Raw genomic sequence first — 144,179 nt, 5'->3', positions numbered from 1 at the left:
GGAGGATTCCTTTTTGACCTGTTGAGTTGGGGATTATCTATGAGTCTTGGGTTTAAGAAAGAGATCTGAGTGGGAGACATAAATTTGGGATTTATCACCATATAGATGGCATTTAATACTATTAGAATGGATAGGTCACCAATATAGTGTGTGTAACGTTATAGGTGGAGAAAAGAACCAAAGTCCAGCCTGGTACACTGCAAAGTTAAGAGGTTGCTTTGACATCCCAAAGATATGAATCACATTTAGAAAATTAAATGAAGTCCATCCACCGCATGCCCCAGCTCACTCACTTCCTTCTCAGTCAAACTTCTTGAAAAAATAACCTAATTTCACAGTCTCCACAGTCTCCCCACCCAGCATTCAAGCTTCAGCTCCAACCATTTTACCAAAACTTCTTCCTCCAAAGTCATCAAAGACTTCCAGTGAAGGAGCTTTAGTATCATTTGACATTGTTCCCTGAGCACTCCTATGTTCTCAAAACTCTCATTTCCAGAATGTAGGAAATAGCAGATGCCCTCAAGGACTTGTATCTTTGAGAGTTAGGCCTTGTGGATTGCATTACTTGGGACCCCCTTACTGGTTGCCTTCAGATTGGGTTCATCCAATGGGAGATTGGTAGGCAGGAGGAGAGTAGTCAGGGTATTTTTTCTCTGCTTTTATATATTTCCCCATATCTAGCAATGACTACATCCTCCTCCCTCAGGATTCAGAACTCTAGTAGAACTTTTTTCTGTTCAGATTCTAGCCTTTCTGTCCCAGTCTCTATGACAGGCTTATCTTTCTCCTGTATACTCAATTGCTGATGTTCCATTCTCTCTTCTTTCCCTCCATGACCTTGTTTTTCCCCCATGGTCGTAGCTACCACTCATATCTTATGCATTATAGCTGTTTCCCACATTTTAACAGTGGAGTGGTAACCCGTGTGTTCAGGCACTCATCAGACACCTCCACTGGACGTCCCACAGACACCCCCAAGGATGATTTCATGTTCACCAGTAAACCGAGCTTCTGCCTCCACAAAGCTACTCCCTCCTCTTCCCCAGGGCCTGTTTCCTTTGCTCTGTCATCCCCTTGTCCTGGAATTCCCTCCTGCCTAGCCCCCTTCTCGTCTGCTTTCCTCTTCCCTGTCAGCCTTCTCCTAAAAGAGGAAGATAGTCCTTTTTTCTGTCACTATTACTGTGTTTTTGCTGCCTCCAGCCTTGTGCCCTGTCACTGGGTGGAGAGTCTCTGTTATTTATGCCTCAGGCCTAACTCAGTTAAACTGTTCCATAATTTATAAGACAGCTAACCTTAGCACGTCTGAGTTATTGAACAAATACCGGAGAGAATGTAGATTTGGTTGCTGATGAGCAGAGAAACCACAGTCTGTGGTCTGGAAAGGGCCACCATGGGGTAGAGGATCAGACGGCTGCTCCTTCAGCTTCAGACTAGTCACGATCTTTCCTCCTGGCATAGAAGCCATCCCCAGCACCAGCCTGTTTAACTGAGGTCCTCACAATTTGCCCAGCCTCACCTACTCTGTGGTGAAAAACACAGAAACTTTAAAATACTACTGGTCAAGATTTGAAGTCATATCTTTATCTTGGCTGTGTGATCGCAGGCAAATCACTTCACTTCTCTGAATGTGTAGAAGGAGGCTAATAATATCTGCCCAGCCTCCTTCATTGAGGAAATGAAGTGGAGTGGCATGGAGTGCCAAGAATTTTATAAGCATTATCTAATATAATTATTACACCCAATTATTAGCTAGTTGTACCTAGAATACATCTATTGGAGCTTTGGAGGAGAGTGAAGAGAGATAAGGAAATATCCCTTATCCTATAGGATTCTATACAGGTATGTGGAAATGGGGAGCTTTCTCCAGCAGAGCAGCCAACTTCACCCAAGATTCCCAGTTGGAATAACCAGAAGTTCTGGTCACCATATTCATAGTGCATTGAATCTCTTAGCTCTTCAGTATCATTCCCCATCTCTCACTCCATTCCATGGAAATGAAGTTGGTTTCTTCTTAATGGTCTCCCCTTGGAAAATGAATCACACTAATGTCAGAGATTACAAAAACAAGTGGTTAACACCAACCCCTTTCCATTAAAGGTTCAGAAGCTCAAAAAAGAAGAAATACTAGGAAAATAAGAAAGAAAATAAACAATTAAGAATTTTTGTGTCCATCTGCTCAATGTAGTCAAATGCTGCTCCTCTAATATGGGACTCTAACATGACTTCTTGGATGTAGAGTATTTAAATAAGGAAGTGCAATGTCAGTGATGTTCACAGTTTCCATTTGGGTGAATGGTATTGCTACCCCCACATACACCAGTCGGACCACAGGAAGCCTTTGAACCGCTTCTTCTCCATCATCCCCACACTCAAGCAGTCACCAGTTCCTTTCCATTTGTCACCTGAACATTCCCTCTGTCCCACCACCTCCGGCCACATGTTTTCTCTCAGTCTCTGGGACCTTGACAACAGCCCAGTCGCTAGGCCTGAAGCCACCCTCTGTGTAGATTTCAGACCTATCTTTCTAAAACACACATGAGATCAGTTTTCTTCGCTGTTCAGAGCCTCTCTTATCTCATTACCACCTCAGAGAATAGTTGTTAAACGTGAATGTGCCTAAGAGTCACCTGGAGAGCTGGTTAATGATTCAGATTCTCAGGCCTCACCCCGGGGAGTCTGAATCTCTGGGTCTTGGGAGAGGCCTGGGAACCTGCATTTTTGACAAGTACCCTGCCCCCACTGGGCATTCTGATATATATAGTCTAAAGATGCATTTTAAGAAAAACTGCAAAAGAATGAACAGAAGAAGGGAGAGAAGAAAAGGAGGGAGAAGGCCGGGCAGGAGGACTCAGTTCTAATCCATCAGAACGGCACGAAAGAGCCTCACCATCTGGCACCTGCCTGCGCCACTTTCAAGACGCCATATCTAACCATGCTGTGGAATATAGCGTCCCCTCACCATCCCCCACCCTCTGTATCCGGTTTTGTTCTTCTCCACAGCACATATCACCACCTAAGACATTTGTGATTATTAACGTGCTTGCTTTCTGTCTTCCCCCATTCCAGTATAAGCTCTAATGCAAGCAAGAACTTAGATTTTACTTTCATATCCTCCATTACCTAGAACAGTGGCTGACACCTGGTAGAAAACACCTGTAAGTATTTGTGGGGGATACAGCATTAAACAAGATACAAATGTTGTGGGCCCAGCCCTACGCCAACACATCCTTTGAGGAGTAGCACTGCCCTTTCAGGTCACATGACTCTGAGGACCCTCTCAGTGGCAGTTCTGAGCAGGGTGAGCACATGGCCAAGGCCCAGCCATTCGCAGTAGCCCATCTCCATGTCCTGGGTGGAGACAGTTCTGTGGGTGGGCATTTGACTCATGCAGGGTGATCACACCTTTCCAGCAGCTGTGAGGTGTGGACCTGGAGATGCCAGTGACCGTGTTCCCTCTACATGTGCAGTATTAGCAGAGGAGGCCAAGTAAACCTCAGAGATGAGGAGAGAGAAAGAACCTGACTGTGTGGAGGCCCCGTCCTCTCCCTGAGGCCCTGGTGGCTGCAGTCTGTCTGTCCTTCCATTCTGAGTCGCACTCACACCCTTTCCAGCTACCCAAGCCATCTCACTCTTTTCGCTTCAGCTAGTTAGAGTTTTCTGTCATTTGCATATGACAGAATTCTGCCTAATACATGGGGACTAATTACATACATAATTAATTACAATTTGCTATGAAGTCGCAGGCAGGAAAATGTAGGCTGCATTGAGAACAAATAATAGATGGGCCTAATCGAGTCTTGAGGGTCAGACTGCTTCTCTGGGGAAATGGCATTTAGGTGTGATGGAAAGGATGAACGGAGTTAGCCAGATGAAATGGGTGAGAGAGGGTTCCAGGCAGTGGTGCAGCAGGTACGAAGGGCCTCAGGTAGGAAGGAGACAGCTGGGATCATTCAGTGAACTAAAAGAAGGCCAGGGTGTTGGGCACTATTGGTTTCCTTGACTGCACCGCTGCCCTCATGCTCTGGGATCCCGCCTGCTTATGTGTTTGCTGCTAGCAGCTCAATTACTTCTGTGACCTTCAGAGGCTTGCCCGACACTGGAGACACCACACGTGTACAGAGAGCCAGCAGTGCCTGGACATTCACATGCTCCTCGGGTCTCCAGCGCCAGTATCTGGCTAGTGTGAAAAAACACAGGACAAATTCTGGGATGTTAGTTCTACACCAGAGCTTCCTGCTGGATTAAGTTGAATCTGAAACTCCACCTAAATCATCCTCTGACTTGGCTTCTTCCTGTTCTTTCTCCTGCTTCTGTTGCTTTCTCCTGAGAATACTTGGAGCAGAAACCACTTGCATTTGAATCCGTGGCTTCGAGTCCAGTTTGGAAGAACTGGACCTAAAACAGTCACTGTGGGTGAGGCAGCACGATGTAGGGAGGGTGGCATGAGGTGGGACTGCGAGGGGATCGGGGCCAGGGCCTGGGAGCTAACAGGTTCTGTATAGGATTCAGGTCTATATCCCAAGCAGCAGAGTTACCGTTCCCCACCCACCCACCCAACATCGTAGCCTCACCATGCTTTTCAACATTTCTCAAACTGTCCTTTCACTACCCAGTTATCATGTTGGGCCCAGGATATTTCCTTTGTCTAGAAAGCTCTCTCCCACCTCTCTGCTCAGTTAACTGATGTATCCCACATAACTCACTTCAAGTATCACCTCCTCCAGGAAGTCTTTCATGACTTCCACTGGTCACCACCCCCAGGGCTGGGCTGGATACTGCTTCTCTATGCTCCTCAGTATCTTCTTTTTAGTTTCATCACCCACCCCCCTTCAATAAAGAAACATTTATTGGAGGAATATGCTCAAACTTTTTATTATAGATGGGGTACATAATCAAAAAAGTTTAGCGACCTCAATCCTAGATTCTGAGCTTCTTGAGAACAGAGATTGTCTTAGTCCACTCTTTATTCCTTCAAGTGTTATTCAGTGCCTGGTAAAAACCAGAAATTGCCTACTCACTTACTCTGTGTGAGACCACTGCCCCCAGCATTGTATATGCTATTTATCTATGCAATCCTGTGAGGAAAGTAGGTATCATGCCCATTTTACAAGTAAGACAAATGAGGCACCGAAGGACTGAATAATCTGTCCAGGACCACATAGCTAGTAAGTGACAGAGAAATATTCAAACTCAGGCAGTGTTGACTCCAGAATGTGGATTCTTACACAGTATGTTGAGGCCAGTCTGTAGAAAGCATCCAAAAGAGCTGGGGGTGATTATGACGATCACTATCGTTAGAAGATCTGTATTTTCAGCCTCATTAACCCACTTTTCGTCTCCTGCCTGCTTTTTCTCATATTTTGTAACAGCCCTTGGAAGCTTCTGCCAGTCCAGCATGACTTCACAATGGAGCAGTGACTGTGGTGAGATTCCTGCCTATCTCTACGTGGTCACTGGGAGATCCTCGTCTTCCTGACAAGATTTTAGGGAGGACTAGACACCTTGATGAAATTGTGGAACCCCCGCAAGAGACCCAACCAACCATATTTACAAATCCTGCCTGCAGCAGGAGTGGGAGGAGAAGAGAATTTCCTGGGAAGATTTCCAAGATGCTTCCAGTTGAAATCTGAAGGCCATGAGACAGACTTTCATGCCGGGCTTTACCTTCTGCCTGTCTCGGCAGCCTACACACTGCTTGGGGTCTGTGTTCTCATTTATTCGGCACTCGCCAGAACCTACTACGCGCTGGGCACTGGGCTAGACGCTGAGCTTACAGAGATGCCTAGCTCATAGCTTAAAGGAATAGTTCAACAAGCAGGAGGGCCATATTAATAACCTGAAGCAAATGTTATGGCTGAGATTGCAGGAGCACAGGAGGAGGGACCCTTGACCCAGACTGGGTGTATTGAGGAGAACCTCCTGGCCAAGGCAAAAACGGAAGGAGCTTTGAAAGCGAATTTGTGTTTGGATCTTGACATTTTCCTTACAACTGCATGACTTTGGGAGAAGTATTTAACCTCTCTGAGCTCGGATGGTCTTATTTGTATAATGGTAGTGATAGTATGTACAGTACAGACTTAATGAGGTAGTTAATGAAATAAGTGTTTATCAGACACATAGCTAATATTTGTTGAATTCTCACCAAGTGGCAGGCATTGTTCTTTGCATTTTAAGCCATTTAGCCCTAACAACTCTGTGATATAAGAACTATTATTATCATCATTTTATAGATGAGAAAGCTGAGGCACTGTCTGATCTTGGACTAACCAACCAGAGGCAGATCCTGAGACAAGAGCTCAAGTGCAAAATAATTTCTGGAGAGGTGCAAAGAGCTTGGGTAACATCAGGAAAAGGGCAGCCAGCCAATAATTGCATGATTAAGTCAGCTACTGCAGTGGGTAACTAGTGCTTAATCTTTCGGGGAAACTGTGAAAAATAGTGCAAAACACATGCCTTGGAACTATCCCAGTCAAGAGGCAAGGGAGTTGGGGCATTTGTACCCTCATTATCTGTCAGTTGTTGGTTAAAAGCTGCCCCTAGAAGACTGGGCCTGCAATGCACATTGACAAAGTGGGTTCTGGAGGCCCAAACACAGTCCTCCAACAAAGATGCAGGTGCTGGCCATAGAAAGTGGGGCTGGATCAGATGCAAATACTGAAGGGATCTGAAGGGATAGATGCCAAGAACTCACAATGTCTGCTCTAAGTCCCAGAGGTTAAGGAACTTGCCCTCCAGCCACACAGCTATTAAGTGACAGAACTGGGATTTAAACCCAGGCAGCCTGGCTCCAGAGCCCACTCTATAAATCCATACTGTCTGTCTCTCTCAGTGCTGGCTACATACAGTGTAGCTCTTGTGGTTGTCATTGTTACCATGACTATTGTTTTCTTATTCTACCTCTAGAGATTAAACCAAAGGTCAAGTAATCAAGTCATTCTTTCTACCTGGTGTTGTGTTGGGAAGAGTGAATTTGGGAATTGGGCTCTTTAGTTCGAGTCCTAACTCTGCCCTGTCTAGCTAGACAGATCGTTTTTCCTTCTGGCTCTGATTTCCTCAGTTAGAAAAGAGGTGTCAGATTGGATGATCTCTAAGGAAGTTTCTGTGTCTGACATTTCTCTCATATGGTTTTCCTACCAGCGTGCAAAATGTCCTCCTGGTAAGTCCCGGTCAGTGGGTGTCTCCGGCTTGACCGTCTCCACCCCTTTAGACGGCCAGTTTCTGATTAAGCAGGACTGACGGTAATTTATGTACTTACGAAATCCTCCTCATAGGGAACAAGAGGAAATTAAATTGCTCACTGGAGTCGGTAACAGATGGTTGGCTCCATCTTCTTTCTGACTGGGACCCCCCCAGAGAGAGTAATTGAGGGCATCCTGTCACACGAAAGAGACCGAGGGGGCAAGGGAGGCTGAGGGATGGTCGGGAGGCCTCTCTCCAGCACATCACTCATTCTGATGTCTCCCCATTTCTCAGTGAAGGAGAAAATCAAATAACACCCGGAAGGAACTAAGCGGTTTGTAAATAGGGCACACTGGGGTGCCTCCAGCTTTTTCATTCTACTTTATTTATTGTGTGTGTGTGTGTGCATGTACGTGTGTGTGAATGTGCATGCATGTGCACGTATGTGTGCATGAATGCATGTGTGAACCCTCAAACCCAAGTTGGAGGTTTCCCAAGCATCCGACCCAGGAAACAACCTGGCCAGTTTCAAGGGAACCCCTGGATGGACCTGGAGGCTGACTGAGCCCTGCTCATTCATGCACATGCTGGCCCCCCTCCAAAACCTCCAGAATGCTAGTTTTAATCAGGAGCTAATACGAGATGTCTTATTATTGCTCAGCTGAGGGAGAGAGTGGTAAGAGATTGAAATCTACATCAACTCTGCAAACAAACATCCACACGCAAAACTCCACTGTGCCTCCTGAAACCTTCTTATTCTTTCCCTGAGTATCCCTTCAGGCCTCTTAGCCAAATGCCCAGTAGAGTGTTAGGACCTCCCTTTGATGTCAAATTCCAAAAAGACTTTTTTTGAGGAGATGTCAAAAAAGTATAATTTGGAACATCAAAAAACAATAAACTCAGAAAAACCTGGGTTTAAATTCTTGCTCTGCCACTGACAAGCTGTGTGTCCTTGGGCAAGTCGCTTATCCTCTCTGACCTCTCTGTTGAACTTTAAAATGGGAATATGGGCCTGGCATTGTGGCTCCCTCCTGTAATCCCAGCACTTTGGGAGGCCAGGGCAGGAGGATCACTTTAGCCCGGGCTGCAGTAAGCTGTGTTCACGCCATTGCACTCCAGTCTGGGCAAGAGAGTGAGACTCTGTCTCAAAAACAAACAAAATAAAATACGAATGGAATACAGACATCTTATTTTGAGGATTCTAGGAGACAGTATATGTAAGGCAGCCAACCGAGAGCTTGGAAAACTGCAGATGCTTAATAAATGTTTGTTCTAAGAACCACAGAAGCCAATTTTGAAGAAATCTTTGAAGTCACTTCCAGATTTACCAATCACTGGATTACAGACTAACAAGGCAGAATTTAGGTACATCCAGCCCCTGCCTCTTCCTGTTCCTCCTTAGTGACAAATGGTGGATCAGCTCCCCCATCACCTATACCCCTCAACACATACTCACGCATGCTTTTCCCTCATACCATGGGTCCAGCAGATAATTTACACCCCTTCCAGTCCACAACTTAGTTTGAGTTGGACAATGCCAGCCTCTCACAGTACAGGAGGCTTCCAATAATAACATCTCCTAAATAGTTAATGTGACAAGAGTGTTAGAGCTTTAAACATAGGAAAAAATATCACCTATCATTACATTTCTTATTCTACCTCTAGAGATTAAACCAAAGGTCAAGTAATCAAGTCATTCTTTCTACCTGGTGTTGTGTTGGGAAGAGTGAATTTGGGAATTGGGCTCTTTAGTTCGAGTCCTAAATATCAAATCTTTATTCCATTAGCAAACAAACTTTTACATTATCGTCAAGGCTTTTTGTTCACTTAAGATTTGGTAGTCTTTGGACTAGATCCTGGAATAGACAAAGAGCATTAGTGGAAAAACTGGCAAAATCCAAATAAAGTCTGGATTTTAGTTAATAGTAATGTACCAATGTTAATTCCATGGTTTTGACCAAGTGTACCATTGTAAGACATTAACCTTGAGGAAATTCAGGCAAAGGGTAGGTGGGAGCTCCCCGTACTATCTTTGCAACCTTTCTGCAAATCTAGGTATTCTTAAAATTAAAAGGTCACTTTATAAAGAGCAAAGTATAAAATAGTGTAGGTTGTATGTAATACTTGTGTAAATAAATGAGCAATCATGTTTACTCTTCTAAAAAGAAACTAATCAACACGTTGTTTAAACATCGTAATTACAGTTCCCATTTTTGTTGCTCAATAATAGTTCATCCTAAAATATCAAATTTCTATTTTTTCTAACTCTGCCACTACCTACTAACTGTAAACATTTACTTCACCTTTTTTGCCTCTATTTCCACATCTGTAAAATGAAGATTATAATAATGTCCAGATCAGATGCTTTTGTGAAGATTAAATGAGATAATGCAGTCCCTAGTGAAGAGTAACTAGTTGTTATTACTTGTTGTTATTACTCTCATTCTCCTGTCTTGGTTCTTACTTAAACTCCAGTATTAAGCCCGATGTGATGTTGAAGAAATTGCTCAGCATCTCTGGAATTTGGTTCCTCACATGTTAATCAAAATTGTCTTTTGAGCAACATATAAGGAACCTTGGTATTCACTGTCATACTATACTAGAGAACAAGTAAAGCAGGAGAAATAAAAATAGCCAACCTTAGAGCTTACTGTGTGCCAAACTGTTACAAGAGTCTTACAAGCATTACTCATATAATCTTCACATCAACAGTATAGGGTAGGAATTCTCCCTTATAGAGATAAGAATACGAAGGCTCAGAGATGTTAAGCAATTTGCCTAGGGGCACACAGCCTTTCATGTCAGAGCTGGACTTGAACTAGGTGGTCTGACGCCGGATTTGGTGCTCTTAACCCTCCTGAGCAGAGACAGCTATGATCTGTTGGCACCCCAACTCTCACAGCAGCTGAGGAGTGTGTCCCAGCCAGCAAAAATGATATGGGAGAGGCACCATCCACATTTACTGCAAGGAAGATGAAGAACTGCACCCTGGTTCTTGCATGTTTCTGCCCCGAAGTGATGCACAGCTCTTGCACTTACACTTCATTGGTCGAAACAAATCACCGGGTCATGGCTGAGATCAAAGGCTCTGGGCACAGAAAGAAGAAAACTATAAATACTGATGAGTAGCACTAATGTTAGATGAGCATTATTAATGCAAAGGGGTTTTCTTAGAAGGCCAGAAGCACTTTGTTTATATCGAAATGGCAGTTCATTAAATAATGAGTGTTACTGTATTAATAACATGTATCTTATGTATGCATTATATATAAGCATATGATATATACATATTATATAAAATGGCAATAATAATTATTGTTGGTTGTGTTTTTAGCAATTTTAACAAATAACCTTCTACCCCAAATATATATCAGCTCCACTACTTGCTAATTGTATGATTTTCTACCTTGACCAACCATCCCAGGTTCCCTGGGGCTAAGGGATTGCCCACGATGTGGGACTTTTGGTCCTGGGCAAACCATGACAACTGGTCACCCTACCTACCTTGGCAAGCCTCTTAACCTACTAAGCCCCATTTTTTACATTTGTCAGATGGAAGATAACCAAGTCTACTTTTTTGGTGGTTAAATGTATATGTAAACACATGGCACAATTTCTTGTGCATGGTAAATTCATTAAATTCTGACTATATTAGTAGCAGTAGTATAAAGTTCGCAATAATTGGATGAAATAAATATCAATATTCCTACCTTACAGAGGAAGACATTAAAACCCCAGCGGATTATGAGACTCGCCTGAGTACGTAAGCCCACTGCAAGCCTGCTCTTTGGTTCTGCAGAGGCCAGGCACTGCCCTCCGGCCCCACCCCGCCTAGGGCCCTGCCTAGCAGCAGGAAGCTGCTCTTGGGCTGAGGCCTTCTCTGGCCGGGAGGAAGTGCTGTCCAGCGGCATCCCAGTGGCTCCCCTCTGTGATTTACGCTTCCCATGTGAACTTACGCAGGCACTCCTGTTCTTGCATCCATGAAAAATGCTTCTTGCTGGAGGATTTAGAAACCTGGATATGTGGCGAGAGATGTGCTCTGAAAAACTTCTTCTGGAGAAATAGGGGCTTTCCTTCAGGGAGTGACAAACTCGTTTCCCTAAAGGAATACTCATCCCTTGTTCTTAGGAAGAGCGTGGTATCTGATAAAGGCTTTCCATAGGAATCACTCCACTTGTTATTCCCAAAAAACATAAGAGAAAGGAGACTTCATCACCTCCATTCCCCAGAGACAGAAAGTCAAGCTCAAGGAGCTGAAGCAACCCAGAGAACACGTCTCCGGCCTGGCAGAGGTCTCTCTGCCATAATAAGATTTTCAGATGGCACTTCAGAAGTCATGGTCTATTAGGGCAAGCAACCACTCTGATTTGCCCAGGACTGTCTTGATTTTAGAACTTGAAAGTCACCCATACAGGACCATCCCCAGTTATGGACAACCAGTATGGCTTCCCTAGTTACTCTTAACCATCTCTTTTATACCATTATTTAAATTTATATATATATATCTTATGCTCATCATTGTAGACTCACCACAGGAATAAAAAAGAAATTAATTGGGAAATTGATTTTGTCTTGTCCACTAGACTGTAAGCTTCATGCAGGCATTGGCCAAATCTGTGTCCGCTGCTCCCGGCCCATTATGTTATACAAAGGAGTCTCTCAATATATCTTTCTCTGTTAAATGAATGAATGAATAAATTTCTCAGTAAATATTAGATAAGAATAGCTAGTAACCACTCTTGCTCACATCAGCATTTCCTAAAATATCTTCCTTCCACAAGCTGTTAATATTAATTTTTTTAAAATAAGGGTTTCCTTGGTGAAATAAACACCATAACACTGGTTTAGACAAAGCCAATTGATTTATTTATAATGCAGGGGCCTTCATATTTACTGAGCAAAGTACAGTCAAAAGGGCTGGAGGTAGGGTGGTGGACAAGTAAGTGCACGCTATTCTCCAAGAACAGTAATTTAACCATGAACCCTTTTAGCAAAGGGCATTTGAGAGACTTGTGCTCTGCCAAACATCTTCTGAGAAATGCTGGACTAGATAACTAACCATGTGTACTCTCTGCTGCCAACTCCATTTCCTTTGAGCCTGTAATTATTATTGTTGTTATGAATGCCATCCTTGTTGTTCCTTGTCAATGGATAAGAGAGAACTAAGGATAAGCTCTGCCTCTCTCCCTGTAAACTCTAACTCTCCAAACTCCCATACTTTCTCCCTCCAAGGCAAACTAATGTGTCATAAAAATAAATTACCATGGTGTGCTGGCTTGTTTCCGAAATACTCCTGAGGGATGTCAAGCTGTTCCAGTTTATTCTTCCTCAAACCCTCATATCACCTTCTATTCATGATCCTCATGGTCCCTACTGAACAGTGGAAGGAAACTCTTTGGACATCCTATTAGGATGGTGATGGTGGCAAAATTGCTGTTATCTTACTAGCTGAGAGCTGAGTGCTCAGTGATCAGGTGGCCAGATTCCTCCATGGCTCAGCAACCTCCCTGGCCATTATTCACAAGTACTGACTAATCAGTCACCCAGAGCCTGCAGAAGAAGAAAAATCAAAGAAGGGGTTTGCTTAGCTGTCATGAATGCTAAAAGAATAGTAGCAAGGGGTGGCAGGAATTGTACCGGCTCCTGAGGGGATGAAATAATGGTGCATTTCAAAGTACATTTAAAGTTGTTTTGAAATACATCAGCCAATGATTGGGTACAAAGTCATCTGTCAACATGAAAAAAAGGAGAGAGTTGATCAACTTTCAGTCTCAGAAAGGACACAAAGATAAACTTTCCTGCTATGTACCAGTTTTTTTTTTCTACTGATATTCACCTATTAATTTTTATTCTTTAACAAATATTTAAGAATCAATTATATGTTGGGCACTATTCTAGCCACAAGAGACCCAGCGGTCATCAAAAGAAACACTGCCAGCCTTCCCAGAGCTTATAGATTAGTAAGGGAGAGTGTGAATAACCAGATAAACAAATGCTTGTAAGTGCTATGAAAGAAAAGAAGGAACGATACATTGTGCTAATGGCAAATGTGTGACAGAACAATGTGAGCTTGGATGAAGAATCAGGGAAGACTTGCTTGAGGAGGTGACATTTGGACTGAGATCTAAAAGATGAGCAGAAAGTCTCTTATTTGAACATGGCAAGATAGGTATTCTAATACCATATATCAAAATAAAAAAAAAAAAGGTCATATGCAATAAGAAGACTGGAGGAGGCAGAGTTTCAGGGTTAAATGGCTTAACAATGTTATCGAGAACTAGTTTTCTCATTAATCTACCCTGCCATTCCCCTGAGGGTACGGCATGTCCTTTTGGTCTGCCACATGCAGCCTCATGCAATGGCTACCACAGCTCCAGGCATCACATAAGATGACAACATTCTGGGGCAGAAAAGTATGTGTTTCTTTCCCTGAGGCTCCTTTTTCTTTTGCAGAAATACTTTCCCTATGTCTTCCAGCAAACATATCCCTCATGCCTCACTGGCCAGAATTTCAACACATGCACACTCCTAAAGCACTTGTTGGCAAAATAAAGGAATTACCATGATTGGCTTAGATCAAGATTAACCCACTGGGGGCTTCAACCTCCTCCCCAGAAGTGTGTGATTACTTGATATCTATATAAAAATAGAGTTTTGTTAGGTAGAGACATAGATAGGTAGATAACAGAAGGTAGATAACAGAAATTTTGCCCGTGATCAATTTTACAATTAGAAAACTGAGATCAAAGAGTTGCACAACTTGCCTCACACAATTTTGAATTGGAGCACAGATGAATCTGACCCCAGTTTGTGCTTTTCTCTTTATACTGAAGCATGCAATGAGGATCAGATCCACAGGGAACTGATTCTGTGCTCCAAGATGGGGGGCTGGCCCTGGTGTTGAGCTTGCAGGTGAAGGAGCTCCAATTACAGGAGGAAACAAAAGGCTAGGAGCAGCAAGAGCCCAGTACATTTTCAAGGGAGAAATTTGGGGACAGGGGACACAAGCACAAGAAACTATAACTAGGGATCCCATTAATGTCTCAGAAATACGGGGAAAATCCCAGCTACTGGAATCCAGGCTCTGGTAGGCAGACTAAGGGAATGAGTAAAATGCTTGCATTCCTTCCCTGTCTCACCAATGAACTGCACAGCTGCCTCAGCTGTGAGGACAGCAGGGCTAAAGAATGTGAGAGTAGGGCAGATTATGAGAACAGTTCAAAGGTAGTCCATTCACATTTACAGAGTAGAGAAAAAAAAAGAATCAATCAAAAGAAAGTGGAAGAAATAATCATTGAGGTAGAAAAAATGGAAATAGTGTAGAAGGCAGAACAAAATTTTCATAGCAAAGGGATGGTCAAACCAAGGTCTGGCATAGAATATGAGTGGGATACACTTGGATACATCCATGAATGCATGGATGAATAAATGGTTGAATGAATTGGCCAAGCACAGAGGAAGGGCCAGAGAGGCTGTAGTACCTGCATATACAATGGGAATGAATCTTAGCTCCCAGGGGTTGGAATCGATGAGAAAAGAGACAGATGGAATGCTCTTGAGGATAACTGGTCAATCTCAGGACTTGGGTCCTCTTGGACGTGAACATGGGTGAGAGCCAGGTTACCCCCACCCTTTTTCAGATGCAGCTGCAAAGTCAGGCTCTGCTGCCTTTCTGCCCTTCATAGATGATGTGCATGTCCTCTGACAAACTGGCCAGGGTCCTTGAAACAAAGCCGACACTACTGCAAATAACAGAAAACCAAGCAGATGGAACCTCCCAGGATGGGTGAGAACAGGATAGGACAGACCAACCACCAAATGTAAATTTTCTAAACTCAGGGATGACCTTGGAGGAGTCCTCGTGCTCCAGCCTAGGATTGTGTTCAGTCACACCCCTGTCCTGAAATCTCAGGAAGGCCTAGGTCGGAGGTAAGACACCACTTCTTCAAACATGCCCCCTTGATTTCCTAATCCAGTGTCTCAGTGCATGCTGTCCTTTCAAAGTGAAATGCTTGCCTACCCCACATTGATTTGTCCCCAAAGGAGACAACTCCCTGAAGCCAGGATGTTTTCTTACAGATCCCCTCATTTAAGGCAGCTGGGGCTTCCATATATCATAGCAGTCATTCCACTGTCTTTACAGCTGATAATTCGTCTGTTTTCCTTCTAGCCCAAGAATTTTTTTGAGATAGGAACTATATTTCATGTCTGTATCTGCAGTGACTAGCATAACACCTGATTATGTGGTCAAATCAGGGGTATTGATTGACATATATATGATTTTATGAGCAGGTATATAATAATGCATAAAAGAATGAGGGATATGTGAATGAGTGAATGGGAGTGACATAATTGGAGAGTAAAAAATAAATAAGGGGTTTCTTTTTCCAATCAAGATGGTATATTCACCCTTCACTCTGTCTTGCTCCTACTAAAAGCAACTGAAAACCCTGCAAAGAAATCATAGAGCAGCTATCTAAGGACTCTGAAAAGCAAATGATAGCAGGTGAATCTGCAAAGGAAACAACTTCAAGTAACAGCAAACTGTTGGTGAGTTTCCTGTTGATTTTTCCTCTAGGAGTCCCCCATTGCACCCTTGACTCAAAGGTGGCCTGAAATCTAGAACCATGCACTGGGTGAAAATAGAAGCCCTAAGAAAAGTCTTCTAATCCTGGTCCACGGAGTGGCTTCCCACTCCAGGAGGTGGAGCTCAATTTCTTTCCCCCCGCATGTGGGCTGGATTTAATGACTCATTTCCAAAAAACAGAATATGGAAAGTAAAAATAAAACAGTAACTTGACAGAGAGAAATGTGGCAGACAAGTCTGTGACCAAGTGATCAAGGTTAAGGTCAGCGGTTATGTTGGTATCAAGTATCTCCTGAGATGATACAATGAGACAGGCACTTCACCTGTGCAAGCCTATTCTATCATAAGAAAGTGTCAGACAACTCAAATTGAGGGAAATTTTACAAAATACCTGACCAGTACTCACCAAAATTGCCAAGGTCAGGAAAAACAAGAAAAGCCCAAGAAAGTGTTACAAATCAGAGGAGACCAAGGAGACACAATAACTTTTTAATTAATTAATTAATTAATCATTTTAGTGATGTGATTTTGCTCTGTCACTCAGGGTGGAATGCCATGACGCAGTCACGACTCACTGCAGCCTCAGCCTCCTAGACTCAAGCGATCCTCCCGTCTTAGCCTCCCAAGTAGCAGGGATGGCAGGCACGTGCCATACACCAAGCTAATTTTTTTTTATTTTGATTTTTTGTAGAGGCAAGTTCTCACTGTTTGCCCAGGCTGATCTTGACCTCCTGGGCTCAAATGACCCTCCCACCTTAGTCTCCCAAAGTGCTGGGGTTACAGGCATGAGCCACTGAGCCCATACCTGACACATGATAACTAAATGTAATAAATCCTGAATTCGATCCTAGAGGAGATAAAAAGTCTTTAGTAAAGAAATTCATGAATCCAAATTAAAGTCTATAATTTGGTTAATAGTATTGTGCCAGTGTTAATTTCTTAGTGTTGACAACATATCATAATGTAAGATGTTAACATCAGGGGAAAATGGGTGAAGGATACATGAGAACTCCCTGAATACATAAAGTTATTCCAAAATAAAAAGTATATTTTAAAAGGTAAAGGATAAGGAAAGACATACTCTACAAATACTGATCATAAGAAAGCTAGACGGGCTTTAGTAAACATCAGGATAGAAAAAAATAGCAAAGATAAACAGATGGAGAGACAGTTAATGATAAACAGAGCAATAGAAAACAAACAACAAGTTAAGACTGGAAGAAAATATTGCCGGCTCACATATTCAATGTAAGACTTATATTCAGAAAAACATAAAGAAGTCTCAAATCTCAACAGTTAGAAGCAAAGCATCATTTTTTTTTCTTTTTCTTTAGATGGAGTTTCACTCTTGTTGCCCAGACTAGAGTGCAATGGTGCGATCTCCGCTCACTGCAAGCTCCACCCCACCGGGTTCAAGCGATTCTCCTGCCTTAGCCTCCTGAGTGGCTGGGATTACAGGTGCACGCTAACACATCAGGCTAATTTTTGTGCTTTTAGTTGATATGGGGTTTCACCATGTTTGCCAGGCTGGTCTCGAACTCCTGACCTCAGATGATCCACCCACCTCGGCCTTCCAAAGTGCTAGGATTACAGGCATGAGCCACTGCGCCCAGCCTGCATCCATTTTTTTAAAGGGCAAAAAAATGAGACACTTCACCAAAGAAAGTATTCATATGGTAAATATGCACATAAAAAGATGTTAAACATTATCGGCCTCTAAGAAAATGCAAATTAAAAACCACAGTGAGATAGAGACACCACTATAACCCTGTGAAAATGGCTAAGAAAAAAGAAGACAAAGCCAAGTATTCACAATGATGTGGGTCAACTGAAACTTTCACTCACTGCTGATGAAAATGCAAAATCACAGAGCCGCTCTGCAAAGAGGTCTGCAGTTTCACACAAAGCTAAACCTACACTTGCCATATAGCTCAGCAGTCCCATTCCTAGATATTTAATGCGAAAAAAATGAAAAAGTATGTTCACAGAAAATCCTGCACATAAATGGTATAACTTCTCTTTTCATAATTACCAAACACTGGAAACAATGCGGCGTGGATAAACAAACTGCAGTTTATCTATACAATGGGATACTACTTAGCAGTTAAAAACAATGCCAGACAACATGGATGAATCTCAAAGCCATCGTGCTGAGTGAAAAGACCATCTCAAAAGATGACACTATGCATGATTCCATTTATATGACCTTCCGGAAAAGGTAAAACACAGTCAGAGAGAACCAGTGATCACCAGGGGGTAGAGGTGGGGGAGTGTGAAGCACTCAAAGCAAAGGGCACAGGGAGTTTTGGGGGTGACAGGCTCCTCTGTGTCCTGAAGGTGATGGTAGTGTCACTAATCTATACATGTTTACTCAGGGAAAGGAAGTCGACTTGACTGTATGTAAGCTCATATAATAATTACAATTGAGAATAGCATAATAACAATGGTGAATGGTTGTATTCCTACTGGCGAGTCTTTGCTCACACTGTCCCGACCTGAAAGGATCTCCTTCACTCCTGTCAGCCTATCTGTACCTATAGCAATCTCGACTAATTCCTGGAATCCTGCCTCTGGAAATTCCTCTCCTTTTGAATCTCGCTGTCCCAGGTGGCCTGTGACCCGAGGCGTGCTGCAAAGGCTTTGTGAAATAAGCCCCTCTGGAGTCAGCCTCCTTGGTGCGCTGGGGATGCCATCCTCGCCTCTGCAGAAACACTGCTCACTGCCCTCAGGTGCTCTCCAAGGGCTACAGCTACCTCGGGTTCTGTTTCCACCAGGATTCTTGGCTGTATGGAGGAGAACCTCCCCCACCTAGTGCTGGCTCCAGTAGAAGGCATTAATTGATTGTAGGACTTCACAAAGATCTCACAGAACCTGTGACAGAAAACTAAGGAGAGTCAGGACTCAGGAATGGAGACCTGACCTCTAGCTCCCAGGCCTGCCCAGCCTCTCCTTTTCCCCACGGGTCTGCTCCAAGCCCCGGCTCTCCCTTACACCTGCTTTCTCCTGCTTGCACATCAGCTTGTACAAGGCCCCCAAGTCTTCCAGCTCCACATCACTCCCGCGCTACACACTAGCAGCAGTCTCTTTAAGTTTTCAATTCCAAATCTTGGAGAGAAAAATCAATTGGCTCAGCCCAACTTTTTAAATCTGCTACACAATTCTGGGCTTGGATTGGGCATTCACTTCTGGCCCAATTAGCAATTGGATAAAGAACGGGATCAAATGGCCTATGAGTTGCTCCATTGAGGGGCTGTGGCAAGAGCAGGCAATACAATAATTGCCTCTGGAATTAGCTCACAGAAATGGCAGGCTACAAACACACAGCTCTCCCTGGGATGCAAAGTCAAGACCAAACATCCAGCTGCAGGAGCAACTGCAGTTTGGGGGCAGCCAACGAAGCCTCAGCTTCAGACCCATTCAGATGGGCCAGAGCAAGAGGAGGCCCTGGGTGGGTGAGGTCAGGAGGCCTGCTAGAGCCAGAGGCTTGCAGGAGTCGTTGACCCAAACTCAGAGTTCACCTTGAGCAAGAGACGCCACAGCAGCACAGAAAGGCGTTGTTGACAGATGTCGGGGCAGGCCAGGGGCGGGTGCGGGGCGTGTCTGTGAAGGGTACTCAAGGAGGCAAGGAAAGGAACCCACGTCCGAGGGCCACACCTCCTTACTTTCTAAGTAGCATCGGCCTCCTCCTGCTCGCCACCACCTGGGGACCCTCCCTCCTCACCCAGGGCTTGATTGAGAGGCGGCTGCCTTGTCCCCTCTGCTCTAGGCCTTTCTGAGATTTCATCAGTTCCACCTGCTCACAGACAAAACAATTCTCCAGACCCAGTTTGTGACAGTAAAGTGCTCTTCTCCTTTCTCAGGAAAGAAAATATGTGGTCACACTCTCTTCCTACCTTTGAATATTTATTTGTTCTGTAAAACTGAAATCCCTCCCTTCTCCTACCACCCCAAGAGCAGATCTAGCCTGACCTGCCCTCGTGCCGCCTTCAGGTCACTCAGCGGTGACTTGCACCGTCCGAAACTGCATTTGCACATTTTCTCTCCAGCTCACGAGCTCTTTAAAGAGAATGTCTTTTCCATCTGTTTCCCTATCACCTTGCACAGTTCTGAGGAAGTGTCTACATTTGAGTTCTTCCAGAAGCCACTCTGCGCGAGGGCAAGCAATTCAACTGGAAGAGGATCCCAGGAAACATCTGCAGTGGAACAGGAGCATGGGAGGGGGAAAGAAAGGCAGCCAAGGGCTGATGCATTTAAAATCCAGCTATGATTTTTGGGCAACTGGAGCCTAGCCCCACTGGGAAAGCCCTGGGAGTGCAGGATACACACTGCAGAGTCGCCCCTCCACAGGGCAAGGGAGCTGGGGTGGTTACTCACCAATACCTGTCAGCCATGTGGGAGGGGTGCTTCTAGGTGGCCTTAATACCCTAGGATTGCAGGCCCCCCCCAACAGACAGGCACAGTGCACGGCAGCAGTCAGAGATGGTCCTCAGCAGAGACATGCAGGCACTGGCCATTGGAACTTGGCAGAATTGGATATGAAGTGGTCAGGAGGCAGGGAGAGGGGTGAGGTGGTGCAGTTTAGTAAACACCTACTGAATTATGCTCAATGAACTTCAGAGGTCTTTGGGAATTGACTGTTTTTCTTTTCTATCACTACAAAGGGATACACACAAAAAAATGAATGTTATTCTACTTAATTATTTACAAATTTGCAGAAAATCTTAGGCTGGTTACTTTGGTGTACTATTCCCTCCCAACTGCCTTTCCTTTAAAAAACAAATACACAAACGTATCCTCTAATTGGGTATCTGTCACCCATTGGACGGTTGATTCTGACTCTGTGGTTGAGTGAGTGGGTGGGTGTCTCCTTCTCTCCTTCCTCCCCTCTATAAGCATCTCTCGCAGAGCTGTGAGGTCAATCAGAGCAGGAAAAAATGTCCCCAAAGGGATAGCTCTTCATCAGTCAGGGGTACACATGCAGCAGGGACTCCAAGTCAGCCCAGAGCAGGGCCCTGGCTCTACCTCCACTCCGTGTAAGACAGTGGGCAGATTACATCACTTGTCTGTGCCTCACTTGCATCATCTACAAAACAGACATCTATCTCGCTTAGTTTTGTGGAAATGAAATTATATAAGGTATGGAAAGTGTTCAGTACTATGCTCAATACTTGGAATCTCTCAATTTTCTTTTCTTCCCTAAATTCAGGGTAACACTGTAAGGGAGGGTCAAAAGGGGGGAGAGCAACTGATTTCAAAGACTAGGATCGTGGGGATCCCCATACACATAGGAGGGAATTGAAGCACAGAGAGGTCAAGAAAATCATCCCAGATGACACAGCTCAGCTGGGATTAGAACCCAGATTGTCTGGCTACAGAGTCTACACTCATAAACACTATGCTTTACTGATTTGTCTGAGGGCAGGGTGTGAGTTGAATACTAGAAGTGGGAAGGTGATGAAATAGGTTCTTTGTAAGGCAAGAACTCAGAAATGCATTAACTACGGTCCAAAGCAGAGCAGGCAGGGGTGGGAGTGGAATGGAGGCATGGACAGGAGGGATGTGGCAATGGAGGAGTGTGAGGACTGGGGAAGGCTGAGGGAGAAGGGGAGAAGGAAGAAAGGATCAGTGGGGATTTGTATTTGGCAAGCCTGTGGCTGGTTTTTGGCATGTATAACTTAGGGCCAGAGAGCAAGGTTTGCAGAAAGATGATGACACAAATCTTTAAAATATCCATTAAGTCACCAAATACTTAAGAAACTCCAGCTACATATAAGCTCCACCACCTCCAATTAGGCCTTAAGTATGGCTCAGAAATACCTAAGGAGCTCGCTGTTAAAATCCTAGCATTCAGACCTTACTATAGACAATTAAGTTAATATCTCTGGAGGTGAAGCTATGGGCATTGGTATTTTTAAAAAACATTCCAGGTGATTTTAATATGCATTCAGAATTGAGACCCCTGGAATTCATTATCTCATTTAATTCTTACAGCATCCTGGTAAGGTTCTATTATTATTATCTCAGAGAGGCTAAGAAACCGCTCAGAAGGAGCAGAGCCAGGGTTTAAACTTTAGTCTACGTGCCCGCAAAATCCATCCTTTCTGCCACTATGCAAGCTTAGAGCGTAAGGGAGTCTTAAAGGTTGTCCTGTTCCATCTCCTCCCATTTTGCACAGTAGAAAATCGAGGTCCCAGGATTGGAAGTGAATTGTCAGAGGTCACCCATACCAGTCATGTCAGAGTCCAGACTCCAACCTGCCTCTCCTGGCCCTCCGCGCAGAATTCATTCTTCCCAGTCAGGCTGCATTCTCTTTTAGACTAGAATATTGATCCAAGAAGTAGTGAGGAAAACCACCCGAGAGTAAGGCAGTGCTCCCTCCCTCCCAAGGCTGGAAAGACAGGCACCATATTTCAGGGAGGTAGTGAGAAAAGGAGCCCCAGCTGGCCACCTCCTCATGTCTGCACTATAGCTCCAGCTCAGTGACAGCGAAACCCCTTATTAAGCGGCCTGTGCCATCTCATCTCCTGCCCTTGCTGAACTTACACAGCTCATGTTGTAGAGATTAGGGGAAAAAAATTCCTCAACCCCGAGGCAGAGCAATAACAACATGGAAGCCAACGGGGAAGGCAGTTCGTTGTCTTGGCTTGAAAAATAACGAAGGTGACATTTAGGGCTGCTCTGGCCTCCCTGTCATGGAGTCTCATCATTAATTTAACCGTCTCTGTTACAGACAAACTTCCTAGTCAGTCTTGGAGTGGGGGTGGGGGCTTCCTGTCCTCTGTGGCCCATTAAAGATGTAGGGGTCTTCTTTTATTTCCCTCTGTCCCCGCAGTCACCTGAAATCTAGTCTGTCCAATTCCTGGTGCTCACATGACATTTCTTCAGGAGAGCATAATTGGCTGTTGTTGACGGGGAAAGGTGGGGAGAAAAGGCAAGAAGGGTCCGCTACACATCAATGCTCTGCCTGGCTGATAGATGCTATTTTTTGAAAGCCCACGATGGACCACTCACTCATTCATACATTAATTCATTCAATAATTAATTACAAGTAACTCATTTGTGTCAGACACTGTACTAAGTGATGAACATGCTGTTTGATCCAAACAGGCATGACCCCTGTCTTCTTGGAGCATAGAGTCTAGTGCTGCCCAACACCGTGGTCACAAGATTCAGGTGGCTTCTTAAATTCAAATTGATTTAAATTACATATAATTAAAAATTCAGTTTCTCGTTTGTACTAGCCACATTTCAAGTGCTCAATAGCCACATGTGACTAGTGGCTGCCATATTGGATAGACAGGAAACAGTTCCATTGTCACAGAAGGTTCTATCAGACAGCACTGGTCTAGTGGAACAGGCAGACACTTTCTATATATTCTTGCCTCTACCCCTCATAGATCCTTTGGAGGTAGGTGTTGTTTCCCCATTTTAGAGAGGAGGAAACAGTGATCAGTTGGTCAATTTGGAGCCAGAATTTGAATCCAGGTTTGTTCTACTCCAAAATCTGTAAGTAACAGAAAGTTACCAGCATCAAAGCTACAGGTAGCAAAGTGGTTAAAAGAATATATTTCGCAGGCTGGGTACAGTGGCTGGGCTGTAATCCCAGCACTTTGGGAGGCCAAAGTGGGCAGATCACTTGTGCTCAGGAGTTTGAGACCCACCTGGCCAACATGGCAAGACCCCTTCTCTACTAAAAATACAAAAATTAGCTGGGCATGGTGGTGCATGCCTGTTATCCCAGCTACTTGAGAGGCTAAGTCAGGAGAATCACTTGAACCCAGGAGGTGGAGGTTGCAGTGAGCTGAGATTGAGCTGAGATCATGCCACTGTACTCCAGCCTGGGCGACAAAGATTCTGTCTCAAAACAAAACAAAACAAAACAAAAACAAAAAAACACGGTTTGCAGTCTACTTACCAAAGTCTAAATATTAATATGGCTCAGGTTTTGTTAACCTCTCTAAGCCTCAGTTTCCTCATTATATAAGGACAGTCATATAGTCACTTCATATTAAGGTAGAAATGAGTAGTGAGATAATATATGTGTGCATGATGCCTGAAATGGAGAAAGTCCTCAATGCATGGTAGCTGTTGTTTTTGATGAGAAAGCTGAGCTCAAGATAGGAGAATTAACAACAGCAGTTTAGGACCAGAACAAGATTAGTCCAGAAATCATTTCTTTGGAAAACTTGAGAAGACAAAAATTAAAACCACTGAAGAACATAGAGAGTGGGCTCAGGATTTTGAGCATTGCATTATCTACTACAATGTTATAAAATCACCCAAACCTAGGATCTTAAAACAATAAACATTAATTATCTCACTGTTTCTGAGGTTCAGAAATTGGCTCAGGATCTCTTGCAAGGTTGCAAAATAACTGTTGGCTGGGGCTGTATTATCTGAAAGCTTGACTGGGGCAGGAGAATCAACTTGCAAGAGGATTTAGTGATCAGGCTATTGGCAGGAGGCCTTGGTTTCTCTTGGGCTATTGGTGATCATCCTGGATCTTTGCCACATGGGCCTCTACGCAAGGTTCCCCAAGTACTCTTAAGATTGGCAGCTGGCCTTTCCAAGGGCAAGAGGCCCAAAGGAGAAAGAAATAAAAAGAGAGGGAACAAAAATAAGAGTGCAGAGAGAGAAGGAGCATCCAGTCTTTTTATAACGTAATTTCACAAATCACATACTATCATTAATACCATATTCTATTTAGTAGAAACAAATCACAGGGCCGGGTATGGTGACTCACACCTATAATCCCAGCACTTTGGGAAGTCAAGGTGGATGGATCACTTGAGGCCAAGAGTTCAAAACCACCCTGACCAACATGGCAAAACCCCATCTCTACTAAAAACACAAAAATTAGCCAGGCTTGATGGTGCATGCCTGTAATCCCAGCTACTCAGGAGACTGAGGCATGAGGATCACTTGAATGCAGGATCCAGAGGTAGCAATGAGCTGAGATCATGCCACTGCATTCCAGCCTGGGTGGTAGAGTGTGACTCTGTCTCAAAAAAAAAAAAAAAAAGGAAAAGAAGAAAATCACAAAGTCCAGTCCAACCTGGACTAAGAGAGGATTTATACTCCACATCTTGAAAGGAAGAGTATGGAAGAATTTGTGGACATATGTTGAAACTACCACAAACATGAACTGGGCTGAGTGCCCAGAGCTCCCTTTGAGCAGAGAGCATGGATGAGTCCACCAGAGTTGAAGCACAAAGGCTAGGTATGCATATACCATTTTGCTATCCAGGAGCTCTGGGTCAGACCTAGAGGGTATTAAGATGCCTGATCCTGTCAGAGGAGGAAATTGGCTCCAGTGGGACATATCTGTGGTAGAGATGCACATACGTGGGACTGGGCAGGGAAGGAGGGTGCATTATCTGTATTTTAATAGGATATGACACTCAGTACCCATATAACCTTTCTTCTAATTGGGGTGTTGTGTTTGGAGAGGTAGGACCAGAAATACTTCTACTGAGAAACATTTCCAAAATTGCATTGTTTTTTATTTCTGGCCAGAACTGAATTCCTGTCTCCCTTCCTTCACTTGGCATCAGGTTGAATAGTGAGAAGGAGAAGGAAGAAATGAATAGTTACTGAACACTTACTATGCCATTTTATTTATTTCTCATAACTATCTTATCAGTTAGGTGTCACAAGCAGATTATTAGAAAGAGGGTCCCTTCCCACGCATGTGTGTAGCTGTCCGTAGTCCTGAATCTCATTGTTCTCTGAGTGGGCTCCACCCAGACCGTGTGTGTAATGATTCATGGGAGCTACGGGGAAAAAACATACTGGCCTTTCAATTTAGATATTTAAATGTAAAGACTATGAAGGTTTACTAAGATGCAATTTACAGATGAAAACTGATGTTCAGTATTTGTCACCTACTGTTTGTCAGAGATCCTGGAGAAAGTGTAAGTGCCCCATGGTGCAGAAGAGCCACCCATAACACTCTCACTTCATGTCTGGCTTTCAACATTTTATGGTTGATTAGGGGTGACTTGTGCCCAGTCAAGTAGAGTTACAGATTATATTATTTAAAATACTACTGCTGAGAAAAGATTATGAAAACCTTCTGTATCAGCTAGAGGTTCACTGGTTATCCCAGTGGGCTGGGTGCTTAAAAGAGTCTTCCGTGTAAGCAAGCATTTTTCTTCCACTAATAAATTATTTTAAATTACTATTTATTTTTATCTCACACTTTTTAAAACTTCATCTTAAAAATGTCCACTTCTGTATGTTTTAGAAAGAAAATACTAGTACAGAAGTTAACTGTGTACTGTGTTAATATAGAAATATATATACATCGGTACTAGAAGCTCAAAATTTTTATTGCCAGCAGAGGAATATGATCAAAAAAGAGTGAAAACCACTGCCTTAGAGTCTAGTCCTTTCTTTTACAGTGATTGAAACTTGCTCTCATTCTTTTGAAGCAATTAAAAGTAAGGAAAAGGCAGGGGTAGTTAGAAGGGAGAAAGCAAAAATGGAGACACAGAAGAGATGAAGGCTTTGGAGGGCCAGCACTACTCAGGGATGGCCCAGGAGAAAGCAAGAGAAAAATCTGTCTGAAGCTGTTTTCACATAATCACAGTAGCCAAGGACAAAACCACAGTCAACCTCAGCTAGCCTACTAAGCAGCTAAAAAAGGGTCAGAAAGGTACACGTCAAAGGATGCGGAGCCAGCAAGTGTGGATGTGAACAACGGTGGTTCTGTGAGCACCCCAAAGAGTACCGACGAAGGCGCTGAACTCTCTCCATGGCTAAATTATTCCCATCCGCTCCTGATTTTTTTCTGTTTTTATTTTCTATACTGATGAGAAATGCGCAGATTTTCACCCTGTCTCAGGACAAATAGAACTTTGACATGTAGTTCACAATTTATGTAACTGATTTCATATACTTCTGCCAGTTGTATCATGTTTCTGACAATTACAAATGTTTCTCTCCTCACTCCAAGGAATTGTGAGGCATCCACAATCATGCTGCTATCCCTTGTATGCTGCAGTCTGGGTGCTATTACTTCCATCTGACGCTGCAGGCAAACAACTGAGGCTGAGAGGGGTGACGTTACTTACCCAAGGACCCTGGGGGTAATTGGCAGAGACAGGATTGGGATCCACGTCGATCTGAGAAGGTACCTTAACTAAATTCTTTTCTGTATTCTAGGTGTTAGTCTGGATACCCTCAATCCCAAGGCATCTCAACCAGTAGCAATTTTTAGAGGTTCAGGGTATCCCCAAGTTGTTCTCAAAACTTCAAAAGTCTCATTAAAATGGCACGATACAGGGTTTTGTTTTTTTTTTTTTAATGAATAGTGTTTGAATTGGATGAAGTCTTTCAAAGGTGGAGTTAATGATGCAAGAAAATCAGATATGTGGTCAGCAGTGGTCAGAATATGGGGAGCCATTGTTTAGATTTTCACCCAGAAGACAAAGAGCCCGCGTTAAATCCCTTTAACTTTAATAGCATACAGCTTGGCCAGACTGTTTACTAAGTAGGTAACCTCAGGCTGTTCATTTGACCTATGTGCTTCAGTTTCCTCCTCTGTAAAACAGGGATGAAGACAGACATACCCGAGTGTTATTGTAAGGACTGAAAGAACTGAAACATGTACAGAACTTAAAACCGTGCCTGACACATAGTAGGAAGTCAGGGACAACGGTTGTTCTTATCGCTGTAACCTCAGCTTCCTTGTCTGTAAAATGGGGGTGGTTTATATACTATCTACCTCATAGGATGATTTTAAGACTCAAATGAAATGGTGAAAAAGTCCTTCATAAGCAATATCATGCTCTGCAGATGAGAAAGTATGCTGTAATTTTCACTCCTATGTCTCACATATGAAACAAGTCTAAGAACAGTGTATTCCAGCCAAGAAATTAAAAGCTTTGTTCCTTTGGAGTCAGAGTGTGTCCCTGCACAGATCAATGTTGCTGAAGTGAAAAGAGAGAGATTTAATTACCTTGAGCCTTAGTGCCTTCCCCACCGAGAACAGAGAGTTCCTGGTGAGAGGAGTAGCTGAGTGCGGAGCTGACAGGTCGTCGTATGAGTGCCTGGGGACTCCTAGACATAAGCTCTGTCACCTTCCTAGGGCCAGACAACTTGACAAGGGAAGAGCTGGCTCCAAGGAGAAGGTGTGAACCTGTGTCTTTGAAAGGCCATGATCTGTGATGAAATCTGTTCGAGTGTGGCACCCGGGGAGAATGAGGCTAAGGCTGCCTTCCTGGCCTTGCATGGCTGTGTGTAAATCTTCATGTTCAAGGCGTATGGTGTTTGCATACACTGGTATCCACATTCTAAGGGGTATGCGCACCCACATACTGAGTCTCATATGCATAAGGTCATATGCATGCTTGAGAGTCTGTGTGTACATGTATCTATGGCCTGGGCACATCCTGCATGCATAAATGGGTTTGCATGTGAATGCTGCTTCTGTCTCCATGGGCAAAAATGTGCATCTGTGTCTCTGCACTTGTCCTGGTGGACACGTACAGATGTGGATGGCCATGTGGACCCACCTGTGTGAGTCCATGGCGTCACAGATGTATGAATTCTGTACACGTCCTTGCCATGTGTTTCAGTAGAGTTTGAGAATCTGAGACAGGCTGTGGGGTTGTCCACTGGGACTATCTGTGGAGCTGGGTCTCCAAGATTGTGGGTGAATGCCCCAAAGCTAGGAAGAGATAGGAAGGTTTGCATGAGAGAAGCTGAGCTCACAGCTCCAAGCAAATGGATCCTGTATCCAGCCATAGGGGTCAAGGAAGACCAGATACTAAAGGACAGGAGGTGCAGAGCCTGGGCTGTCAAGAGGAGAGTTGAAGAGCAGGGAAGAACACACTGCAGAAATGTGGAAGCAAAGTGCTCTGGCCACCAATCCACAACTGCCAAGCAGGCACAGGCAGAACAGGATTTTCGTCGTTTAATTAGAGATGCTTCCTTAAAGGTATCATACCAGCTGTACCGTGTGTATGCATAGAAGACATCAGTGTGTGTATTGTCGTGTATATACTGAGGTCTGTGTTTGTACAGGTCCTTCCCGGGGCTTGACATATGATGTGATTGCACGTCAAGGATTTCCCCTGTTACTCAGACAGCATTTAGACAGCACTTACTGTGTGCATGATGTGTTTGGGAGAGAATGGAATGAAGTGGGATCATGTCCCAAGTCCCTGAGGTTTTTATATTCAAAATGGGGCTAGAAACAGAGAAATATGCAATGCAGAGAAAAACTATAAGCAGCATAAATAAGATGGGTAGGAATTCTGCCTAGACTTGTGTTTGAGCCTGAACTTGGCCTTGTACTAGCTGTGTGGCCTTGTGAATGTTATTTAACTTCTCTGAGTTCCTTTTCCCTCATCTATCAGACATAGCATCAATATAACACCAAGATATAGCACTAGGTTGCTGTGAGAATTAAAGGAAGTAATATATCAAAGGCACCTAATAAAATATAAAGTACAAAGCAAATACGATGGATGTGGGCTTGCTCAGGCAGGCTCCTTGGAGGAGGAGGTGAGAACTGACCAGGGTGATGGGCAAGGCTTACCTGAGCCCAGGAGAGGATGCGACCATCCTAAACTCCATATCTGGCAACCCTTGCCCTCACACCTCAGCAGTATCCAAACACCATGCTTCCTCTAATCACTGCATATTGGGGCAGGAGAGGACCTTAGAAACTTGAATCTAACCCATCATGTTGCTAAGGCAGAAACAGACTCAGAAGAGCTCATCGAAGCCTTTCCAGAAGTTTGCAGCAGTAGCTGACACAGTGTGAGGCACTGTGCTGTTGCCTCACATTCTCAGCCTGGGTTATTGGCTGAGCTGTTGTTTACCAATACGGTATCTTTATCAAATAAGAAAAGTACCCGCCTCTGGACAGGTGCAGTCCATCAGAAACTCGCATGACAAGCTGTAAGCAATGTTGTGTGAATGCGAACTAGAACACTGTGCCTCCTTCAAGCAAGCACAGCCCCTGAGCCCACCACTGGTCACCCAGTCACAAGGTGGACTGCAGTCCCCCTCTCCTCTCAGGCAAGTGCCCTGCATGACCCTAGAGAGTGGCCCTGGGTTTGAGCCTGACTAAGGCAGGGGTCAGCCAACATGTAGGCACTGATGATGCGGCAGGAAACAGGACATCGTCCTCACCCCCACAGGAACTCTCAGTTTATTGCAAGAAATGAAAACAACAACAACAAAACGTGCAACCAATCACTGTAAAAAGTTCCATGGGAAAGGGAGGCTACAGGCTCAGAGGAGGAACCCAAAGCAAGCCTCAGGATCAGGAGCAGCTTCGTGGAAAGATGGTGAAGGATTCAGGACAGAGCGAGGTGTAGGTATATTTGGCACGCAGCAGCGGTGGGAGTACAGGGCTTTTACATTTTGATGCAGTCTCATCAAACCAATGCATTGCAATGCCCCCTAAATCAAAAATGGATCTATTAAAATAATAATAGGTACCATCTATTGGGCACTTACCATGTGTTTTAATTCATGTACGTCTGTCACAACCTTAGGAGACAGGAACCGTTATTATCCACACTTTCCCACGAGGAAACTGGGGGGTTCAGTGCCTTGCCCGTGGTACCCATGGTCAGTGGCAGAAATGGGGGCTGCTGCGAAGCTGTGCCCCTCACCACTACCCGATGCCACCTTTTCTCAGGACTGTTTCCCTTGGCAGAGCCCAGGAACAGGGGCTGAAGCAGAAGCCAGACGTGGAGGGACACCAAACCTAGGGGAATGTGGTGGCCATGGAGAATATTCCTCTCAGATACCCAGCTTCAGGAAGCATGACTGCCCAGCGGTTCCCACAACTGCTTTCCCAAATCCAGCACAAACACTGTCCTGACTGCCCCTGGCCACCCCCAGCTGATGGAGGAGCAGGGCAGGGATAATAAGGAAGGGCCCTTCCTAGAGACTTGGGACTCCTCTCGTGGGCAACCTTGGCTCCAGGACTCCCAGACAGCCCTGCCAAAGTTTCCGTAGGATTGTCTAAAACACTTGCCCCATCCCCCCCCTCCCCTCCCTTGCTCCTTCGCCGGGAGTCAGGGCTGCATCGTGGACTTGTGGCTTTTCCAGCCTCCCCCGGTCTCCACATTTTTCCCCACACGCATTTCCTCTAACAGATTTCTTGCATGTTTAATGCTGTCTCGGTTTCTGCCTTCTCGGAGGGCCTGGATTAACACAGATGTGGGTGGGTAGGTCTGTGTGGAAGCAATGTGGGGGCCCAGGGGAGGTCCCTGAAGCCAAGGACTCAGAGCCTGGAAGGCAGATGAATGGGATTCTTGGGTAGAATGCACAAGCGGCTGTCACGGGAAGCCCTTGACACTCTGCTCTTTCATCTTCAGGCCTCAGAGAGGCTGCTCTTTCTTGAAAGGGACAATCCTCCTCCCCTGCCAAACACGCTCCTGTCTTCCCTCCACCTGGGTGACCAGTGGTGGGCTCAGGGGCTGTGCTTGCCTGAAGGAGGCACAGTGTTCTAGTTCGCATTCACGCAACATTGCTTACAGCTTGTCATGCGAGTTTCTGATGGACTGCACCTGTCCAGAGGCGGGTACTTTTCTACACGGGTGATGTTTCGCCTCCTTTTACCACCACAGCCCGGTTGACCAGCGCCTGTCCCATAACTGGTCTGTGACTGCAGGGAGTGCCGTGTTTGTGCATCTAAGCCCCCACTAGCTGGGGGGTTCCTTGTGGTGGGTGTCAGTCTGAGCCATTCATCACTGTATCCTAGTGCCTGGCGCAGTAGTGCCTGGAATGCAGGTGTTGTTCAATGAATGAATACATGAATACGTGAGTGAGTGGCCCCACAGCAGATCCGCGGCTTGCCTTGTGTGACGCAGATACAGTGCCTGGACGCAGTGCCTCCCAGGGGACAAGTGGGACCAGAGAGTCTGATATGAACCTGAGCCTGCTAATGAGCAGGTGGGTGGCTCTGGCCATTCTCAAATTCGCTGAGCGTTAGTTTCCTTATCTGTGAAAAGCAGTGATAATGCTGAACTCTCCAAGTTGTGAGGATAATGCCAAACTTTTTGCCTGAAACATATAACAAAGTGGCTGCCACTGTAACAGGAACTCAAACATGTCAGGCCCTCTGGCCTGGCCCCCAGCTGCCCCACTGCAGACCTATTGCCCATATGTAGCAGCGCTCAAATGAAAGCACAACGTCTGCTTTTTTGATTATATTGAAAAAATAATTACTTAGGCTTTGCCGTCTGCACTACCTGCCATCTCTCTCCCCAGTCCCCGTTTTCTCTTCTCCTGATTATTAAAAACATAATAAACACATATTGCTCCCTGGCTACTGTCATAGCCACTGGGGATTAAGAAATAAGGAGATGAGAGTCTTTTTTCTTAGAGCTTGTGGTCCAGTGAGGGTTGGGGAGAGAAAGAGAATAGAAACAAACATAAAAATAAATAATTGCTATTTGGTGCAGTAAAAGCCACAATAGAGTAAGACTCAACTGCTGGCATGTGACAACATATATCTGAAATTTCCCAGAACACAGCCAATTTCAAATTATTTTATTATTTTTCACTCGAGGCAATTTGTTGGGTATGATTTAATATGTTTTAAATTTTTATTATGAAATACTTCAGGCATATAAAAAGCAGAGGTATTATGAACAACTGTGTACCAACCATGCAGTTTAAAATACAAAACCTGTTTGCATTTTTCTTTTTCTCCTCAGTGGTAACCTCTCTCCTGAATTTGGGTTTATCTTTCATTAGTGTGTTTTTGGTTTTTTGTTGGTTGGTTTTTGTTTGTTTGTTTGTTTGTCTGTTTTCAGACGGAGTCTCTCTCTGTGCCCAGGATGGAGTACAGTGGTGTGATCTCAGCTCACTGCAACCTCCACCTCCCGGGTTCAAGTGGTTCTCCTGCCTCAGCCTTCCTAGTAGCTGGTACTGCAGGCGTGCACCACCACATCCAGCTGATTTTTGTATTTTTAGTAGAGACAAGGTTTCACCATGTTGGCCAGGATGGTTTCAATCTCCTGACCTTGTGATCTGCCCTCCTCAGCCTCCCAAAGTTCTGGGATTACAGGCGTGAGCCACCGCACCCGGCCCTTAGTGTGTTTTTATGCTTTTGTCACATATGTACTCATCTACAAATTATATATGACATTGTCTCACAAGTTTTAAAACTTTGTATAAATGTTACATACTGTAGGTATCACTCTGCAACATTTTTGTTTTTGCTCAACATGTTTTTAAGATGTACGCATGTTGATACCTATATCTCTAATTCATTCATTTTTGACTGCCGTATAGTATTCCATTGCAAGATAATATCATAGAATTGATCTGTTTCCCAGGTGACAGACATGTGGGTTGGAGAAACAGAGTCACCGTGTCTTTCCATTAGCATTCTTCAGGAAGTAGACACCAAGATGGGATTAGCTGTGCATGAGATGTATTGGAGAAGCTCTTGTGCATGACAAAGGAGAGGATCAGGAGCAGGCAGGGAGAGCCTTCAGACTATGATGTGGGTCTCACATGCGAGAAAGGAGAGTGGGAAAGAAGGAGAAGGAAGTAGGAAGAGCTGTGACTACAGTGCAGTTGTAAGAAAGTTTTGGCCAGGTCAACAGGGAGTCCTCATGCAATAGTCATCCATGACACCATCTCATGTGCAGCAGGAATGGCCCAGCTCTAGTGCCCCTGCTATATTCAGTTACTATGGGTCTGAAGGTGTGGCAGCTAGAGCATTTGTCAGTCATGCACTCCACAGAGGACTCACTTGAAGAGTGATCTGAGTGGTACCCCTCCATGGCCGCTACACTCTATATTTATCCTCTATCTTATGAAAAGAAAAGTGAGATGTTAGAGAAGGTTATCACAGGACAGTGTCATTAAAGCTGGGTCTTAAGGGACTGTCGCAGGCATCATTGCTGGCCAGCAGTCACAGCAAGTCACTTTCATTTATTTTTTGTATCTATGTTGATCTGTGCTGCCAGGAATCTGCCATCAATGATCCAAGAGGCTCCATGGTAAGGCTTTGGAATCACACAGACCTGAATTTTATTCTCATCTCAGCCATTTGGGCATTGCATAACATTGCATAAGTCTTTTCACTGATGTAGGTCTCACTTTTGTTATCTGAAAAATGAGGATGGCCAGACCTATCTCATGCAGTTGTTATGGGGATTAAAAACATGGTGTAAGCATAGAGTCTGGCACCCACAGTAGGTACTTTAAAAAAAAATGTTAGTTCCTTCCCCATCCCACTATGACATTATTGGGGAAAAGAGATCTATTCTTACATGTAGTAATTTTTCTCAAACTGATAAATGTTAAAAAACTTAGGGTCTTAGTTCTGTAAACTCCAGTTATCTATAGCAATCGGGGTGAATCAGAATGATCTCCACTGAACCTTCTAATTCACACCCATCACTCTTTCTAAAGCAGCAATTTGTGATTAATCTCACTCGAGGGCTAAATCAGTCCCAAGCGCTTCCAAGGCACTTGATAAAGAAGCTCTCTGATTTATAGCAAACACCATTATTGAGCGGTGGCAGGGAGAAGCCATTGGGGATTTGTCTTGCTGGAAACTCTCTCTGTTGGAGCCATTTCTTCTATTTTCCTGGGTGAGAGCTCAATTTATTTCAAAATAGATGGATGGAGTTCCTCGGTGAGGTAGGAGGAAGAGAGGACTTAGACAATTTTTAAAAATAAATTATAATACTTAATATTTTAAATTTGTGAAATTCTTTTGGTTTACACAGACATCAGGACTTGACAGAAGGCTAGGCATGTAGTAGGCCTTCCATAAACGTTTGTAGAAGTGTACGATCATCTCATTTACTCTTCACAGCAGCCCCAGGAAGTACACTGAGGCCATTATTCCCATTTGAGAAAGAGGGAATTTGAGGTTGGCAGGTACGAAATAGCAAAGCTGGGACTTTCTCTTTATTTATTTATTTTTATTTTTAATTTTATGTATTTATTTATTTTTGAGATGGAGTCTCACTCTGTCACCCAGGTTGGAGTGCAGTGGTGCAATCTTGGCTCACTGCAACCTCTGCCTCCCAGGTTCAAGCGATTCTTGTGCCTCAGCCTCCCAAGCAGGTGGGATTACAGGTGTGCAGCACCACACCCCGCTACTTTTTGCAGTTTTAGTAGAGATAGGGTTTTGCCATGTTGCTCAAGCTGGTCTTGAACTCCTGACCTCAAGTGATCCACCTGCCTCGGTCTCCCAAAGTGCTGAAATTATAGGCATGAGCCACCGCACCTGGCCAGAGCTGGGACTTTCATGCAGATCCAGGCCTGATCCTTACCCTTCACCATGCCATCACCCTCAGCGGTCCAGGAGCAGCACTGTCAAACCCATTCCTGGAGCACGGATGTCTGAAGCACTGTCTCATCACCAAACTGGAAGTCTGGTTAGCCAAGACTGCAGTTTCTTTTTTGCCTATTCTTTGTGCCCATGCGGTTCTATTCCAGAGCACATTTATGATACATTTGCGTCTCGCACGCGGTCCGTCTTCTTGACTCCTGTCTACTTAGAGCCTGGCTCTTCTTCCAGTGACCTTCATGAATGGCTGTCTTATCTTTGCTTGAGCTTCTGCTATGACTGAGAACTCCCTACTCGGCTGCCCAATGTCAAGAGCTCTTCTTACTTGATTGAACCAACCTATTGCCCCTGGAATGTAATTCCCCTGGACTGTATAGACTTGGATCCAGGCAGAATCGTAGCAGCAAAAGCTTATTAGGCCTTCCCACTTATGAGCTGTGTGACAGAGGGGAAGGGATTTCATTTTTTTAAGTCCTGGTTTTCTCAATTATAAAACAGAACCAATACTATTTTATCAGTAGGAAAACTTGTAGGTGCAAGTAAGAGAATACCAAATTAATAGTGGCATAAATAATAAAGACATTTAATATTTCACTTCACAAGAAATTTTGAGGCAGGCAGTGCCAGCACCACCCCAGCAACCCAGTGCCACTAGGGTTCTGGGGTTCTAGGTTGGTATCCCGGGGATTTCCTAGGCCATCATATCTTCACACAACACTTGGAAGGCAAGGATAAAAGACATAGGTAAAAACAAACAAGCAAAACAGACTTTTCTGCGACCTCTCTCTTCTCAGGGAGGAAAATATTCGCTATTCTTGGAAAGTACTTGACTTTGCTTTCTTTCTTATTCATCAGATATAGCTACACACCCATTCCTAGACCTGGTCCTGGCTTAGGTGAATAGCATTACATAATTGACTTAGACATTCATGATGTCTCGGGCAGGGCGTACAAAACAAAATGACGGTTTGCAGAAAAAGAAGAGGAAGAGTGGCTGTTGGTTGGTGATACGGTTTGGATCTGTGTCCGCATCCAAATCTCATGTCGAATTGTATGTAATCCCCAATCCCCTTTTTGGAGGTGGGGCCCAGTGGGAGGTGACTGGATCATAGGGCAGGTTCTGATGAGTGGTTTAGCACTATCCCCTCTGTGCTGTTCACGTGATAGTAAGTGAGTGAGTTATCACAAGATCTGGTTGTTTTAAAAGTGTGTAGCACCTCCCCGCCACCCTGCTCCCCCCATCTGAGGTGCCTTGCTCCCCTTTGCACTTGTGCCATGATTTTAAGTTCCCTGAGGCCTTCCCAGAAGCTGATGCCACCATGCTTCCTGTATAGCCTGGAGAACCATGAGCCAATTAAATATAGTTTCTTCAGAAATTAGTCCAGGTATTTATTTTAGCAATTCAAGAACAGACTAATACAGCTCGGCAACAACAGCATTATTGGATAATATATGCAAAGTGTTTAGTAGAGTTCCCAACACCTTCTGCTTCATAAATGTTGACTATTACTATTGCCTAGTATTATCATAAACTTTCATAAAAAGTAACCAGGGTCCCTCTGACAATCTCTTCTCCACCTAGGACTTCTGTTCACCTTCAATTATGCCCTACCTTGATAGTCATGCTCCTTGGAAGAAAAAGACACCCTGGGTAGGGCTATCTTATTGCCTAATCCCATGGAGTGTTACTCACGTGTTACTCCAGGAGAATGTACCCTCTGGAGGTGTGACTGCTAGCCTCAATCCTGAATAGGAGTAAAATAGTTCTTCCTCATCTGTCTTCACTACTTCATCTTATCTGAGATGTGGCCTCCCCTTGTCCTTGGTATATTTTGTCCTGATATAACTTTATAGTTTTTATTTTGTTGTATTTTTGTCATTGGCACTTTTCATAAGTCTTGCTTAGAAACTTAGCCTGAATCAACTTTTCAGCATCATGGGTAAAAGAGGGAGAGGCGGTTCCCTTCAAGTGAGTCAGTGACCAATTGTGGCCCCTGAGCTTGACCATGGGTGCGCTATCTGTCCTTCTTAGGTCAGTGGTGATGTGGGGAGGGGGCCTCCCCAGCTCTGCTGGGACATTTGAAATAGTTCAAAGAAAGAGACCTCACCAGTAGAGGACAGAAAATCCAAGGTGGGTAATGGCTGGTTATTACTTAAAGCTATCTTGAGTAAAAAACAAAAGACTGATGAAAATCCTTTTTTATACTTGTCTCTTGAAGTTCTCTGCCTTACAAAAGAATCTCTTAAATAAATGCAGTCCTGGCAAGAAGTGAATATGCTCTCAGGCTTTGGCCCCAAAATTTTCCTTTGTAAATCACGTGTGGAAGTAGGTGGAGCATATACCACAAAGCAAGAAGCAAAGAGCAGCAGCTAGCAGTGGCCACTCACCATGTGCCAGGCCCCTACAGGCATAAACCCACTGCCTTCTCAGGGTGCTCTATGGGCAGGTGCTATCGAAGATTTGTTAAGAGAGGAAGTAGTCCCAGGAAAACAAAGTAATTTAAATGACATTTCCCCGCACCGCACTGTATTGCCATGCTTTACAAACCATCCAGCCAGCCAGAGCCAACCTCCCAACGCTTAATGCTTCCAAATGGCATTTCATCTGGGACCCAAGAGCTTGCGAGGCCCAGGTAAGTCTTACCTGGGAAGTCTGAGTCAAGTCACTCAGTCCCTCTGGGCTCGATTTCCTCATTCATAAATAACATGGGACAATTTTATCTGCCTCATAGAATTGTTGCGGGAGTCAAGCGAGCTACTGCATGTCAAGTGCTTTCAGAGCTTGGTTTGTAAGAGGTCTCAGTAATGAACGGTGGCCATTATTATTGCTTTTGTTACTGCTCTTATTGTTAGGAACTTGATCTTACCAAGCCCTAATGACCCCATCTCCAGAACAGTCTGACCCAAGGACACTCTGCAGAGAAAGTCTGAACACCGCCAAGCATGCTTCCCAAGACTGGTGTGTCTTCCCAGCCTGCGTTTCCTTCACATTTCAGCTCCGACAGATTTCTGTGTTCTGGATGAAGCTGTTGAGCGCTAACTCTGCAATCTGTTCTGGCTGTTCAATAAACTTCTCTTCCCGGACAAGCTGACACACGCATGTAAATATCACTTTATGCCTGGACTTTGATTTCTGAGTCAAACTTCTACTTCATGGTGGCTTTTAGGGTCATTCCCAATCCAGAGCCTAGGAATCACCAATAAAGTATCAAGCTTTCCTGTGGAGTGTGGATGAAAAAGATGAGGATGAAAGAGCTCCTGCCCTCAACGAGCTTTCAGGGCAATAGCTAGCTTGCAGCACAATGGGGTAGCTGCAGTAATATAGCTCTTTCCATTGCCACAACATACAGGTGACGATAAACTGAGCTTTCGAGAGGCTTAGTGACTTGGTGGATCTCACAGCTGGTAAGGAAGGCAGGATGTGAACTCAGATCTTCTGACCTTGAATCCCCAGTGGTTTCCTAACCTATAGGTTTATGCAAAAGTAATTGCCTTTTAAAAAGTGCCATTTAAAGGTAATGACAAAAAAAAAAAAAAAAAGCAATTACTTTCGCACCAACCTAATAGCTCCCCCTGGGAGAAGGAGTTGGTTCATTGTGATGAGCTCAAGTCAAAGCTGGTGGCCCATGTGACTTTAGGTAGCTATTAGGGTCCAAAAAGTGTCCTAACCTCTGTGTCGCCAAGGGTCAACTGTATGTTCCTGAGGCTGCTGGGCCTGTTTCATGAATACCTTTTAGTTAGTTGATTGGCTCATTGCAAAGGGAGCTGGTGTTGAGAGACGAGATCATGGAAAGTTTCAGGGACTATGGAGCAGGATAAATGCTCTAGGCATGCGAACAAAGCAAAGATCCTAAATAAATGTTTCCCACATTGCCCTGCCAATTGCTCTCATTTCTTGTGTATGAAGGGAGGCGTATTAAAGACAGTGAAAGCCTTTGAGTCTCACAGACCTAGCTAAAGTCCTGGACTACTGTGTGACCTTGGTAAAGTTACACAGTCCTGTGAACCCCCATTCTCTTATCTGTAAATTAGGAGAATAAAACATGCCTCACAGGGTTGCTGTGAAGATTAAAAGGAGGGAAAAGTTGTAGAATCTTGCCTCAGTAGGGCTCAACAAATACTAATTCCCATTTTCCCAGTCCATCATCTGGCGAATGGATTGGTGATTCCAGGAAAAGACTGGCCTTATTTCGCCAGATTTAAACATTAGAATGTAGAAATTGAAGGAAATCAGGAACAATCTCCAGACAGGAGCCGTAATGGATTAATAGAGTTAGGTTAATTATTATTAATAGTAGTAGTATTGAGACTGAGTCTTGCTCTGTCGCTCAGGCTAGAGTATAGTGGCATGATCTCGGCTCACTGTAACCTCTGCCTCTCCTGGGCTCAAGTGATTCTCCTGTCTCAGTCTCCCGAGTAACTGGGATTACAGGCACCTGCCATCATAACCACACCTGGCTAATTTTTGTATTTTTAATAGAGACAGGGTTTCACCATGTTGGCCAGGCTGGTCTCAAACTCCTGACCTCAAGTGATCGGCTTCCCAAAGTGTTGGGATAACAGACGTGAGCCACTGTGCCTGGTTGAGTTAGGTTAATCAAACACACACACACACACACACACACACACACACACACGAACTAAAACAAAACATGCCATGTTACGAGGTGATTAACAGGAATTTCATCCTTCACATGTATACCTATGCTTAAAATGGATATTTTTACCATCTGTCATAGACTATTAAAATGGGTGCTTTTAAATAAGGGAAAAGAGGTACTCGCCCTGCTATTCACAAGTGAAAGGTGGAGGGAAGTGCACATTTTTCATCCTCACTTCCTATATGAGATTTGTTCAAGGAAGTGGCAGTACATGGAGGAAGAGGACGGACTTTGTAGTCAGAAGATGAGAGGGTTTGAACCAGTTCTGCCATAGAGAGGTGAGTAGTGCTGGACACACATTGACTAATATTTTTGAGCTTCAGTTTCCAGGTAAGTGGAGGTAACAGCTCCCTTTCCAAAGAATGCAGTATTGCAGAAAGAACACTGGATTACAAATCAGTGAATTCCTTAGTTCCAATCCCATTTCAGCCATTTACTTGAATGCATACTTGGATCACTTGCCTAATTCCTCCAAGCTTTAGTTTTCTCCCCTATGAGTAAATAATGCCATTTGTCCTTTCAATTTCATAGGCTGGTTTTGAGGATATAATTCAGTACAAAACAAGACAAAACAAACAAAAAAACCTTGTAAATAGTAAAGCAAATATGCTAATGAAAATCTGCTATCATACCAATATAAAATTTAAGCTACTTTTTTGATCAGATTAAATGTCATTTCAGATAAAATTCTCAAGGGATCTATCTTGTTTCTTTGCCTACTGAAAGGATAAACATTAGGTTTTAATTCTAGTTCTGGCACTTACTTCGTAAGCCCTGTGGTTGCATATCTCCCACCATGCAGTAGCCATTCTCTTTGAGTGGTGTTGACTCGTACCCATCCTCAGCTCCAATGGTGGATCCTGATAAGTCCAAGCCAATCAAGATAATGCCATCCCCTGCCAGGCGATTGCTTCAGGGGTGCAGTTAGAGTGTTAAAGGCTTTGCTTCAATAGTTGGGGTGTGAGTCAGTCACACATCCAGCTGGATGTGAAAGCATGCAACCCTGGGAGCTGCTGGCAGCCATCTTGATATCACCAGGGAACAGCTGAGAAAGATTGCAAAGAAAAGAGCCCTTGCTCTGACAATTATCATGAGCCCCTGGATTAAACTGTGCCTGAAGCAGCATACTTCTGGGCTTTTCTGTTAGGTTGAGGCAACAAATTTTCTTGGTTGGGTTTCTGTTGGTTTCTCTGTTCTTGCAAGTAAAAAACCTTAAGAAATACACCATGTAACCTTGAGCAACTTCCCTTACCCTCTAAACTTCAGTTTCATGATAACAGGGCATAGTAGAATAGAATGCCTACAATAAATAGGGTCACTGTGGGGTTCAACAGTGCTTGAAAAATGCTTAGCACCATGCATAGTTGATATGGTTTGACTCTGTGTCCCCACCCAAATGTCATTTCAAATTGTAATCCCCATGTGTCAAGAAAGGTAAATGATTGAATCATGGGGGCGGTTTCCTCCATGCGGTTCTCCTGATAATCAGTGAGTTCTCACCATATCTGATGGTTTTAAGGGGGAGCTTTCCCTGCTCTTGCTCGCTCTTTCTTGCCTGCCACCATGTGAGACATGCCTCTTCCCCTTCCGCCATGATTGTGAGATTCCTGAGGCCTCCCCAGCCATGTGGAACTGTGAGTCAATTAAATCCCTTTTCTTTATAAATTACCCAGTCTCGGGTGTGTCTTTATAGCAGTGTGAAAATGGACTAACAGTACAAAGTATGCATTGAGTATATGGTAACAATTTTTATTACATTTGCAGCTCTAAACTTTGTGTTAAATGCTTTAAGTATATCATTTCACTTGGTCATTGGTCAAGCTAGGAGGACTTTTTTGGTCCCCATTTTACAATTAAGAAATGAAGGTTGGAGAGTTTATGTGACTTGTCCAGGGTTCCACAACTACAGAAGCAGAGATTTTACAGAGTATGATTGTTTCTCCTTTTTTTCAATCCTTTGAACAGATGATTATTGTACAGTGTCAATAAAATGTTAGTTGAATGCCTATAATGTGCAAAGCATTGTAAGTATATAGCAGTAAATATATATGCTGTCCTTCAGTTTTAGAGGATAGTCTCACACTATCTGAATTATAGAGAAGATCACGTTGAGTTTTTGTCTTGGATTTATTAGCATCATGCTCCTAACAACTAAGTTAACCAGCCTATCATCTAAATCCTATAGGCACATGAAAAGTATTGACATGAACAAAGTAGTTCTGCAACTAAGTGTAGAACATAGAGCTTATTTCCATATAAAATTAAATATATATATATACACACACACACACACACACACATACACACACATCTTGTATTTGAACTGCTATTTAATTTCTTCTAAAACATTGAACTGAACTGTAACATTCCTTTTACATTTGATTCCACTGGTTAAAAAAAAGTCTTTTTCATATACTATAAAGATATTATCTCTGCTCTTTCTGACATGGTGTCAACTTATATATGTTTCTAGCAAGTCTGAACAACACTATTAGAAGTGACAATGGGATGGAAGAAGAATAGGTCTTTGCTACATTGGTTTCTTAGGAAATCTGCAGGAAAATCTAATGTTGTGTTTTAGTGTTTACCTTTAGGTGACATTCTCCAAGTGTCTTTATGTGTTATGGAGTGCCTTTTACAATACTCCAATCACAAGGCGTGTAAAAAATGATTATATGGAGAATAGTTAATGTAAACCTCTTTATGACCAATGTTGTCTTATGTGCAGATCAGGAAATTCCTTACAAGTAATGTATAATAAGCCCTGAGAAACATAAACAGCCTCTGAACTTGTCTTCTTAACATCTAGATATTTTGTCTAAGAAGATTTAATAGTGTCAGGACACATCCCAAATGAGATTTCACAGGCTTTCACAGGCAGGGGGAGAGGTTCTACTCTCCTACACTGCCTCATCTTCAGCTTTTCATGTCAATTTTGATAGAAGGGTCTGAGAGGAGAACCTATAAAATCAACCTGCAGAAAACACAAGTGGTCCCTGATTTCATAATTGTGAGATTTTTACTTATATTGAAGCCATATGTGGGGAAGCTAATGAACAACTGAGAATAGTTTGTTCCTTGTCTTGATAGCTTAGTCTTAGATATCTGAGAGTTGTGAAAAAATGGACAGATTTGTAGTCAGATAGATTCAGCTTTGTTCTATCTAGGTGAGAGACATTGGGTATATTATGTAACTTCTCCAAGCCTATTTGTCATTGTAAAGTGAGAATAATAAAAACTAGTAGGGTTATGGAATAAAGATAAATACAGGGCCCCGTTCATAGTAGGTACACAATACAAAGTAGACCCTTTCCTCTTTAATTCTCTAAGAAAATATTTATTTAATATAATGTATTTCAAGAAAAATGTCCTTCTTAGAAATATAACCTAAGCATAACTAGATTTCACTAGTTTGGGAATACAAATATTAAATAACTCGTATTTCCACATTTATATAATGCAGCAATTTCTGGGCGCCACTGGGGGTGTGTCTTGTGCTGCTTCTCTTGTCGTTTTCCTCCAGTCCCCTTGTTGATATCCGCTGCTTGGGAAGGTCAACTTGGGGAAAGCGCCTTGCCTCAGCCTCTTTTGATGGGACAGTGCCTTGCCTTTGCCTCTTTTTCTTCTCTGGGAACCCCAGAGATTCCCAAATGGTAATCTCATGGAGCAATCAAATGACACAACCTTGTTAAGACTTCAGTGTACCAGGAACATGCTGTGTCTCTGTGGAAATGCCCTCTTCCCAGTTCTGTTTCTTGCTTTGTCATCTGAACTGCTAACTGTACTTCTTTTGCCTCCCTATGAAAATGTGGCACATATACACCATGGAATACTATGCAGCCATAAAAAAGGATGAGTTTGTGTCCTTTGTAGGGACATGGATGCAGCTGGAAACCATCATTCTTAGCAAACTATCACAAGAACAGAAAACCAAACACCGCATGTTCTCACTCATAGGTGGGAACTGAACAATGAGATCACTTGGACTCGGGAAGGGGAACATCACACACCAGGGCCTATCATGGGGAGGGGGGAGGGAGGAGGGGGGAGGGATTGCATTGGAAGTTATACCTGATGTAAATGACGAGTTGATGGGTGCTGACGAGTTGATGGGTGCGGCACACCAACATGGCACAAGTATACATATGTAACAAACCTGCATGTTATGCACATGTACCCTAGAACTTAAAGTATAATAAAAAAAAAAAAAAAAGAAAAAGAAAATGGCTTCTGCCAGTAGCATTTTCTCCAGTCATCCACAGGTGAAGACAAGGACATTCTCTATCCTGAGGCCCCCTTTTCCACATAATCCCTCCCCAGTGCAAACTATTTCCTGCAAAAAGATAGCTTCAGACTGTTTCCTACTTCATCAAAACCACCCAGACTTAAAAATCCAGTTTAGGCTCAGTTGAAACCTTCTCTACAATAAAAACTACTGTATGTGCTCATTTCTCATCCACTAGGGGTCTGCCTTCTAAATCAAAAGCAAGTAGAAGACAGAGTAAAATGTGTAATATAAATTTATTCTGTGACATTTTCCTCATTCAAGATATTTTAACATAGATTAAAATATATCAATATTTCATGAAAAATAAATTCTAGAAGAATTTAGATAATATCTGTAATATACATGATTTGACCCTGAATATCCTTTTTTTTTCTTCACTTCAAACATCATTTTTTAAAAAGTAACATAAAATGATAAGGATTGCAACATTCTTCATATATCTTGTGTCTCATAAATTTTAATTCAATTGCCAGTTCTTTTCTCAACTACGTATGTTAATGGTATTTGCTCCTGTTTTTGAACGGGACGAGTATCCATTTTCTGTTTCTTTGTGATATTTAGGTCTTCTTTCTCTGATTCTTCAAGAAAATGCTCCATGCTGAGTTTGAATAGTAATCGAGGGTCTGGTTTAGACAGTGGTGGGCAATTACACATCTCTCTAATTTTGAGAGCCTATAAAGACATAATAAGATAAAAAAAAACTATATATACATCAATATATTCAGATTGTTTCAGTAATCCGTAATATGTTCCATGTAAAACAAATAAAGAATGCATTGTGTATTTTTTTAATAAAAGGTATCTTGATTATGACACATAAAAGGGAACCACTGATAAATCCACAGTGAACAGTTGTTTTCATGATTTGGTCAAATAGTATTATTTTAAAAACAACAACAACAATAGTATTAATAATCTGTAACCACTGCCCAAATGCTGTTTTGAGGGTAAACAAATCTTAGAGATAGCTCTGTGGTTTCAGTTAAACTCTAGCTGACCTGAGAACAATCATTCAGATTTTAAAAGACTCTATGAGAGGTTTTCTTCAAGAAAAAGAAAACTGCAGAATATAGATGACTGAATATACTGAAAAAAGATATATATAACTGATATAGTCTTGGGTAAAATTGATGATAAAAACCTAGTGATACAGTTTGGATACATCTCCACCCAAATCTCATCTTGAATTGCAGTTCCCATAATTCCCACGTCATGGGAGATAACTGAATCATGGGGGCAGGTCTTTCCCATGCTGTTTTCATGATAGTGATTAAGTCTCACAAGATCTGATGGTTTTATAAAGGGCAGTTCTCCTGCACATGCCTTCTTGCCTGCTGCCATGTAAGACATGACTCTTCTCCTCATTTGCCTTCCACCGTGATTGTGAGCACCCCCGCCAACCCCCGGCCATGTGGAACTGTGAATCAATTAAACCTCTTTCCTTTAAAAATTCCCCAGTCTCAGGTATGTTTTAGTAGCAGCATGAGAATAAAACATTGCAAAGGAAGGAAAAGTAATCACGGTGTACTATGGGGCTCAGCTAGGACTAGTGCTTACAGTTGAAAATACCAAATCTTGATGAAACCAAAAAGTACGATTTCATCATACTGAGAAGGGGAGAGCTGCATGGGTGTGTGCATGCACAGGGTGTGACACTGGAAAGAGAGGGCTTACGTCTCATCCTGTACAGTGGAAAATAAGTAAGGCCCAAAATTGAAGTTAGAACGTAGCAACATAAGCATGTTATTTAGACACAATGGGAAATACTAAACAAATCATCCAATAGAACTGGAAATAGTTATCCCTGAAACAGATGGCAGGGTCGGAGGACTGGCTGCGGATTTAAGTAACTAGCCTTAGAACTATTTAACTCTTCAAAGTGGGTATATGGATAATTTTAAGATATAAGAACTAAAATAATTTTAAGGAAAAATGGTCTCAGTATTTAAGGAGTTTTAAAAGAAAGACATTTAGGAGAAAAAGCTAATTTAGTTTTTTACTACTTCTGGCTTTCTGATACTGATGTGTCTTAAGGGAAGTTAATAAGGCAGTAAAGGAGACAATGTTTGGGGGACAGGTAAAATCTTAGAAAGACTATCCAGGCAAGGCCTCACTGATAAGATGATGATTTGGGGGGTCAAGAGGGGGGACAGACCTGAAGGACATGAGGAAAGAGACCATGTGGCAACCTAGGGAAAAACCATTCCAAGAGGGAGCTGCAAGTACAATGGAGATGGGAGTGTGCCTGGGGTGTTTTGGAACAGTGAAGAAGCAGGTAAGCTAAGTGGAGCAGGGTGGAGGGCAGGAGCAGATTATGTAGGACCTCACGCTAAGGTCATGCTAAGGAATTTAAGTTTTACTCTAAACAGCCTGCCTCTAATATTTGTGGGGTCCATGGCAAGAATGAAAATGGAGGCCCAGATACCATGTCTCTAAACACCTAAAAGCAGTAAGTCAAGCTAATACATTACTACATAAAATCTGTTCTATTCTTCTACTTTGAGAAATACACATTCAAAATTACCTGAAGTCCAGGTACAAAATTAGAATTCTTGAATTTCAGAACACGTAAGACTGCAGGGAGCTTACTGTGTAGCTGTTGACACTAGCCTGCCCCTCTCCCAGTCCTAGCTTATCTGGCACTGTAAAGGGCCTTGTGTGCATGTGTCCAAGGAAGAGGTCCACATGGGCCCTGAAAGCAAGCTCAAACATGTTTGGGCAAGGAATTCCAATATCCCAGATACCCTGAGTTGGGTGTGGTAGGGGCACAGGTTCTTGTATGCAAACATTTCATTGAGTACCACAGGAGAGGGGGACTTGTAGTCAGAGACGAGCCAGATAGACGTCCTCTAAGTGAATGGGGTCAGGGCAGAAGCTTGGGTCTAGGAGCACTTCTAGCTCCCATGAGGCTATGAGTTACCATTAAGGTAAGCTAGAGAGTTTGAAAAAGCATTACTTAATATGAAATTCTTCAGTGGCAGTGGCCTTGTCTTATTTTTCTTTGTATTTCACAGCAGGTTTAAGATGTTCCTTATATCTACTGAGTGTTAAGGAAATGTTTAAGTAAACTGAATTGACATAAAAAGAAAATGTTTCCCAACTATAGCACATACAGCACTTAAGTAAACAGAAAATCAGACCCTCAGCTAAATGGTGACCTACTGCCCAAACTGGGATACCTTTGAGAATGAAAGGAGATGCTAGTGAGATTTGCACTGAGACATCAGGCATGAGCCAAGACTGTCTCCGCAAAACTGGGACGTACGGTCACTCTTGCATTAGCTCCTTTACAACCATGTTAATTTTCTTTCCCAAGTGAGAAGTTTACCTGTCATGGCTGCTATATCAGTGTAGTGCCTACGTCTAAGCACTGCACTGGGATCAGTAAAGGGGGAGAGTACAGACTCCAGCAGGTAACAGCTGGCACAGCTGAGTGTGGCAATGAGAGATGCAAAGCAACAAAGAGAGGAATAGGATGCCATCCCCTATGATCTCTGTGTATTCAGTAAAAACTCTTCTATTTTTCTTAAATTCTCTTATTCAGTCTTCTTAATACAACAAATATTTAGAACACCACAGTGAGTAAAGTGCTAGGTACACATTGGTCAGAATAGTCATGGTCCCTGCCCTGATATAATTTACTTTGTATTTCTCCATTACTGGGCATTAGAATTGTCCCCATAGTTGTGTCTATTTGGCTTTTATAAATTACTCTGCTATAAAAATCTTTGTTTAAAAAAATCTTATTTTCTCACCTCCATTTGGAGTTATGTGAAGTCTAACACCCAAAACAGAATGATCTGATCAAAGAGTAAGTGCAGGTAGATTATAATTTATGTTATATAGGACCAAACTGTTCTACCAGAAAGGCTTTATCAACCTTTAATGTCACCAGCAATACAGGCATACTTGAGTTGTTCACAGTTATTCACATAAGATTTCATGACTTTTATGTAGATAATGACAGAATTTCAAACCTCAGAATCTTTAGAAAATATCAGTTCAATTTTACAGATGAGGAAACTGAGTCTCAGAGAAGTTAAATGCCAGGCAAGGAACAAAAAGCTGGCTTGATCAATGTTTTTAAGAGCTTTATTTGCTAAAACTTTGAAATAACCAAGATGTCCTTCGACAGGTGAATAGATAAACCGTGGGATATCCAGACAAAAGAATATTATTCAGATCTAAGAAGAAATGAGCTATCAAGCCATGAAAAGATATGAGGAACCTTAAATGCATATTGCTGAGAGAAAAAAAGCTAATCTGAAAAGGCTACATAATTCCAACTATATGATATTCTGGAAAAGGCACAACTATGGAGACAGTAAAAAGATTAGTGGTTGCCAGGGGCTAGGGGGAGGGAGGAATGAGTAGGCACAGAGTGTATTTTTATGAGAGTGAAACTACTCTGCATGATGCTATAATGGTGGATACATGTCATTATACATTTATCAAAATGCACTGAATGTACAGCACCAAGAGTGAATCCTAATGGACTTTGGGTGATAATGATGGGTCAACATAGGTTTATCAATTGTAACTAATATTATCATTCTGGCATGGGATTTTGATGGTATGGGAGGCTGTGAGTATGCGGGGGCAGATACATAAGGGAAATCTCTATACCTTCTACTCAACCTAAAAGTTGAGGCTTTAGAGTCTAAAAATAAAAGAGTTTATTATTAAAAAAAAAAAAAAAAAAAAGTTGGCCTGGAAGTAAAAAAGCTGGGTTTAGAACCTGATTTGTTTTTATTGCTTTTGCCCTACATGCTTTTTGTGCTCATGCTTTTTTGCACCACATGATGTTTCTTGAGTGAATTTTTTACTGAATAAACATACTTTGGAGATGTCTGAGCTAGGTTTCTTTAATTGCTAGAAATACTATATATTCTTCATACAGGTTTTCTATCACCACTCCTTCATGTGTGAACTGCTTCTCCTCTCCAACTATCTATCAAGCAGAATCGTGTTATGACCATACATATTTCTATCAAATCTTCATCTATTTTGCATAGTAAGATTTTATCGGATGTCTTGGTAACTTATTTTTTCTTTTTTCCTTTCCTTTCCACATTCATTTTATACATTTCAGGGTGCCAATGTCTTTTTATTTTTATAAATTCTATCTTATTAAATATACCTTCATCTCTTCAAAAGTGAGCAAAATTTTCCTACCATATAGCTAGACTATGTCTTTCCACTTCCTTTACTTTGTTTTCTGTGTTTAACTCCATGCACTGCACCTAATAGGCACTTAACAAATGCATGCTAAATTTTAAACAAACGTTTATAGAACACCAGCTATGAATAAATCATTATGATAAATGTCATAGAGAAAATACTCTTAGGAGTTTATGGTTTAAGAAAAAGCAGGAATGTATTCTAATAGCAAGAAAGTATGGTTCTGAGAATCCTGAGGAAGATTTGAAGTTAAATATAGAATTAGCCAGCCTAAAGACCACAAGTGAAAGAAACTAACATCTACTGTTCACTTTCTATGTACCTTTCACTGTGTGAGGTATTTTACACATCTAAATTGACATTGGAATTTGAACCGCTTTTGAAATCTTGGGCCTGGCATAAAACACTTATCATTAAAGTGTCTATGCCAAAGAAAGGAGGACAAGGGAGAGAAGGCAGCAGGACCTTACCTACAGAAATGCACAAGTATGTACATCCAACATCCAGGAGATATCGCTTTCCTGATTTCACATATGAAGAAAACTAAAGGTTGGATTAGGTTAACTTTCTTCAAGTTAGATGGCTGAGTCAGAATTAAAACCCAAGACCCCTAAGACCACTGTTATCTTTATGTTACTATTTCCTGTGACCATCTTTCTCCCGTTACCAACTATTAATTTCCTACATGCTAAATTTCTATAAGGGAGTGGAAGTACTGTTCAATTCTACTGCCAATTTTTCTATTTTTCACCCACTATTATATTGCTTATCTTGCCTATTATCACACATCATGCAATAATTTAACAAATATTCACGGCTGGGTGCGGCGGCTCACGCCTGTAATCCCAGCACTTTGGGAGGCCAAGGCGGGTGGATCACGAGGTCAGGAGATCGAGACCATCCTGGCTAACACAGTGAAACCCCGTCTCTACTAAAAATACAAAAAATTAGCTGAGTGCGGTGGTGGGCGCCTGTAGTCCCAGCTACTTGGGAGGCTGAGGGGGGAGAATGGCATGAACCCGGGAGGCGGAGCTTGCAGTGAGTGGAGATCGCGCCACTGCACTCCAGCCTGTGCGACAGAGCAAGACTCCGTCTCAAAAAAAAAAAAAAAAAAAAAAAAATCACTAAGCATCTCAACTTGTCATAGGTACTATGGATACAGCAGTGTACAAAGGCCTTACACTCTAGGGTAAAAGACAATAAACAAATAAGGTAATTTTAGTTAAGTACATGAAGAAACTAAAGAGTGAGGTGTGTTGGACGGACAATGAGTACATGGAAGGGAGGCAATTTGAGATTGTGAGATCAGAGAAAGCCTCCCCAGGACAGTGACATTTGCCTAAAGAACTGAGGGAAGAATGTTTCAGACAGAGAAATCAGCAAGTAGAGGAGCTGTAAGGAGGACACTAGCTTGACGGGGAACATACATTGGTCTTGTATGTTTCCCAGACCAAGGAAAGCCTAAGGAAAGGGGCATGTGGTGAAGTTGGTGAGGTAGGCAGTGGCCAAATTACATGACTGGAAGACCTAGGAAGAGTCTGGATTTTTATTCTAAGTTATGGAATAAGATGAGAGGTCACTAGAGGGTTTTAACCAAGGAAAGGACATTACAGTGATCACTCTGGCTACATACTGAAAATAGGTTGTCAGGAGTTGAGGTGAAACGTGACATCATGAGGTGAAAAGTGGCAACAGGAAATGACTGGGTAACGTGGGAGGAGATGATGGTGGCTTTTACTGGGAAAGGAGCAGTGGTGAAGTTGAGAAGGGCATGGATTCTTAATGTACTTGTTGAGGCAGTCAAGAAGATTTTTTCATGAATAGGATACGGAAGTGAAGGAAAGAGGAATTGAAGATGAGTCTTAAATTTCCTCTTCTGTTTTAATAGCTTTTCTTTTATGATGCTGCTCATGCATCTGAGTATAATTAACTTGCTCACAGTAAATAATTACTATAATGTAATATCATATTGTCAATTAATGACCCCAGCCCATAAATTCTTTTAAAGTTATTGTTTTTATCAAATTGTCAAAACAAAATCATTTATGCTCGTAAAATTAATCAGAAACTTAGTAACATACCTTTCTATACTTTGAAGGTAAAACTAATTAGTAACTAGGCAATTGTTCTCTGAATTTTTGAAAAAATTCTCCAAATTAAATCCCATCAGGGCTAGGCGTCCTTTTCTTTGCTAATTTATTATGACTCTATGGGCTCTAATATAGTTTTAAAATTTGATTTATTTATACCTTACTTCTTTCTAAAATTAATTTGAGAAGCTTCATTCTAGCTATAATTTCTACTCCTAGCTGCAACCACTCTGGCAATTCCCCTCCCCCCTCAACACACATACACTTCAATTACTTCTGATTTTGACCCGAGCTAATAATTAACATCATCTAACTAAAAATAACATTCTCTCAAATATTTTGGTTTTCTTGCATGTTACCATACCTCTTCTCCTGATCCTATTTACATTTTACTCTTTGTCTAACTAATCTAATGATTATGACTTTGACTAAATTTCCCAAAGAACTGTCATTTTGCTTATTTCTGCTTAATTTTATTAATTATATTTACCCTATTTGAGACACTTATAGTTCTATATTTCTTTTCTCTTTTTCTAATATAGACATTTAAACTGATAAAATTTTCTTTAAATACAGATTTATTAAACACTCATGAAAATATAACTACATCATTATAAAGTTCATTGGTTTTAAGGCATCCTCTTATTGTCTATAGATTTCTCTCTTGCTTTACATGTGCAGAATTTTAATTTTCATGCGGTTATCCATCTTTTAATTTTTGTTATATTAATTTTACTATACTATGTTCTGATGATTGGAACCATAATTTTTTATTTATTTATTTACTTATTTATTATTTCAATAGGTTTTCGGGGAACAGGTGGTGTTTGGTTACATGAGTAAGTTCTTAAATAGTGACTTTTGAGATTCTGGTGCACCCATCACTCAAGCAGTGTACACTGTACCCAATGTGTAGTCTTTTTCTTTTGAGACGGAGTTTCGCTCTTGTAGCCCACGCTAGAGTGCAATGGCACGACATCAGCTCACTGCAACCTCTGCCTCCCGGGTTCAAGCAATTCTCCCGCGTCAGCCTCCCGAGTAGCTGAGATTACAGTCATGCGCCACCACGCCTGGCTAATTTTTGTACTTTTAGTAGAGACAGGGTTTCTCCATGTTGGTCAGGCTGGTCTTGAACTCCAGACCTCAGGTGATCTCCTGCCTCGGCCTCCCAAAGTGCTGGGATTACAGGCATGAGCCACCTGCCCAGCCCCAGTGTGTAGTCTTTTATCCCTCAGCTCCTTCTCACTGTTTCCCCTGAGTCCCCAAAGTTCACTGTATAATTCTTACGCCTTTGCATCCTCATAGCTTAGCTCCCACTTATGAGTGAGAACATAACATTTTTATATCATGTACAGATATTTCTGTCCAAGTTTTATAATCAATATTTTCACGAAAGATGTGTATTTGAAAATACATTCTTTTTTTTAGGATTTAAAATTCTTATGCCACTTAAAATTTATTTTTCATACTATTCAGCTGAATCATTTGGTAGTTCCTTACTTGATCCGTGGTTTTCTAAGAATGGCAGGGTGCAAGCTAGTTACAATTATAAACAAACAAAAAACAAAACTGTATATTTTATCTAACTCCTGATGGTTAGTAGATTCTGGAAACAGCACTGTTGCAACCAAGCACTTCACTGACATATTGTATGTGTTTCATTTACTAAGGATCTTCCATCATAAAAAAAAAAGTTAGTTTTTCTAGATATCATACCAAAGTGTATTAGTTCCACTGTTTTTTGTTTGTTTTGCTTCTTTTCTCCTAAACTCTTACACTTCCTCCAAGAGCAAGAAGTATAAGAACTTAGAGGGAAAGAAACATCTTCCTTATACTTACGAAAAGCAAGGTCCAAAGTCATTCTTACTCTTGTATGTCTTTAAGTTTTGTCTTTTTACCTAGTAGCTTGTAAGAGCCTGTCTTTGCAATGAAGATTAAACACTTCATAAGTTTAAATATCTAAGCATTGTCATTTCAGGGCTTCTCATGGATGATACTCTGGGAATCTCCTAAAAATCCATCTTAAGAAATGTTACCTAAATAAAAAAATGTGATATAGAAACTACAATCAAAGAAATGAAGACATGTACAAATGAACGAATGTATCTTTCCCGTTGTTATATGCAGCTTGGATTTCCTGGTGCCTTTTCAATATTCTTTCATTTTCTTAGACATTTTTTTTTTTTTTTTGCTTTGGGCTTTTTAATTTGGTTGTGCTATGTTCCTCTATCTTCCGCATCAATGAGTCTGTGCTCTGGGGTATCAATTCTGCTCTTTACAGCCTCCACCGAAAGTTTTACAGCTTCTCTGCTGAATTCACAAGTTTAACAATTTTCTGAAATGGATTTATCTTACATTTGTAAAGATGTTCTTTCAGCTTCTGTCACTTTCAGTGCAGCTAAATCAACCTTATCATGCCAGCTTCAAGTGGCATTGCTTCTATGTTCTTGCCACCTTGCCCATCCTCTCCCATAAAGTAACATTTTTAAGTTTGACCTGAGATTTGGTTTTGTTTTTCATATTTCTGCTCTTTAAAACTTATCTCACTGGGGAACAATGAATATTTCAGAGGCTTTGTTTTGTGTTGCTATTGCTGAATTTAGTTTACATGAGGGTCCTTGTGGAGTTATTAAAGACACTTAGATATTCAATACTCTTTTAACTAAGATTACCCTCATTTTTCCTTTCAACTCTGTTTTTCCAACTCTTGTACACTTACCGTTCTGATTTTTTAAAAGTCTCTCTTACCTACCTCTTAAATCTATTCTTAAATAAGAGAAAAGTGTCTGCAACATCTTTTATTCGTAATTTGTCTGGTCTGAGTTCTAAATAGATTCTACATAGATTTCTCCTGAAGGCACACTTCTCAGGTTGTTTGAAAACTGATTATTTGCAGAGGGGTGCTAAATTATCACCCCACAATCACTTGCTGGCCACAAGGAAGAAAACCACCTTTACAAACAAAGAACCAGGCCATCACCATCCAACTCCCTGATGGCCTTCAGCATCACCAAATGTGGGGCAGCCAGGTATTAAGAGACTTCCAATGCAAAGCACTTTGAAGCATAGTTGCATCACCTATAAAATACCGTTCCCAAAATTTAACTTCTATTTACAGGTATACATAGAAACAAGTTAGAAATACCATGAAGAAGCAATCAAGTAAACCCGGAATCTACAATGTGGGATTATATGTACTCAACAATTCAATGACAAGTTTTAAAACAAACAAAACAAAAGGGAGGGGGGCACTGTTCTAAAGTCAAAAGGACTTTAGGGACGTAAGGACCAAATGCAGTGTGTGGATCATGAAGTATCCTCATTTAAACAGGCCAATTGTAAAACCGTTGAGATAGAGAAATCTGATGTAGACAGAATATTTAATTAAAAAAAAATCACTATGAGTTTCCTCAGGCATGATAATGTTATGATTGTGGAAGAAAATGATACTACTTTCTGAAATGCATACTAAAGTTGATGGAGCACAGGACATATCATTCCAAAATATGACTCCAGGAGACCAGACTATGCCACCCCAAATATACCTCTTGAGCGTAAGAGTTATTTTCTACTAATTATTTTGGGAACTAGCAGACATAGGGGAAGTTCTGAAAACAGGAAGAAGTTACCCTTTTCTCAGAAAAATATGTATTTATACAGGAAATCTCTAAGTGTGTCTCCCTCTCTGTACCAGGAAGAGAAGGATAACTCTAAATCACTGGAAACTCTTATGAACAAAGAAGGTACAATCTACCTAACAAACCTTACCCTTGCTCACTGTGCTTTTCCTGACCACCTCCTCTACAACCTGGCTTTCCCTACACCCTTCTGTCTTTGTTTCAGTTGAAGATGGTATTTAGGCCTGAACTCAAAGCCACCTCTTGGAGAATTATTCATTCCGTGGGTATCTCCCAGGTATACAGGAAGTATACCTGTTAATAAACTTCCATTTACCTCTTGTTAATCTGTCTTTTAATACAGGGGTTCATCTCAACTAAGAACTATGAAGCATAGACAGAAAATAATTTTTCCTCCCCTATAAAGCCCTGATATCTGGGCTTTATCTCAAAATACTTCTGGGAAAAACAGAGAGATGGGACAGATGAAGCAAGTGTACAAAAGGATTATACTGTTCAATATCAGTGAGTGAAAAATAGGGGCTCATTAAGCTATTCAAATTATTCTCTATCTTGACATGTGTTTTAAACATTGATAGTAATAGTAAAACTAAAAGTTAAAGAAAAAAAACAAAAACCTTTTTCATTGTCTTCCATTCTCCTCCACCATTTTTGCATTCCTATAACTTCACTCTTGATTTTATAACTATGTTTTAGTTCTAAATGGCTCATGAGAGGTTTAAATCTTAAATATTTCTCCTGGAAAATAAAACTAGTCACTTTATTACCACCTCTATTTCCAACTCTCTCCCTTAATTTCTAAAAGCAAGCATATACTTTTCAGAAGGCCTAAGGAGTTAGGTATCAATGACTCTAATCCAAAGACTCACTATGCAATAGATTTAACAGAAATTAGTCAGAATACTGGGTAACTACTTTAAAAGACAGAAAAGAAATACAACAAGGATAATGCCTACATGGCTACTTATTAACAGAACAAAAACTCTACAAAGGAAATCTCTAAGTCATTTCTGCATTCCTTATTGTCTATATATCTATGTTTCTTGAATTCTCTTTTGAACTAGTTATAACATATTACAGTTTCTCTCATTAATGAGTTAAATAAAATCTCAGAAATGTGTTCATTTTATATTTGAATGATTCATGATTTCACCTTTTAAAAAAATTATTGTTTAATTCATTTAATTTCCTTTCACAAACACTGCAATGGAAATTGGAGTCTGACTAGTTTTTGAAGTGTTCTAAAGTAAATAGGTATAAATAACTGAAGTAAATACTTTAAAGTAAATAAACATAAAAAATTAAAAATTAAGGCCACCTTGACATAGGGCAATTATCCTCTGGAATGATAAAATAATTAGGAAAGGTTTTCAAACAAACCTATAAAAGCATTTGATAATCAACTATTCCTAAATATGAACATGATAAAATCCTATCATTTGCAACAGTATAGATAAATCTGGAGGACATTATGCTAAGTGAAATGAGCCAGGTACAGAAAGAAAAATACTATATGGTCTCACTTACATGTAGAATCTAAAAAAGTCCAACTCAGAGAAATTGTGAGTAGAATAATGATTACCACAGGCTGGGGATTGGAGAGTAGGAATGGGGAGGTGTTGGTCAAAAAGTATGAAGCTTTGCCAGCCTGGGCAACACAGCAAGGCCACATCTCTACAAAAGAAAAAAAAAAAAAGGCCAGGCATTGTGGCACATTACTATAGTCCTAGCTACTCTGGAGAGTTGAAGTGGGAGAACTGCTTTAGCCCAGGAGTTCAAAGCTGCAGTGAGCTACGATCGCACCACTGCACTCTAGCCTAGGGAACAAAGCCAGACTCCAGATAGCTAGCTAGCTAGCTAGCCAGATAGGTAGGCAGGTAGGTAGGTAGGTAGGTAGGTAGGTAGATAGATAGATAGATAGATAGATAGATAGATAGATAGATAGATAGATACATACATACATACATACATACATACATACATGCATGCATGCATACTAAAAAGCACAGTTTCAGTTAGGAAAAGTAGCTTCTGGAGATCTGCTATACAGCACTGTTACTACAGTTAACAAAACTGTACTGTATATTTGAAAATTGCTAAGAGAATAGATTTTAAAAATTCTTGCCACACAAAATAAATATGTGAGGTGATGAATATGTTAGTTGGTTTAATTTAACCATTATACAATGTATACAGATATTGAAACATCACGCTGGACTCCATAAATATATACAATTTAAAAAATTAAAGTAAATAAAAAATAAACACTCGTATTAAAAAAAAAAAAAAAAACACTGGCTATACTTATTCCCAGTAACAACTAAGTATTTACGAAACAACTACTAATACACATCAGTATTCTGACAGGTATTACATATCAAGTAAAACATCAAATACTTACTCACAAAAAAAAAGTAAGTTTAAAAAAAAAGAAAAAAATGGAAAAAAATTAATACCAGAGAGTCTTCATGACTGGATTAAAAGCTTCCTTTGAAAACAGAAAGCAAGACATTTCAAGGGGGAAAAAAATCATCTTACTTTTTAGCATGTTTTTCTAAAAATATCAATCCTTTCCCCTTTCCCCTCAAAAGCAATTTTTTCTAATAGCCCATTCATTTCAGCCTCAAGTAGATACACATCGCATGCACCATAATGTTTTTTTTAAGGGTTTAGACAATGTTACTGTCAGGCTTCCTGGCTTTATATGATTCACAGGCCAATTCAATTACAGTAGCTGCTATGATATTTGCCTTTTCCTCAACACTCTTTATGTCAGACAAAATGAAATTCTGTAAGGTGAACAGTGTATGTTTGTGTACACTGGCCAACAACGACATTTCACTTCAATGTTAAACACTCTCATATTTTCTGCTCAAGAGATGTATAATATTAATGATTTATTCATTTACTTTGTCCAATTATAAATGCATAAGAATGATTTACATGAGTTCAAACCCCTGGCTTCCTGAAAGTGTAAAGGATTCAGAATAAAATGAGATTAATATGAATGCAGCCATCAAGTGATTCTGATATCTAAAAATTGAATGAAGTGAATTTGATAAAGATTTTTTACAGTTTCTGAATAAAGCCAGAATTGAAAGCTCTAAAAACGTTCAAATATATATCCTATTCAAATTATGATTATAAACATAACCATAAACAATGAGTAAGTTCAAATTAAATATTTTTCCTATACGTTCTATCATTCTCCATACCCTTCACCCAACAAAGAGGGAATGGCAGAGAGAAACGGGGTTCATAAGTGAAGTGGAGAATAAGAAATTCAGTCTAAATATTCTCAGTTTTAAAATAAATCTTTGAAGCAGATTTCTCTTATTCACATCTATTCATATTTTATAACAATCTTTATAGAAAAAAGTTAAATAAGGTGTCTCAAGGGCAAATTATAATATACATAAAGTCTGAACAGTCTAACTATAGTTTTAAAACTGTCATACTATTAAACATCAACAAATTGATACATCTCTCTTCATTTTTTCACCCAAGTTGTTATGATAACCAAAATATGTGTAATATGTGTTTAACTGATTATTTCAAGTAAATAAAATTATAACATCAGCTTATTAACTACAAGTAATAATTGCTACAAACCTGTATTTATCCTTTTTAAATGCTAATGGATCACAAGATCATATTTAACTAGGCAATTTATACATGTTTAATCTTGAAATTCACATTTTAAAAAGCAAAGATTTGCTTTTTTTTCCAATGTGATGTGTTATCTTGACTTAAAAACAAAGCAAGAAAGGAACTAATCTATTTTCTGAACAATATACTATGGTAAAATGATCCAAAATTATATTACGGTACTGCTTTGCAGGAGTTGTAGATCACATTGTTTTCAAACATAAGTGACCTTGTCACTCCTCCAGTCCTCTGCTCAAATCCCTCCACTAGTGTCCCATCTCTGTGAACAAAAGCCAAAGGCCCACGCCCTCCTCCTTCCCTTGCTCACGCCATTCCACCCACACTGGTTTTCTTGTTGTTGCTCCTGCCCCACAGCCTTGTACTCTTCCCCAAGACAGCCACAAGCCTGGCTCCTTCACTTATTTCAAGTCTGTGTTCAAGTATCAGCTTCTCAATGAAACCTTCTTTGATTGCTGAATGACCCCATTTTACACTGCTATTCCTGCACCCCTCCCATCTCTGCTCAAACATAACTGTCTGCTAAGGACTCATGTGTTCCTCTAAAATTCATATTTTGAAGTCCCAACCTCCAGTGTAACTATATTTGGAAATAAGGCCTAAAAGGAGGTAACTAAGGTTTAATGAGGTCTGAAGGGTGGGGCCCTGATCCAATAGGATTAGTAGTTTTATAAGAAGAAACAATACATTTATAGTAAGAAACAATACATTTTTTGTGACGATATGCAAGGAATCCAATAAGAAATAAAAATATGCAATCTTAAATAAGCTAATGTTTAAAAATCACAATGGTGAAAATTTGTGTTCTAATCACAGAACCACAGAATCCTGCTTTCTTGGTTCTCCTTCTATGAATCTGAACCAACACAGGCTCTGTCTTCCTCCCATCCATTAAATGTGGAAAATATGTAATACTGTTACTTTGATCTTTTTCTCTAATCCCTTCCTACATGAACTCATCCATTCTCATTGCTTCAACTATCGCTTCTGTTTAGATGACTCTGAAACTCTGAAATCTCTGGCCTGGACTTGTCTGTGCTCTCTAGTGCTGTATTCTCAACTGCCTTTGAGGGGATCGTCACTTCACCATACTGCTAGAGATGTCAAAGGACAGGAGCCTTAGGTAGAACATAACATACGCACTAGAGCATGCTACATAAAATATAATTTTAAAATGTAGTAGTAGTATATAGACTCACATAATTCTATATACTGCCTGAGAAACTGCCTTCTTTCATTACAGAAATTAGACTACGATAATAGGGAATTCCAATCTTTTGAGTTATGACTGTGTATTCTAATTAACAATATACCCTTGTACTATCAGTTTCACTTCAACCACTGAGTTATTCCCAATATTGCAATAGAGTTTTATTACTTTCAAATTGAATTTAATCACTTGGGGTGGGGAATATAAGAAATTATATGAGGTTTTCAAATTAAGTTTCTGAACTAGGATAGTTTATTTTTAGAAGCAAAACGTGTCATGTCTTTGTCTTCATCATTGGCTCACAAATAACATTTGTTTCTCTAGCCATTTTTCTTCCTACTCATTAATCAATTCATTATTATTTTAAAGACTTCTCTAAAGCACAGTTTTTACCTCTCTGAAGATGCTCAGTAATTTGATGATGAAATGACAACTCAAAATTTAGGAAAGTCTTCACATGAAAAGTTGGCTAACAATTTATTATCTAATTAAACAAACCACATATTTTTAGAATTTCATTGAGCAAAAATACAAAGAAAAAATCCAAGAGAAAATCATACTGTTATTATTGCTTTAGAGACAGGCCCAGGCCTCCCAGGTGCAATAAAGTCCCGGGGGCCTTGGATAGCATGAAGGACCTTATAGTCAGTGATCCTCAGTACAAGTCAGTTACTGATGAAATACATAATGTCCCATGCCTATAGTCCCTTTTTAAGAGGAATAATTACTACATATTATATCAGGTAAATTTCACTGCTACTTCTTTCTCAAATATTTTTTATTCAAATTAAGAATATAAATGACATCTAGTTAAGATAGGTGCTGATACAGACTGAATGTTTGTGTCCCGCCAAAATTTGTATGTTGAAATTCCAACTCCCAGTGTAACGGTATCAGGAGGTAAGAGTCTTTGGCATACCTTGTCATAAGGGTGGAGCCCTCATGAATGGGTTAGCGCCCTTATAAAAGAAGCTATTGAGAACTCCCTTGCCCCTTCTACCATGTGAGGTTACAAGGAGAAGATGGCTGTTTATGAGCTGGGAAGTGGGCCCTCACCAGACACCAAACCTGTTGGAAATTGGATCTAAGACTTCACAGCCTTCCAAACTGTGAGAAGTAAGTTTCTGTTGTTTATAAGCCACCCAGTCTATGATATTTTGTTATAGCAACCTGAACAAACTAAAATAGGTGTTAAGAAGTCAAGCTTGGCTGTCCTCAATGCTCACAAAAGGCACAAAGTATGCCTAAACTACCAACAAATCCTGTCATTACTCCTTTCAAAATATATCTAGAATCTGACTGATTCTCTCCCCCATTTTCTGCTACCAGATACCTTGGTCCAAGCCACCATCATCTCCTACCAGGATTACAAGTCTCCTAAATAATCTCCCTGCCTACTAGTCTACTCTCCACATAATAATGCCAGTGATCACAATAAAACATGAGTCAAATCAAGTCATTCCTCTGCTCAATATCCTCAACTAGCTTCCCCTATCACTTAAAGTGAAAGTCAAGTCCTTAAAACAACTTAGAAGATCCTTCATGGTCTGGCCCCCCTTCACCTCATCTTGAACTGTTCTTCCCCTCCCTTACTCCATTCAGCCCCAATGTCTTCCTTGCTATTCCCTGAACACATCAAACATACGTTCACTTTAGGTTCTCTGCATCAGCCGCTTCTTCAGCCTGAAAGGCTCTCTCTCCCTCCAGACAGCTAGAGGACTTGCTCCCGTGCTTCCTTCCAGATTCTGATTAGTGAGGCCTTCCTTGACAACAGAACATAGACTAATACCCCTTCTCTGCCGCCCCTCCCCTCTCTAATACCTTTAACCTGCTTTATTTTTTCCCAAAGTGCTTATTATTGCTAGGCATACTACATGTTTGTTTCTTATCTGCATTACCTAACTAGAATGTTAACTCCAAGAGAACAGACTGTTTTGTTCCTTGCTCATTCCCCAGCAATAGAATATAGAATAGATTATCAGTAAGTATCAATAAATATTGATCAAATGAATGAATGAATAAATCTTGCACTAGTTTATCCCAAACCAGATGCAGATTCATCTTCCTTCAAACTGTATACCACTATATTTTTATTTTTCTTATGACAAATCATATCCTTGTATTAATAATCATTCTTTATGTATGTTAGCGTCCTGTAAATATCAAGAACCATGTCTTATTCCTCTTTGTATCCCCCACATCTAGCATCATTTCTTTCTTTTAAGAGGTACTCAGTATTTGTTGGGCTGAATTTGAAAGATACTTTTTTTTTTTTTTTTTTTTTTTTTTGAGACAGAGTCTCACTCTATCGCCCAGACTGGAGCACAGCAGAGCAATCTCGGCTCACTGCAACCTCCGCCTCCGGGGTTCAAGCGATTCTCCTGCCTCAGTCTCCCAAGTAGCTGGGATTACAAGCACATGCCACCACACCGGGCTAATTTTTGCATTTTTAGTAGAGATGGGGTTTCACCCTGTTGGCCAGGCTGGTCTCGAACTCCTGACCTCAGGTGATCCACCCACCTCAGCCTCCCAAAGTGCTGGGATTACAGGCATGAGAAAGATACTTCTATAATACACCTGGATCTGTTGTGCTATGCTTTAGCGCGTGGCCCAGTACCAATTCTTAAATTGCTAAAAAATGTTCTGCTTTCATAACAAGCCACCAAATTTAACACAAGTGAGATAGAAGAGAGCGTGTAACCTGCCTCAGAGATGCCTAACATCCATTTTGTCCTGCTATGGAAACCATAAGAACATTTTGAATGATGTCAACAAATCAAAAGATTTTCAGAGGATACTGAAAACTGCTTGGCAGAAAGCCACCTCAGCTTGACCCACTTATGAATTCTACAAAAAGAAAAGCCAGAGAGCAAATGCTTCACTCTTATCTTCATAAAGAAATAAATAACCAGAAACAAACTAACATGAAGATTTTTTTTTCCTAAAAAAACAAATTCCAGCATCGCTACTACAATTAATATCCATTTGACCCAAAACTTTTGTACAGCTCACTAACTGGGTATTTTTAACAAAAAGCTTAAATCACCAAGGAAAGATTAAATTATCATCAACATGTTTAAAAAACTTAATATGCCTTGAGTTTTAAACTTTCATCAACTCAGTTAAAATTCAAGTCTCACACTAAAGGAGTTAAACCTTCATTATTAAGAAAAGTCAACCGTACACAGCAATTTATTCTCCAAGACTTGTGGACAAGCAGAATTTTGCTTTTCAGTCAAATTCTTTGACAACTGATAATCCATAATTATAGTAATCAAAATAGTTAATAGGCTAGAACTCTCTTACCAGGCAGAAGTGACAGCATTAAAAATAAATGATACAGTAAAAACAATGTCCCACCTTCTACAGTGTCAGCTCACCTGAGGTATAAGTCTGTCCAGATGTTCAACTCGATTGCCATGAGAAGGGTGTGTAGATAACCATTCTGGCATCTTGGGTAGGCCATGCAGGCTATCGACAAACTCCATTTGCTGCCAAAACACTGAACTGGCTCTTATGTCTGCACAAGCCTAAAACCAAAATTAGTAAAACCACACAATGAGTTCAGTTTTGAGGATTGTTTTTTAAATACAACTTTATGTCACTACATGCTTTAAAGTCATTTTCTATCATCATTTTAATAAAAGTAGAACATGCCCATTGCTTAGAAAAAGACCCACCTCAAACAACATGGTATCACAGTACTGAAGTAACAGAATGCCTGCCCCTCCCATATACAACATTCACAATAACCCTGCTAACCAAAGATAGCTCACTATTTTCAGTATGATGAATATTAAGAACATGTATTAAGGGTAAAATCTTTTACACAAATTAAAAATTTTGTTTTCATAAAAATAAAGTTTTAAAATATCTGTTATTAAATTGCATTAAAGGAACTTTACTTCTATGCCACTAGACCAATCAGAAAAAAACTTCAAATAAACATAAAGAGAAGACATTTTTATTGTGCACATCAATTTACCCACTTTTCTCAATGTATACGGAGGATATATTTAATTCATATTATACCTTATAAAACACAGTACCTTATAAAAGTATAATATAAAAGTACATTAGTGCTTTTTAAAAGAATATATGTAGATATTGTGTATGTGTATGCACAATTCCATCATACACTCATATACATACTCATACATATATACTTGTATATGCACAGAACATATCTAAAAAGCTATTTAAGAAATTGTTAACAGTAGCTACCCTAAGAATGTATCTGAGGTATCTGATAGTGGAGAGGGAGCAGGACTTTTATTTCCGAACTATATTAAAATACATTATTTTATAATTAAAATTATTTTTAAATCCTCCATACGGTGGATTATTAATAAATATTTTATTAATTTGTTCAATCACATTTCTTAACTTCTTCTTTCTATAATAAGTAACTGGAAAAAAAGTGATTATATTTCCCAATCATTTTACTTTTCATTAAAACTAAGAAAAAAGATATATACTATACTGACTAAAATGTACTTTCAAAAAGGTTTATAATAGTGTAATTGTGAAACCCCAAAAGGCAAATATATTAATAGAACACGGCATGCTAGTCAATATCCATGCTACATCGTTTCTTAACAAATGCCATTAAAACATTTCCAAATGTTAGCAAAATAAAAAATTTTAAATTCAAGTAAATCTTAATATTTAAAGAAATATAATTCCTTAAGACCTCCGAGTATTTTAAGTTGAAAAGAATTCAAGGTACTTTACACACTATTGCACAGATATGGATATACATGTTTATATGTATATAAACAGGAATATACAAGATAAATGTATATAACAAACATAAACATGATTCATGTTTGTACACATATACTTATCTATATATGCAAGATGTGTGTGTGCTTATGTGTAAAGTACATATGTAACATATATATCTATGCAGAAATAATTATTTGATGCTGAATTAGAAACACCCACAGGAATATGTCCCTCAATAATAGGTAATCACATTCACAATAAAAATAAAAGCTGAGATTAACAAGTATTCTTCTAAAATAATTCATAAAAATATAAAATGACTCGAAAGAATTCTAACAAACAAGAAACCCCTCTGAAAACTGGAAGATAAACATTTGAATGGACTACAAATTCGTGAATTATCTAACATGAAGTTTGTGTGGTATACAAACCAAAAGCATACTTATCTAATATTTTTAGCCTAAAACTGTTAATCAAAAGACAAAATATTTCCCTATTCAATCTTTAAGTAACACAGCTGAAGGGAATCTTTAAAGCAATATTTGATATGCAGAAACAGAAAAAGAAATTAATTATCCCCACAGACTAGAAAGTATTCCAAACTAAAAGTATTCAAAAGGGACTTGAGATATCTACTTTAATGTTAAGATAAGAGTGTTGAGTTTGTCTGTACTTCTCAAACCCAGTTTCAAAGACCCACTAAAGTCAGATAATTTTGTTTCCAAAATGAGTATTTTATTCATATTTTTCCAATTTAGGAAAAATAAGTAACAGGGTGACATCAGCAAGACGGAAGAATAGGATGCCCTGAACCCTCCTTCCCCACATGAACACACTGATTCAACAATAACATACAAATTCCCTTTGTGAGAAATCCTGAAACTAAAGGTGCAATGCCTCTGCACCTGCACAAATACGAAATGAACCACATCAAACCTGGTAGAAAATTGGAGACACCTTATTGCCATAATCTGCAAGAGCAATTACGTACCCCCAATACAGCGCACCATATGATCATAAGAACACCCGCAGCTCCCCACCACTCCTTGGGGAAGGAAAAAGTTGGCTTGTGTATCTAACATTCCAACTTTTTTAAGAGCTGCCCTAGGAACTGGCTCCTGTCTTGCCAGCCTTGTAGCACTGATGGAATCTAGAACACACTAGATGTCTAGGGGCCAGTGATAACGCAACAGAAGTTTGAACAAGCATACAGGCAGTTGCCATGACCACTCCCTGAAGCTCAGCATTAAATGAGTTGAAGAAAAACTCCAGAGCCCAGTTTCTCCTGGGGCAGGGCTTGGGGGAAGAGGTAGATCATGTGTCCAACATTCTAACATTTCTGAGGGCTGTCCAAGGGACTGGCTTCTGTCTCATCTGTCTTGTAGCACTGCTAGAACCCAGCATACGGACCAGATGAACCAGAGAGGACCCTAGACGCCTAGGCACCCCTAAGAATAAAGACAGCAGTTTGGACTAGCATGAAGGTTTGAGAGGTTCTCGGAATCTCTGCTGTGCTGACTGATGAAGATCTTCTCCTGTACAACGACAGTCGGTAAAGGCTAAGAGGTTGCTGTTTTTTCCTAATGTGTAGATATCAACAGTAAGAGTGAACAATATAAACAGAGAAATACGCACCAAAGGATCAAGATAAATCTTCAGAAACTGACCCTAATGAAAGGGAAATATATTATTTATCTAACAAGAGAATTCAAAATAACCATCATAAAGACACTCAATGAGGTCAGAACAATGCATGAACAAAGTGAGAATTTCAACAAAGACTCAGAAAATGTAAAAAAGTACTAAACAGAAATTCTGAGGCATACTCCCAAACTACACACTCCTGTACAGCCTATGGGTCAAGGAAAAAAACAAAAAGAAAATGATTTTGAGACAAATGAAAATGAAATCACAATATAACAAACCTGATGGGATACAGCAAAAGCAGTTCTAAGAGTATAGTTTATAGTGATAAACACCTACATTTAAAAAAAGAAGAAAGAAAGCAAATAAACTAACTTTATACCTGTAGATCTAAAAAAAAAAAAAAAAAAAAGAACTAAGCCCAAATTTTGCAGAAGGAAGGAAATAATAAAGATTAGAGCATAAATAAAGGAAACAGAGAATTAAAAAATAGAAAAAAAACTAAAACTAAGAGCTTTTGGGGGAAAGATTTACAAAATTGACAAGTCTAGAGTAATTAAGAAAAAAAAGCCTTAAATGAACAAAATCAGAAATGAAAGAGGACACATTACAACATACCATTATAACTTATACCATACAAAGGATCATAAGAGACTACTCTGAACAATTATATGCCCACAAATTGGATAAGCTAGAAGAAATGGATAAACTCCAAGAAATATATAACCCACTAAGATTGAATAATAAAGAAATAGGAAATATGAACAAATCTATAACTAATGAGATTGAATCAATAATAAAAAAACTTCCCAACAAAGAAAACCCCAGAACCAGAACCAGATGACCTCACTGGTGAATGCTACCAAAAACATTTAAAGAATTAATGTCAATAACTCTCAAAGTCTTCCAAAAAATTGAGGAGGGAACACTTCCAAATTCATTTTATGAGGCCAGCATTACTCTGATACCTATGCCAAAGACACTACAAAAAAAAAAAAAAAAAAAAAAAAAATTACAGGCCAATATCCCTGATGAACATAAATGCAAAAATTCTGAACAAAATACTAGCAAACCAAATTCAAAAGCATATTAAAAGGATCACACCTCATGACCAAGGAGGATTTATTCCCTGGTAATCAAGAATGGTTCAACACACAAAAATCAATTAATGTGATATACCACATTAACAGAATAAAAAAACACATGATCATCTCAACGGATGCAGAAAAAGCACTTGACGAAATTAGACATCCTTTCATGATAAAAACTCTCAAACACTAGAGATAGAAAAAAATTATCTCAACATAATTATAGCTATATATGAAAAGTCCACAGCTAGCATCACACTTCAGAGTGAAAAACAAAAATTTTTTCCTCTAAGTCCAGGAACAAGGCAAGAATGCCCAATCTTGCCATTTCTGTTCCATATAGCACTGGAAGTCCTAGCCAGGGCAATTAGGCAAGAGAAAGAAATAAAAGGCATTTAAATCAGAAAGAAATAAGTAAAATGATTTCTGGATAATATGATCTTAAAAGTAGAAAACTAAAGACGCCACACACATACACACAAAAACTCGTTAGAACTAATAAATATATTCAGTAAAATTAGGATACAAAAATCAGCATACAAAAATCAGTTATGTTCTACACACTAACAACAAACTATCCAAACAGGAAATTAAGAAACAATTCCACTTACAGGAACATTAAAAAGAATAAAATACTTATTAAACCAAACTAAGGAGGTGAAAGCCTTGTACACTAAAAAGTATTTTTAAAAAACCAATGAAAGAAATTAAAGACAACTCAAATAAATGGAAAGACATCCCATGTTCATGGATTGTAAGACTTAATATTGTTAAAATATCCATACCATCCAAAGTGGTCTACAGATTCAATGAGATCTCTATGAAAATTCCATTGGCACTTTCTTATAGAAACAGAAAAAAATATCCTAAAATTCATATGGAGCCACAACTAACCCCAAATCGCCAAAGCAATCTTGAAAAAGAGTAAGACTAGAGGCATCATGCTTCCTGATTTCAAAATATATTACAAAGCTACAGTAATTAAAACAGTATAGTATTAGCATAAAGATAATCATTCAATGAATGGAACAGAATAGAGAACCCAAAATTAAGCCCACACAAATACAGATCTTTGATGAGGGTACCAAAAATATACAATGGGAGGCCAGGCATGGTGGCTCATATCTGTGATCCCAGCAGTTTGGGAGGCTGAGGCACATGGATTGCTTGAGACCAGGAGTCCAAGACCAACCTGGGCAACATGGTGAAACCATTTCTACAAAAAATTAGGCAGGTGTGATGGTACACGCCTGTGGACCAAGAGGCTTAGGTGGGAGGATCATCTGAGCCTGGGGAGTCGAGGCTAGAGTAAGCTGTGATCACGTCACTGCACTCTAGCCTGGGTGACAGAGCAAGACCCTGTCTCAAACACACACACACACACACACACACACACACACACACACACACACCCCACAATGAGGAAAGAGCAATCTCTTCAACAAATGGTGCTAGAAAAACTGAATATTCACATGCAAAAGAATGAAACTGGACCCTTATCTTACACTACACACAAAATCCAACTAAAACTGGATTAAAGATTTAAACGTAAGACCTAAAACTATATAACTCCTAGAAGAAAATATAAGGGAAAAGTTTCATGACTTTGGTCTTGGCAATGATTTTGTGAATATGATACCAAAAGCACAGGAAACGAAAGGCAAAAATAGACAAGTGGAACTACCAAAAAGCTCTGCACAGCAAAGGAAACAGAGTGAAAGGCAATCTATGGAATGGGAAAAACCATTTGTATACCAAATATCTGATAAACAGTTAATTTCTAAAATATACAAAGAATTTCTACAATTCAATAGCGAAAAAACAAAAAACCCAATTCAAAAAATGGGCAAAGGACCTCAATAGACATTTCTTCAAAAAAGACATTCAAAAGTAGGTAACAGGTATTAGAAAAAATGTTCAATATCACTAATCATCAGGGAAATGCAAACCAAAATCACCATGAAATATCACCTTACACCTGTTAGGATATCTATTATTAAAAAAACAAGAGAGATAAGTGTTGGCAAGGATGTGAAGAAACTGGAACTCTTGTACATTGTCAGTGAGAATATAAAATGGTGTGGCCTTTATGAAAAACAGTATGAAGATTACTCAAAAAATGTTTAAAAAGAACTAACATTATGATTTAACAATCCCACTTCTGGATATTTATCCAAGAGTTGAAATCAGGATCTCAAAGGGATTTGCACTCCACATTCATTGCAGCATTATTCACAATAGCCAAGAAGCGGGAACAACCTGAATGTTCCTCAACGAATGAACAGATTAAGAAAATGTGGTATAAACATACATTGAAATATTATGTGGCCTTAAAAAAGGAAATCCTGTCATATGCAACAATATGGATAAACCTTGAGGACATTAAGCTAAGTGAAATAAGCCAGTCACAAATGGACAAATACTACATGATTCCACTTAGATGTGGTATGTATCTAAAGTGGCAAGCTTGTAGAAATAGAGAAAAGAATAGTGTTTCTCAGAGACTGGAAGTAGGAGGAAATGAGGAGTTGCTATTCAATGGATATAAAGTCTCAGTTACGCAAAATGAGTAAGATCTAGAGATCTAATATATAACATGTGCCTATAGTTAAGTGTGTATTGTACAATTAAAAAGTTAAGAGAGTAGATCTCATGTTAAATGTACTTACTAAAAAAGAGAAAAAATGTAACAAGGATAGACCAAAATAAAGACATTTTAAAAATAAATACTCAGTTTATCACAAGTCTAACTCATCTGCTTCAAGAAAATTATTGAAGAAAACTAACAACTTATTAAGCAACTGATATGGTTTGGCTGTGTCCCCATCCAAATCTCATCAACAACTGTAATCCAAATTTTAATTCCCATGTGTCGAGGGAGGGACCTGGTAGGAGGTGACTGGATCATGAGAGCAGTTCCCCCATGCTGTTCTCATGATACTGAGTGAGTTCTCATGGGATCTGATGATTTTATAAGGCAGTTTTCCCTGCTCTTACATACTCTCTCTCTCTCCTGCCACCATGTAAGACGTACCTGCTTCCCCTTCCACCATGATGGTAAGTTTCCTGAGGCCTCCCCAGCAGCCATGCAGAACTGTGAGTCAATTAAACCTCTTTCCTTTATAAATTACCCAGTCTTGGGTATTTCTTTACAGCACTGTGAAAATGGACTGATACAGCAACTAATTCAGTCTAACTCACTGCTTCAATAAAATTATTGAACTGAACTAAATAACTTATTAAGCAACTGGAGGTACACAAAGAAAGAATTAGACTCTAGGTAACCTTTCCTTCTTAAAACACAACTAATAATGGCTACCACTGGCCAGAGAAACATAAGAAAATATGTCTCAGTGAAATACTTTGGTCCTAGAACATTTTTTGAGACAGTAAACTATGATAATGGAAAGACTACAGGTTTTAGAACCAGAAATATCTGGGTTCAAAATACTAATTATTTTATTTATTAACAGTCATTTATAGGACACCACATACTAGGCACTGTTTTAAGTGTATTACAAATATTAACACATTATATTAACTCATTTAATCCTCATAATAACCTCATGAGGTAAATATTGGTAGGACCCTCACTTTACACATTAGATGAAGAAACCAAGATCCACAGTGACTACATAACTTGACAAAGCTCAAACAGCTAGTTAAGTGACAGAGCCATAATTTGAAACCAAGTAGTCTGGAGACAGAGTTTTTGCCCCTAGGTCAATAATTTAGTCTCTAGGAGTCTCAGATTCATCTGTAAAACTAAATTAAAGCAGTGAATTATCAAGTTAAAATGTGATAATTCTTGCAAAGCAGCCAGTCTAGGACTCAGAACATAGTGGACACTATTTCTATCCTTCCTTTCCCCTGGTGAGCAACCAGAGGCCTATGGTAATTGCGAGATGCTATGTTTGGTCCTAAGTGATGATGTCATGAATTTACAAGAAGGTTCTAGTACAATCCAGAGAATATAAATGTATATGAATATGCATTAATGCACATATTGAGAAAGAATTTGCTACTATTAAATTATAAACTCAGTGGGACATATTCATAAAGAATACAGTAGTATAAAAATTGTTCTTATAATTTCACCATTTCCCAATGCCAAAACAATACTAGAGAAATATGTATAAATAGATCTAGACCAAGTAAAAGCCTAACTGTACCGTTACCTGTAGCCAACATTTTCACTAGAAATGCAAAGATGAAAAGTATCTCTGAATTTTGCTGTCTGTATTCACTAGACGCTCCAACAAAGCTCCTCTTAGCCATCACCCCCTTCCAAAAGTAAATCCTAACACTGAATGAATCTGAATCTTCTTTTAGGAAACCATTAACACCCTATACTTGTCCCAGTCATTGTAGCATCCTCTCCTGTATTCCACATAGACATGTGATAGGTAAAATAATCATCTGAGACAATACTACAAAGGATTGTGGCCGGGGGAGTTGGGCTCCTACAGCTAGCAAAATACACTGAGGCTGTTATAAGATTTAAAGGGACCAAAACAGATATAAAAATGATCATTATTTTAGAGGCAATACTGCAGAAAACCAAAACTGTTTCCAGCAGGCAAATATAAGATGGAAAGCTCCCTCTCAGAAACTAATCTATCTCCACTTTGGGAGGCAGAAACCTTACTGTCTGTGAGAGCTTTGGCAAGTTACTTAACTCCTCCATCCCTCAGGTTTACCCATACCTCACAGGGTTGTTACGAAGATCAAAAGAATGAACACATGTAATACACTCAGGACAGTGCCCAGCACATTAAGAATGTTACTGAAGCCGGGTGTGGTGCCTCACGCCTGTAATCCCAGCACTTTGGGAGGCCGAGGCGGCCGGATCACGAGGTCAGAAAATCGAGACCATCCTGGCTAACACGGTGAAACCCTGTCTCTACTAAAAATACAAAAAATTAGCCGTGCGTGGTGGCAAGTGCCTGTAGTCCCAGCTACTCAGGAGGCTGAGGCAGGAGAATGGCATAAACCCGGGAGGCGGAGCTTGCAGTGAGCCCAGATCGAGCCACTGCACTCCAGCCTGGGCTACACAGCAAGACTCTGTCTCAAAAAAATAAATAAAATAAAATAAAATAAAATGTTATTGATTATTATACACTACCATCATTATTGTCATCATCTACCAGAAACTAGTTCATTTCAGTCTCACATACTTCCATAGGTTCATCATTTTCCAATATTGCTGATGGCAGCACTTCTTAAAGCTCATTTTATTTTGTAACCCACTTATTCTCTAAACAACATTTTTCTAGTCAATAATTTAAAATTGCTCTTTTCCAACTAAATGCAACATAATCTTGAGGTAATTTCAGCTAAGCCATTTGCAGTATTTGCCAATCCCTCACACTAAGAGAAAATTTATCAAAAATACTTCACGTGCTCCAACATAGAAATGAAAGACATATGTTGGTCATTTAATCTTGATTTTTTGCCCAATTTTCTGCATCTTTTGATTGCCAGCATGTCAGTTCACCAATCAATAAATTAAATTTTGATAAATTTTCATGTTACTTTTTTCCCTCTATCTTAGGTAAAGTTTTATCATAAGACTTAACGGCTCAAATCATAGCAATGAAAAATCAGATGAATACACACAGCCTATCTCATTTATCTGGGTGATAAAATTAAGTTCAAAATAATGTATGCATTATGAAAGTTACTTTACAACATACCTATTAAATAAGATGGTCTCCTTACTTACTGATTCTTTTCTTTCTTAAAAGAATCATTAAGCAAAGAACCTAAAACAGTAACCCAAATAAAACACAAAGATAGTCTGCTGTGATGAAAGCTCAGAATACTAACCTGAAAAACAAGAACTAAGGGTCTTCCTACTAACTAGGTATAGGTTATTAGATAAATCACTTCACATCTTTGGATTCTGGTTTTCTTATCTGTAAAATGAGAAGGTAGATTAAATTAGCTCCAATTTTCCTTCCTGCTCTAAAAGTCTACGATTCTACAAGGTACTATTTTAAATAAAGTTTAGAATTTGAAATTTTCTCATTTCTGTGATGAAAAGTAGATTTTGCTTATTACCTAATGCCCTCACTAGATGGTGCTATTGGCACAGTTATCTCAGGTTACTTGAGGAAACTAGCAGGCCGTGTTTCCCAAATGGGCCACTTAACAGGCTTTGGGGATTACTCCCAGTGACTGCTTTCCAAGCCACCATAGGATATTTATTATCCCCACTCCCCTCCCATTAAACATCAATAATTCCCCCCACTTCCCCAATAACTGTGACAATCAGAAATAATCATACACAATGTCATCCAAGAAAGCTACCCCACCCCAGTTCAGAACCACCAAAAGAAACTCAGTTTTCCAAACTTAAGAAACTGTTATGAAAAAATTAAAACTGACAGTTTTGTTGCTTGTGAAATTTTTAAAAAGTCATTTCCATAATGACTGTAAAGTGTCAAAAGTTCTTTACAGTGACAAATGAATATTCATATCCCAAAAAATCAAATACTTAACAGGACATCTTTTGTCAGCTGATGACTGAACAGCTTGCTATTCTATGCTTAATTCACATGTTGGTCCTACCAGTCATTACTAATTCTATATTAATCATTCTGATAATTTATATAATGATAAATTAAATGCCTTCCAAATGAAAAATTAAAAGAACGCCTATAAAAATGTAAATATGCACAATAAAATCACTCATAGCCAAGAGCAGAGGAGCAGCAGAGAACCCCAGGGAAAGTAGGCTGCCTACTTTGAAAGAGGCTTCATGAGTAACATCATTTTTGTGAATTTTGCATATTGAAATCTCATAAATCCAATGGGACTGCACATGACCAATAGAACCATCTCTCAGAAATAGTTCCCACTAACCAAGCTCACAAGATTGACATAAAATCAGAATGCAAACTTCTTAATTTACAGAGATAACTACAGCTGCCCAAACCAGCAAGAGCACAAGCATCTATGTCCTTGGGTCAGCATTTTCTCTCCCTTTTAGGCATGTTACACAGGAAGCCAGGCTATAATCAAAAGGTTGCCTAGGAAGGAGAGAATGAGGAAAAGGAGGATTATGTTGACGTGATTTGAATGCTACAATGGCAAGAAGTCAAGGGAGCCTGATGCATCAGGGTCCAAAAAAAAGATACAAGCCACAAAGAAGAATCAAGTTCAGGAGGCGGTTCCAAGATGGCCAAATAGGAACAGCTCCAGTCTACAGCTCCCAGGGCAAGCTACGCAGAAGATGGGTGATTTCTGCATTTCCAACTGAGGTACCAGGTTCATCTCACTGGGGCTTGTTGGACAGTGGGTGCAGGACAGTGGGTGCAGCACACTGAGCATAAGCCGAAGCAGGCGAGGCATCGCCTCACCCAGGAAGCGCAAGGGGTCAGTCAGGGAATTCCCTTTCCTAGCCAAGCGAAACTGTGACAGACTGCACCTGGAAACTCGGATCATTCCCACCCTAATACTGCGTTTTTGCAAGGGTCTTAGCAAAGGGCATACCAGGAGATTATATCCTGCGTCTGGCTCAGAGGGTCCCACACCCACAGAGCCTGGCTCATTGCTAGCACAGCAGTCTGACATCAAACTGCAAGGCAGCAGCCAGGCTGGGGGAGGGGCGCCTGCCATTGCTGAGGCTTGAGTAGGTAAACAAAGCAGCTGGGAAGCTCCAACTGGGTGGAGCCCACCACAGCTCAAGGAGGCCTGCCTGCCTCTGTAGACTCCACCTCTGGGGGCAGGGCATAGCCAAACAAAAGACAGCAGAAACCTCTGCAGACTTAAATGTCTCTGTCTGACAGCTTTTAAGAGAGTAGTGGTTCTCCCAGAACGGAGTTTGAGATCTGAGAACGGACAGACTGCCTCCTGAAGAGGGTCCCTGACCCCCAAGTAGCCTAACTGGGAGGTACCCACCAGTAGGGGCAGACTGACACCTCACACGGGCAGGTACCCCTCTGAGACGAAACTTTCAGAGGAATAATCAGGCAGCGACATTTGCTGTTCAGCAATATTTGCTGTTCTGCAGCCTCTGCTGCTGATACCCAGGCAAACAGGGTCTGGAGTGGACCTCCAACAAACTCCAACAGACCTGCAGCTGAGGGTCCTGACTGTTAGAAGGAAATCTAACAAAGAGAAAGGACATCCACACCAAAACCCCATCTGTATGTCACCATCATCAAAGACCAAAGGTAGATAAAACCGCAAAGATGGGGAAAAAACAGAGCAGAAAAGCTGAAAATTCTAAAAATCAGAGCGCCTCTCCCCCTCCAAAGGAACGCAGCTCCTTGCCAGCAACGGAACAAAGCTGAACGGAGAATGACTTTGACAAGTTGAGAGAAGAAGGCTTCAGACGATCAAACTTCTTCAAACTCAAGGATGAAGTTCAAAACCATCGCAAAGAAGCTAAAAACCTTGAATAAAGATTAGATGAATGGCTAACTAGAAGAACCAATGTAGAGAAGTCCTTAAATGACCTGATGGAGCTGAAAACCATGGCACGAGAACTACGTGACAAATGCACAAGCTTCAGTAGCCAATTCGATCAATGGGAAGAAAGGGTATCAGTGATTGAAGATGAAATGAATGAAATGAAGCGAGAAGAGAAGTTTAGAGAAAAAAGAGTAAAAAGAAACGAACAAAGCCTCCAAGAAATATGGGACTATGTGAAAACACCAAATCTACATCTGATTGGTGTACCTGAAAGTGACAGGGAGAATGGAACCAAGTTGAAAAACACTCTGCAGGATATTATCCTGGAGAACTTCCCCAACCTAGCAAGGCAGGCCAACATTCAAATTCAGGAAACACAGAGAACACCACGAAGATACTCCTCGAGAAGAGCAATTCCAAGACACATAATTGTCAGATTCACCAAAGTTGAAATGAAGGAAAAAATGTTAAGGGCAGCCAGAGAGAAAGGTTGGATTACCCACAAAGGGAAGTCCATCAGACTAACAGCAGATCTCTCGGCAGAAACTCTACCAGCCAGAAGAGAGTGGGGGCCAATATTCAACATTCTTAAAGAAAAGAATTTCAACACAGAATTTCATGTCCAGCCAAACTAAGCTTCATAAGTGAAGGAGAAATAAAATCCTTTACAGACAAGCAAATGCTGAGAGATTTTTGTCACCATAAAGCCTGCCCTATAAGAGCTCCTGAAGGAAGCACTAAACATGGAAAGGAACGACTGGTACCAGTCACTGCAAAAACATGCCAAACTGTAAAGACCATTGATGCTAGGAAGAAACTGCATCAACTAACAAGCAAAATAACCAGCTAACATCATAATGACAGGATCAAATTCACACGTAACAATATTAACCTTAAATATAAATGGGCTAAATGCTCCAATTAAAAGACACAGACTGGGAAATTGGATAAAGAGTCAAGACCCATCAGTGTGCTGTATTCAGGAGACCCATCTCACATGCAGAGACACACATAGGCTCAAAATAAAGGGATGGAGGAAGATCTACCAAGCAAATGGAAAACAAAAAATGGCAGGGGTTGCAATCCTAGTCTCTGATAAAATAGACTTTAAACCAACAAAGATCAAAAGAGACAAAGAAGGCCATTACATAATGGTAAACGGATCATTTCAACAAGAAGAGCTAACTATCCTAAATATATATGCACCCAATACAGGAACACCCAGATTCCTGAAGCAAATCCTTAGAGACCTACAAAGAGACTTAGACTCCCACACAATAATAATGGGAGACTTTAACACCCCACTGTCAACATTAGAGAGATCAATAAGACAGAAAGTTAATAAGGATATCCAGGAATTGAACTCAGCTCTGCACCAAGCAGACCTAACAGACATCTACGGAACTCTCCACCCCAAATCAACAGAATATACATTATTCTCAGCACCACATCACACTTATTCCAAAATTGACCACATAGTTAGAAGTAAAGCACTCCTCAGAAAATGGAAAAGAACAGAAATTATAACAAACTGTCTCTCAGACCACAGTGCAATCAAAGTAGAACTCAGGATTAAGAAACTCAATCAAAACTGCTCAACTACTTGGAAACTGAACAACCTGCTCCTGAATGACTAATGGGTACATAACGAAATGAAGGCAGAAATAAAGATGTTCTTTGAAACCAATGAGAACAAAGACACAACATACCAGAATCTCTGGGACACATTTAAGGCAGCATGTAGAGGGAAATTTATAGCATTAAATACCCACAAGAGAAAGGAGGAAAGATCTAAAATTGACACCTTAACATCACAATTGAAAGCACTGGAGAAGCAAGAGCAAACACATTCAAAAGCTAACAGAAGGCAAGAAATAACTAAGAACAGAGCAGAACTGAAGGAGATAGAGACACAAAAAACCCTTCAAAAAAAATCAATGAATCCAGGAGCTGGTTTTTTGAAAAGATCAACAAAACTGATAGACCACTAGCAAGACTAATAAAGAAGAAAAGAGAGAAGAATCAAATAGATGTAGCAAAAAAATGATAAAGGGGATATCACCACTGATCCCACAGAAATACAAACTGCCATCAGAGAATACTATAAACACCTCTATGCAAATAAACTAGAAAATCTAGAAAAAATGGATAAATTCCTGGACACATACACCCTCCCAAGACTAAACCAGGAAGAAGTTGAATCTCTGAATAGACCAATGACAGGCTCTGAAATTGAGGCAACAATTCATAGCTCACCAACCAAAAAAAGTCCAGGACCAGATGGATTCACAGCCAAATTCAACCAGAGGTACAAGGAGGAGCTGGTACCATTCCTTCTGAAACTATTCCAATCAATAGAAAAAGAGGGAATCCTCCCTAACTCATTTTACGAGGCCAACATCATCCTGATACCAAAGCCTGGCAGAGACACAACAAAAAAAGAGAATTTTAGACCAATATCCCTGATGAACATTGATGCAAAAATCCTCAATAAAATACTGGCAAACCAAATCCGGCAGCACATCAAAAAGCTTATCCACCATGATCAAGTGGGCTTCATCCCTGGGATGCAAGGCTGGTTCAACATATGCAAATCAATAAACATAATCCAGCATATAAACAGAACCAAAGACAAAAACCACATGATTATCTCAAGAGACACAGAAAAGGCCTTTGACAAAATTCAACAGCCCTTCATGCTAAAAACTCACAATAAATTAGGTATTGATGGGACATATCTCAAAATCATAAGAGCTATTTATGACAAACTCACAGATAAAATCATACTGAATGGGCAAAAACTGGAAGCATTCTCTTTGAAAACTGGCACAAGACAGGGATGCCCTCTCTCACCACTCCTATTCAACATAGTGTTGCAAGTTCTGGCCAGGGCAATCAGGCAGAAGAAAGAAATAAAGGGTATTCAATTAGGAAAAGAGGATGTCAAATTGTCCCTGTTTGCAGATGACATGACTGTATATCTAGAAAACCCCATTGTCTCAAACCAAAATCTCCTTAAGCTGATAAGCAACTTCAGCAAAGTCTCAGGATATAAAATCAATGTGCAAAAATCACAAGCATTCTTATACACCAATAACAGACAAACAGAGGGCCAAATCATGAGTGAACTCCCATTCACAATTGCTTCAAAGAGAATAAAATACCTGGGAATTCAACTTACAAGGGATGTGAAGGACCTCTTCAAGGAGAATTACAAACCACTGCTCAATGAAATAAAAGAGGACACAAACAAATGGAAGAACATACCATGCTCATGGATAGGAAGAATCAATGTCGTGAAAAGGGCCATACTGCCCAAGGTACTTTATAGATTCAGTGCCATCGCCATCAAGCTACCAATGACTCTTCACTGAATTGGAAAAAACTACTTTAAAGTTCATATGGAACCAAAAGACAGCCCGCATTGCCAAGACAGTCCTAAGCCAAAAGAACAAAGCTGGAGGCATCATGCTACCTGACTTAAAACTATATTACAAGGGTACAGTAACCAAAACAGCATGGTACTGGTACCAAAACAGAGATATAGACCAATGGAACAGAACAGAGCTCTCAGAAATAATACCACACATCTACAACCATCTGATCTTTGACAAACCTGACAAAAACAAGAAATGGGGAAAGGATTCCCTATTTAATAAATGGTGCTGGGAACACTGGCTAGCCATAAGTAGAAAGCTGAAACTGGATCCCTTCCTTACACCTTATACAAAAATTAATTCAAGAGGGATTAAATACTTAAATGTTAGACCTAAAGCCATAAAAATCCTAGAAGAAAACCCAGGCAATACCATTCAGGACATAGGCATGGGTAAGGACTTCATGTCTAAAACACCAAAAGCAATGGCAACAAAAGCCAAAATTGACAAATGGGATCTAATTAAACTCAAGAGCTTCTGCACAGCAAAATAAACTATCATCAGAGTGAACAGGCAACCTACAGAATGGGAGAAAATGTTTTGCAATCTACTCATCTGACAAAGGGCTAATATCCAGAATCTACAAAGAACTTAAACAAATTTACATGAAAAAAACAAACAACCCCATCAAAAAGTGGGCAAAGGATATGAACAGACACTTCTCAAAAGAAGACATTTATGCAGCCAAGAGACACATGAAAAAATGCTCATCATCACTGGCCATCAGAGAAATGCAAATCAAAACCACAATGAGATACCATCTCACACCAGTTAGAATGGCGATCATTAAAAAGTCAGGAAACAACAGGTGCTGCAGAGGATGTGGAGAAATAGGAACACTTTTACACTGTTGGTGGGACTGTAAACTAGTTCAATCATTGTGGAAGACAGTGTGGCAATTCCTCAAGGATCTAGAACTAGAAATACCATTTGACCCAGCCATCCCATTACTGGGTATATACCCAAAGGATTATAAATCATGCTGCTATAAACAGGATTATAAACACAAGCACACTTATGTTTACAGTGGCACTATTCACAACAGTAAATACTTGGAACCAACCCAAATGTCCATCAATGGTAGACTAGATTAAGAAAATGTGGCACATACACACCATGGAATACTACGCAGCCATAAAAAAGGATGAGTTAACGTACTTTGTAGGGACATGGATAAAGCTGGAAACCATCATTGTCAGCAAACTATCGCAAGGACAAAAAACCAAACACCGCATGTTCTCACTTACAGATGGGAATTAAATAGTGAGAACACTTGGACACAGGAAGGGGAACATCACAAAACGGGGCCTGTCGTGGGGCTGGGGAAGGGGGGAGGGATAGCATTAGGAGATATACCTAATGTAAATGATGAGTTTTGGGTGCAGCACACCAACATGGCACATGTATACATATGTAACAAACCTGCACGTTGTGCACATGTACCCTAGAACTTAAAGTATAACAGTATTAAAAAAAAAAAAAAGAATCAAGTCCAGGATACCCAAAATAACCCTTTGATGGAAGTACTATTATTATTCTCACTATTCAGACTATAAAACAGATTTGAATAGGTTAAGTGATTTGCTACAGTCATGTGGAGGAGACAAGAGCTCAAACACACATCTGGACTACTGAACCCAAAGTCCTGACCCCTATGCTACACAAGGTGTAAAATCCTTAAAATTACTAATAAAGAAGTTTCTGCCTACCCTTCAGTTTTATCTGTTGCCATTGGTGCTCCTGAACTCTGCTGACATGTTAACGATAATAAATTTTCAATTCCTGGAATAAGCCATTGTTTCTCTTGCCTTTGAAGACACCATGCCAAACATTACACCTATCAATATCATCAGGATAATTACTATTTATCTTTTGGATCTCCATTTTAACTATTTCTTTCTCAGTCTAATCCCAAGACTAAGTTTTCCTGATCCCTCAAGTTACATCTCTGCTATATTCTCCCACAGAATGAATGTTTCCTGTATCTCCAATTCATAATACTTCAAACTTTGTTAAAATTATTAAATTACTGTCTCTTGAATTCTAATGTCCATGAAGATATTATATGTCCCCATAATCTGGAAATTAATTACATTCAATTAATAAATGAAAATCATCATAATGGATCAGAGAAGAGCTAGCACCTAGGTCTGTAAGATCAAACTGTCTTTTGATTGTATTAACGTTAAATGTCAATCCGAAGTGGGGGACTGGTCAGGTGAGAAAGGGAAGTCTGGAGGAAAATTCTGGTCAATGTCTTCTTAAAGTCTTATCTGAAGAAAGTGAGTATCAGGACAGGCACAGTGGCTCATGCCTGTAATCCCAGCACTTCGGGAGGCCAAGGAGGGTGAATAATCTGAGGTCAGGAGTTCGAGACCAGCCTGACCAACATGGAGAAACCCCATCTCAACTAAAAGTACAAAATTTGCCAGGCATATGCCTGTAATCCCAGCTACTCAGGAGGCTGACACAGCCACAGAATGAAAGAAAATATTTGCAACACCCCTGTCTGGCAAAGAACTTGCACCTAGCACGTATATGAAAAACTCTTACAACTCAAGAATAAGAACACAAACTTCTTTGCCCAATTTGAAAATGGGAAATATATCTGAGAAGATAATTCACAAAGGAATATAAATGAAGCGCCAACAGACACATAAAAATGTTCCACATTACATAAATAATTATAAATAAGAAATGCAAATATATATATTTATTGGGAAAAGGGAGACCAGAAGAAAAAACACGTGTAGGGAGAAAGTAAGAATTTAATATTGAACATACTGGGTTTGAGACAATGTATTTGTGAAATAAAGAGGAGATAGCAGACAGTCATTTTAAGATAAATGATTTATCCACATCCTCTCTAGCACCTGTTGTTTCCTGACCTTTTTTTTTTTTTGAGACAGAGTCTCACTCAGTCGTCCAGGCTGGAGTGCAGTGGCACAATCTCGGCTCACTGCAAGCTCTGCCTCCCGGGTTCACGTCATTCTCCTGCCTCAGCCTCCGGAGTAGCTGGGACTACAGGCGCCTGCGACTACACCCGGCTAATTTTTTTTTTTGTATTTTTAGTAGAGACGGGGTTTCACCGTGTTGGCCAGGATGGTCTCGATCTCCTGACCTCGTGATCCGCCCGTCTTGGCCTCCCAAAGTGCTGGAATTACAGGCGTGAGCCACTGCGCCCAGCCTGTTTCCTAACTTTTTAATTATCGCCATTCTAACTGGTGTGAGATGGTATCTCATTGTGGTTTTGATTTGCATTTCTCTGATGGCCAGTGGTGATGAGCATTTTTTCATGTGTCTGTTGGCTGTATGAATGTCTTCTTTTGAGAAGAGTCTCTTCGTATCCTTTGCCCACTTTTTGATGGGGTTGTTTCATTTTTTTCTTGTAAATTTGTTTAAGTTCTTTGTAGATTCTGGATATTAGCCCTTTATCGGATGGGTAGATTATAAAAATTTTCTCCCATTCTGTAGGTTGCCTCTTTTATTTCACTGAGCAGTGGTTTGTAGTTCTCCTTGAAGAGGTACTTCGCATCCCTTGTAAGCTGGATTCCTAGGTATTTTATTCTCTTTGTAGCAATTGTGAATGGGAGTTCACTCATGATTTGGCCCTATTTGTCTGTTATTGGTGTATAGGAACGCTTTTACACTTTTGGTGGGACTGTAAACTAGTTCAACCATGTGGAAGACAGTGTGGAAATTCCTCAAGGATCTAGAACTAGAAATACCATTTGACCCAGCCATCCCATTACTGGGTATATACCCAAAGGATTATATATCTTGCTGCTATAAACAGGATTATAAACACATGCACACTTATGTTTATAGTGGCACTATTCACAATAGCAAAGACTTGGAACCAACCCAAATGTCCATCAATGATAGACTGGATTAAGAAAATGTGGCACATATACACATGGATTACTATGTAGCCATAAAAAAGGATGAGTTAATGTCCTTTGTAGGGACATGGATGAAGCTGGAAACTATCATTCTCAGCAAACTATCACAAGGACAGAAAACCAAACACCACATGTTCTCACTCATAGGTGGGAAATGAACAATGAGAACACATGGACACAGGAAGGGGAACGTCACACACTGGGGCCTGCTGTGGGGTGCCGGGGGGGAGGGATAGCATTAGGAGATATACCTAATATAAATGATGAGTTAATGGGTGCAGTGCACCAACATGGCACATGTACACATATGTAACAAACATGCACATTGTGTACATGTACCCTAGAACTTAAAGTATAATAATTTTAAAAATAAGAAAATTTTTTTAAAAAGACGAATGATTAAAAGACAGAAGCTCTAAGAATTTTAATTGTATTAAGTGTATGAGATAGGTTCAAGTACTGTTCCTATCCTACAGATGACAAAAGTTGAGGCACAAAAACAATAAATAACTTGATCATAATCACACAGCTAGTACTCTCTCTGGCAAAGCAGATTCTCAAACTTAGGCAGTATAGTTCCAGAGTTAATGCATTATATCTACACTTATCGCTCGCTTCTTCGGCAACTGGTTGATTACCCCACACTACAGAGATCCCAGATTTAGTATTTGACATCCAAGAAAGAAAGGTTGAGGTATAAGGGTCATAACAGAGAATTTTTAAAAGTCTCCACAATTAATGGGAAAACCCTACTCCCTTTTCCACTGCCAATCCTCAAACAATGACAAGCTAGTTTTTTTGCTTGTTTTTTATTTTTTATTTTTGTGGGCACTTGCTAGGTTATATATTTATGGGTTACATGAGATATTCTGATACAGGCATGAAATGTATAGTAATCACATCAGGGTAAATGGGGTATATCCAACAGCCAGTTTTTACAGGATTCATCTGCAGACACTTGAATGACCACAGAGAAAAGGCCGATATATATTCTATGGGAAGGTTCCCCAAAGAAAGAGCTAGATCGCTATCCTATCATCTTACAGTAGAGCTCATCATCCCAGCCTATGCAAACTCAGCTCAGGCTCTGAATGAGTGAAGAGATCTGCTATGCTCTAAGTGACCACTTAGCACAGAGAATCCCTCTGATGGAAAAAAAACATATCATTCAAAGCCAAGAGAACTGTTTATATGAAATATCCAGCATTCAATCAAAAATAAGCAACCATGCCAAGAAACAAGACCAAAGGCAAAAACAGACAACAGAAATGGACCCAAAGATAATACAGATATTAGAGTTAACATGAATTTTTTAAAAAAAATGATTAACATATTCAAGAAAATATAAACAAAGAAACATATGACAAAATGGATAATTTCACCAGAGAATTGAAATGTATAAAAGAGAATTAAAGGGATATTCTAGAATGAAAAGACAAAGTAACTGAAATTTAAAACTCAATACGAGTTTAATGTAGAACAAATACAGCTAAAAACAAGATTAATGAACTTCAAGATAGGTAGTAGAAAACATACATTCTGATACATGGACAGACAGAGGTTAAGTGATTAGCCTATTGCATGTTCTCACTCATAAGTGGGAGCTAAACATTGACTACACATGGACACAAGATGGGAACAACAGATACTGGGGACTACTAGAGGGAGGAGGGTAGGAAGGGAGCAAGGGTTGAAAAACCACCTTTTGGGTACTATGCTCACTACCTCAGGGACAGGATCATTTGTACACCAAACCTTAGCAACGTGCAATTTACCCATGTAACACACCTGCACATGTACCCTGGAACTTAAAAGTTGAAAAAAATAAAAAAAGAGCAAGTCACAGAATGAAAGAAAATATTTGCAAGACACATATCTGACAAAGAACTTGGACCTGGCATGTATATGAAAAACTCCTACAACTCAAGAGTAAGAACATAAACTTCTTTGTCCAATTTGAAAATGGGAAAAAAATATCTGAGAAGATAATTCACAAAGGAATATAAATGAAGCGCCAATAGGCATATAAAAATGTTCCACATTATATAAATAATTATAAATAAGAAACGCAAATTAAACAAATAGACTAACTTTTCCCCAAAAAGGGCAAAGATAAAACCAACAGCAATGTTCTGTTTACAAGAGCTACACACGTAAGAACACAGGAAGTTTGAAAATAAGAGACTATTAAAGATTTACCATGCAAGCACTAACTGAAAGCAAGCTGAAATAACAATACTAAAAGGAAAAAGTGAACATCAGGCAAGAAGTATTACTAAAGACAGAGTGATTTTATTGTGAGAAAAGGATCAGTCCACTAGGAAAATCTAACAATCTAACAAGTATGTATACCAAAGATATTTTAAGATGTACAAGGCAAAAATTAATAGCACTGAAAGGAAGAAAAGAAAAATCTACAATCATAATGAAATATTACCAAACGTCTCCTGATAACTACAAAAAAAAAAGGAAAACAAAATCAGCAAGAATATAGAAGATCTGAAACAACAAAATGAACAAACTTGGCAAAACTGACATTCACAGAACACTGCACCCACAACGGCAGGATCCACTTTTAAGTGCACATCATTTTAACAAAATTGATCACACCCTGAGCCACAAGGCAAGACCCAACAATTTTCAAAGGATTCCAATCATTCAGTGTATTATTCAATCAGAGTGTAACTAAGCTAGAAGTTGAACACAAAAGGTAACGTTAAAAATCATCAAATGTTCAAAAACTAAGCAATATACTTCTAATTAACCCATGAGTCAAAGAAGAAACCACAGTGAAAACAAGAATACATTTTAAACTGAAGAAAAAATAACATATCAACCCTTGCAACATAACAAGTAAAGATGCTCTCAGAGGAAAATGTATGGCCTTAAATGTACGTAATAGGGGAAAAAAAGAGTTTAAAATAAATGATGGTAGTATTCATCTTAAGTTAGGGAAAGAATCGCATATGAAACCCAAAAAATGAATGCAGAATAAAATAATGAACACACAAGAAAAAACATGGTAACTAACATAACAGAAAACAAATATAATAGAGAAAATAAGCAAACCCAAAAGATGGTTTTGAAAAGATTGATGAAAGTGAGAAAATCTGGCAAAAAAAGACAAGACACAGATTACCAATATTAACAAAGGGGACATTTAAAAGATGTCTGTAAAATACAAGTATCCTTCAGACATTAAAATATAATAAGAGTATATTAAAACAACTTTATGCCAATCATTTTGAAAATTTAAACAAAAATTCCTAGAAAAACTACAAAAACTGAAACAACAGAAAAATCTGAATAGTTCTATATCTATTAAAGAGACCGAATCCATAATTAAAGACAAACTCATAAATAAATATTTAGGCCTATATGGCTTTACCCAGGAATTCTCCAAACATTTAAAAACTAAATATAGCTAATCTTACAAAAACTCTTCTGGAGAAGAGAAAATGAAGAACACTTCCCTGACCAATTTTATGAGGCCAGCATAACTTTGATTCTAAAACCTGATAGGACATTACAAGAAAAGAAAATTCTAGGCGACTATCTCCTTTGAACATAGAGATAAACATTCTAAACTAAGCATTAAACTAATTCTAGCAATATATTATGGGATAATTGACAAAATGGATTTCCCCAAAATAGCAGCTTAACTTTTTAAAAAATTAATGTAATTTTCCACATTAACAGATTAAAGGAGAAAAATCATATAATCATCTCAATACAGGCAGAAAATGCAAGGGGAGGAAGAGTATCAGGAAGAATAGCTAACGGATCCTGGGCTTAACACCTATGTGATGAGTTGATCTGTGCAGCAAACCACTGTGATACATGTTTATCAATGCTACAAACCTGCACATCTGCACAGGTACCCCGGAACTTAAAAGTTGAAGAAAAAATGCGGAAAACGCATTTGATAAAATTTAATATACATACATAATTTTTTTAAATCTTAGGATATTAGAAATGGAAGAGAAACTCTTTCATTTGATAAAAAGCTTACTACAAATATCATAATGGTGAAATACTGAATGCTTTCTTGCCCCTAAGATCAGGAAGATACAAAGTTGCCCATCACCAACTTTGTACTAAAGTTTTTGGCTATTGCAATAAAGCAAAAATTAAAAAGTACATTTGACCCTTGAACACCACGGAGGTTAAGGGCACTGACCCCTCTGTGCAGTCAAAAATCCACATATAACATTTGACTCCCCCAAAACCTAACTACTAATAGCCTACTGTTGACCTTGCCAGTAACACAGTAAATTAACATGTTTTGTATGTTGTATTATACACTGTATTCTTACAATAAAGCTACAGAAAGGAAAATGTTATTAAGAAAACCATAAAGAAGAGAAAATATGTTTACTATTCATTAAGTGGAAGTGGATCATCATAAATGTCTCCATCCTTGTCTTCACACTGAATAGACTGAGAAGGAAGAGGAGAGTTGGTCTTGCAGTTCCAGGGGTGGCAGCGGCAGAACGGGAGACAGGAGAGGCAGGCAGAATCCGTGTAACTTAATGGAAATACTTTGTAATTTCCGTCATAAAATAAGTCAAAAGTAGTCTTGAATAATCAGAATCCTTCTGCTAGATTGTCTAATGTCAATTTGTTTTCTGGCACTACTATGTCTTTTCTACCTGGCACCATTTTGGAAGCACTCATTTCCATCAAGTCATCCTCTGTTAATTCCTCTGACAAGGTGTTTCTTTTAGCTCTTGAATTTCTCTAAGATCCATATCTTGAAACCCTTCACTCCCCACCTTTTTTGCCATATCCACTATCTTTTCATCATTTTCTTGACTGACTCTGTGTGGTCACGCACAACATCTGGACAGTCTGCTTCATCAACAATTTACTATTTCAGGCTTGATGGCTTTTTCTATAACAATGATGGAATCTTCAGTGGTGTAATCCTTACAGACTTTCATGATGTTCTGTGGGGGTTCTCTTCCATAGCAGTAACAACCTTTCCCTAAAGTACCCTGCTGTAATGAGGCTTAAAGGTCCTTATGGCCCTCTGATCTGAGACTCAACTAGAAATGCTGTGTTTGGGGGCAAGTAGACCACTTGGATGCCTTCAGTGTTGAACTCATGGGGTTCTAGGTGGCCAGAGGAATTGAGAATGTAAAAAGAACTGGCAGTCCTTACTGGCAAGATACTTCTTAACTTTAGGAACAAAGCATGGATGGAACCAATCCAGAAAAAGCGTTCTCATTGTGTAGCAGGCCTTTTTGCTATACAACCAAAAGACTGGCAGTTGGTATTTTTTCCTTAGAGGCTCAGGGGTTACCAGCTTTATAGATAAGGAAAGTACTTAGAAATCCAACTCCATTTCCGCAGAATAGTAGAGTTAGCATATTCCTTCTGCCTTAAATCTTGATGCTCACTTCTCTTCCTTACTAATAAATGTCCTTTACGGCATTATCTTTTTTCCAAAATAGCACAGTTTTACCTGCATTAAAAACCGGTCCCGGCAGTTGTTCTTTCTCCTCAATGATTTTCTTAAAGCATCTGGGAACGCATCTGCTGCCTCTTGGTCAGCAGAAGCTGCTCCTCCTGTTATCTTGACATTTTTAAGCCAAATCTCTAAAACTATCAAACCATCCTTTGCTGGCATTAAATTCTCCAGCTTTAGATCTTTCATCTTCCTTTTAAGTTGTAATATAATGACTTTGTGCTTTTTCTTGAATCATATTACAGTCTATAGATATGCCTTTCTTATGGCAATCCTGCACTCACATAAAGGGTGCATCTTCTATACAAGATGAAAGTCTTTTGCAAAAAGTGCAAGGTTTTCATGCTTGCTGGTATAGTTGCACCTATGGCTTCACAAATTTTCTTTTCCTTTTTTCAATGGTCCTTATTCTGGATTCATTTATTTTGAAATGGCAGGCAACCACAGCTACAGACCTCAATCTACAGTATATATCAAGCAACTCAACTTTTTATTGTAATATCATGAGTTTACTTCTTGGGAACATTTCCAGTATCACTAGCAGCAACTCATACGGGTTTCATGGTATTATTCAAGGTGTTTATAGTATTGTACGAAACACAATGAAAAATATGCAAGAACTGCAAGAGACCATTTATTAAGATACTCAATTTACTGGAAAGAAAGCTGCTCACATGGAGATGATTAGTGTCTAATGGTGTTTTAAGCAGATATTCACAACATTTGAGATCACTGCAATAGCAACAGGAAGTAAATACAAAACTATAAGAGTAGTACAATAGGTATCACAGTTAATTCTATGCAGTTATGATTTAATACTGCATCTTTACATTTGTTTACATTTCTCTCAACTGCAAATGGCACCATGTATGGTCTGTGTAGGCACACGTTTTGATAAATTTTCATAAAAGATTTGTATTTTATGGTAGCAAATTATAACACAGACTAATATCTACATGTATTTTATGCATTTGTGACATATCTTTTTCTTAATTTTTTTCAGTATTTCTAGGCTACGTGGTTCATCTGAGTTTTTCCAAACTGTTGCACATTTCCAAAAAACTTTCCAATACATCTATTGAAAAAAATCCTGCGTATAAGTGGATCTACACAGCTCAAAAACATGCTGTTCAAGAGTCAACTGTATACAGATTGGAAGGGAAGAAATAAAGGTTGTTGGGTACAAGGCCAATTATAAAAATCAATTGGATTTTTATATACAAGCAATTTACTTTAAAAATGACACTATTTATCATGACATCAAACACTTAGCAATAAATCTAACAAAAGATGTGTAATTCCTACATTCAAAAAAATTTCAAAACACCAAGAAAAATTAAACATCAAAACAAATGGGAAAATATATTCATAGACGTGAAGAATCAATACTATAGACACTAGTCAAGTGTCCCCAAATTAATGTAGAAATGCAATGTAATTCCAGTCAAAACCCCATGTGTTTTTCTACGTATGTATAGTTTAATAAGCTGTTTCTAAAATGTATATAGAAATGCAAAGGTCCAAGGATAGTCAAATCAATTCTGCAGAAAAACAGTGGAGGACAGAAGCTTCAGGTATCAACACTTACTACAAAGTTACAGTGATAATATGATATTGGCGGAAACATAAACAGGCCAATGGAACAGAATAGTGTGTCTAGAAAGAGACCTCATATATACACCCACCTTTATGACAAAGAGACACAGAAGTCTGGTGAAAAAAAGATGACTTTTTTCAATAAACAGTGCCGAGTCTATTAGTTATCCATATGGGAAAAAAAAAAAAAAGATGTTGCCCTCCTCCGCATAATATATATTTTAAAAATAGTAAAGTTCCTTAGAAATAAAGCAGGAATAACTTACTGAGATAAACAAAGATTTCCTAACCAGAACACAGAACACACTTAACATATAGGGAAAATTTGACAGACTGTAGTACATTAAAATTAGGAAATTCTTGATACAGCCAATCTGTAGCCCCCTTATTTGGGAACTTATTAGTGTATGCAGTCTGATAATTCACTTAACCATATTTATTTAACATTCAAAGAACTGATTTTGCTTTTGTGAAGGAGTAATACCTTGATTTACAAAATTAAATCCATAAAACTTATGAGGTTCAAATAAAATGATTATAGTTTTAACAACTACCAGAAACATAACAAAGGATCAAATACAATTTGAATTTAATATGTGAAGTGGCATTGTTTTCACTCATTTTTTAAAATGCAGTTTTACTTCTAATCTTAAATGCTACTAATAACACTCAGTTATCACAGGTGATTGAAAATAGCTGCCAGGTCCCCTGTTAAGTAGACAGGAACAAAGTCAACTTAAATAAAAGTAAAGGCCCAGAGCTGCTCTCTATGGCTAGCAAAAAATAAAAAATAAAAAGCCATCTGCTACAACAAAAATAATCTAAATGTCTGTTTGTCTACTGTTTATTTAAATGGTGGAAAATCAGTTTGCTTAGCCAAGATCATAGCTACAACAGGATTAACCTGTCTTCAAGTGGGGGAAACAACTACCTATCATCCTGTTTACTCAAAAAGCCTCCTTACATCAGAGAGGAAAGGGGTAAAATATTGGAGTACTGGAGTAAAATAAAGATAGCATTAGCTTTCCAGAGGCAACAAATGTTAAAAGGCCAGAGGGGATGACACATTACATACTCAAATGTTTTAAAATTTCAATTTATATGTCTATAATAAAAAAATTTACACATGCAAAAAATTATTTCTAATCAAGAACTGACTTTCTTTTAATAGAACCTGATAATTACTATAATCTTATGGATTCTGTCTAAGGCAAAATACAGCTTTAAATATAGAAGGGAATTGAGTATCTTCAGTTATACATTCTTTCAAGGTCCATAATCTTCAAATTTCTAGATTAACAGAAATTGCGTAAAGCGCTAATACAGTCCAACTGTCATTCTCTGCTTATGCCAAGCCTCATTAAAATAACACACATTTATCTTTCACTTTGGAAAGGGCATTATGTATTCTCAACTACTAAACACTTTACCTTTGCAGCAAGCAGTAGTCCAATTTTGTCAGCTTCAGCCTCCAATTTTCTGCTGTATGGTCTATTAAACATATACTAAGAAGAAACAGGACAGAAAAGCTCCATTAAGACAATTTTTTCATGACAAAAGGAGTAACAAAGAGAAGTTTTTTTTTTTTTATTTTAAAGTTTCATGGAGTATCTAGGATAAAATTCCTATACTGTCTACTAACATTAAAATAACTCCATAATATAAAATATAAACACAGCCTTTATTTCCCTGATTAGAAATTAATACTTTAAAAACATGGTAAGAATAGAAGTCATGCCTATAAATTTCTTGACAGTCTGTAGTATGAGGAATTTACTTCTATTTTTCCAATTATAGTCTCCACCTACTGAGTACAGGATTCACTAAGAAAGCTTATTGATGAAGGCTTTTAATATGGCCAAGGAACATTATGACCTTGAGTTTTAAAAGAAAATCAAGAAAACGTAGGTATATAATATCCAATGACACTACTAGACAATTTATTTCAGTAAGAAAATTAACCATATAGCAGAATGTTCTTTCTTTGATAAATTATCTTAATTTCCTTTTTCTTTTCTAAGTATTGATTCGTTGGGAAAATGAAATTTTCTTCTGACTTCAATAAAAAACACACGTAGATATAGTAACTTTAATTTTCCTAATTACTTGTATTTATGTGAACGCTTTCCAGTTAAATTCTAATTTTCAGTAAGTACTAAAACTTTGTAGGAGATGAATCAATAGGCAGGACTTTTGAGAAAAGAGCTATTAATTGGGGAAGCAATCTTTCAAAGGTAGCCACATGTCTGTGATGGCCTGAAATAATACAATAAATCTGATATACAGTGTGTGACCATTAGAAATGACTTCCTTCCTTTTCAATCAGTTTTAGGTCGATGATGTATATCATATAGTGCCTTCACTCTCCATGAGCAGGCTGCATGTGCCTCCATCAAGTCTACTGATAGCATAAGGATTTAAGACGTTGGCTTTAAAAAGACAGAAACTTAAGTTCAAGTCCAAATGCTGTTAACTTATTGTTAACCCGGAGCTAATTGTTTAACCCCACTAAACCCAGGAGTATCATATGTAAAATGAAATGAGTAACAGTGCCAAGCTCACAGAGCTGCAGAGGGGATTAAATGAACAAAAATAATAGCTCATATTTATTGAGTCCTTATTTGTGCCAGGTATTGTGCTAAGTGTTTTAAATTAATGATTCTAAACCTAGTGTGATTTTGTCCTCCAGGGACATTTACAAATGTTTGGAAATATTTATGACTGTCATAACTGAGAGAAGGGAGAGCTACTGACATCTAGGGGATGGGGGTGAGAAATGCTACTAAACATCCTACAGTGCCCAGGACAACTCCCCCACAACAATTATCCAGTCCAAAGCATCAGCAGTGCTGCGATTGAGAAATCTTGCTTTAAATGTATCATCTGTCCTCACAACAAATGAACCTCAGCAATTCCCACATCCTTAGGACTTCACTATCAACATTCCTCTCTGTTCTCCAATCACAGTGAGCAACTTTCTAGAGAAAAACATCTCCTTGTCACCAGAATTATTGAGGGGCCTTGATTTAGGGAAAAAGAATTCAAACAGAATCATTCCTACTTTATTTTCACGGAAGAATTACAGTGAAGTGGCAGAATTTATCAAATATTTAAAGAAAGAAATAGCTACATGTTATCTTTCTTATGACCCACTCTGCTGATTCCATTACAAAAAAAGCAATCTACAGATAGACAGAGAAAATAACTAAATTAATTCTTTTAATTTCCTGGCAGGTCAGTGACAGAAACAAAATTCAAAATATGAGATCCTATAACCTAAGGAATAACTATTCTTTTGTTCTCTCTTTAAGAACCTTTACTTCAATATAAACGAACCAAATAATATGGTAATACTGAATAACAGACTTAGTTATCCAATCTCAAAAACAATTTGTCTCATAGAATTTTGCACATTAGATTTAAACAGCACCCAGATGGCACTCTGATGGGTGCTCCACAAATCATTAACTAAACAAATAACAGATTGTTTCTAAATAACCAAACCTCCTGGGACAAGAGGAAATATTCAAAGAAAGATGTCAAATAAAATAATCATAGTTAACAAAGTAGTTATAAAGATTGCAAGACCTACTTTCAGTAGTACAGTGTTTTGAACAAAACGAGGCACTCAATACATTTTTGAGATGATTATTATACATAAGCACTAAAATCAAAAGTTAACAAACACCTAGTAAGACTTTCCTTTCAATAATTTCAAAGCAATGATAGTTCAACAGAGAGAGAAGGAAGGAAGGGCGGTAAAGCAGCTTTAGCCAATTCTGTGCCCATTAAAGTTCACAGGTTTTAATACTGCCCCATTAAAATGCAAATACAGTTGGCTCTCTATATCTGTGGATTATGCATCTGATGGATTCAACCAATTTGGATAGAAAATATTTATGAAAAACAATTAAAAAAAAACTACAACAAAATTAAAAATATATAGTAAAATAACAATTTACATAGCATTTACATTGAATTACACATAATCTAGAGATGATTTAAAGTATATGAGACGATGTGCATAGTGACATGCAAATACCATGCCATTTTTTATCAAGGACTGGAGCATACTCAGATTTTGGTATCCATGAGAAGTCCTGTATACCAAGGGACGGCTGAAATTGGGGAATGGGGGAGGCATTCAGTTACTATGAAAGGAAGGGTCAGTGGCTGGGTTTTCTCTTTGTAAAACCAATAAATATATTTTTGAAAATCATATTAGCCAAAAGTTGCCAAGCCCTTCTAACCTAATCCATACCCATCATTTGAGAGATGTAGTATTCCTTAACTTAAATATTCATATATAAGAATATCCCCTAAAAATGAGAAAACATAAGACACTAAAAATTTGTACCCATATTTCATAGTGAAATGTAAAAACATCTCTGGATTTGCTGCTTTACAGTAGTATTAAAATATCCTCACCACAGGCTATGATCAATTCAAGTTATTGTCTCAGACTTACCTCCTGCAATTTAGACTGTATCCACTGGCCCAAAAGTGCCAAACTATCTCGAGGACAAATGGCCCAAATCATTGTGAGGAAAATCATACCTAGGAAATCCAAAAAATGAACCATGCCAGCCTTTTCTGCCTGAGAATAATCAAAATAATAAAAATTACATTTCATACATCGAGACAGTATATGCTTACATTTTCTAGTTCATCAGGTGTTACAATTACCCGACCTTCTCCACCTAAGACTGAGAGTTCTCTTTTTCTTCTTTTGCTTTTTCTTTCCTGGTCTGCTTTTACCTGCCTTTGTTTATCTACTTATATACCTATTCATTCGTTTAACTAGTATCTACTGAGCCACTTATTATTACAGGATATTAATCTACAGTTTCTTGCATTAACACGCATAATAATCTTGTGAAATAGGTACAATTATCCCTACATTTATAGATAATGAAACTGAGATAGAGGTTAAAAGAGTTGCCCAAATTTGCACAGCTATTACTAAAAGGACCAGAAATCAAACCCAGTCAGTTCTAGTTTTTTAATACAGTTGCATCATTTTAAAATATCAAATAAATGTTTCATTTTACTAATATTTTTGAATGAGGACTAAACACTAACATATGAAGCACTTAAAACAAGAAAAAACTCAGAAAAAGACTGGAAGTTTATTTTAAATAAATGTATTCTGGTCTTCAAGACCTAATATATGAAACATTACTCCTTTATACAAGTTTGTAAATTTGTAAGTCTAGTATTTATCATGAGAGAATCGGGTTCTATGAATTTTTGTATTTATTTATATCAGTTACCAAAAAAGATTTTTCATAAAATAGTTGTTTTGAGTAGTAATATCTAAATATAAGTTTAATGAACTAGATTGTTCATGGTTTGCCAGTAAAATTGATTAGTAAATGTTAATGTTGTAATGCTGAAACTGAAAAAATAGCAGTCATTACTTGAATGTATGAAAAATGACTGAAAACTAAAAACAATGACTTAGAATACTGTCCCTTAACAAATATTGTACCCTCACAAAACATACTTTACCTCCTTATATTTGCCTCATTACTTTGCCTCAAAACACAACTGTGTATTTTGAAAAACAATTACGGATTTTTTTTTTTTTTTTTGAGACAGAGTCTTGCCCTGTTGCCCAAGCTGGAGTGCAGTGGTGAGTCTCAGCTCATTGCAACCTCCGCCTCTGGGTTCAAATGATTCTCCTGCCTCAGTCTCCCGAGTAGCTGGGATTACAGGGGCCCACCACCACGCTCAGCTATTTTTTGTATTTTCAGTAGAGACGGAGTTTCACCATGTTGACCAGGCTGGTCTTGAACTCCTGACCTCGTGATCAGCCCACCTCGGCCTCCCAAAGTGCTGGGATTACAGGCATGAGCCACCACATCCAGCCCAATTATGGAATTATTTTAACATGAAAACATGAAACTCAAAATAAGGAAGTCGTTATAGAAGAGAAAGCCCTTGTTATCAAAGAATATAATTTCTATTACACAGTCTTAGAAAACTGGAAATACACACACAAATGCCTGTATTTGTAGAATAAAGAAAACATAAAAACCTAGATAAAATCAAAATTGAGACTCCCCAAAGAGAAAATATTGTGCTGACAATATTTAAGATATCTGCAAAAACATACTAATAACTATGCTCTATTTTTAAGGCTGCTGTTTGCTTTTTACATCTCACCTACTACTGTTCTTGCACTGATAGAGATGACAATACACTGAATATGAGGCACTGAACTAGATGCCTGAAAAACAAATGTACTGAATAGTAACACCTTTCAAATGCTAAAATGGCCAAAATTGATTTTATGATTTTATTATTTCAAGTTATGAAGCCATTACTTGAAAGATATTAGAGTGCATATAGTAACACTGCTTAGATGTACTCTTGTGTATATTTAAGAAAAAAAGATTTTTTCTTTGAGACAGTGTCTCACTCTGCCACCCACGCTGGAGTGCAGTAGTGCGATCATGACTCACTGTAGCCTTGATCTCCCAGGCTCAAGCAATCCTCCTGCCTCAGGCTCCAGAGCAGCTGGAACTACAGGTGTGAGCCACCATGCTCAGCTAATTTTTTAAATTTTTCTGTACAGACAGAGTCTATGTTGCCCAGGCCAGTCTCAAACTCGTGGGCTCAAGCAATCCTCCTGCCTCAGCCTCCCAAAGTGCTGGGATTACAGGTGTAAGCCACTGCACCCGTCAAGAAAAATGTTTTTAAAATCTTCCTGTAACTCAGAAGAAATCAAGGAGATAATTACTTTTGGTGCTTCAGAAAAACACTTTGGCCCATCTTATTTTATTAATACTCTAAGGAATAGGTAGAATTTGAGATGACTCTTAGAAGGATTAGAATCATTATCATTTCTATTTGAAGTTAATGTTACTTGTATTTCTGATTTAGCATTTCAGTCACTTCACTATGTACCTTTGTGTTTACAATTAAAAAAATACTTATCTCTAATGTAGACAAAAGAGCCATTCATATTTTTAAATGAATAACAATTTTTAAAAATCTGTGAAATAGATGTGTTATTTTCCTGGACTCATATCAAGATGAACAGACAGGTATTCACAGGAGCATACATCAACTTTAATTCTATGACCTATAAGAAAAGTGCTGCTAAAAACCAGGTAACTATGGTGAAAGGAAGAAACACTGGATTAACATACAGAAGACCCAGGTTAAAGTCCCAATTCGGTTACTTTGTCAGGTTAGTCATGTTACTGTTTTTCTAAACATTAGTTTTCTCTTATATAAAATAGTAATAATGAATACATACCTCATTTGGTATTAAAATTATGAATGAGAAGCTACATAAACTAAAAAGCTCAGTAAACTGTAAAATGGCAAGGTATCGTTATTACTCTGCATTAATTATACATGACACATCATTCTAGAAATTGTCAAAGATGCTCCAAGCTATCTTCTGAGAATGAATAAAAAAGAAAGATGATTTACCCACTTAAATAGTAATATCACTTTCCTACAATTAATTTTCTGACTAGATTACAAGTATATTAATAATTACAGAAAGTTTAAAATTTCATTTGAAATAATTAGGGGTTAAGAATAATTACTTTTTAGCAAAAGAGGTGATAAAAATAGTATTTAAGCAAAATCTTATTCAGTATCAAATACTAAAGACCATAAAAATTCTCAGAATTAGCCAATCACATTTTTTCAGGTAGCAGATTAAGGCAATTACTCAAAACTAAAAGTCCATCATTTTAAAAAAAAGCTAAAGAAAATCAGTTCTTTATAAGATTTAACTTGTTAACTTCAAAGCAGTTTTTCCAAACCTGAACATTCATTTTAGGTACTTACAGCATGTCCAAGTACTGCATGTGCTATTTCATGGCCCAGAAGGAAAGAAAGTTGATCAATATCGGTTACACTTTTTAACAATCCACTGAAAACAAACATTTGTCCATTCTGCACCACAAAGAAAATAATATAAGCAATTAGAACATCATAAAAAACAAGGACAATAAATTTAACAACTATAATGCATTTGAGAACATTTACTTACTGGAAGCACAAAGGCATTATTAATTGGGGAATCAACCACATGAATAATCCAATTGATCTGAGAAATCCCTGGAATATCTTTATTGCATTCAATTAGATGACAAAGCACTTCTTTAACAGCCAGGTATCGGGCATCTTTCTCAGTTAGCATATCATTTTTAAATTCTTCCATGTACTGAAAGATTAAAAATTACTTCTTATTTTAAAAGAGCACTACGAAATGCTTACTCTGCTTCATGGAAAGTTATATGACTATTTATTGTTGAACATTTTAACTATATAAAAATCTGCATATATTAAGCACTCAAATTTCTCAAATCTGAATTATTCATGCAAAGACAATGTGGTTTCTCGCAAAGGAATAAATTCTAATACTAAGATTTTTTTTATGGATTGAATAGACTGACATCAAAATTTCACTCTTTTCGATTAAACTACAAACGAATACTTAAGTATTATTTCTACTTTCCTAAGCATTTTAGAAAACACTGCCTAGGCCAGGCAAGATGGCTCACACCTGTAATCCCAGAACTAGGGGAGGCCAAGGCAGTAGGATCACCTGAGCTCAGAAGTTCAAGACCAGCCTGGGCAACATGGTGAAGCCCCATCTCTACCAAAACACAAAAAATTAGCCAGGGGTGGTGGCATGCACCTGTGTTCCCAGCTACATGGGAGGCTGAAGTGGGAGGATCGCTTGAGCCTGGGAGGCGGATGTTGCAGTGAGCTGAGATCTCACCACTACACTCCAACTCCAACCTGGGTAAAAGAGTGAGACTCCATCTCAAAAAGAAAAGAAAGGAAAAGAAGGAAAGAAAGCCTAGAGAACTTAAGATTTCATCTAAGTAAAATACAAAAGAAAATTACATTCATAAAGCATTGAACAGAAAAACACCCTAAAGTTAAACTACCAAAATAGATATTTCATTAATTTTAAGGTGTTTTATTTACAGATTGAAAGGAAATTACTGAAATCTCAGAACCAATGAGCATATCACTGTCTCTATATGATGCTGATTAAGACTAGCCATCATAGAAGATACTTTTTCTGAAGTTATATTCATGAGAGCTCTTTCAAGTGTACTGAGAAAATTAAAAATGTTCTGAAATATTACTTTAACTTTCATAAAGTAGCTGGGTGTGGTGGCCCATGCCACCTCAGCACTTTGGGAGGCTGAGGTGGGCAGATCACAAGGTCAGGATATCGAGACCATCCTGGCCAACATGGTGAAACTCCATCTCTACTAAAAATACAAAAAATAGCCGGGCGTGGTGGCAGGCCCTGTAGTCCCAGCTATTCGGGAGGCTGAGGCAGGAGAATCACTTGAACCCGTGAGGTGGAGGCTGCAGTGAGCCGAGATAGCCCCACGTACTCCATGCACTCCAGCCTGGGTGACAGAGGCGAGACTCTCAAAACACCACCACCAAAAAAAGAATCAACAAGTTAGTAACTTTTCTCCTTGAGATGCATTAAAAAGACATTATTTTATAGAATATGAACTTACAAGTAGTTTTTATTTTAAATACTTCTAAAAAGCATAATTCACCAATGTGAACTGCCTAAAACAGACAAAAACCCCCAGGATTTATTAACTCTTCTGAAGTAGATAAAAGAAGAATAAACGTAATTATAGCACTTTATAATATCCCTATAAGAACATGTGTTTAAATTTTCCTATCACACAGATATTACATCTGTAGCTAAAATAAGAAAAAAAGAAAAATGCATCTATGTCTATATGTATATACATGTACACAGATATACATAAATTTTAAACAATTTCTTAGCAATGTGAATGGTAAAACATGCACTAATACTAGGCCTGTCTCAATCTTTCCAGAACACTTTCCTTAAACCTGCCTCTGACTAAAGCCTAAGAAACACCTCAAATCTCTGTATACACTCTACTAAAAGAGACTGGTCTTGCCTGGACTAAGAAAAATTTTTATAACTAAGAAAACATTATTTCTTTTTTTCATAGTAACTTTCCATTGACAAACTCAGAAGTTCATTTGGAATAAAAAGATTTAACCATGCCAGGTACAGTGGCTCACACCTGTAAACTCAGCATTGTGGGAGGCCGAGACAGGTGGATCACCTGAGGTCAGGAGTTCGAGACCACCCTGGCCAACACAGTGAAACCCCGTCTCTACTAAAAATACAAAAAAATTAGCCAGGCATGGTGGTGCACGTCTATAGTCCCAGCTACTCCGGAGGTTGAGGCCGGAGAATAACTTGAACCTGGAAAGCGGAGGTTGCAGTGAGCCGAGATTGCACCACTGCAGTCCAATCGGGGCGACAGAGTGTCTCTGTCTCAAAAAAAAAAAAAAAAAAAAAAAGATTTAGCCATGCCAAAGCTGTCGAGTGAGGCCACTGGACATGAATTCAACAAATATTAATTGAGCCACAGGGCACATAACATGTATATGTGCTATGAACTGGAGAGAAAATGATGACCTCTGTCGCGAAGAAACTCACTAGGGTATAAAATGTTTAACTACCTAAGTTATTACACTTTCCAAAGAGGTAAGACTTCTAAATTACAACTTCAGTTTGGATTCAAAAAACATAGTAAATTGCTAAAACTGATGTTCGGAGAAAAATGATCTTATATTACTTGATTTTCAAAGTATAAAAATTCTGACAATAAATCTATTTATCCAATAGATATATACTAAGCACTACTCTTACACACTGTGTTAGTATTTAAAATAAAACCATAAACAAAAACAGGCAAGATCCCTGCCCCCATAAAGCTTAGTCTAACAAGGGACACGGACTATCGAATAAATAATTATGCAAATAATTATGTTACTCTCACGAGTGCTTTGAAGGAAAAGTACAGTATGCAGAGAAAAAAAGCCTAGGAGACCTAACCCCAGTAAAGCCAAGCAATGGGCACAACTACAAATGAGCTGGTTCATAATTCAGGTGGTATGAAGGATACCTCCTCGGGCCTCATCCAGTCACCCGCGTAACCCAGTCTGGTTATCATGGAAGGCTTTCCGGAGAAAAGTGGCATTTAAGGAGAAATGTGCTGAGCAGGAGTTGGCTGGGTGAACGCTAGGAAAAGCAATGTAGGCAGTAGGAATACTAAGTGTGAAAGGTCTGAGGCCTTCTGGAAAAAAAAATGCTAATTTCATATCAAAGACTAAAATTTAAAAACAACGTATCTTTCATATTTAAGATACTTTCCTACTTTGAGTGTTATACTAAGCAGTCTAATTAAAAACAATTCTTACTACTTACTGCTTCATATTCCAGTTCTGATAAAAGTCTGAACTGCTCTTTCCCCAATAATAGTAGCTTGCTCCTTCCTGTGACTGGACTTACTTCCAGGTGAGTAAAATAAAACACCACAAAGAGCAATCCAAAACTACTCAAACCAAGGAATAGCTTCCATTTATTCTTCCTTATACTTTGTTTAAATAGTTCCTTCTTGTTAGGAGGAAGTGCCTGCCACCATTTCCTTATGCCCCTAAAGCAAAAAGAAAAATTCAAAGTTCTGATCATCATTACAGCACATATCACTAAAGCTCAAATGCATACACTAGAATTTTATGTCCTCAAACACCTGAATTTATATATTTTGCTGAATACATCGCATTTCCAGTTAACAAAATTCTTAGCTAAATGATGAAGAAATCATCAACGATATAAAGTTACAGCTAAAAAATTCTAATGCTCATCGAAATTTTCTTCTTCAGCTATTTTAAGGATAAACACTAAATGAGATGCTAGTTTACTATAACTACCACTGGTTAACATTTATTACTATCTAGTATATGCAAAATTCTCTCTCTCTCTCTCTCTCTCTATATATATATATATATACATATGCCATCTCATTTAATCTTCATAATAATCCTGTCACAGAAGAGAAAATTGTTAGGTAACTTGTCCATGGCCACCCAGGTAATAAGAGTAAAACCAAGCAATGAAGTCAATGACATTCCAGAGTCTGACCACTTAGCCACTTAATAGGGATAACTGTGTAATTAATTATGTAAGAGGTTACAGTACAATAAATCTATACCTGGAACTACTATTCTTCCCACTGCTCCTCAGACCTCCAACACAATTTGCCAGTGATTCAACAAGGTACAAGGAAAACTGCCTCAGCATTCATTTTGGAAATAAATAGTGCTCAGTAGCAGAAACTCCACTATCCTCTTCAGAAAATGAAAAAGGAGAGGTAATAATATCATAGGTACTCATAAGAAAGTGGGAGATTTTGTAGATAACATCTGAGAAGGTCCAATTTCTACCAGGCAACAATACTGTCTGCTGCTTAGCAGTGTTCAGAAACTTTTCTGACAACAAGCAATATTTTCAATACTGGGACAAACATTTTCCTTGTGAGTTGATCTGTAAAACCACAACAAAAATTTACCATATATACATGATTCTCTTGACAAAAATTTATTTTACAAAATAACTTCTTAAAGTTCTCTTTGTGAAGTGACACACCCCAATGCCTTTACACAAAGTCTCAATTTAAAGGGACATAAACCAAACTATGGAGTACACTTATTTCCTATTTAAAACTTTACATGACATTATCATTTATTTAAAATGTATGAAAGACATATTCTAAATGAAAAATTTTAGGTGATCAACAATAGTAACGAAAACAAGAAAGTTAAAAACAAACAATTTAAAAGGATGAGAACGCATCAGAAATCAGAAAGAGCATCCCAAGAACCTGGGATGAGCGTATTACTTCAACCAAGAGTCAGTACAGCTGTATCTCCTCTGGGTGCCAACACCAAATCATGAAGAACACAATAAATTACAAATGGAAGTTCTTGGTTTTTTATCAAAAGCAAACTGGTTTGGTTCATGTGGAAGTAAGAAGGCTAGAAGGGACTTCACAGTCATCAAACACAAGAAAGCTTTATGAAGAAACAGCGATTCGCTTTCTTCAATCTTCATAAAACAAATAAGAGAAAAAGGGTTAAAGTACTATCAAGCTGTGAAAGTTTATTATAAAGGATCTCCAAGGAAAAAAAACAAAGATCTGTTGGGAACAGAATAGAAAAAAAAGCAGCATTAATGATTTAAGAGTTAACTAGGAGTGGGCCCACCCTTATATAAGTAAAGTTCCTCAGTTTTATGATTTGCTGCCTTTAAATTCCACAAATTAAAAAGAAATGTTTGTAAGTACTCTTCTTATATGTGAGCGATAACCAACACTTCTGATCCACATATCCTAAGGTCTTGTAATCATAAATATAAGACTTTTTTAAAAATGCCTATACAATACATAAGAATAACTTTTTAAAGAGACCATATTTCTATACCATAAATTAATATGCAGGAAATTGTTTCAGGATTATTAAATCATACATAACAAAACTGGGCAGGAGCTACTGTTTAGAAACTTCACCTTGAGCTAAATGAGGGGACGCGGGATCTAACAAGGTTTCTTTAAAAGTACAGTTTTATAAATAAAAAAATTTAATTTCTAAAAGTTAACACAAAATACTAATGCAAAAAGTTAATACAAAAGTTTAGTTTTCTAAAAAAGCATTTTACCTGCCTACAATGATTGCAAATAACTTCTGCACTGGTTTAAGAATCATCAACAAGAGAGGAACCGGAGCAGCTTGAAACCGTGGAGAAGTGTGGAAATTCCTAATAGCTCTTACAGGAGAAGGGCTTAGAGGATGCAATACTGACAGACTAGGAACTGCTGTAACTTCTTTTATTAGTAGCTGTCTTGAAAAAGAGTCATTCCATACAGTACGTTTGCTGGTAATCATCCAAATTTCCTTATTTTTGGTACTTGAGAGGCATCCTGTTCTTTTGTTGTTAAAAGTCCTATAAAAATGGAAGTTTCCAGGCAGAAAAGTCCACCTATCACACTGATTTACTCCCAGTCCCTGATACTTATTTACTATATGGTTAACTTGTACTTGATGACAGCCCTGTGAGGTTGATGCTAACGTGTTACATATTCTCCAGTTAGACAGTGAATTAAATCGGAAGAAAACATGGTTTCTAGCAGCAGACTGCAATCCACAGATGAAGCTCATCTTTTTCACTTGATTACCTGAAACACAAAAAATAAACTATAAATATTTGTGGAAAATATTTACTTACCAAACTGGGAATATAACACTTATTAAATAGGTGTGTCAGCTGTTCTTCTAACACATCTCAGGCTAAATTACCTTGGGTTTCAACTCATCACCCCTACAGCAATGCCTTTCAGCAAGATAAACCAGAGTATACATAACATGACATTTACTATGCAATGTGTACTTTAGAAGCTTGCATTTTTTTCATTTCATTTTTAATTTGTAGTTAGGGGAGAGCCATTTTTATTTTAATGGCAAATTATTTGGGCAATAAAGTGGATTAGATAAAAACAATAGTAAAACTTTTATCAGTTTGCAGTAACTGGAAGGAAGCATGTAATACGGAAGAGTAAAATCTAACTTATATAAAATGCACTGGACATTAGGCACTGAAGAACAATGATCCCTGAGAAATGGGAAACAGAGCCCTGCAATTGTCCTAGCTTATTGCCTGGAGAGTGCTTCCAGGCCACAATGCAGACAGGGTAAACCTAGGTGGAGCCCAGTGATTCCCCTAAATCAAAGAGATAAGGCTGTGAGGTCAAGCAAACCAAGGTTGCTAGAGCTCACAGGACAGGGGACAAGAGAAGAAAAGAGCTGCGCAGAGAACTCTAGAGTTCTGCAGAGAATCCCCCTCCCATATTCAGCTAAGTCCTGCCTGGGCATATGTGTAAGAAAATCCCCTGGAGCTGGGAAAGGACCACCTGAAAAGACTGGAGAGAAGAATATACACGGCTCACACATGGCATGGTATAGTGTCTGTCCCCTCCGCCAACCAAAGTGGAAAACCTTATCATTCATCAAGCACTCAGAAGGGTTTCGCCTCAACATTAGAGAAAGATTAGTCCTAGGCCAAAAGCTGCTGTGGCCCCACCTAACAAATATTAAAAGCAACACCCAAAAAGATTAAATGCTTCCAAGCAACAACTGCATCCCAGAAAAAACAAAAAACAAAACAAAACAAAAAATCTCAAGAACAGGTATTAGGACACAAAACTATTTAGCACTTAACAAGGTGCAATTTACAATTAAAAATCACCAAGCATGCAAGAAGCAAGATATGTGATCTGTAATTAGAAGAAATATCAATCAGTGGAAACTAACTCCTGAATAAACAAATAACAGCATTAGTAAACAAGGATATTAGTTATTGTAACTATAATGCACAAGTTTAAGAAGCTAAAGGAAAATATGAGCATGTTACATAGAGATATATATTTCTTTAAAAGACTTACACTAAACTTTTAGACAGGAAAACTATAAGACATAAGATGAAAAACATAGTAGATGAGACAATAGCAGATTAACATTATAGAAATAAAGATTTGTGACTTTGAAGATGTATCAACAGAAACCATCTAAAATGAAACGCAGAGAGAAAATACAATAATAAAAAAAGGCACAGGGCATCAATGAGGTATGTAATAACTTCAAGCGACCTAATATTCATCTAACTGAAGTCCCCAGAAAGTGGCGGGGGAGGTGCAGACAGAAAAAAGAATACTTGAAATAATGGCCAAAAGTTTTCCAAACTTGATGAAAACTATAAAACCACAAATTCAAAATGTTTAACAAACTCTACACAAAAGAAACACAAAGGAAAAAAACTGCAAGGCACATAACTTCCTAAAATCAATGAAAGATAAAATCTTAAACTGGACATCTTAGATGAACTGTATAAATTCATTAAAAAACACAAAAAAGGCTGGGCATGGTGGCTCACGACGTGTAATCCCGGCACTTAGGGAGGCCGAGGCAGGCGGATCACTTGAGGTCAGGAGTCCGAGACCTGCGTGGCCAACAATGTGAAACCCCTATCTAATAAAAATACAAAAATTAGCCAGGTGTGGTGGCACTTGCCTATAATCCCAGCTACTTGGGAGGCTGAAGCAGGAGAACTGCTTGAACCTGGGAGGTGGAGGTTGCAGAGAGCCGAGATGTCGCCACTGTACTCCAGCCTGGGCAACAGAGTGAGACTGTCAAAAAAAAAAAAAAGAAAAACACACAAAAAAGTATATACTCTGATTCCATCTCTATAACATAAACTGCAAAAAATGCAAACTAATCCATAGTGACAGAAAGATCAGTGACTGCTTGAGGAGTGGTAGGAAAATGGGCCAGGGGAAGGGATTACAAAGAGTAGCGCTTGCCTATAAACCCAGCTATAATTGGGAGGCTGAGGAAGGAGAATCACTTGAAACTGGGAAGTGGAGACTGCAGTGAGCCAAAATTGTGCCACTACACTCCAGCCTGGGCAACAGAATGAGAACCTGTCTTTAAAAAAAAAAAAAAAAATCAACAACCAAAAACAAACAAAAAACCCAGATTGAGGGAATCTAAAAATGAACTGAATTTCAAGTTGTTTTAGGTAATTATTATTTTCTTAGGTGATAATATTGTGGTTATGTGACTATTTTATTCCTGGGATACTTGCTGAAGGATCTGTTCATGATAAATAAAACTCACTTTCAAATTGTACAGCAAATGTACACACACAAAGGACATAAAGTCAATAAATAAAATATCAGCAATCATTGTATCTCAGTGATAGTTACATACGTGTTCCTTAAATTTTTCCTCAATTTTTCTGCATGTTTCAACACCTTCATATAAAAGTTGGGGGGAAAAACATGTAAAACTCAACCTAAGCTAATACGATATTATCTAGAAAGACGCTTCAGGACTACCAGTTTTAATAAATAGTATTATCTATATATCAAACTATTTGAAAATTACTCAAATTTATTTTTTATGTAATTCATACACCCTGCCCTTGCACTGTTAATGTATAATGTTAATAAAGGGCATGCTAAGTAAAACATTAACTTTGAGTTAAGTTAACCCTTTTTGAAATACTACCAATTTTAAATTAGTAAAGTCTAGGCTGATATATAATAGTTTGACATTATTAACAAGATACTTTGTTTTTACTTTTTTGAACCAAGCTGAAAAGTGGTAAAAGAATTTAAGCCTAGAAATCATTTCAAAATTCATATTGGAGTAGCTAGTAAGGTTTTCAGTGGCTAGGGGGCATGTGAGTTATGCAGCACAGAATATAGTCCTGCTTTCATGGAGGTTATAATCTAGTTAAGGAGACAAAATTGAACCTAAGTAAGACTATTAGGGGATAATAAAATTCAGTTATTAAAAATACATACTGTATGCATTTTTAAAAAGACATCCATGAGTAGCTGAAGAGCTCAGGAAGGCAGCAATTATTTTTCATGCCATTTAGACAGATCAGAAAGAGAAAAAACAATGGAAAGAACTGTTTTCAATGGGAAAGTGTATTAAGGTTTAAATGTGAAGTCTTCTAGAAGTCAAACTGCAAAAACAACACAAGCCCACTTTCTTTCCTTGACCTCAAATCTGATGATTTACTGTAGTAGATAAGCTTCAGACACTTGCCCAAGCACAACTTCTTTTCCAAATGTGCTTTTATGGCCTCAGTTTAGGGGATGAGCCTAGTTGGCCACATTCATCCCTAGCAACCCCTACCATTAGCTACAGAACTAGGAGTAGACATTTGACACTAAAAAGATTTTACATAAAACAGTATCCCGCACAGGAATATAAGGGCATGTGTAAGTTGGGTCTACAGCAGGTGCTATGGCCAAACAAAGCAATATGTAAGCAAGAACTACAAACAAAAAGCTTTTAAAAAAAAAAAAAATGGATCCACAGAAGAGACAACGGAATACAAGTGCAGGCAGAAGATAAGTGAGAGACCACGAAGCCAGAGTGAACACGAGAGAAAAAGACCTCCCTGTTTCCCATGAAACCTTGTACTTCCTACACTTAATTGAGCTTCATGAGCTTTTACTTTATCCCCAAAATAATTCCCTTTCTTCAATGAGTTTCTGTATTCTACAAATAAATGATCTCTAAGACGTTTACATGGTATAAAACAGTTGCACATTTGTTTTTGTAAATCTACAGCATTTTAATATTATACATGTTGTTTACTGGAACTAGCTGAGGGTTCCTCCTACACTTTGCAAAGCCAAATTTACCAATTTTCAACATTTAATCAGTTCCAGAAATACTGGATTATCTCTACAGCAACTTTAGCATCCAAAATATCTCAGCCCACATTAAATCAGTCATGTCAATTCCACCTCCTTCTTATCTCATTCTAGCCTTTCCTGGGCTCTGTGGTCTTATGGTGTTGATCACTACACACCTAATCTCCCTGCCTGATTTCACCACCAACCCCTCCCACTCCAGTTTGACCCCAAACTGCAGCTAAAGCACTATTTCTAAAATGCAAACCCCAGCAACAGAATCCTACCCCCACAATTTACATACAGTCCTACCCTGGTAAATACCATGTAATCATTTAAAAGATAACATGGTGATCTGTAAATCTTCATAAGATTTAAAAGATAGCAATCTCTGGCAAAGGGATACACAAGTTTAAAAATAATAATAAATGCTACCTAAAAACTTCTGTATAGCAGAGGTGGCAAACTCAAACGTCTAAAGAAGCACCATACAACAGACCTTTCTGCAATGATAAAAATGTTCATGTCTGCACTGTCCAATAAGGTAGCCCCTACAGGTGGCTACTGGGCATTTGAAATGTGACTGGTGCACCTGAGGAATGAAATTTTTAACTAAGTTAAATGGCCATATGTGGCTAGTGTCTACTGTATCGCACAGCACAAGTTTGTAGGGTAGAGGCAAGTGAATATCAGTAAAGCGATATTGATGTGAATGCAGATTCGTGCCCATCTAAAGGAAGTGCAAACAGTATGATGGAATTTGAACTTGCTGTGGCCAAATGATTCAAAACTTTCAAGTAAAGCCAGAATTTCAGATTTTATGTGAAATTTATCAATTTTTAAATGTTGGCAATGAACTTAAAAAATTTTAATGACCTTAACCAAACATTCAGATTTTGTATTTTTGACCTCTGAACTGTATTACTATTCATTCTTTCTGAAAACGTTTAATGAGTGCCCACTAAGTGCTAGGCACCATTATGAATGCTAGAGATACTGCAGAGAACAAAATAGATTTAAAAATCCCTCCCTAGTTTGCAAAAATAGTAATGAGAATATATGCTAGTATATACAAAAATAAATCTGAAAAAAAGATACACCAAACTATTCACAATTATTTTGAATGGCAGGATGGTGGTTAAGAGGCATTATTAGTATTTTCACCTTATATATTTCTGTGCAGTTCAAATTTCTACAGAATGTATTATTACTTTTTTAAGGCTCCACTCAGGCAACTATTTCTGTAATTTCCATTGTTTTTCTTTTCTTTCCTTTTTGCGACAGGGTCTCACTTTGTCATCGCCCAGGCTGGAGTGCAGTGGTGCCACCTTGGCTCACTGCAACCTCGCCTCTTGGGTTCAGGCAATTCTCGCGCCTCAGTCTCCTCAGGAGCTAGGATTACAAGCATGCGCCACCACACCTGGCTAATTTTTGTATTTCTAGTAGAGACGGGGTTTTGCCAAGTTGCCCAGGCTGGTCTGGAACTCCTGGACTCAAGTGATCTGCTCACCTCAGTCTCTCAAGGTGTTGGGATTATAGGCCTGAGCCACCGCACCCTGCCAACCCAGTTAATTTTCCAAATTTTTTCGGTAGACACGGTGTGTCACTATGTTGCCCAGGCTGATTTTTAACTCCTGGGCTCAACTGATCGTACTGCATTGCGAAGTGCTGGGATTACAGTCATGAGCCACCAAGCCTGGACTTGCATTGGTTTTCCATGGCTTTTATAAACTCCTTCATATGGTGAACCAGGCCCTCCTACTACTTCTCCAGGCACCTTCCCCAACCCTCCTTCACCCATTCCTAAATTCCAACCTCCCTGATTTACTTACAGCCCCCAGAAAAGGAAAGCTCTCATCTCCATGTCTATGCACATCTACTCACACTGCTTAGCTCTGCTCATGACAAGCAAACTCCTTCTCATTTCTCATGACTTGTGTAAAAATTTTAAAAAAGAATCCTACTGACACAGAAGGTATAAGCAAAAGCCCCAACACTACATGTATATAATTAAAACCATTATCATTTCTATCACTGACAAGCAAGTGTCATTTTGAATAGAAACAGTGCCTGATATTTTGTAATCCGCGGGTTATCCTGAAGAAAGGGTAAAGAATGAGGGAAGAAATCTATTCATGTATTTTCAACGAGCCAATCACTTGACTACGGAGCACATAAGAAAAAAAATCAGGGCTGACACATTCTCTTCAAAGAGCTGTGGCGGGTCAACAAACATAGCTGGCAGACTTCTAGGATTACAAAATTAATGATGTGAGAAAATTAAACAATTTGGATTGTTAGCCTCTAAGAACATTTCAGATCCTTAATTCTTTAAGTACCATCTCAGAATGAGCAAGTGCAGCACTCACTGGCACTCATTGCTGAAGCCTGGAAGACAGTTTTAACAACTCCTGCTGAAAATGACTATGTCTTCTCTAGTTTCTATGGAAACAGCTGTCAGATTGGCAAAAATAGGACACGTACTTTAAAATAATCATTCAAGCAAAGTACACACATGATGGAAGGCTTTAAAAAAGAATTGGACGGCAGCAGACTTGGTTCTTAAGCTTCCAAATGTCAGACTACACCCCTTCACCCCGACTGAGAACGACGGAGATGAACCTAAATCCTTTTAGCGAGGGTTGCATGGCCTTGATCAACGCCTGAATGCCAAATAAGGGATTTTCATCTCCCTGGACTACAATTTCTTGTTGATGATTGCACGGCAATCAAACAATAAAACTGTTGCTCCACACACAGACGACATTTACACAGTATACAGTGAGTTCTGTAGAGGAGTTTACCAGGAAGTTGTTAAAACTCCCCGGAACTGCTTAGACGGGGAATGTTCTGGTTTGCCCTGCCGAGTTAGGCTGGAAAACGTGTTCAGTTTCTCCTGGAGAGTGAAGGGGTGAAAGAGACAGATGCCCGACGCGGCGGGAGGTGCCGGGTGAGGCGCCCGAGGCCACGCGGGTGAGAAACGCAGCTCTGAAAGCGGGGCCGCCAATGAGGGCAGGCTGAGGGGGAGGGCAGGCGGCCCCCGAAAGTACTGCCGCGGGGCAGACACACGCGGTCGCCGGCGTGCCCCGGGCCAGGCGAAGGGAAAACCAGGCTCTCCCAGGACAGACGCCCTCCGTCTGCCGCCCCCGCGCCCCGTGCCCCTCCCCTCCACGCAGCCTTGTCGCCCACCCACGCCTCCTCCTGTATCCCCTTCCCCACGGATCCCCACTCCTTGCCCTGGCGCCCCCGCAGGCGCTCTGCGCTCCGCCCCCTCCCCACTCCCGCATTCTGCCTCCTGCCCTGGGCACGAGCCTACTCGGAAAAGCTGGGGAAAGGCGTCACCGTGAGGACTGACTCAAGCAGAAGCGAAAGCTGTGACACCTCCGACCCGACCTATGCGCAGGCGCGCACCCGCACTTCCTGCCCGCCACACCGGCCTGGGCCCCCTTCGCTCCGCCCACACCGGGCAGTCAATACAGCCGCCCTGAGTCTTTCTCCCAGTGGCCCCGGGCCCCGCGCGGACTGCGGCGCTCTGGCGCCCCCGTGTGGCTTAAGGAGGGACATGGCTCTGGGCTGGGCTGCTTGCCTGGGGACAACTTTCTCCTGTCCTTGGTGAGTTGGGTCCTCTAAAGAATGATCCACCGAAGAATGTGTCCGTTGTAGTCTCTACGGCAGTACCGGCCAGAAGGGAAGAGACTCGAAGGCTGCCAAAAGACGAAGGCTTCCTGGTTCTGAAGCTGCATTCATAGAAATAGTCTTTGGAGTGTGGGAACAGTGCTTTCATATGATTTTTGGAGGGACGCATTTTAAGAATGATGAAATATAATCTTAAATGTCTGGAAGTTAAAGTAGCTGGCTCCAGAATTATGTGTATAGTATGTTTCATTCATTTCACCAAGACATATTTATTGAGCATCAACTACATTTTAAGTGCCAGGGATGTAGCAGTGAACAAGACAGACCTGTCCTTCGTGAAGTTTATATCACAGTGAGGAAAGAGGCTATTTAAAAAAAAAAGTGTACAAATAAACAAGCAAAATATTGGATTGTGATGGATGAGTAGTGAGATCCCATATTAGTTTATTATGTTTATACTCTGTGCACAATGAAAACATCTCAAAGGACATAAACACTATGAACAATTCTAGGTATCTCTTTTGGAAATTTTGTAAGTTACTGTTTCTTTTATCTTATGTGTACTTTATTATTTGCCTTTTACTTTGAAAAGGATATCCTGGGAAACCCCTGACCGCTGGATCCCTAAAAACCGAAGTAGGAGGTTCTTCAGTCTTCGTACGGTTTATCTCCCAACCTCTGAAGTGCATGTGTCTTACCAAAGTTTCCAACGTGCTAGCCACCTCTTGCTCATCCTGCCTGATTAGCATAATGTCATTGGTGAAATAGATGGATGTGATGTGCTCTGGAATTTCCAGGTGATCCAGCTCGTTTTGGACTGTGCAGAGCCATTATGTCATTCTCCTGGATCCACCTGATTTCCAAAGGGGCCAGACTGGCAATTTAAATAGAGATATGACAGGGATGACCAACCACCCTTGTATACTTCAGGTCTTTAATTATGGCATTAATCTCCACCATCATCTCACTATCCCCTCCGATGAAATATCGGTTTTGATTTGTTATCTTGACTTGGAAAGAAGGACAGCTTCAGAGGCTTCCCATTGGCTTTCCGCACCATGATAACTCAAGACCAAGGACCTTGAACTTCTTATCAATGTGGAGATTGCTCCAGCTGCCTAATATGTACTCCCAATTATGCACTCAGGAACTAAGGAAATGACTGCTGGATGGGTCCATGTATTTCTGGACCCACTGTAAGCTGGACATTATCCAGGACTCTGCTTATTACCTGATCCCCATAAGCCCCCACACTTAGAGAGGAGCCATGTGTGTTACACACTTTGGGTGTCTGGGTAACACCTGTGAAATGTCTGGGTATTCCTCTTTCCTCAACATATATTCAGTCAAGAAAATGGCCACGGGACATAGACCAAAGAGTAATCATTAATTACAGTAAATATTTGTTTCAGTATTGCAGGATTCTTCTTTCTAGGGACCCAACAACCTCTTAAGTCAACAGATTCCGTGGTCTCAGTGTGAAGGTAGGCTCAGGTCTGAGACTTGAGCAATAAGCAGTGCTTTTTATTAAACAACTGCTCCCTGCGTAGGGTAAATAGCTTCTTGTCTTCCTCCAGTTGTAGATGTTAAGCAACACTATTGTTGGCTGCCCATCTATTTTTCCCCTAGGGAGACCTTATGCTATTAAAGCCCTCCACTACCTCCTGTGGATCAAGCCCTCTTGGTTGCGCCTCTGCCCTTGCCAGGTGTTGCAGTAATCTCATCCTCTGGGGTCCTCATGGCTAAAGCCACCACCTGGCTTCTACTACTTCAGGATCCTGTTATCCCAGTGGATATTATCAAGCCCAGCCTTGTGATCGCCTCTCCTACCGTCATCCCTTCCCTTCAGAGGAGAGCCTCTCTGAACTTCTTAGTGATTCTAGTGCCCCTCACGCCAGTGCATTCCCCATGGCCATAGTAGATGATGCGTCCTCTGGGCCTCCCATGAAGCATTCCCCTCTGTCTGCCTTTGGGCTCTACACAAAAAAAAAATTCATTCAGGCAAGTCCACTTCCCTCAGCTCCTCTGTCCTTCCTCTACCATTTCCAAGGGCAATTCGGGCATTCCTGCTTTACTCTGCATGGACCATGGCTTTCTCTCAGCTTCTAATAGTCACCTAGCAGTGAGTTTACCCCATCTTCTACAGTCCCAAGTGCCGAGAAAGTGCCCCCAAGACAATTAATTTGTATTTAGCCAGGCTTGTTGTGAAACAGGAATTAAAAGAAATTAAAGAATGTGTAAGCAGAAACTCAGTTCTATGTAAGAAAACCCAGTTCACCCTGAGAAAGAGAAAGAGCTGGAGTCCTGTAAAAATTAACTGCCTGTTTTTCCGTGGCTAGTGAGCCTTATCTCTCCCTTTCCCAGGCATTGTGAAGACCCTGTTTCTCTAGCTGTGCAGCTGCAAGGTCACTAGACAGATAAACTCAAGCCATAAAACATGTTTTTACTTGAAAAGTTAGAAATGATGTAATGCATGTCTCAATTAATTAAATAACTGTCTTTGTTTCTCGCTTCTGTAACATGTTTCTCCCCACACAGATCTCCCCCAGCCCCATGAAATGTTTAAAAGGTAACTTGACTCTTTGTTCAGGGCTCAGTCCTTTGGATGTTAATCCAACTGGGCCAGTGCACCTAAATAATAAATCCTCCTCAACCCCTCGGTCTCTCTGATTCCTTATCAATCCCACCACAGTTCCTGCCCACTTTGATCAAGCACTTTCAGAAATCCAATTCCAGGGGTCCTCTCCTGGCTCCTGCTGGTACATGCTAAGTAGTTCTTTTTTTTTTTTCTTTTTTTTTTTTTGAGACGGAGTCTCGCTCTGTCGCCCAGCCCAGGCTGGAGTGCAGTGGCGCGATCTTGGCTCACTGCAAGCTCCGCCTCCCGGGTTCACGCCATTCTCCTGCCTCAGCCTCCCGAGTAGCTGGGACTACAGGCGCCCACAACCGCGCCCGGCTAATTTTTTGTATTTTTAGTAGAGACGGGGTTTCACCGTGGTCTCGATCTCCTGACCTTGTGATCCGCCCGCCTCGGCCTCCCAAAGTGCTGGGATTACAGGCGTGAGCCACCGCGCCCAGCCCATGCTAAGTAGTTCTTTTGGCTCCTACATTATGCGATCTTCCTCCTCCCACCTTACCAGGCCCAACACATCCCCAGCTGGGTGATGCTGGAATTTAACCTGAGTTATCACCCTGGCAGATATCTAAGAGGAGATGGGGCAGCTCCTGAGTGGGCACCTGTTTATTCCTTGTGCTAGAGGCTTCAACACTGGCTTCCCACATGAGGGAAGTGTTAGCTTTGACTAGGGAAGGGTCAGCCACCTCTGCAAGCTGTCAGGGTCGCAGAGTCAGTATCCTTAGGGATTCTATCAGGATGTCCCATTTTGTGCTTCAAGGTTCCAGATTTTCCCAACCAGGGCCCAGACCTGCCTTGGCTAAGCATTTAAACATCTCTGGGGCTCTGCAACTCTTATCATGAAAATCTCTTTTGTTTCTCTGCTGTCCACACTCCTCCACTGCAGGAGATAAGAGCCTGTCTGTTACCTACCAAGGAGACGTCTGACTCCCACTCAGCCTTAACTGTTTACTAATGACCCTCTCTTTCTCATTTTCTCATGCAGGCCATCAACACAACGTAGCAATAACAAGCTCACTGCACTGTTCTTTCAGACATTGCTCCCTCCATCTTTCAAGTGCCTTAACTATCCCACATAAATGGCATTGCCCTCCACTGGGTCAGTTTCCCAAGTCACCATCACTGAAATCCACATGTGGGCCACTATCTTGTGCCAGACACTATCCACGACCCCACAGTCCACGCAAGATGGAGTTCTTGTAGCCAGTTGGGCAGTTAGTGAGCCACTCTCAAAGCCAATCTTACCATCTTCTCAGATCACCCCACTTCCAGTCCACGTGTATCAACGGGCCCTCTAAAGCAGATGCCAAGGTGGAATCAGATGTGCAAGACTTATTTACTGGGTGGAAAATCCTGGGAAGGATAATGGAGCAGGAGCAGGAATAGACATGAAGGGCCCTCAGATCATGACACTGGTTAAAGGAGAAAGGGAAAGAAGAAAGATTGGATAAGAAGCACCTCAGGTTGTAGCACAGTTCCAAGAAGGTTTTGAAAATGAGGAGTCCTTGGGCCAAAATTGCCTGCTAGAGGAGTTCCATGTTTCACAGAGATGGGCATCCACTAGTGTTCACACCGTGCGTGATCATTGGCTAAGAGCAATATAGGGGGAGCTTGCGCTTGTTACAAATGGAGTTGGGGAGCCAGAAGGTCAGGGGCAGGGCCTGGCAGTCAACCATGCTCCCCAGAGCAGATCTGAGCAGCACATTTTCACAATCACAGCTGCTGGAGGATTTAGAGTTTGAATAAGTCTTCTGATCTGACTGTATGTCTTCTTTGTGCTGCCCTTTAAGCAATTTTTTAATCAACGTGCTACGGACTGAATGTTTGTATCCCTCTGAAATTCTTATGTTGACCTCTAAATTCCCAGTGTTACAGTATTTGGAAATGGAGGCCTTTAGGAGGTAATTAGGTCATGGGGGTGGAGCTCTCGTGAGTGAGATTAGAGTCTATAAGGAGATAAAGAGATCGGAGAGCTCCCTCTCTGCCACGTGAGGATATAACAAGACAGCTGTCCGTACACCGGGAAGAGGGTCCTCACCAAATCCAACCACGCTGGCATCTTCATTTCAGACTTCCAGCCTCCCAAACTGTAAGAAAAAATAGTTTGTTGCTGAAGCCAGTCAGTCTATAGTACTTTGTTGTAGCAACCTGAACTGACTGTGACACATGATCAGATTCCATTCTCAGAACCAACCTTCCAACCAAGCAATATTGATTTGCTATGCTTTAAAGTTTTGCTTTTGTCAAATTTCCCAAGCTATTTATCCCATCTGAATTGAGATGAATAATTGAGATGGATAATTGACATGAATAATTTCCTTTGGATATGCCCTTGGGAAAAGGGCTTCATTTTAAGCACAGCTTAATGAGGTGTGAGAAGCTTTTGAAGGTGTTCTTTACTGAGCATTCATGGTAAGAGGGTTGCTTGAAGGGTTACACTGAAGACTGTGTCCTGTGACAGCATCACTGAAGTTCGACTTTGGATAGAACACTGAAAGCAGGTGCTGTGCTGCACCAGCAGATCGCCATTCACTGAGGTTCTCATTCTGGCAGCTGCCTGCCTCGCTAGAGATTTCCCTTGGCTGGAGACACCTGCTTCATCCAAGGATCGGCCCTCTGCCCAGCGACAGCACTTACCCCACAAACTGTGGGAGGACACAGTCCTGACTCCTATGCTTCGATTGAGGATAACACTGCAAGGCCATCCAAGCTGCAGAGACCTCCATGGGACTGGAAGCTCCACTTCTCCCTCTACCCAGTCCTCTTTCCCTTACTCCCTTTAAGTGTTGTTCGTTGGCCGGGCACAGTGGCTCACACCTGTAATCCCAGCAACTTGGGACGCCGAGGCAGGCAGATCTCTTGAGGTCAGGAGTTCGAGATCAGCCTGGCCAACATGGTGAAGCCCCCTTCTCTACTAAAAATACACACACATACACACACACGCACACACACACACACACACACACGCACAATTAGATGGACATGGTGGCTCGTGCCTATAGTCCCAGCTACTCAGGAAGCTGAAGCAGAAGAATTGCTTGAAGCTGAGAGGCTAAGGTTGCAGTGAGCCGAGATCACACCACTGCACTCCAGCCGAGATCACACCACTGCACTCCAGCCTGGGTGACAGAGCAAGACTCTGTCTCTAAATAAATAAATAAATAAATAAATAAATAAGTATTGTTCCTGAGATCTCTCCCCTATAAGCCTGCACACAAAGATTTATCTCAGAATCTGTTTCCAGGGAACCCAGCCTAAAACAATTCAGTCTTCTCCAGTGGAAAACTATATTAAATGCCGTGGCACAGAAAGACATTCATTCACACCTCCTATAGAAAGTGCTGGATGCTGAATACTGGGTTAAAGAAGAGAATGACTCTGAAGAATTATGAGGCATAGCTTGTCTTATAACAGGTTTAGACAGAAGTTCAACAAACAACAATCAGGCCTCTGATGATCTAGATTCAGGATGAGAACCTGGTGAAATAGCCACAGGATTTGATGAGGGTCACGTACTTGGAAGGCTGCAATTTATGGGTGGCACCTTGACTGAAGTGGCCTTTCATTTTTCTTGAATATGTGCCAGGCATGACTGTCCAAAAGGGTTGAAATGACCGATTGTGAATTTGAAATCACTCCAACACAGAGAATTTCAGCATCTTCATTGAAACGTTCTACTCCAACGAAAATCAGCTCAGCGCTTTCTTCAACCGCACTTCTTTTTCTTTCTTGTCATCCCAGCCCTTCTTCCCACGTAACATGAATAAATCTGCCATTTTAAAGTTAATTTTTGCTTGAAGAGAATGGTCACACCAAGTTCCAGTGTGTTATTTTTACAAATTATCATCTAAATTATTAATGCTCTAGTATCCTGACTGGTCTCCCTGTCTCCAGCCTCGTCCCTCTTGTCTATGCTGCAGGCACCAGGACCCAGCTCCTGAAATTGGGTGTGGGACAATTCAGTATGGCTCAGTAAGCTCCACGCAGGGCCATGGGGGAAGGTCTCACCGTGGACATGCCCTTGCTCACTCCCCAGAGATCAATTATTCAAAGATGTGAGGTGAGCACTTTCCTTAGTGTCAGTGCAAACTATTATTTCTTTATTGCACAAGTGAAATTCTAATACCATAGAAAAGCAAAACAAAAAAGAGAAAAATCATCCTTTATCTCACTATCCCAAAATAACCACTGTTGACATTTGGATATGTAACCCACTTGAAAAGCAAGATTTAAATTACTTTAAATATTTAAAACATTGATGAGATCAAAGCTTCCTTGTTGTTTTGATGTGCATTCCTTTGATTCATAATAATGTAAATGCTTTTTCATGCTTATATGCTGTTTGGATTTCTTCTTTAGCAAATGCCTGTTCATGCCCTTAACCCATTTTTCTGTAATATATTCATTTGTATTTTATAAACTTAAATTTTTTTTATACATTTAAGAATTGTCTGTCGTTTATGTAGCAAACATTTTCCCCATTTGAAGTTTGTCTTTCAACTTTGTTGATTCAGGGGAAAAATATACGTAATTGCTAAAATTTTGATACAGTCAAAGATATCCATCTTTTCATTATGGCTTCTGCCTTCAAGATCATATCTACTGTCTGTCTCAAAATTAAGATTAAATATTTATCATTATTTTCTTCTAGTACTTTAATGACTTTGTTCTTTCTTAAATCTTTTAAAATATTTAATCTACCAGGAATTTATTTCAGCATAAAATAGGAGGAAAAAAAATAACCTAAAATATTTTTGGAATAATTAGGCCAGTGGAGCTTTTACAAAGGATGCATGCATGTGCTCCTCCATGGATAGGACCACCAAAGTAACTGCTGTCCCAACCATTAATTTAATGTGTCCTGACTGACTTAAAGCATCACTGTTACAATATGCTAAATTCCTGTAAATATCTACATATGTTTCTGCAGTTTCCCTTTTTTTCCCTTGGTCTGACTGTTCTGGAGCTAGTGCATGATTCTTTCTATTTATTGTAACTTTGTAGTATACATTTTATTTTCGAATATTGTCTGGCTCTTACACATTTGACCTTCAAAATGAATTTTTGAACAATTTTTTTCGGCTCCCTTCCTAAAAAAGAAAAGGAATTGGGATTATTAATTCTGTTATTGTTGTTGTTTTTAATCTTGGATTAATTTGTGTGAGATGTATATCTTTGCAATGTTAACTATCAATCAAGGAAATATGTGCATCTCCATTTATCCAGGTCTTCTTTTATGTCTCTCCATAAAGTCTTACAGTTTTCTTATATGGGTCAAAGCAGTACATTTTTAAATGGAACTATAAACTTTACTTCTTAGGATTACGGAATCTCAGAGCTGGAAAGGACTTAAAAATCACCCTACCGGCTGGGCGCGGTGGCTCACGCCTGTAATCCCAGCACTTTGGGAGGCTGAGGCGGGTGGATCACGAGGTCAGGAGATTGAGACCATCCTGGCTAGCACGGTGAAACCCTGTCTCTACTAAAAACACAAAAAATTTAGCCAGGCATGGTGGCGGGTGCCTGTAGTCCCAGCTACTTGGGAGGCTAAAGCAGGAGAATGGCGTGAACCCGGGAGGCGGAGCTTGCAGTGAGCGGAGATCGCGCCACTGCACTCCAGTCTGGGCGACAGAGCGAGACTCCGTCTCAAACAAACAAACAAACAAACAAACAAAAATCACCTCACCCCATCTGCTGCTGAGTCCTCATCTCAGCCAAAGATATGCAGCACATTTTTAGTGCCTTTTTTTTTTTAACATAATGATATCACACTATGAATATTTTCTGTAACTTCCAGGTTATCACTTGCACAACATGCCTTGGAGAAATGTCTTTATCAATACTTGCAGATCAATTTAATCCATTTTAAGCACCACAAGATGTCCTCTGGAAAAGATTTTGCATCATTTATTACTGTTGATGGACATTTAAACCATTTCTATTGTTCTGCTCTCACAAACAACTCAGCTCACAACCTTGAGCTCTAACTAAAGTAAGTCTCCAAATTCCTACAGCACACACCACTGGGGCCACAGTTCCCCTCCTCATATATCACTATCAGGTGATGCAATGCCTGTTCAAAGAAAGGCATTCCTTTACCTTTCCATGGAGTCTCAATTCTGTTCAACAAACATCTATTGAGCATGAATTATTTAGTAAGTACTGGGCTTTTTGTTTTAAATCACTAAGATTTATTTTTTAGGGAAATTTTAGGATCACAGCAAAATTGAGCAGAAAGAGGGTGTTCATCTACTCCCTGTCCCTACGTGGGCACAGCCTCCCCCACCACCAAAAGAGGTACATTTGTTAAAATTAACACGCCATTATCACCCTAAGTCCATAGTTTATATTATAGGCATTTTGAACTCACGAATTTTGATACACTAAACAAATCTGTAAGTTCAATAATACTATGGAGGCTATACTATATGCCAGATACTCTACAGAACCTGGTGCTCCAGGGAAAATAGGCAATCCCCTACTCCTCCTCTCAACCTAAACAATTCCCAAAATAAAACATGGGTCATCACATCATGGTATCTATTTATAAGCACAGGTAACTCTTCATCTATCAGATCACTAGACCAGGTAGCAGATTTCCAAATAATTTGGATAACCTCTGGAATTTGCCCATGCTTAAATTTCCGTGTTCTTGTACATGCTACTCTTTCTGTGTGTCTCCCAAGGAGACCTCCCTATTAGACAGCATCCCCCACATAAAGAGAAGCATGTATAAGACATGGATACAAATGTGACAAGCACAAAGATTCCAATACAAGTAACTTATTTGGGAGGTGATCCTAGGAAGCACCCATTGGTAAGTAGAGAAGTGAGACATGGAAGGAAAGGAAGCTAATAAAGAATACATTAACAAACTAGTTACAAAAGGGGCCAATGAAGTGTCATCCCTCTGAGGAATGCTAGAAGAACGTGTAAAACAGGCCACAGAGTTTTACCAAGTGAGGATGAGGAAGCTGGGCTATTTACCCACCATTCCTATCAGTAACATTTGTTGAGGGCCATCCTAGTAATAATTAATTCTGTGACACCTCTGGCCTCCTGCATGTGCACACAGAGTGGGCTCCTACAGGCCAGAGAAAGACTCAAGCAAGGAGCTTCAGGTTCTGGCAGTGGCAAATTGAACCAGTATGTGCAGAAATATAGGCCAGGCACCAACATAAAGGGAAATGTGAGTGGACACCAGTGGCATCTGCTACAAATGCCTTTTTCTATCAACACCTGGCTAATTAAACACAGGGCAAAATCGTCCACTCTGGCAAGTCTTGCATGTATCTGCACCAGGCCTGGGGAGCTATCCTACTTCTGTATACCTGGGGCACTTTGTGCTTATGTCACTCCTACTAAAAGGTTGTAAGTGGTTGCACTGAGTCCAGGTTGGCCTGACTCCACATCCCAAGCTGAAACCACTAAACCAATATAAGTGAGCCCCCTTAGCCCATAGATGCATTACTCTAATCTCTGCCTCCATCTTCACATTGCCCTATTCTCTGTGTTTCTTACTGTCTCTCTTCCTCTTATAAAGACGGTAGTCATTGGATTTTGGCCCACAAGATCATTAACTTAATTAACATCTGCAAAGACTCTATTTCCAAATAAGATCACCATTTTATTATTATTATTATTATTATTATTATTATTATTATTGAGATGACGTCTCTCTTTGTCTCTCAGGCTGGAATGCAGTGGCACAATCTCGGCCCACTGCAGCCTCGGCCTCCCGGGGTCAAGCGATTCTTCTGCCTCTGCCTCCCAACAAGTAAGATCACCATTCTGATTTTCCAGATGCACATAAATTTTGGGACTCTCTTCAAACCACTACATGGACAAAACAGACCGATTAGACTAATATCATATTTGATCATTGAAGGAGATAAAAATTCTGCTGTGTGACTCTTAAATTAGGCGAATACAAGACTAGTACTACTGATGTGCATTTTGGCCATGATGAGGAAAAAGCTGGCCTAGAAAATAAAATGAAGCCAAGAGCAGATGAAGATATTAAGAAACAGACAATCAGAATAAGCTTATATCTATTAAGGAAACTGATCCAATAATTAATAATCTTCCATAATGGAAAACCCCAGGCCCAGGTGAATTTAATGGTGAATTCTACCAAACATTTAAGAAAGAAATTATACTAATTCTCTACAATCTACTTTAGAATATAGAAACAAAGGAATACTTCCAAACTCATTCTATAAAGCCAGCATTACCTTAATACCAAAACCAGACAAAGACATAAGAAAATAAAAGATATGAATGCAAAATTCCTCAATAAAATGCCACCATATTTAATACAACAATGTATAAAAGGAACCTTATAGCACAAATAGGAATTATTCTAGATATTAATGGGTCAACACTTAAAAATCAATTAGTGTAATTTATCACATCAGCAGGCTAAAGAAGGAAAGTCACATGATCATATTAATACATGCAGAAAAAGCATTTGACAAAATCCTATATCTATTCATAAAAACAAAAACCTCTCAGTAAACTAGGAGCAGAGGGAAACTTCCTAAACTTGATAAAGAATCTCTACAAAAAGCCTACAGCTAACATCATACTTAATGGTGAAAAACTAGATGCTTTCCCACTAAAATCAGGAACAAGACAAGGATGTCCCCTCTCACCACTGCTTTTCAACATTGTACTCGAAGTCAAAACTAATGCAATACAATGAGAACAAGAAATGTAAGATATATAGATTGGGAAGGAAGAAATAAAACTGTCTTTGTTGTGGATGACATGTTCATCTAAAGACAGAATCCAAAAGAATTAACCAATAAAAGGAAAACAAAAAAACAACCCTCCCAAAACTAATAAGAAATTAAAGCAAGGTTGCAGGATACAAGATTAATATGCAAGTCAACTACTTTCATACATGCCAGCAATAAACAAGTGAAATTTGAAATTAAAAACACAATGCCATTTACATTAGCACCACTCAAAATGAAATACTTACGTATAAATTTTTCTTTTTAAGTATAAGATTTATATGAGAAAAAGTACACAATTTTAATGAAAGAAATCAAGGAGAACTAAGTAAGAGATATTCCGTATTCATGGATGGGAAGACTTAATATTGTCAGTCAGTTCTTCCCAACTTGACCTACAGATTCAATGTAATTTCAATGAAACTCTCATCAAGTTATTTTATAGATATTGCCAAACTGATTCTAAAGGCAAAATGCCAGAGTGGCCAAGACAATATTAAAAGTGAACAAAATTAGAGAACTGACTGACACTACCAGACTTCCAGACTTACTATGAATCTATAGTAATCCAGACAGTCGTGTATTGGCAAAAGAATAGACAAATAGACCAAAGGAAAAGAAAAGGGAGTCCAGAATTAGACCCACATAAATATAGTCAACTGATCTTTGACAAAGAAGCAAAGGTAATACAAGGGAGAAAAGATAGTCTTTTCAAAAAATGCTGCTGGAACAACTAGATATCCACATACTGAAACAACTAGATATCCACATTTAAAAAAAAAAAAAAGGGATAGCATTAGGAGATATACCTAATGTAAATGACGAGTTAATGGGTGCAGCACACCAACATGGCACATGTATACATACGTAACAAACCTGTACATTGTGCACATGTACCCTAGAACTTAAAGTAAAATTTTTAAAAAAAATGAATCTAGACACAGACCTTACACTCTTCACAAAAAATAACTAAAAATGGATTACAGATGTGAATGTAAAATGCAAAACCATAAAACTCCATTTTGCATTGTAAAATGCAAAAGTATAAAAATAGATTTTCTCACTGTGTTGCTCCAGCCTGGGAGAAAGTCTAGATGATCTTGCATTTGGCAATGATTTTTTTTTTTTTTTTAGACAGAGTCTCACTCTGTCACCCAGGCTGGAGTGCAGTGGCACGATCTCAGCTCACTGCAAACTCTGCCTCTCGGGTTCACACCATTCTCCCGCCTCAGCCTCCAGAGTAACTGGGACTACAGGCACCTGCCACCACGCCCGGCTAATTTTTTGTATTTTTAGTAGAGACAGTGTTTCACCGTGTTAGCTAGGATGGTCTCGATCTGCTGACCTCATGATCCACCTGCCTCAGCCTCCCTAAGTGCTGGGATTATAAGCATGAGCCACTGCGCCTGGTCGGCAATGACTTTTTAAGTGCAACACCAAAGGTATGATCCATGTAAAAAACAATTAATAAAATGGACTTTATTGAAATTAAAATTTTCTGCCCGGAAAAAGATACTGTCAGGAGAGTTAAAAGAAAAGTGACAGACCGGGGAAAGTATTTGCAAAAGACATACCTATTTTTAAAATGTCATTCAAAATATACAAAGAATTCTTAAAACTCAACAATATAAACACACAAAAAAATATGATTAAAAATGGGTCAAAGACCTTAAAAAATATCTCACCAAAGAAGAAATACAGATGATAAATAAGCCTATAAAAAGATGCCCTACATCATATATCACCAGGAAAATGCAAATTAAAACAACAACGAGATACCACTACACACCTATTAGAATGGCCAAAATGCAGCACACTGATAACATCAAATGCTGGTGAGGCTGTGAAGCAACTGGAATTCTCATTCACTGCTGGTAAGAATGTAAAAATAGTACAGCCACTTTGAAAGAACAGCTTCTTACCAAACTAAACATACTACTTTTATCAATGATCCAGCAATTGCACTCCCTGATAGTTACCCAAAGAAGTTGAAAACTTATGCCCACACAAAAACCTACACACGGGTGTTTATAGCAGTTTTATTCATAATGCCAAAATTTGGAAGCAATAAAGATGTCCTTCAGTAGGTAAGTGGATAAAAAAAGCTGCACTACATCAAGACAATGGAATATTATGCAGCAATAAAAAGAAATAAGCTATTAAGCCATGAAAGGACATGAAAGGCTGGCTGTGGTGGCACATGCCTGTAGTCCCAGCTGCTTCAGAGGCTGAGGTGGGAGGATGACTTGAGCCCATGAGTTCAAGTCCAGCCTGGGCAACATAATGAGACCTCATCACTAAATAAAATAATAAAGAAATAAAGTTTTGAAAGAAAAAGGCATGGGAGAAACATAAATGCATATTACTAAAATCAAGGAGCCAATCTGAAAAGGTGACGTACTGTATAATTCCAACTATATAACATTCCAGAAAAGGCAAAATTATAGAGACAATAAAAAGATCAATTGTTGCCACAAGTTAGGGGAAAGTGAGGAATGAATAGGCAGAGCCCAGAGGAATTATTTTAGGGCTGGGAAACCACTCTGTATGATACTGCACTGGTAGATAATGTCATACATTTGTCCAAACCCATTAAATGTACACCACCAAGATTGAGCCCTAATGTAAACTATGTACTCTAGATGATAATAATGTGTCATTTTAGGTTTATCAATTGTAAAAAGTCTACCACTCTGGTGAAGGCTGTTGATAACGGGGGAGGCTATGTGTGGAGGAGCAGGGGATATATGGGAAATCTCTGCACCTTTTGCGAAACTTTGTTATGAACCTATAACTGCTCTAAAATATAGTTTATTGTGATGGTTAATTTTATGGTTAATATGATGGTTGATTTGACTGGGCTAAGGGATGTCCAGATAGTTGGTAAAACATTGTTTCTGGGTGTGCCTCTGGGGTGTGTCTGGAAGAGATTAGCATTTGAATTGGTAGACAGTAAAGAAATAATCCTCACCAGTGTGGGTGAGCCTTATTCAGTCTGTCGAGGGACCCAATAAACAAGAAAGTGGAAGTAGGATGAATTCACTCTTCCTATTTCAGCTGTGACATCCATCTTCTCCTGCCCTCACTCATTGGCACTCCTGCTTCTTGGGCCTTCAGACTTGGACTAGGATTTACACCCCTGGTTCTTCTGGTTCTCAGGCTTTCAGGCTTGATCTAAAACTCACCGTTGGCTTTCCTGGGCCTCCAACTTGCAGATGGCAGGTGGTGGGACTTCTTAGCCTTCATAATCACGTGAGCAAATCCCTCAGAATAAATTTCTCTCTCTCTCTCTCTCTCTCTCTCTCTCACTCACTCACTCACTATCCTATTGCTTCTGTTTCTCTGAAGAAGCCTAACTAATACATCTGTTTAAAAAATATAAAGATATTAAGAAGGAAAGAGAGTCCTGACAATGTTAATTGAACCCTTGGATCCAGCCATGACTAAAGCTAACACCGCCCCTTCACTTTTCAGTTACACAGATCACCATATTTTCTTTTTGCATAAACTTATTTGAGTTGAATTGCTAACATTCATAGCTGAATAGTCCTTGCTAATATAGTCAGTTATTGCACATCTAGTTTCCTCTGCAATACATTTTCCTTTCCTCTTCTTATACATGACAAGCTCCTGTTTGTCCTCAGGTCTCAGCTTAAGCAGAACTTTCTCTAGCAGATCTTCCCTAAACTGATTCCTATTTCCACTCCAGCTTACATCAGTTCTCCTTGGTGGATGTTCTCATAAGGCCCTGTATTTCCTCATAACACTTATCCCAGACTATTGTAATTACTTGTCTCATTTATTCTCCCCGTTCTACCACCACTACCACGCTGAACTATTAAGATCTTCGAGAGCAGAAACAAAATATTCTGTTCATTGCTATATTCCCATTTCTATTGTGATGGAATGAAGTGGGTAGCCAGTGTCTGTTCATTCACAGATTTAAATCTCATTTGATTTTCAAAATTATAGTAAAATAAATTATGAGCGAGTGTAAGTGTTTTTGTATGGTTACTAGACAATTGTAATATGTTCTGATTAATTTTTAGCATAAAAGCTAGTAATTGCTTTTACTTAGGGAGTTCTAAATGAAACTGTAATAATTTTTTTTTAAACTCCCCAGGCTGATCAAAAGGAAAAATTTGAAGAAGATAATTATGCACATGGAGGATGAAGATTATTACTTCAATAGTATTTAGCAGTCTGATTTAAGAAAGAGAGAATCCAGTCTGCCAGTTCTTTGAACATTTTCTGAAGATCTGGATTGAAATCTAAAGAGATTCCCAATCCGTGCATAAAAATCACAAGCATTTCCATACACCAATAATAGACAAATCATGAGTGAACTACCATTCACAATTGTTACAAAGAAAATAAAATACCTAGGAATACAACTTACAAGGAATGTGAAGTACCTCTTCAATGAGAACTACAAACCACTGCTCAAGGAAATAAGAGAGGACACAAACAAATGGACAAACATTCCATGCTCATGGATAGGAAGAATCAATATTGTGAAAAATAGCCATACTGCTCAAAGTAATTTATAGATTCAATGCCATCCCCATCAAGCTACCATTGACTTTCTTCACAAAATTAGAAAAACATACTTTAAATTTCATATGGAACCAAAAAAGAGCCCACATAGCCCGCTAAGCAAAAAGAACAAAGCTGGAGGCATCACGCTCCCTGACTTTAAACTATACTAGAAGGCTACAGTAACCAAAACAGCATGGTACTGGTACCAAAACAGATATATAGACCAATGGAACAGAGCAGAAGCCTCAGAAATAATGCTACACATCTACAACCATCTGATCTTTGACAAACCTGACAAAAACAAGCAATGGGGAAAGGATTCCCTATTTAATAAATGGTGTTGGGCAAACTGGCTAGCCATATGTGGAAAACTGAAACTAGACCCCTTTCTTACACCTTATACACAAATTAACTCATTTTGGATTAAAGACTTAAATGTAAGACCTAAAACCATAAAAACCCTAGAAGAAAATCTATGCAATACCCAATAGGCATGGGCAAAGACTTCATGACTAAAACACCAAAAGCAATGGCAACAAAAGCCAAAATTGATAAATGGGGTCTAATTAAACTAAAGAGCTTCTGCACAGCAAAGTAAACTATCATCAGAGTGAACAGGCAACTGACAGATGGGAGAAAAATTTTGCAATCTATCCATCTGACAAAGGGCTAATATACAGAATCTACAAGGAACTTAAATTTAAAAGATAAAAAACAATTCCATCAAAAAATGGGCAAAGGATATGAACAGACACTTCTCAAAAGAAGACAATTATGTGGCCAAAAGACATATAGAAAAAGCTCATCATCACTGGTCATTAGAGAAATGCAAATCCAAACCACAATGAGATACCATCTCATGCCAGTTAGAATGGCAATCATTAAAAAGTAGGAAAGAACAGATGCTGGAGAGGATATGGAGAAATAGGAACGCTTTCACATTGTTGGTGGGAGTGTAAATTAGTTCAACCATTGTGAAACACAATGTGGCAATTCCTCAAGGATCTAGAACCAGAAATACCATTTGACCCAGCAATCCCATTATTGGGTATATACAAAAAGGATTATAAATCATTCCACTATAAAGACATATGCACATGTATGTTTATTGCAGCACTATTCACAATAGCAAAGACTTGAAACCAACCCAAATGCCCATCAGTGATAGACTAGATAAAGAGAATGCAGCACATATATACCATGAAATACTATGCAGCCATAAAAAAGGATGAGTTTATGTCCTTTGCAGGGACATGGATGAAGCTGGAGACCATCATTCTCAGCAAACTAACACAGGAACAGAAAACCAAACACCGCATGTTCTCACTCATAAGTTAGAGTTGAACAATGAGAACACATGGACACAGGGAGGGGAACATCACACATTGGGGCCTGTCAGGGGTTGGGAGACTAGGGGAGGGATAGCATTAGGAGAAATACCTAATGTAGATGACGGGTCGATGGATGCAGCAAACCACCATGGCACGTGTATACCTATGTAACAAACCTGCACGTTCTGCACATGTATCCCAGAACTTAAAGTATATCGAATAAAATAAAAACCACACTCACATAAAAATATTCCTTTTGTTTAATTTCGGTATAAACAATACCCATATAGTACACTTGCTTAGCCAGCTTAAACTGAAAATTTAGGGGAAAAACCAAGGAGGTGTTTATATCACAGTTCCATATACATCACTCATTCATGTATTCATTCAGCAGTCATAATCTTTAAAATAAATGGAATATTAGAATTCCTTTTTCTTAGTCAAGTCACAAACTAGGGGTCTGATTGATACGGGAGTTAAGAAGAAATCACTTAGTCAGATAGTAAGGGCATGGGAGTCCACGGCGCGGCTTTTCTTTTTAATGAAAAGCAGTCCCAAATCGTTTTCTAACAAAGAGCAAGCCGGGAACTTGCATGGATGAATGCTGGCAGGAACTAAGAACTAGACATTTTCAAGATGGCAGCTCCATCTTCCCTTGTCTGCCAGCCACATGTACTATAAAGGAGGAGAAAAGATGGTTCAGGTTAAGTGGAAATCTCCTTTGCATAAGAAGATTAGGGTGAGGTGACCAGCCTTCCCGTGCACTATGTAAACGTCATACCTGATGGAACCAATCTATGAGCCCTATGTAAATCAGACACCGCCTCCTCAAACTGGACTATAAAACTTGGGGGATTCACCACCAACTGGTCCTTTCCTCTGGGAGACCCCTTCCTCCATACAGGAGGCTGTTTCTCTTTCTCTTCTTTTCTACCTATTAAACCTTTACTCCTAAATGCCTCATGTGTGTCCATGTCCTAAATTTTTCTGGCATGCAACAATGAACCCCAGGGGAATATACCCCAGGTAATGTAGCCACTTCATGATCTCAGTTGAATAGTATCCTCCCCTAATTCATGTCCACCTGGAACTTGTATATGTGATCTTATTGGAAATAGGGTCTTTGCAGCTATAATCAAGTTAAGATCAGTTCATGCTGGATTAGGATGGGCCCTCATTCGGCAAGTGGTGTCCTTATGAGAAGCTGAAAATTTGGACACAGAGATACACACAGAGGGAAGACAGCAATGTGAAGAAAGCAGAGATTGGAGTTATGCTGCCACAGGCTGGGGACTGCCCACAACCGCAGAAGCTGGAGGATGCGAGGAAGGATTCTTCCCTAGAGCCTTAATTTCAAACTTCTAGCCTCCAGGACTGGAAGAAATTAATTTCTGTTATTTTAAGCCTCCGAGTTTGTAGTAGTTTGCTATGGAAGCCCCAGGGTACTAATTCATGGTCCAATCTTCTGCCAAGTGACCCTTCCTTTCCCCCCACCACCCAGCCTCCATCCAATTCCAAAACATTTTCTCCCATGTCTTTTTTGTTGTTTCCTTTTAAAGGAGTTGGGTTTTGCCACGTTGCCTAGGCTGGAATGTAGTGTCTGTTCAAACGCTCGATCCCTCTACTGATCAGCACAAGAGTTTTGATTTGCACCGTTTCTGACCTGGGCCAGTTCACCCCTCCTTAGGCAACCTAGTGGTTCCCCGATCCCAGGAGGTCCCCAGATTGATGTCAAACTTGGTACGGTCGTCCAATCAACATAGCACACAGCAACCCAGAACTCCTGGGTTCAAGCGACCCTCCTGCCTCAGCCTCCCCAGTAACTGGGACTCCAGGCTCCAGCCACCAAGCCCAAGTCTTTATGGAAAGCAGTTCAGGATCTTTCGCCCCTCACCCAAGCAAAGGCCTTCCCTTTGCATATAGGAAGGCTCAGACTCTGCCTCACCAAATGGGAGGCGCCTAGATGAAGCAGGTTTTCCTTTCCTCCACCCTAGCAGGCTCTTCAAAGGGTGAAGAGTTCAGTAAAATGGGAATATAGTAGAACAATTGATTTCTCCACTGATTAAAATTATAGCACTCCCTTGAAGTTTAAAAAAAGAAAGACAAAAAATAAAAGAGAAAATGAAAGCAGTTACAATCAATTTGGATTTAAAACAACAAATTTTGCATTTAAAATAAGTTTGTTCCCATTTTTAAAAAATGGAGTCATTTCATAATTTTGTTACTTTCCCCCCTCACTTAACTCAACAGTATATTGTGAGCATTTTCCCATATTAGAAAGTCCTCAAGGATGATACCATAATGTACACAGATCCACAATCCCTTGTCCACCGTTCGGGACAAAGGAAGCTCCTTTTCACTCTTTGAAGTTTCCCTGGAAAATCAGCTTACAAAGGCTGATTAGTTGGACAAAAGGCATACAAATTTATTTAACATATATACAATGGGAACCTTCAGAATGAGGACCCAAATCCCTAGTGGGGGTGCAGAAGTTTGTATACCATCTTTAGGTTACAGAAAGAATTTGGGGCTTGGATCCTGGCAAAACAGTTATGGGAGGAGAAGTCAATGGGCTTGAAGAACATATAATGGTCTGTTGGGCCCACAGAGTGAACGATGACTTGTGACAAAAGTCTGTCCAGATTTGGTGTCAGACTTAGGTCTTCCTTCCTGTAATACGGGTTCAGTTAATGAAAACTTAAGGAAGGGATTGGAGGTAATTGTCTTCTTTTTTTGTAGGTCTGGACTTTAGGCAGATAAGGAAGCTTTGGAGAGCAACTTTGTCGCGTGCTTTGAGAGAGATGGAGGTGGGGGCAGATCTGGAGAGAGAAGTCCGAGAGACCTTGAGGCTGCTTTTTCAGTTATCATGTACGAAGCACTACATTTTGGGATATCGATTTCTGAGCCCCGACACCACAAATCCCAAAAACTGAAAACCCAAGAGTTGTTTTAAAAGTTTGGCAGCAAAACTGACCTGAAGTGACCTAAGCCTACTTATGGTCTATTTATACCACTTAGTGTGACTGTTAATGTTTCACGACAGAAATCTAAAGGTATTGATTAGAGATGCTGCCACAGACCCTGCTGAAGGGATTAAAAAACATGCCCCAAATTATCCTTCTAAAATCCGAACACTTTTGAATTCTGAAACACACCGGGTCTCAAGGAGTTGTGAACCTATATAATTATCCCCCTGTAGTTAGATATTTATTTTCACGTTTTTACTATCATAAGAAGTGCTGCATGCAACACGTTATACATGTGAATCTTGTTTGCATCATTATTCATGTCCTTAAGATAAATTCTTTGATATGGAAATAGAAAGTCAGAAAAACTAAACACGTTCTTGGTAGATATTGTCTACTTGTTTTCCAGAAAGGTTATACCAATTAACACACCCCTCACCAGCCCTGGAAAACATCAGCTTTATTAAGTTCACAAAGGAAAATTGTCATACCATTGTGCTTTTAACTCATTTGGTTACCGGTGATGTTAGATATATTTTTAAAAAGAGGTTTATTAGTATTTCGAATTCCTCTCCTGGAATTGTCTATTTATGACCTTTGTTCCTTTTCTACTGAAGTTCATCTCATAAGCTCGCTTTGTGTATGTGCCGCACAAAGGCCCAGGGGGTGGGGACCAAAATCAAGCCTGACTCTGATCACCTACCTGTGTACCCTCCACAGAGAAAGGATCACTTTTTCTTCTCTGAAAGGTGTCTCCCCACCTGGTACACTTGTCAAGCCCTGCACTGCAAGGGTGAGTCCAACTAGATGGACTGTCTTTTTCTAATTTGTCTGCCCAGAGCAAGCAGGATGCCCTTTCTAATTTATACAAAAGTACCAAGCTGAGATCTTAACTAGATGAATTGTGTTTCTAATTAATTTGAGTTTAAATTATTTATATAGGCTGGGTGTGGTGGTTCACACCTATAAAGCCAGCACTTTGGGAGGCTGAGGCAGGTGAATCACTTGAGCAGAAGAGTTTGAAATCAGCCTGGGCAACATGGTGAAACCCATCTCCACAGAAAAATACAAAAATTACCCAGGCATGGTGGTGCATGCCTGTAGTCCCGACTACTCAGGAGGCTGAGGCAGGAGAATCGCTGGAACCCAGGAGGCGAAGGCTACAGTGAGCCGCGATCATGCCACTGCATTCCAGCCTGGGGGTAGAGTGAGACCTGGTCTCAAAAAACACAAAAAAGGTTCTTTATCTAGTAAAGCTATTATATTAAATTTTCGAGTGTTGTATTGTGCGACTGTATTTTTCTTGCTTATTGCTTTGTATTTGTTTGACTCATAAGTTATCTAAACGTCTTCCATTTTGCTTTTTCTTAAGAAATGTTTGTGGAGCTCTAAGTAGCTTTGTTTTTCTTCCTTTTGCTTCTGAATATTATTTTAAGTGGTGCAATGTGGGTAGAAACGTATGAAATCTAATCCTTGAACAGTTAATCCCAGCTGTCAAAGGGACCTACTTGGCCCTGTTTAAATGCCCAGACCAGAGATAGTCATTCTGCAAGACATCTACACCCATATCATCTATCCATCCATTCAACCAGCACTAATTATTGAGCACCCAGTATGCTCCAGGCACTGTGTGAGACATTGGGAATACAGACATACATAACAGAAACCGGAATTCCTTCCTTTATGGAGCTTGCAATGGACACCATGTGTTCAAGTTTCATATACCCATAACAACAGCTAACATTTAGGAATGCTTACTGTGTGCAGGCACCAGTCTAAGTGCTTTACCTGCATTAACGTATTTACTTCTCTTAGCAACCCTATGAGGAAGTAGGTATATTATTGTTCCCATTTTACAAGTGAGGAAAATGCACAGGGAGGTTAAGTAACTTGATCCAAGATCACAGACAGGCAAATAGCTTGGTTACTCGTAAAGTGGTACCTAGCAAGTCTTCATCACTTCCATTTCCCATGTCACTTTCACAGATTTGTCACTTTAACTGTCTACTTCAATCCTCTCTTTCTTCCTCTTGGTCTGGGGCTTTGCTTCCACCAATGCTTCCATGCCCCGCGAAGAAACTGCTCTGCCACCCGTGACTTCTGACTTGGCCTTTATCCCCTGGTAGTAGTCTGGGCTTGTCTTTTAGTCTCCACCCCTGGTTTTGACCTTTCTTGGTTTCCTTTGCCAACTCTCATCTTTCTGGTCCTGATGTGCTACAGTCTTTTAAAGCATGGTGCTAGTTTTCTTCCCTTTTCAGTCTATCACCTTTCCCTAGACAATTGAATTTCTAACCCTGGCTTTTAAGTACTACCTATAAACCAGTGCCTCCCAAATTCCCATCTCCAGTTCATAAAACACCAGACTGCTATAGTCAGCTTCTGGATGCAAGTCTGAACTCAACTGTCCAAAACCATCCTCATCATTTCCGTCATACCAAACATGTTTCCATTCCTGTGTTCCCTTTCTCAGAAAATAGTGCCACCAACCAGTTATGAAAGCGAAACACTACAACTATTCTTAACACTTCCCTTGTCCTCACCACCCCCATATAAAATCTATTCCCGAGTACTATTTATTTTATATCTGAAATATTCCTCCAGTACATCCACTTCTCCCCATCATCATCACTATTTTCTATTCCTGACCCTCATCCAAGTTACCTTTTTTTTTTTTTTTTTTTTTTAGTTGGGGTTTCTCTCTTGTTGCCCAGGCTGGAGTGCAATGGCAGGATCTCAGCTCACTACAACCTCCTGCCTCCCAGGTTCAAGCAATTCTCTTGCCTCAGCCTCCCGAGTAGCTGAGATTGCAAGCATGCACCACCACGCCTGGCTAATTTTGTAATTTTAGTAGCGACAGGGTTTCTCCATGTTGGTCAGGCTGGTCTCGAACTCCCAACCTCAGGTGATCCACTTGTCCTGGCCTCCCAAAGTGCTGGGATTACAGGTGTGAGCCACTGCACTTGGCATTCCCAAGCTACCTTTATCTTTCACCTGAAATACTCCTATTACTGGTCTTTTATAGTTTCCTTGCCTCTATTCTTGTTCCTTTTCAGTCTATGCTCCATACTCCAGCCAGAGTGATCTTTTCAGAACATGAATCTGATTATGTCACCCCTGCCTTAAAACAAATATTTTTTTTTCAAGGATTTCTCTATGCTCTTGACAGGGCAGGGGGTGAAACTATGTCAACAGGAAAGTAGGGGACCCTTATTTCTTCACACAAAGGCACCTACCAGCCCATTTGCCAAATTTGGCACTGCAGGGTGAAGTCCAACTAGATAGGAAGCCTTCTTCTAATTTGTCTGCACAAGGAGTATGCCCTTTGTCATTTGCACAAGGTCAGAATACGTAGTAGGCTTGAAAGGCCTTCCATTGTCTATCCCCAGCCCACTTCCTCAGTCACATGCAGCACCAGTCTTCTTGTACCCACAATCTACCTGTGCTGGTCTACTCTCAGGTCCTCAGATAATCCACACTTGCTCCTGCTTCAGGACCTTTGCACATGCTGTTCTCCCTTACTGAAATGCTTCTCTTTATGCATAAATAACATCTGCTCATGCCTTACATCTCAAATCAAGCATCAATTCCTTAAGGATACGACTTCCCCCAAGACTAGGTCAGAACATTCATATTTACTTTTTTTCTTTAGAGCACGTATCTCATTTTTAAATTGCACCCTTATTTACATGATGGTGTTGTTAATGACTGTCTATGCTGTAGCCTTTAAGTTCATTAAAGGCAGAGACTCTACCAGTCAGGATTCTTGGGCTGTAAGCAACAGAAAAGGATTCTGGCTAAACTTAAGCATAAAAGGAATTTATTGGAGGATTTGGATTAAGTTCACAGAATCAGTGGGAAGGCTGGTGAATCAGATACAGAAAATGACCAGGACCTAAGGTTGCCTAGGCAGCAGGGGATGTGGCCAACATCAAGCTGTGGGGCAATCCAATTGGGATATTCTACCAACACTGCTGCCACTGGACACTGGCACCCATGGAACAGCTGTGCTCTTGACAAAGCCAGTACTGTTCTGAGAAAATTTCTCAATTGTCCTGATTTATGGCTTCATATCCTCTAGATCTCTGCCCAGGCAGGAGAGTTCAATTGGCTGAGCCATGTTACATGCCCATATCCCACCTGCCAGGGAACAGTACCATCAGGCTTCCCATCAAGGTTCACACAATGTGGGCATTTCCCCCATTGAAAACATTGTGGGGATGCCAGGTAAGAAAACAAATAAAAGCACCAGAGAAACCACATCTGTTCAATTCATTGTTCCCCAAACTAGTATGATATCTGACATCAAATAAGACAAAAAAAATATTTGAGGGAACAAATAAATGACCAATGCTGGGCATCTCTGAGGACACAGACTGTCCAACTTGTGCCTGCTTTAGGGTAACCACTGATAATCACTGGGGCCTTTTCACTCCAGCTAGAGCCAACACTGGTCAAACTGGCTGCTTAGTCGAGTTCACCCCAGTCCCACTGAGATCAGATAAGGAGCCAGGAGCTCTATGAGCTAGAGTGAGTGGATATCACTAGACTCATTTTATAACGCAAATGTGAGGTGCAGGGAGGTGAAGTGCCATATTCAAGATAATACAGTTGGAAAGCAAGAACAAGGACTTGAAGCCTCATCTGCTGGCATAGTTTGGTACCTTTTCCCACCTTCTGTATTATGTTGTTTCAATTGCATATGACAATGTGCTTCACATAAAAATATTTGGGTGGCCGGGACATTTCCTCCAACAGTATCAGATAACAAGGGAGTTGAGAGTGCTGAGGCCACCGAAGAGACTCAGCTACATCCAGCATGGGAGAAGGGTGGGCACAAGGATTCCAAGGAGTTAATGCTTATCTAGTCCAGATCCCTTTCCTTGCAAGGAGACAAGATGCTTTGGTAAGCTGAGCTGCCTGCTGATAAACTGCTGGTTAACATGTTCGGGCTATCCCTCTGGATCATTTATCTTTCCCTTCTTACTCAGATTGATTTGGCCTCCTTGTACATCATGAACCTGAGAATTTTCACTGAAATTGATGACATATGGCTTGCTGCAGTGCCAGGGGACACAACCCCCTGTTTACAGTATAATTCTCTAACAGTCAATGGGCCCAGCCCCTCTATCCATCCCCACCCCTCCCAACAATTCCTCCTTTGAGCTCACTAGAAAAGGCTATAATGAAACCTCTAATGATATTTAGCAATGACAGGGAATGGTTCCAGGAGGGAAATTACAACTGGAAGATATCCACCAGGACCTGCTAGTAATTGTAAAGGAAATCTACTCAGTACTCACAGGGTCCTTTGTTTTACATAAACAGGAGGCTTCCAAGGTTGCTCTAGCCCCCTCTAATAGCAGAAGTCTATGGAGAGATGTCTGTTTCAGAAAGTGGAGTGGAAGTTCTGTTCACATTACATTAGAAAGAACTCGTCCACTACTAGTATTTTTCTCCCAAGTTCTTGGGGGACCTTCCCCTAGTTCTAACAAGAGTGACTATTTACTAAATACATCATCGGGAGACTAACCAGGGAGGCAAGTGGAACTTAGATAGGATAAAGCCAGGGTGTTAGAGCTCTAGGGTGTCTCCACCCCTCTCTGTCTTACTTGGGTGAATCCATTCTCCTCTGTGAGCTTCAGTGTCTTCATCTATAGAATCAGAATGTTGAACTAAATGACCCTCTAAGCTTTTTCCAGCTCTGACATTACATTCTGTGATTCCACTTGAAAAATGATGAAGCAAAAAATATGTAAGCAGAGGGAGGAATGGGTGATCTTTAAAAAAATGCTTCAATAAAAGAAACAGCAAGAATGGATAAAGCCCTGGTGACCTACACAAGGAAATCAGTCGAGTGTCCTCAGGAGGCTCAGAAGGCAGGCTGCAACTTGCTGGGCAAGCCACACCTACTCCCCACATTCCTTCCAAGGGCAGCCCCAGGTCTGAGCTCTGGGCAGTGAACCAGTGAACCAGTAAGGTATTTTGCTTGTTTGTTTGTTTTGGTGGGGAGGTGGGCGGAATCTTGGAGGCAGCTGCTCAGTCCCTGAAGATAGCTGGTTCTTAAGACCTGACCCCAGCAGAGGAAAGCTGAGTTTCAAAACAGAAGCATGAGGGGCCTCTTCCTTGGAAGAAGTGAGCAAAAAAGGCATCTTAACCTGCTAGGTACCCAGCAGGAAAATGAAGAAATAAGTGTAATGGAGACATGTGGCTAGTTTTTACAGCTAACAGGTAAAACACGTCTTTAAAGCACATTAATAGTAAAAATCTTAGCTACACAAGGCAAAAGTCCCAAGCCCCAGATTTGGTATATGCAGGGTGTGTGTTCATGAGTCTACTCAATGTCTTTCAAATCTCAGTTTGCTGACATGTGACATGGATGTAATCTAAACAAGAGAAAATTTAAAATATACGAAACTTTCACTAAGTACCAGATTGTTTCAGACGCTCATATCAATTACCTCATTTAATCTTCACAATTGTGAGAGGGGGATTTATAGTTTCATTTAACTAATGAGGAAACAGGGGAGGTAAGTGACTTCTTGGCCCAGAGGAGTAAGATTTGACCTCAGGTTTGTCAACATTTGGGTTACTTCCAGTAAGTCAATGGCTCAAAGAAGATCATATGTGTGAAAATGCTTTGCAAATTATAAATGCTATAAAGTATAAGAAGTTATAGTCCTGAATTAATGCAGAAACCTAAATATCATCCAGAATCAACATTCTGATGGAGGAAGGGGCTTTTTCAGGGAGCGTTCTTTGTTCAGTTGCCCACTGGATCCTTTATTTATTTTCCAGGCAGACAAGTGAGTTTTTAAAAGTGACTCTTGAAACAATGAGACTCTCTAGTTCCAGCTGTGCTACAGAAACATTTATCTTGAGAAGTCACTTGCTCTTTTCATGTATGAAAAGTGGGGTTAGGTCACAGGTGATCACCAGGGTCACTTCCGTCAACGCATTCAGTGACTCAGAAGTGGAAAGCACCCAGCGAGACCTAGAGTGGGCCGTCTCACTCTCATTGTTAGAGAGCCAGTTCTAACATCAGGTACTTTGGCCATCCTTCCTACTGTGGGAGAGCCTGCTCACATCCACCCTCTTCCCTTGGGAAGTCTCATTTGATCCTGGAAGGAAGTTTGGAGCCTGGACAGAGTTTCTCCCTTGGTGAGTGGCCACAGACTTTGAGATCTCTGGCAATCTTACAGTATCCACTCCACCAGCACATAGCAGCCACAGCCCTAAGCTGAGAAGCCAGTGGGTGAGAGCTCTCTCTCTCCCCCAGTTCTTACTGGTGTTTCAGTCTTGAGAGGTCATCACAGACTGTAGAAACAGCATGGGAGGAGGGGCATGAGATGGATTCCAGGGGAAGAAACTGCAGTCCTGGATCTAGCTTAGCTGTTGCTGAATATGTGATATATCAACCACTCCCTCCTTTGTACACACCCAGTATTGTATGAATTTCTCAGTTACTGCAGTAACTTGTTTACTTGTGGGGTACGCCACAGCCACACACATAAATGACTGTGAATGAGTGAAAAGGAAGAGATAAATGTAAGAGGGACAAGTGGCTAGTTTTTACAGCTAATAGGTAAAACACATCTTTAAAGCACATTAATAGTAAAAATTGCTGGGTGCGGTGGCTCACACCTGTGATACCAGCACTTTGGGAGGCCGAGGCAGGTGGATCGCCAGAGGTCAGGAGTTCGAGACCAGCCTGGCCAACATGGTGAAACCTCATCTCTACTAAAAATGCAAAAATTAGTCAGGCGTAGTGGTGGGCACCTGTAATCCCAGCTACTCAGGAGGCTGAGGTAGGAGAATCCCTTGAACCCAGGAGGTGGAGGTTGCAGTGACCTAAGCTCACTCCACTGCCCTGCAGCCTGGACAACATAGCAAGACTCCATCTCAAAATAAATAAATAAATAAATAAATAAATAAATAAGCAAGCAAAAGTCTTAGGAAAACAACTTGTGCACACCCAGCAAAAGCATAGGGCCCACTGCAGGCTGGTTCCAATTATGTGGGAAAGTCATTTAATCTTAGAGCCACAACACTTTGAGATTAAGTAATTTGCTCAAACGCTGAATGGAAATAGTATCACCTATTTCAAAGTAGGGTTGGGATTCAAAGGAGATACAGCTCTTGAACTAGAGTTTTCTGTCTCCATTGGTGACAAGCCTTGTTTAGAGATGACCAAAGACTGGCACTCTTTTTCATAAAAGCAACTAGTTTTAGCTTCCTCCCTCATGCTCACCCTCCTGAAGTTTGAAGGAAGTTTCCAAATAATCTTATTCAGAAAGAATAGCATTTACACTGGCCAGTTAGGATATCTTAGGACACACCGGAATAGCAACATGAAACACCCATTTTGGGGGGGAAAAAAAGTGTTATAATTTGAAATTTAAAAAAAATACAAGTCTTGGGAAATTAGAGGAGACCAGAGTGATAGAATTCTGGAGGGACTTTTCACAAATGCCAACTTTTGGTTTGTGCCTTTCCCATATTTTATTAAATTCATGTTTTTTAAAAAAAAAAATCACAGCAACATTATCAAAGACAACATATGTACAAACATTTTACAAAAAAGAACATTACCAATATCAGTGGTAGTAAGGGCAAGCTGAAGAATAAATAGACTGAGTTTCCGGGCAGTGTCTGTCCTCAAAGACATCTAAACTGCGTTCAGGCAGCTGAAACAGGCTTCTTTCCTGGTGACAGGCTATGTGGTCAGTAATACAAACGATGGTTAATGAGGCTACTACCTAGGACCAATTAACAAACTCCTCTTCTCTTCGAGTAGGCCATGATACAAGTGGAACTCATCAAATAATTTAAACCCAAGGCGATAACGCTATTTCCCATCTAAACTCATTTAAGCCTTCACAGTGTCACAATGGATTCAGTTACCTGCAAACGATCCCGGGTTGTCATACAGATACTTGTTTTTTACACATAACGCAGCGCCATCCCTTCCTTCACTGCCCCAGTCAGGTTTCTTGTTGTTGGACCGAAAGGGGATACATTTTAGAAATGCTTCCTTCAAGACAGAAGTGAGAAAGAAAGGAGACCCTGAGGCCAGGATATATTAAACCTGGTGTGTGCGCAAAAGGGAGGGGGAAGGCAGGAATTTGAAAGGATAAACGGCTCCTTTGCGCCGAGAATCAGGAAGCGTGACTCGCTTGGGTCTGGGACGATACCGAAATCCGGTACCCCACCCAATCCCCTGCCCCGCCGGGTACCTACAAACTCGGTTCCTTTCTCAACTCCCCCAGTTCCTTGATCTCCACCTTCTTGTACTTCCCCGACTTTCTCCGGTTACTGATCACCAGGACGGCCACGCCGGCGACGAGGGCCACCACCACCACCACGATGACGGCGATGAGGCCGGCGGTGAGGCGCTTCATGGAGAACTTCGGGGGAATCTCGTCCAGGTAATAGATGAGCGTGCGCTCCACCTGCAGGGGCTCTCCGCGCACGCGCAAGTCCAGGCCGCCGCGGCCCTGGAATAGAGACTCGCCCTTGACGTCCCTCTCGAAGTAGTAGGCTGCATCACCGATGTCCACGTCACCTGCGGCCTTCTGCGACGTGTTCTGCCGCAGCTCGATCTGGATGGTGGGCTGCTCGTAGTGCACGGCCGCCACAAACTTGGGGTGCAGCCGATAGCGCTCGCGGAAGAGCCGCCTCAGCTCCGCGTCCAGGTCCGAGTGGTTGAAGGCGCCGGCGGTGGGGCGGTGACGGAGGTCAATGAGGATGTGGTGGGTGCGCACCAGCTCATCGCAGCGCAGGCTCAGGTCGCCCTTGTCGGTGCGCCGCACGCCCACCGAGTTCACGCACCAGCACACCGACGTCTGGTTGCACTGGCGCGCCTTGAAGCGGCCCTCTGGGTCGCAGTCGGGGTCGTAGAGACCATCGTTGTCCACGAGCGCGTGCTCATTCGGCCGCACCAGCGTGCGGGCGTTCTTGGGGGCGCTCATGCGCGCCTTGAGCAGCAGACACTTGGAGGTCAGCGTGGAGCAGTCGACCGCCACGCCTGAGCCCAGCGCGCGGCACTGGCAGCGGCCACCGGGGCCGTCGGGGCTGCACACGGTCATCTTGTTGGTGGGACACGTGCAGTTGTCCTGTGCGGCAGTGTGGCCGGTCACCGCCGCCAGCAGCAGCAGCAGCAGTGGGAGCCGAAGCGGTGGCGGCGCGAGGCCGGGGCCCCGAGCCATGGTGGGGCGGAGGAGCGCGGATCGGACGCGGGCGGATGAGGCGCGGGGACTCGGCGGGGCTCGGGCTCCGGCGTCCGGGATGGTCTGCGGGCGTCTGCCGCCCGGCCGCTTCCTCCGGCTCTTATACTCGGCCCGACCTGCCCGGCTGGTTCCGCCACCGACCGTCCCTACTGGTATTTGGGTGACACATCCCGCCCCCCTCCCCGTCCCACGGAAGGCCCAGCCGGCCCTGCGCCGCCCGCGATAGGATCAGAGCAGGGAAGCTGCTCCCGCCTCCTCCGGACCGAAAGCCGGGAAGGGGAGAACCGATACTCACCTGCAGGCTTCTGGGGACCCGCCCTCGGCGCGGCCTCCTACTCCTGGCGCGTCTGGGCCGCTCTCCCGGCAGAAAGTCTAAAGAGTTTCATTGCAAAGTGTGGCTCGCGACTGTCGCACTCTCCCCTATCCCCGACTCCCTTTTCGTTCTTTCCCGGGCCCCTAGCCCGCCCTTAATTTCTCTCACTCCCTCTCTTCTTTGTCCAGTTCTCACAGTAGCACATATTTATATAGTTTACAGTTCACAAGCATTATCTCATCCTCACACCAGTCCTGACAGGTAGGGACTATCAGACCTGTTTTATAGATGATGCTGAGGAGGCTTAAAGACCTGAAGTCACACTGCTATCAACTTCCCCATATTCCTGAGAGGGGTCTTTGGCACCTTAAGAGTGATGAGACCTTAAATAAAATGTTTGTGGACACGAAGTGATGCAGAATCTGAAGGTCAGATGTCGAAGTTAGGGAAGCAGTTCTGTTACTCACCATATCAAGGGTTACACACAGGTATCCTGGCGTCCAAAGGGTTAAAAGTTCTGTTAAACACTAAGTTTCTGTCCTGCACAGAAGCGCACACACACAGGTGCACACGCACATAATATTTATGTGTGCACTGGCTATAAAGAGACAAACAGGAACAAATTCTTAAAGAGCCAGCAAGACTGTAAAGAGTTTTTTGTACAATTTGATTCTAATACAGCAAATCATTGCTTTTCTTTTCCTGTATCCCACGTAAGTAGCTGAACCATGTAAATAATGAAAGAATGGAGCCTGTGAGAAATTGCTTGGCTGCCGCTGTGTGGCTACTTTCATGGCATAAAGAGGTTGCAATCTCTTTTTGAGTCATTGAGAAAGTCCCGAGTTTCAAAGCTGTGGTAAAATTAACAATAATTAGCAAGCTATAATTATTCCCAGGTCCTCCATCAAAGCACATTTTATTTGTTCAGCATTTAATGTGCACCACCAGTCGTGCGAGGGTATCGTTTAGCAGATGAAAGCCAGCTGGACCTCTGTCCCATTAATTTTCATGCAATTCCTGAGGCAGGAAGATTAAAATCTATTCTGCCTTGACAGATAGAGGAAGCAGAGATGTGTGAGGGACAAGTTCTTTTGTTTTTTTTTTTTTTTCTCCCAGGTTCACACCATTCTCCTGCCTCAGCCTTCTGAGTTGCTGGGACTACAGGCACCCGCCACCATGCCCGGCTAATTTTTTTGTATTTTTGGTAGAGATGGGGTTTCACTGTGTTAGCCAGGATGGTCTCTATCTCCTGACCTCGTGATCTGCATGAGGAACAATTTCTTATCCACAAACATGAGGAATTGTGCGATAGTCCTCTGCTGTCTATCCCCACTGTCTCTGTTCAGGTCTTCCTTGGACAAATATCTGAGTCAGGTTCCAGTTTCTTTTCCCCTCTCTGACCTCAGTCCACCCTGCATCCAAGAAGACTTCCTAAATCACAAGTCTGTGCCCACCTCCTCTCTGCTAAGTTCAGAGTGAGGGGGTGCTCTGGGCTCTCCAGATAAAATTCATCCTTCTTATATTAGCCCTTAAGGTCAATCCTATATGATGTTATAGGCAAGCTACGTCTCTGTGCCTTAGTTTTGTCATCTGTAAAATGGGGATAATAAAAGTACCTACCTT

The 144,179-nt window shown here is 40.1% G+C and overlaps 2 protein-coding genes and 1 long non-coding RNA gene across 13 annotated transcripts; 1 reads left to right on the top strand and 2 right to left on the bottom strand.

Annotated features, from left to right (window-relative positions):
* Positions 1-44,217: 44,217 nt before the first annotated feature.
* OMA1 (OMA1 zinc metallopeptidase) lies at positions 44,218-111,590 on the bottom strand. 11 transcript variants are annotated; one of them, XR_012419656.1, is made up of 10 exons: positions 111,492-111,590; positions 103,627-104,143; positions 101,338-101,566; positions 98,092-98,265; positions 97,887-97,994; positions 94,543-94,671; positions 91,505-91,579; positions 73,078-73,166; positions 63,169-63,318; positions 44,218-44,675 (listed from the first exon to the last, which is right to left on the bottom strand). XR_012419656.1 is itself a non-coding variant. In XM_065521807.1 (10 exons), the coding sequence occupies exons 3-10, from the start codon at positions 104,124-104,126 to the stop codon at positions 44,466-44,468; spliced, it is 1,575 nt and encodes a 524-aa protein (XP_065377879.1). In that variant the 5' UTR covers positions 104,127-104,143; positions 110,980-111,071; positions 111,492-111,590; the 3' UTR covers positions 44,218-44,465. The 11 variants fall into 11 exon arrangements, 7 of the variants coding, with proteins under 7 accessions (XP_065377879.1, XP_005543293.3, XP_005543294.3 ...); XR_012419657.1 differs by having other exon boundaries at positions 111,531-111,590; XM_065521807.1 differs by lacking the exon at positions 73,078-73,166 and adding an exon at positions 110,980-111,071.
* Positions 111,018-114,468, top strand: LOC135965296 (uncharacterized). The gene is made up of 2 exons (XR_010578199.2): positions 111,018-111,787; positions 112,404-114,468. It is a non-coding gene; the product is annotated as an uncharacterized lncRNA (long non-coding RNA).
* A 26,023-nt stretch (positions 114,469-140,491) lies between these two features.
* Positions 140,492-142,318, bottom strand: TACSTD2 (tumor associated calcium signal transducer 2). The gene has a single exon (XM_005543235.5). The coding sequence runs from the start codon at positions 142,220-142,222 to the stop codon at positions 141,251-141,253; it is 972 nt and encodes a 323-aa protein (XP_005543292.3). The 5' UTR covers positions 142,223-142,318; the 3' UTR covers positions 140,492-141,250.
* Positions 142,319-144,179: the final 1,861 nt, after the last annotated feature.

The sequence above is a fragment of the Macaca fascicularis genome, chromosome 1 (assembly GCF_037993035.2).
Source record: "Macaca fascicularis isolate 582-1 chromosome 1, T2T-MFA8v1.1".
Lineage (NCBI taxonomy): Eukaryota > Metazoa > Chordata > Mammalia > Primates > Cercopithecidae > Macaca > Macaca fascicularis.
The sequence above is the reverse complement of the archived record's forward strand: the minus strand, read 5'-3'. Positions and strand labels throughout refer to the sequence as shown.

What these genes read in the sequence shown, in the direction of transcription:
- OMA1 (XM_065521807.1), bottom strand. Translation starts at nt 104,126, where the DNA reads ATGAGCTTCATCTGTGGATTGCAGTCTGCTGCTAGAAACCATGTTTTC. An exon ending in CAGAACTGGAATATGAAGCA is followed by an intron (nt 98,266 to 101,337) that starts GTAAGTAGTAAG and finishes TTAATCTTTCAG; the next exon opens with TACATGGAAGAATTTAAAAA. An exon ending in GACTACTGCTTGCTGCAAAG is followed by an intron (nt 63,319 to 91,504) that starts GTAAAGTGTTTA and finishes TTTTGGTTTTAG; the next exon opens with GCTTGTGCAGACATAAGAGC.
- TACSTD2 (XM_005543235.5), bottom strand. Translation starts at nt 142,222, where the DNA reads ATGGCTCGGGGCCCCGGCCTCGCGCCGCCACCGCTTCGGCTCCCACTG.